We start from the raw sequence: 144,179 nt of genomic DNA, 5'->3' as shown, positions 1-144,179 counted from the left end.
TAATAAATGACTGCGTAAGAGCTTTGATAAAAGATTGAATTAGTATATGAAATGAATGATTTCACTTTTCCGCATCCCCTTTGCCCCACATGTACTTGCCTAACTGTGCAAAGCATTTTAAATAGAAATAAGCATATTATTAAACAATTAAATACTGCACTGAATGCTAGTAGGCCTCAGATAAAATTTAAAATGTTAATAACAATAACTTTATCATTTAATAATAGCAAACATAATTTTTAACTTACAACAAAATATTATTTGTTGTAAGTAACAAATTTTTCAAAACATTATTTTTGAAAATTGCTTGTAGGGGAGATCTGGGAAAGATGACTATGTTAACAGTTTTTGTTGTTTATTAAATTATTTTTAAGGATAGCAAAATTAACTTTACATTAGCTGTTAGAGTAGTTCTTTGTAGGATTAAATATTTTACCATTTAAGTTTTAAAATAAAAAAAAAGAAGGATATTTTTATTGTTTCATAATCTTAACAAATTGTCATCTTGCCCCAGTACTGGGGAAAGATGCCTTTGGCCTTGGTGCAAGATGACAACACTGAAAAATTTTAAACATATTTTATTTTTTGAATATGTTGGTTTTTCTGTGGCCCCTTGGAGCACCCAAGGTGATGGATAACGAAGGCGTTAATCTGTTTTTGAGGCTTTTATAAGCGGTTTCCGTTTGATTGAGCCCTATTTAGGTGGAAGTCCGACTTTTGTTCAGACACATAAGAACGATAGCACAATTCAGATTTATTACAATACAAGGGAATCAGAATACCCAGGGCAGTGGGAGGGAATCGAACCCGCGTCTCTGAGCTTGCAAGCGGTTGCTGAGCAATACCACTCGGCCACCGAGGACCCTTTTGAATTTCTTACGTAGTTTACCAAATGATAACTGTACTTTTACATCTTACAAACTATCCAAATTTAGCGTAATGTAAACAGTTAAGCGCAATGTTGAAGTGTGCAGCTAACGTAATGTAAAAATGAAAATGCCATTTTCGTAATTAGAATATTCCTCTAGCCACCTCTCTTTGTATTTACAGCACTGAATCCATTCTTTTGTTGGAGGGTCACAATGTTCCTCTTTACAAGCAGGACAGCTTATAACACTATCCTTTGAAGTTGATGCAACTGGATTGTTTGTTCGGAATTTTGTTAACTTTGGCCTAGAGCAAAATGACGAGTTCGTCATCTTGTCCCGTGTTTTGACCCATCACCGTGCCCTCGACTGCCTGCATGAAATGATTCATCTTCATTGCCATTAAGGAGGACGATTAACTGACATTTATTTATGGTAATAGGTAGTATTTCAACTAAGTTTCACATAAATACTAAAGAAACACGATATATCTTATCTGTATCTATTGCAGAGCTTATTTACATATGCATGAAAGTTATAACGTGGCAGCCATAAACAATCAGAGCTTCAGAACTTATACAAATATTGCGATTTCAGTGTATCTATACTATTGCTGAACGAACGGCCGATGGGAGAGCCAGTAGTATCCAGTTGATGTTGTTACCTAGTGGAAAACGGTAAAAATAAGACATTCGTCACCTTGCCCGACTAGTCATCTTGCCCCAGTCTCCCTCTATACTACTATATTTTTCGATTTTCAGAGGATTTTTTTTTCTTGACTGGAATAGACTACATATGTTACTACATAGTTAAAATATTACTAGATAGGTGGCGCTAAAAGCAGAGTAAATATTTCATCATTTTATTTTACCCCGCTATTTCACTTTGTCCCACATTCCCCTACTTATAAAACGTTTATTGTTTTGAGCAAAACAATAAACGAATGAAAGAATTCGACTCTTCAAAAACAAAATAATCTAAATTAGATAACTTTGTTCGTTACGCTTAGCAAACGGAATCCGAATTCAAAATTTTTCATATTCAAATGGAGAGATTGCTTCGAGGCTTTAACTCTTTCACTACCGTTAAAGAGTTTTATGAAAGAATTTCGAAAATTTCCTTCCTCGAATGCTCGAAGTTTTCGGAAGTGAAAGCATTTGCATCTCATTTGTGAGTAATGCGTAAGTACTGGATTGTGACTTTTATGTTATGTTTTCCCCTAATCTCGAGTGTAAATAGTTTTCGGGAAATTGAGAAAGAGGAGAAACTTAGTTGCTTTGTTGAGGATGTTGCTCTTGTGTTATTTTTGCTCAGCCCATTTAAAATGTAAAGGCGATCGTGAAGATCCTGGATCGAAGATATTATCTTTTGCTTCGTTTACCAATGATGTTTGTTCCTATAAAAATCAGTCGGAAGTCTAGGTAACTGATATAAGCGAAAGAATGTTAAAGAATTGTATTCTGGCGTTGCACGGTAAATGGCATTGTCTGTAAAAATGAGTTTTGGGGATATTTGAAGAAATGAGATTTGATTTTAAAGCTAACAATAAGCAAATTTGGTCATTAGGCTTTTTTCCTTTTTTCGTGCTTTATTTTTCTGCGGAAAACAAATAAGCAAGCTTGTACAATAAAGCTAAAGAACAAAACTAAAAATTGGCAGATACTGTCATTTACCTTCCCATAGAAATATTGCTATATTTGCACGAGTGCGACATTTTTAAACATATATTTTAACTTTATTTTGGAATTTTAAATGAGGCTTTAAATTTGAATAAAAAGCCAATCTGTATCATTATATGAAGCATCAACTTTCTATAAAAAATGTTGAAGTGAAACGTACTATGCGAGTCTTTTGATATTTAGATCGGCAATTTTTTTGTGTGACGAAAGTGACGTTGTCGTTTTTCATTTGTTGAAAAACAATAATGAAAAAAAAAGTAATTATTAAGTTTAAATACTTCCACTTTTTAATTGTTACCAAAAACAAAGACAAGTATTTGCAATTATAAAGTAAGCTTTGTAAAGAAACTTGTTAAATAAATTTCAATGGTGAACTTAAGCAGGCATATATTTGTGAATTGAAATGTTTCAACTAATGTAGGTTTCTTTGATTCAATTCAAGGCATCAGTTTGAAAACGTGATCCACATTGCTGAAGTTCAACCTTGAGTTATTTTTTACATTTTTGTTGAAAAAAACTAACTTTGTAATTCTTAAAATACACCACCAGCTCAGTTATTCCATCCGAGGACTGCAGTTTCGTGCTTTTTAGCACTCATCAGCCCGGAATAGGAATCACATGAACTGGAGGCGAAAAACCTCTTAAGGGAGTCAAGAAAGCGAAACAAACTGGTAGCTAATGCAGAATTAGCAAACCAGATGAGCGATCGCAGCAATGGTGCGGTTTAACTTAAAGATTGATGGCAAAACATGGTATTTAAATACCATGCTTTGCTTAGCGGATATTTTGATTATTGCAACTGTAATAGTTTGAAGTTGAACGACTGATTTTCAACATTGGCCCTGTATGGAGCTCTGTTCCTTGCAAGGCCGTTTGAAAGAGCTTAACAAAAGTTAAGTTTATTAAGTAGTGATTATATCAAGAATTAAAAAAAAATGTATGATACACAATGAAACAAAGTGTTAATTAAAAATTTGTTTATTTCATTTATGCAGTAACTGAACTCATAAAAACGGTTTATTCGTTACTGTGGCTTTCCATGGTACACCCATCTTGTAAAAAAGAAAGATCCCTAACAATCGTTAGGGAGACACCGAAATACAGAAACAATAGTGTTTCGACAGGGAGAAAAATTCTTACAATAGGGGAAAGCTAAACCCAAGTGAATGAAAAAAAAAAAGAGTTTGCAATTTCTTACAAAATGACTTCAAAAAAATTAAAAAAAAAAAGGTTTGGCTCAGTATTCAATGTTTTTTGAGCATATGATATTATTTGATTTTTTTTAATTCATGAGAAAAACCAAAAGACTTAATACAAGAATGTACAACATGACATTGGGTGAAAAAAAGCTTAGAGTTTTGAATTCGGTGTACAATAATTCACTACTAGAATGAGATGTAAACACACTTTCATTCATGTACGTCGTACGAATGATAGTTTGAGCTTTTCTTTATAAATTTACACAGGTTCACTCTGATTTTACGTAAAGTAAACGTTATGCTTCGTTTTAGCAGTAACTGTATGTTAAGGTTTTCAAGTACACTTTGGAAAATGGCTGCATCAGTTTTAGATTTGACACGAAAGACAATAATCCAATTCGAATAACAACGGTAGCCTATAAATCCGATAATTCTTCTTGAGCCAAAAAGTTTTTAGCAACAATCAATAGAGTAAGGAAGAAGAAGCTACAGTGAAGACATCTTATCCTTAAAGTAGCCTCACGGGCCTTCTTGGATGACATTAGGAGAGAACATTTTTTTTTTCGCCATTGATGTTGCTAAGAAACGGAAACGATTTTTAGTCTCTTCCGTCCATGAATGTCGTTTGTCTTAGGCATTCAAACTTTCAAAAGGTTTCAGCAATAATCTTTATAGAAACGAATACTTTTACTTAAGGGGTCTAAGGAGCCTTAACCTTTAAAATTTTCGACTTTCTGGGAAAAAGGTATATGTTATGCATAATTTAATTCTGAACAATTTGATACATTATTTATTACCATACGCAAAATACTTTTCAAGTTATTGTAAAAATGCGTAAACTTTCCCCATAGAGATTTATGTTTACAGTAGCTGTTTAAGCCTCTTTTTCTCACGTGCCGGTTTCTCGTTTTGCGAGCATTTTATTTTAGAAAGTTTCTTATGTATTTCCGTAAAACTTTTCATGCATGTTTGTCTGATTTATTTTTATGATCTGAACCTAAAATTTAACTGAAAATAAAGGCTAATATTTAAAAAAAAATCGCCCAAATTTTGGAAAATTTTGATATTAACTTATAAAATTTCAGAAAAATAATAATAATTTAAAAAAATAAATAAATTCAGGTTTAGATCATAAAAGTAGACCAGAAAAACATGCATTGAAAGTTTTACGAAAATATATTCGAAACTTTATGAGATATCAAGCACGCAAAACGAGAAACCTGAGAAAACGCCACCTGACAAAAAGAGGCTTAAACAGCTGCTGTTAACATAAATCTCTATGAGGAAAGTATACACATTTTTACGATAACTTCAAAACTTTTTTGCGTAAGGTAATAAATAAGGTATCAAATTGTTCAAAATTAAATTAGGCATAACATATATTTTTTTCCAGAAAGTCGAGCATTTTGAAGGTTAAGGGTCCTTAGATGCCTTAATAGGTACGTTTCTGAGTATTTTTAACCTTAACAACTATTTTTCCTTCTTATTTATTACCACATTGGTCAAAGTTACGTAGAAACTACTTATTTAGCAAAAAAATGTTTCTTCCTCTCTTAATGAAATTTTAAACGAAAACAAAAGAAGACAGTTTGCAAAATAAAAATACAAGTTATTAGATAATATGAAAAGTACCATTAAAATAATTTTCCAAACCAACTGCAAATGCTTCATTAACATGAGAATTGATTTACAAAATGAATATATCGAGTCAAAAATAAACATTAAAGGCTTTGAAAAATTATAAACTTAGAAAAAGAAAAGCAAACATGGTGACGATGAAACCTTTCTTTTTTTTTTCCAATTTACGCCAAGGTAGAAAGACAACGAGTCATTAAACCAAGTGGTACCTATGTGGTACCACTACCTAAGAGGTCTGCCCAAGTGGTTCCTTACCTATAATGGAAAAGTACTTAAAAACGTACATCCTATTTAACGTAGTTTTTTTTTTTTTGAGCAATCACATTGCTTATTGTTCTCACTTGACGGTTTTGATGTCTTATGATTTTATTTTCCCCCCGCTTTCCTCTGCAGCACCACCGTCGACTGGCCCCTCCCGATGCTGCTCCTCTAGCGGAAACCATCTCCAGGTTGCGATCATATCCTACACACACACTCAGCCTGCACACACACGCACACACGCCTACACACAGACACACACACACACTCGTGATTGCGAAAAACATAATTTAAAATCAAGATGTCAAAATTCTTTTTTTTTTTTTTTTGAGGTCTACGCGCGCGCGTAGATTAAGGGATTGTTTATTTTACTCATGTCTATAGTTAAACTTGTCAAGGAAATGAAATAACTCATTAACTTAAAAGTAAATAAGTGACACAATTTATTAGTGTATTTGTACATGTTTCAAGTAATGCCAATACCGCTTTATTTATGAAAGTTTATGCAGAGTTCATAGCAATAAACACAAATCGCGTTTATAATTTAAGATTCCTCTTGTTGAAGAGGAATTACGAAGCCAGTAGTAAAACTACTTTTTGGATAATTTGATATTTTAATGGAGTTTTTAATGTATCCTAATTAATCTGATGGGTTATTTTTAACATCATAGAACTTTTAATGTTATTAACGATTTATTTTATTCACTTTTTGGATTTTTTGAATTTTCAATGTGAGTTTTCACGGTTTTCAAAGGCTTGGTTTATTTACTTGGTTGAATATTTCACACTTAATTCGTACTTATAGTTTTGTTTATTAGCTTGCTTTTTTATTGGCGTATTTGCTCAGCTTTTTACTTACTATAGTACATTTTAGAATGACATCACTGAATAAGCATTTTTATGCAATTAGTGTAAGAATGCTTACTTAAAAGGAACTAATGCTTTTTTTTTTTTTTAACTTGCTCCCCACTTGCTATTAAAATGAATCTCGCGGGCCAGGACGAATATAAAAGTTAAATATTTTATTATTTTCTTTCTGAACAACATAGGAAAACACGGGAACGGAAAAAACTACAGGTATTTTTTCTCATCACAAAGCAGAAGCAGTGGGTAAAATTGAAAATTCATTAAAAACTTTTATTATGCATTAAAACCAATTACAAGTATTTCATTTATTAACAAAAACACATTGGCAGCAGATGAGCATTTTAACTCACTGAGATGTTTTAACTCAAACAATAAAATCATTACGAATCACTTGATCAAATGCTTAGAATTATGCTTAAGTTTCAGTAAAAAAGTTACATAATTCCAGTTTTATATAACTTGAAAAAACAAATTAAACTGCAAATGTGCCAAAAAAAAATGCTTTTTTAAAATTTTAAACGTGCGAATACGTTATCACTACCAAGACTGAAAAAAAGCTAGTTTTTGTGGTTTTAATTAATTTTTCCCGTAAATAAAAGATAAAATAATGAAACTGGACTGAGAAATCTCGATCAAGTCCCTTTTCGAACATTATAAATTAATAATAATGAATGACGCGCAAATGTATCCAATTATTTTGAGTAAAGTTATCTTCCAATTTTAAAACAAATAAGCATCACCATTGATGAAAAAGTTATCGCTGCTGTTAAAAGATCCATTGTGTGTAGGCAAAAAAGTACTCTTTTGTGCTATTAAAATAAGTGCAAATTGTTTTTCAATAAAACTACTTGCACATTGATTGCTAACTTTAAGTTAACTGCCTTTCAAATGAACAGATCATTGTTGAGTTTACGAGAAGTAAAGGGAAATAGCTTTTCTGAGTAAATTATTGCATCAATACTTGATTTGAGATTCCAATGTAAGCAGTTTGTTTAGAAGTTCGAAAACTGATTTATTTAAATGTTGTGTACCTTTACGTTAAAAAGAAGTTTCATGATGTGAGCGTTTAGAGAATATATTTGTATAAAATTTAGTTTTTTTTCTTTTTTTTTTTTTTTTCTTGAGCCGACCCGGAAAATTAGATGTTTAATAAAATGCAGTGTAAGTTTATTTCACTGTAGAGTAACTAAATTATAGGACGAAAATCAATAAGCATATCCATGCAAAAAACAAAATTTTCTAAAGTGTTGATTGCTTTGAGTATTGAACGTTAAATTTATTATTTGTAAATTTTTCAAGAACAAGTTACTTTTCGAAAATTGCAATGCAAAAACTCAAATTTTCGCAAATGAGATTCGAATAATTTCAGTTACAGGTTTAAAAGTTTTTAAGACAATAAATTCAAACATTTCAGCGTCGTTTAAATTAAAAACGTTCAGAAAATCTGATTTTTTTCATTTTATTTCATTCTCTAACTTTGATATCTTTGAATGACATTAAAGCTTCTTTTTTTAATTTTTTTTAATTTTACACATCTACGGGAAATCATTCTGAAAAAAATCTGAGTATAGATAAAGAAGCATAGAGCAGTGAGTGAAATAGGGGCTTGAGATTCGGCGGGGGAGGGGGGGGGGTATATTTCTTGAAAAGAGATTTTGTTTTCCCTTTTTTAAACAATTTTATTGATTTCTAAGCACCAGTGGCGGTCAGCTGGTATTTACGGCCCGAAGCTGCCTTTCGTAGCTGCGTCCCTAAGTACATTTAGGATATATATATATATATATATATATATATATATATATATATATATATATATATATATATATATATATATATATATATATATATATATATATATATATATATATATATATATATATATATATATATATATATATATATATATATATATATATATATATATATATATATATATATATATATATATATATATATATATATGTGTGTATGTATGTATTAGGGTTGTCCTTATTTATATGGGGAAATTTATTTTTCGGAATTCAACAAGTGACGCCCCCTAGGTTTGTGACACGATGATAAAAAGTAACGCGTGACAAATTTGAAATCGATTGGTCAATAATAACACGCGCTCGTAGGACGTTGAACTTTAACACATTTTTCCTGCAAATCTTCCAGTTTTTATTTCAGAACCAAAACATTGTTTCTCCTAGGTTTCCAAAATCTGTGGTAGTACTAAAATTAATCTTTCTAATTACTTTATGTCATCTACAGTTTTTGTATTGAGTAAGAATGAAATAATGCTTTGGAAACTTTACCTTAATTGTATGCTTTTCTCAGTGTATCTCGATCGTGTGTAGTATATGTTTTCCTATCGTCTTGGACTGTCTAAAAAAATTGCTTTTTTTGACTTATATTTGGTAAATTGGTTGTGAAATACTTCGATTAAGAATGCTCCTTGTTCAGCTGTATCTTTCACAATTTTCAGCGATTCTCTTCAGTTTGTCATTAATCAGGGTCAAGTTAGCTTCCTTCAGTCTGCCATGAATCAGGGTCAAGTAGGGAAAAAATCTTTTCATATTTCTTGCAATCTATCAAACAGTTTTATTGACGTGTAATTGCTAATAAGAGGAAGATCTTTACTAAGAAAGTATCCTAAATTATCTACTGTTATCTGAATTTTTTTATGCAGTCATCAAACACATCTTCTTTATCATCAAGCATTTTTTGGAGTAACCTTTTTCCATCCTCAAAGTTCATTCCTTTGTCCAATACGGACAAAGCTACTAGTTCGTCCCCTAAATACCATGAGTGATTTACGAATTTTCCAATCGCTGCTTCTGCTGTAAATTTGTCCTCATTTTTGTACGCTAATAGGTTTTTAGCCAATTAATTAAAGGAGTCTCGATTGGGTTAGTTGCAAAAAACCGCAGCTTCATACAGAATTTAGCTGTAAAACAGTGTTTAAGGGGTTACTCTTTTGCAAGGTCAATTTAAATTGTTTCCTAAATGTATACATTTGTCAAACAATAAATTCCTTCTGCCTCGCATAGTACGATTTCAAGTACATAATGATGGTAATCCAAATGTAATAATCGTACTTCAGTTTTTGCTCTAAAAATTTGCATGCGCAATAGCAATGCATGTTATACAGCCGGTATTGCAAGCCGTTGTATCAAACCAGCTTGAAAAGTTAACAATAATGAGAAATCATCTAAGATGTCATATTCAACTAAAGAAATTCTATGTCCAGTACCTTAAGATATCTCAGGAAGTCTAAATAGCCGTTCAACATTGAGACCTGAAGCTAGCACGGTAAGCCTATCGAGGTTCTTTTTCCAGTTACATTTAGAAGTAGCTTTGTATCCCAGTGAAATAATGCAAAATCTAAATTTAAATTCATGAAATTTGACTTTTACTTCTTGAAGACTTTTTCTTGCTCTCTTAAAGGATGCACGATTGATTACAAAGTGTCTTGGACTTAAATTTACTGCTACACAGGCTATTAATAAATAAACAGCATCTTTATCCTTCGTATGGAATTTGTCAAGTTGTTGCTGAAAGGCGAGCAGATATTAATAGTTGTCTGGCTTTTTTTGCGTTGTGGTACACCGGATGTAGTAAAAAGGTTTAACAGGTTAGGATAAATATCTATTTCGGTTTTTAAATCTTTTGAATCGTAAGAAGAATTTGATAATAATAAAGGACTATGCACTGAAATAGAAAAAATTGTCTTTTACGTATAGATTTTTATATTATTTCGATCTAGAACTTTTTTTTTTAATACTGAATTTTAGATATTGAAAATACAATATACTTTTACGTTGGAGCAATTGAGGATTTTTTGAAATTTATATTTTAAAAATCGGAAATTGCACATACTTTTAAGTATATTCCTAATTAAAGAACAGAAAATTAAAATATAATTGAAATTACTTATATTTATAGCACTGAAATCTATCGACCGTATTTCCACACCTATTACAGACACAGGAAATTTTGTAAATCTACTACGCCAAAGTCTGGAAGAGGCAAATTTTAGTTTTCAAAGACCATTCATTAATGCCCTTTGAGATCCCCTTCTGGTGGAAAGAAATGTTTTCCTGCCGCTTGGTGTTGAACAAGTGACGAAAAGAGTTGAATGCCTGACCCAAGGCCGCGGATTCAAATGTACACTCGGTACCATGTAAAGCTTTATGGAATGAAAGTGAGAGAATGTTCGGTCTGGAAGTAGTAGAATCTATGGAGGTTCAAAAATTACTTGAAATATAAACTGTAAGAATATTTTCACACAAAAAAGGAGAAAATACGCATTTTTTTCCTTCGAAACTCAAAAAAAGAGGTCTGTTTGTCACGGGTTAATGTTCATGGATTGACTTAAAATTTTGCAAGGATCATTTATTTGTATGATGAACAAATTGAGGGTCAATATTTTTCACTAAGAAATAGACTTATAATAGAAAAAAAAGAATCCGTGCTATGTATGCACATATAGAGAATGTCTGTTACTTATTGTTTTTGAATAACATAAAAGTAAATGACAAAAATTTAAAGTACCAGTCTTGCTCCAACTGTAAAATCTTCATCAACTAAAACTACTTCTCTACTCTAGGAAGTTGGTAAGATTTTGTCTCATCAGCGAAAATGTTTCTTAGTGGTTCATTTCGTAGTCCTCGAAAACGGGTTCATTTGCATCTCATTTCAGAGAAAATATCAGCACTTTAAGAAGTTCGCGCAGTTTAGGTTTTTGTTTATGTAATTTTCAAAACTCCGAACTTTTTCACAAAAAAATATGCGGAGGAAATGAGCTTAAATTCTTCTTCTCACGGATGAGTACTTTACAGCGTATAGTAAAAATATACTTTAGGCCTAAAAATATGTAATAAAGTGTACCTTCTTTTCAACTTTTTAAAATGTTTTTCTCTTAATAATCCCAGTAAAATGTTCATAGTGCAGATTTTTTCTTGCAATGGAAATTCGGGATTTAGTATCATGAACAATTTTTGCCTGAAACACCTAACAAGCTAAATTCCGAACATATAATTTGGAAAACACTTGCTGATAAAAATTTATGCAAATGAAAGATAACGTCAATGTATTAAAATATTTTAATAACCTGTTATACATTTTTTAAATGAAGTACGGATGAAATCTAAAAATAATACGAGAATGGTGAGCAGAGTGCACAACTGTTAAGATACCTTTTTCAGACTGAACAAATGAGAAATTGGTTTGAAAATAAGAATACATAAAGAAAGAACAATATAGTCTATGTATTGAAGGTTGTTTTTCGTTTTTGGCAGTAAATTTGTACTTTGAAAATTGCGAAGCAATAACTGTTTTTCGAATTAAATAGTTTCCGTTTGTTTGTTCAAAAGATTTTTCATCAAATTAATAAATCAGTAAACGAAAAAAAATATAAAAAATGAGCATATAAAGAAACATAAAAAAACAAACAATTGAATAATTTATTAATTATTCAATTGTTTGTTTTTGTAATAACAATTTTAGTTATTAATTTAGTTATTAATTAAAATTTTAGTTATTAATTATCAAATGAAGAAGAATAAATGAGTAAATGAATCAACTAAAAGCGAATAAATCAATGAAATAATGTAAATGAACTATATAATGAATGAATAAGTAAGTGATTCAGTAAATGATGATTATATAAGCATATAAGCAAAATAACCTTTTTGACTAAACGAAAAAATGTAAATACTGAAATCTCAGTACATTTTAAGTTAAATATACCCAGCAAGAATTGAAAAGAAGTTCATCACTCCTCAAAAATGATAATGTAAGGAAATAATGAGAAGTAAAATAAAGAATGTAATCAAAGTTTGAAAGAGATGTAAAAAGACTGATATTTTTCATCGAAAGCCTTTCTACTTACAAAAAAGGAAATAAACTGATATAGTGTCGTAGCAAAGAATTGTGCAAAAAAGTAGAAAATCAATATCACTTTTAAATTAAAGTTCAGAGTCACGTTTATTAATTATCTACATCAGTAAATTATGTAATTAGTACTCGCTGCTGCTAGAACAGCTGAAATTGGCAAGCATTTACCAGTTTGATCCGTTTTCGAAATAATTTCAGGAGAAAGAAAAGTTTTTTAAGAATATTTCGTTTTAGACGGAAGATACACAAATATTGTTATCGCATGTGAGTTGTTTAATATTATATGTTAATTCATGAAACGTTTAACGAAAAAAAAGGTCAATTTTTTGATCAATGATACATTTTTGGGATTGGTATCAGTTGATACTATATCAACTGAGTATTTAAAATTAGTTATTAGCAATGTTCTTTGTTTTGATTCCTGAGTGTGTTATGTTTTTCAATTTTCAAGAACAGCACGGTTGAGCAAACTTGAAATGCTTAATTTCTTCGTTTCACCAATGTCGATATTGCTCTGATTTTTCAGATTGTCATGACGACGAGAATAGCTAACGCCTTGTTTTAATACTTATTAAGAGGACAGATTTTCAAGACTTAACTTCAGAAGAATTGAACTTTAAAAACGAAGGGGTAAAATTATGTTTTTCCAGAAAAAATACCAACCTATATAAACTTGAAAAGCAAAACTAAATCTAAATACAAAATTTCCAGATTGCTAACTCTCATTATTTAAGATTAATAAGGTATAAAAATACAAAATATACTACGCTAGAATTAATCTTTATGGGAATTCGTTCTCATCGGGAGCTTGATCAACTTGGACGGTCTGTAATAGAAAAAAATCTGATATATTATTTAAACACGCACAGTTAATCTTTAAACCGGTAGCAAAAAATACTTTTCACAACCATGAAAAGTCTGCATTCGTGATAATTGTAACAATTCAGGAATCGTTTTTGCAAAGGTGCTCGATTTTACCGCGAAATATGTGAAAACCCCTGAAATCACGGAACGTTATATACGGAAATAATGAGTTTGTGCTTTTTGACGTTGTTATTTCTTTTTTACTTGTTACTCACAAAGATATTTATTCAACTTACTTACACCAGCATTCTAAAATTTCAAATTTTCTCTGAAAAATACCTACATTTTATAGCATTTTAGAGACTACGGTCTACTAACTGGTGATACTTATTCGATGATCATATAATTGCAGAAAGTCGTATGCATGCAAGGGCGCCCATATAGGGGGGCAAGGGGGGCTTGAGCCGCCCCTTAGAAATGAGAACTTCCTTGCTTTTAGTACTTTTTTTCTTTCTAAAAATGTAGAAACATTTCTTTTCCAGCCATTAATGAATAAGTTATTAAAAATATCAAATTTTAATGACTCTAATCTGTCCTGAAATCTACTTCCATGGGGAAAATATCCTGCTAAACCATGGTTAAAATATCTGAGCCCCCCCCCCCCCTCAGTTACAATTTTTCATATGGGCGCCCATGTATGCATATGAATTTTATTCTTTCTCAGACGAAAAATGCCTTTCTATTTTTTTTTCCATTTTTAAATTACCAGAATTAGTTGACTTTTTTTGTGTGTTTGACCAGAACCTTTTTTGTTTCACTTCTGACCGTGAAAACGTGTGAAAATTTTATCTTGATTTGGAGTCACTTGCTGTATTTTACTTTTTTAGGTCCACCAAACAATAACCATAAAAATAGCTGCTTTTGCTGTTTTTTTTTTGATTTAAAGATGCAATGTATAATTTTCAATGCAGTTCATTATGCAAACTACCAGGGATAAGAGATTCGTTTAATGATACATTTTTGTCAAAAATTTTTGTCATTTGCTTGTTCAAAAACGAGCTGTTTCTAGGATTTATTTTTACCACTATATTTACAATTTGTAAATTTCAAACACATCAATTTCAGAAAAAGATTACAAGATTCTATGAATGAATTCTAAATCGGGAAAACGTTAGTAAATAACGTAGTTGTTAACGTAGAAAGACATCGCAACTGAATAGGAAACATTTGACCAATTTAATAGTGTAGTGATTTTTCAAACAAAAAATCGTTCACACCAATTACATGATCTTTCTCAAACTTATGAAAACAAAAATCATATGAAAATAACAACCGGCATACCTTTTTAAAGTGCAAGTAATGTCAATACTTTCTTAGTTTGAGCTACTGTAGGACTAATGCAAAGAACCTACATATGTGTGAATCGTTCTATCTGACCCTCAAAGACAGGCTACCTTTCTCAAACAGCAGCCTCCCTGATTATGATCCAAGGAACTGCTTAATTTGAGTAGGAAAGAGATCAACAAGTCTGTTGGGTTACTAACTAGACAATGCTCTCTTAATGGGCATCTTAATCTGATGGGTGTTACTGACGATCCATCGGGTAGAGGATGCCAAATGGCAGATGAAGCTCAATTCATATAGTGTGTGAATGTGACCACTACTCTGTCAAAGAATTTAACACTTAGGATTGGTTCGGCAACTGCTGAAATTTGTTTCTATAATTGGGCTCTACTAGTGGTCAAAGCCAAAGCGGGGGTAGTAGACCAGTAGTCTCAGTGTTCGCGCTCGTTCCAAGCGCCCTCTTTTTCACTTCATGCTTTATACTTCTTAGTTTCAATGAATGATCAACTTTGTTATAGTTTGCGGTATTTTTCAAATGCGTTTTCTTTTGTATATATTTTTCAAATATTTATGTTCATTAAAATATTACCCGGAAAAGGTTTCAGATTATCATTCAACTACAAAATACTACGTAGATTGAAAGCTGTGTATGTATTTTCAATCGACTCAACATTTGATTGGATAAAAGTAATGCAGTCGGACCCCCATATATCGAAGTAGCAAATTACCGGAAAAAATTCAATATATAGAAATTTCGATGTATGGAAACGATCTTAGTTTATCATAAAAGTATCCCAAAACATTAAAATAAAAGCTATTTTTCGTGCATGAAACCCAAATAATTTATACGAGTATCGGATCAAATGAAAGTTAATGATTAAAAAATTAACAGAAATTACATTCTTACCCCAACCATACATCTTCATATTCTTCGGCCTTTCAACTTGATCGCAACATAAGGGGATTTTCGTTTTAACAATGTGATCGAGAGAAAAGTAAAAAATCAATCTACTTAACTTTAATGTTTTTTACTGAAGCTTAAAAAAATGAAATGCTAATCAACAAACAAAAGGGATAACTTGAAACTGATTTTACAGTGTTACTAGTTATAGCTAAGATTTGAAATAAACTTGAGGGAATTTAAGAACTTCAGAACGGAACAACGACTTAACTACACACCCTTCAATCCCAGATTTCTTATGAGTTCCGTAGCAACCTTTAGTAAACGTAATTTTCTGTTCTAACCTTCATTTTTCATGAGACAAACAGTCTAAAGTGGCAAAAAAAATCTACGAATGTCTCGAAACAAATTTCGATATATAGAGATATTTTAGATATGTAGAAACAATTTTTCTATACAATGAATGTAGAAATTTGCTGGGATTTCGATACATAGAAAATTTTGATATGTGGAAGTTCGATATATGAAGGCTCAACTGTATTCCTAGCACATCCCAAATATAAACTTTAAAAACATTATATGGGCAAATACGTTTTATTATAATTTTAATGTTTCATGTGTACAATAATCCGAAAATATTTCTTGAATGAATCTAACTGAATATTTTCATTAAAAACACTCTGACTAAATGTGAAGCCAATGATTCTGTTAACAAAAACTATATTCTGAAGTATTGTTTTTAAGTAACATTTAAAGAAATTGAACAATTGAGGCAGTGAGAATCAAAGGGATGTAAGGGGCAAAATTAAAAATTTGGAGATAACCAGTGCAAATGGTAGGTGAACCCGTCCTCTGTCTTGGGGCAGGAGATGGTACTAGTAGCCCTGGTAGTTGCTGCTGTACAGCCTGATTTAGAAATATATTTCAATGAATGCTTACATAGGATGTTATCTTTAAAAGCGTTTTACTCAAAACTTGAAAAAATCCGCTTGTATCCCTTTGCTTCTCACTACCTTAATGCATTTCTTTACGAGAAAATTTTTTTTTTCATCGTCAAACTTAGTGCGGATTTTCTGGTAAATTGCTTAGCTTTCCGAAGCTTCATGGATCATTAGAACACTTTCAAAGTAATCATTCAAGCAAAATCAGTTCACCGCTTTTACTTTCTAAAATTATTTTCTCTCTACGATCCAACAAGTAGTATCTTTTGTAACCAAACACTGCGTTATTCCGAAAGGGATTTTTTTCTTCTTTTCAAACAGTGCAGTTTCTATAACCATTGTCAAAATGAATTTTCGAATAAAACGATTGATAATTTATTTATTTAGTAAGTAACTCGGATGAGTTCAGCTTCAGCCTCCGAAACGATATTAGTCACTATATAATTTGTAGAGAGCTAAGGGTGCGTTATTTTTTATCCAACATTCGTGAAAGGTTATGACATGAAAAACGAATGTATGTGTTTCAGGTGTATCTCTTCGGGTGGAAGCATGTACTTTCCACGAAGAATCGTGAATACTCAAATCTACATTGCCGTGGGCAGGTAAAGGCAACTGCAGTTTTCATTGTATTTTATTTTATTTATTTATTTATTTATTTAGTTTATTTATTATAATTTTATTTTATTTCATTTTTTTTTGCATTTTTATTATCTGTTGTATGCTATCTTTATTGTACAAGTTTGCTCATTTGGTTTCCGCTGAAAAATAAAAACAAAATGAGCTGATCTGTGCATCACATGACTTCCTTTTAGTCCAATTTGAATGTCATTTTCCCATTTTTGGCAATTTTAACGTGATTCGATAGTTTATTCTCTAAATATCACCACCAGTGGCCAAATTGAAACAAGATTAAAAAAAAAAAAATCGCCAAATTTGTCGCCAACTCGACGACCAAAAGACTGGCGATATATCGCCAAGTGTCCGTCAAATTATACTACCATTTGAGTTTACATCGTAATTAACAATGATTTCCCCCCAAAAAGTGGCAAAAGACCCTTTTAGAAACATTCGAATGCAACCAAAAGGGGAGGTGCACAACTAGACCCCACTTGGAGTCTACGTACCAAATTTTAACTTTCTAGGACATACCGTTCTTGAGTTTTGCGACATACATACGCACATACGTTCTTAGACACTTATCCGCGTGTGGTCGGGTTGAAAAAAAAAAACAAACTCAACATTATTTCGGGGGTAAGCAAAATGGAAATTAAAGCCGAATTTTGAGTGAAATTTTTTTCGCGAATACAATACTTCCTTTTTTTGTAAAAGGAAGTAAAAAAACCTGGGTTAGCGAGGAAATCAGAAAATATTTTGGTTTGTACGATGTTAACTCAATTTTAATGATTAAATAATGTGAAAAGAAAAAAAAACTCATTGTTCCAACATTTTCCTCCTCTTAGTGTTAAATCCAAAACATGTTGCTTCAAACATCTCGAAAACTCATTTATAAACTCATTTACGTGCAGGAAATATTTTTATATTTATCATGTATGATCGTTATTAAATAAAAATATTTCAGAAGCTAAGAATGTTTTGCATCGAAATTGAAAAATATTTGTTCTGAATTTTTTTCTTTTAATTTTTTTAAACGTTATTTGAAGATATAACGAGAAAGTTTTATTCAAAGATATTAACGAAAAAATGGATCTTACTCACCTTCTTTGAAGCCTTCCATACTAAATGACACATAATTATAATAAAATTTAAAAACATTGCCGATGTGTCCTCAACAAGAAAGAATGGCCTACTAAATTAAACTTGTTTCACTGATAGGGAAATGCGATCTGCTACTTGTTCAAACATGATTTCTATCCTTTGTTTTTATGATTTTGGATTAAAAGCTCAAATTCCATTTCACTAGGATCACTATGAAAGAATTACTAAAATAAAACAAGTTGGGGAAAAAAAGTTGCATTTCCCACTTTGTCCATAGGCTGCCGCACTGTACAGTGCGGCGGTACAGAACTTGATACTCATCTACACCTTTTTATCGGTAATAAAATTTATGGCTTTGTGTTGAGCCTGTATTTTTCAAACATACCTAGTAGCGCAGTATGCCTAACGACTGTACCATATAAACAAAGAATAAATGTTTACCAATACATTAGAGTGCAATTTGAGCCTGAACCTGGCGAAAATGAACCGTCCTAAAGTAAACATGGATTTTATGTTAATTTCATTTTTATTGAAATCAGGAAACATCTTATTTGCTTTGTGTTTATTTAAAAAAACGCCTAAAATGTAGTTCGTATTGTATTGGTTAGTGAAATAATAATTCTAACACGCAAAATATCACGCAAATAAGTGTATGTGAAAGGAATTCAAAAATTTAATACCACATATATTTTAATTATCAGCAAAAATAAAAAGATAAAATAAGCATTCAAAAAAGTTTCGTCGTATCCTAGAAAAATTCAGTTAAATTTTAACAAGTGTTTTCTGAAGATCAAGTTTAAAGTAGAATTTGTAGCGATTTAAAGCTTTGGACCTTGTACATAAAGTTGTCAAGTTTAATTCATTCAATAAAGTGTTATCACTTTAAACGAATTTTCGGAAAAGGATTTCCTGCACCCTGGGTTGAATGACTTCCGCTACTCTCTCAAGTACCTAATAAAGATATCAGTTAGGAAACGATGAATTTTGAACTTAGTCCTTATTTGTAGTATTGATAACATATTTCAGAAAAATAGGTTCTTAAAATTATGCATTTAATTTCCGGTTTCCGGCACTTATAGGGTAAAGAGACTGAATTTTTGATACACGAAAATATTTATGAAAATAGGCACTGAAAAAGTTAATTTAAGTGAGCAACATACAAATTAAATGTATCTTGTATCCATTTGGAAAAATACTTTTAAATAATATATAATTAAATCACTTTTTTCTGAGTGTAAAGACTAAAAAATGAGAACGAAAATAAGTACATTTGGTTGACCGCTCAAAAACTGCAGTAGATCCTTATAAAAAAATCTATTTAGGAAGAAATTGGCAATACAAGCTTTTAATATACTGGCGATGTGTCTTCTTCTGTCATTGTTTCTTTTTTTTTTCAAAAATAAAAACACACGCTGATATGATTGTAGTAATAAAGAAAAATAGCATGAATTTCTCTATTGAAGTTTAAGTAGCGTTTTTCTTTTACCTACCCTACACTTTCAGTGGGCGGCCAAATTATTAGGGACACTTCTCAAATTCTTGTATTTTTAAGTTTAGACCCACCTTTTAAAAAAATTAACAACTAACCACTTTTAATTTTATTCTGCAGTGTCGCTGTTGTATTAATTGTTTTTTAGAAGTGGCAACACTACCAGTCTGCGTCATTTTACAAATATATGTAAGGTTATTCCAGTTTTAATCTGTAACGTGAAAAAGCAGCTGTTTTCTTGAGGTTATTAAATATTCTAGAAAAATTTCTATGACAGCTTTGGTGTGTATTGTAGTCAATATGCAAGTATTACTTATTAATAAAGTTTTTTTTTTTACTGCAGTATGAGGTTCAAGTTGATTATTATAACGGGATATTGTCAAAACAGATAATTTAAGAATGGGCACGGCTTCAAACATGTCCCCTAGAAAATATAGGGAAATACAAGCATTGCTACTTCTCTCCAGATAATCCAGATAGTTATTGCAAGTATAACAGGTGTTTTTAGGTCAATAGTTGGACATATAAAAATTAAAACTGACCAAACCATGTCACTGAAAGCGGATCGCTTCGTTAAATGTGGCAGAAAACACATCACCAATACTCGTAGCCACATAATCGGTTATATTTATTTCAAAAATTGAAAAACAAGTGTAGCCCGTCTCACTACGATGATGAGGAATGAACAAACATTCAAATCATCGCCTACGACACGACCGCTCTTAGCGGAGACCAAACTAGCAAGCAATGTGGGAGCAGCGAAAACTTAAAATTCTTCGAACATAGTGCAGCTTTAAAGATTTGAGTTCTTTAATTTATCAACATCACTTTTAAGGAGAAAATGTGGTAATCTAGCTGAAATACCAGGAGGTGAAACATAATTTTTGTAAAATCAAGGTTATAAGTTAAACTTTCATAAAAATAAAAGTTTTGTAACAAATACCAAAATATGTTGGTGTTTAATTTTAACAAGCATTTAATTTCAATGAAGCTACATGTAGGACTAATTATATGAATTTTTATTAGTGTACAAATTAATATGATATAGGCTCCCATTGGGCGAAAATACGAAAAAAAAAAGGCAAATCCCTCACTTGTTGTCGGACGGAGATGGAAGAAGTATTGCCAGATTGATTTAAGCAATGATAATTTTGCATTTAGTTAAATTGGTTTTATGTAGAATATTTTTTGGTACGTTAATAGTGTTAAATTATGTTCATAACTCAGTATATTAATTGAAATTGGAAAAAATATACGAACAATTTCACTGCTTAAATTCTTCCACACTCACATATACCTACATTTGCACAGTAACGCACAATCTTTTACTTAAATTTTCGATCTGGTTAAATTGAAGCACGCTTTTACAATTTCTTTCCAACTTGGAAAATTGAAATCAGTCGGCATTGATAAAAGCAAATACGTGCAGGATAAAAGAATATTTAATTGCTTCCCAATATCAATTTTACAGCAGAACTACAGGGGATGAAATCAAGTTAAAAGGAATTATTTTGAACTAACTGTTTTGAGCTTCGAAAGGAAAAACACACATTAATGTTTTAAATTGACAAACATTGAATAAGTCTTTGTATTTACTTAAAAAATAGGAAAAGATACAATGAATAAAGTTATTATTCAAGTTAATTGCTTAACAGAAATATTTTCAAAAACTAGCGTAAAATTTCGTAAAATGATAAACTTAGATGTAAACAATATTCTTTCTGATTATAATACTAAATTTATATCCGAATTTTTAGAAGAAGCAAAAATTACTTCATATAAATTTAAAATATTTCATAAATCTGCAGAAATAAGCGAAGAAAAAGATCCCTCGCTCCAATCATTATGACGAAAAATGCATGCGTCTGCTTAACAACCTGTATTACATTATCTTACCCCACACAAGTACTTCTTGTGCACCTAGAAAATCAACTTAATCTTCGAGGAAGGGAAATTGGGTGATGAGATTCTACTTCACGAAAGAAATTGCTTCCACTAATATGCGAGGATGAAGATGTAGTTCTTATGATGCAGCAGAGAAGTTTTTTTTTTCCTTCCTGGCGGTAAAGAACTCAAATCAAAGTTACGAAGAAATATTGGAGTTGATTCCGCTAAGGTTGTTAAGGAAGTGTAAAAGTGCAATTCTTTCTGACTTACGATGCATTTTTGAAAGAAATACTTTTAGTTAATGATGCATATTTTACCGTTAGTTTTGCCAAGAGCCTCGGTTTTGATATTTGTATGAGGTAATGAATCTATGTGTTTGCGAGTTAGTTTTCCAAATTAACAGGGTTTCAACAAAAAAAAAAATAAATAAAATTTATATTTTTATTTGAATTTTTGGTATCTTGAATTCAAATTATGTTTTTCGCAATCACGAGCGTGTGTGTGTATGAATGCGCGTGTGTGTTTGTGTAGGTGCATGTGTGTGGGTGCATGTGTGTGTGTATGTATGTATGCATGTGTGTGCGTGTTGTGTATGCAGTGCTGTGTGTATACGCGCGTGTGTGTGTGTAGGCGTTCGTGTGTGTGTATGTGTGCAGGCATGAGTGTGTGTGTATATGTATGTGTTTGTGTGTGTATGTAGGCATATGTGTGTGTGTATGTAGGCATATGTGTTTGTGTCTGCATGCAGGCATGTGTGTGTGTTTGTAGGAATGTGTGTTTGTGTCTGTGCGCAAACATGAGTGTGTGTGTGTGCGTGTGTAGGATACGGACGCAACCTGGAGACGGTTTTCGCAAGAGGAGCAGCATGGTGAGGCCGGTTGACACGACGGTGGTGCTGGCATAGGGTGCTGGTGGGAAAATAAAATGATAGGAATTCAAAACAGTCAAATGAGAACAATAAGCAATCGTGATTGCTCAAAAAAACTTTTTTTTTTTTTGCTTAATATTTGTTTTGCTAATCCCAAAACCGAAACTTTTTTGGTTCATGTTGCCAAAAGTACAGTTATAAATACGAAATAACCTCTTACTTCTAAAAGAAGTTTGTAAAAATTATTCTAAAAGCAAACCCGTCGCTGTATTGACCAATGGGAGGCGTGAAAATCGTTTCCCCTCCCATTGGTTAACTTTTACTCTGACTTAGCTCACTTACGAATGTTCCGTTCAAATGCTTATTTATTTTCTCATGATTCTTCATGTCACTCTAATACTACATTTCACAAACTCATTTTTTTCTTTTACTTCCTAATAATAACCTTATATTTGTTCGCTGACCTAATCAGCTACATTATGTTTCATTAACAAAATTCTTGCTTTTGCGTTGAAGATTTTCCTGCAAGATGGGAATTAAAAATTTTCCTTTTCTACTTGGTTTTTCTTTGGCAATTAATTAATCTTTTTAAACTGCCGCAGAAGATAATCAAGGCTTTGGACTTGCACTATTGACTTTTATCTAATCGGGACTTTCATATTTGCCGTTAATGGTTGAGGTTGATAACCCTTTTGAACGACTAACCTTACTGTTCTGATGGGGGCCTTTAGAAAACATTGAACTTTTTGAAGTTATTGGACCATTTCTAATAGGATTTAAAAATATAATATTATGTTATTTTGAAACTTTTTCATCCCAAAAGGGGTTTTTGGAACAATTTTCCAAATCCATATAGATGCTTTAGAGGGTTTGTAGACGATAATTAAAAACTGTAACCTTTATTTTAACAGAGCCCTTAGAAACTGACGTCTTTGCCTTAAAGAGGGAGGGGGCACGGAATTTTTTTCTTTTCCTCATGTGGAATTTTGGGGGCTATTTTCCTCATTCTAACGAACTGATTTCCTTACTTAAATAAGGTTTCTTAAAAACTGTTGTCCGCACTTAAGTAAAGCATCTTTGGCTACTTATGCCAAGATTGAGCGGGGAATTTTTGGGTAGTGCTGTCTTAATTCTAATGGGGATTTATAGAGTCTGCTGACGCTATTCTTTGACTGTCTAATATATTCAATGACCACTTTAATCTTCTCCTTATTTATTCATCAGAAAAGGGCACGCCTCACGTCTCAGGCACAATCAGTTCTTGTTTTCAGCAGCAATATATACAATCTGACGGGAATTGCGATTTTTAGGGAAGTATTAACTGTATTTATGAGGTTCCCTGTTTTTAGAGACGAATGTTAAAACTTTAATAGGTATTTTTAGGGACTGTTGTCATTACTCTGAATGAACACTTTCTCTATTTATTTTTTCTTTTATTTAAACCTAATTTTGATTTTCCGTCACTTGACATAACTTTTATTTTCGAGGTAGTGTATACATAGGAGAAGGTGGCTCAAAGTGGGTAAGTTTTCGAAAAATGCTCGAAAAGTAGTTTTTGGATTTTTATCGCAACAATTTCGGTTTTATTTCCTAGCAGAGTTCTTGAACTTTAAAATAAAAAGTGTTTTTTTTTATTATTTTAAACCCAATATGTATTTATTATCAAACATTATAAACACTTGAAAAACCTGATTTGCAGTACAAGGGGGCCCGAAGCTAAACTAATTGCGATTTGGTACATTCGCCAATCAAATATGAAGTTATAAATGATTAATTTATTGGCTAGCTACCTGCCCTTATAAGAAAAATATATAAAAAAGTTATATTTATCCAATTTAAAGTCAGTACATTTGTTTATAAAACATAAAGACATAACTAATTAAATTAATAGACTAATTAATTGCCATCATAAAAAGAAACTTTTTAAAGTTATACTTTTCCAGTTGAAATAGAAAATCTAAGTCAGCACATGTGTCAAGAAATTATAAATAAATACATAATTAAATCCTATATCTGCTTTGCCCGACCCGCTTTCCCCCCAAACACCTTTTTTACTTCAATATTTATAACCTTAAATTAGTAATTGAAAAAAAAACGGAATGACAGTCGTAATTTGTCGGTGGATGGTGTCAGAATAACGTAATGCTATTGACAATCGAAAAAATAAGTTGGTCTTCGACTAATCACAAGTTACAAAATTTCATTTTCGTTAGAAATGTATCATTTTTTTTTAAATTTTAAACCTGGTAGCGTCATGCCACTTCACTGCTGCTTTACTGGGACTAATTAAAACTCGGGCTGAAGGGTAAACACGACATACGACGTATGCATCGCAGCTGACACACCATGCGGAAGCATACAAAGGCCTACCCGCTTTAAGCCACGCTCCCCTACATATTCTGGCTGACCCAGCCACGCGTTGCTGGGGATCAGTAAGTTACAATAGAACGAATTAAGTTCTTGCTCATCATTTTGATGCAACCAAATAAATAGTTTTAATAAAGTTAAAAACAGTTTAACTGATTTAAATCATATGTGATTGAGAATCGGCGTGTTTGGCCGAAGTAAGTACTCATAAAATTTAGGAAGTACCATAGTAAAAAGCCTTACTTACTCTAACTATGCTTTTTAAATTTAGTAGGTACTGACTTCGGCCAAACATGGGCTATAATTTGAAAGTCCGATAGGTAGTTTTGGAATGTTGAAATTAAGCACTAACCAACACACACTTCTTGAATGTACATTTTATTCATCTCAGCTTTTTAACTATAGTTTGTAATCAATGACTTTTTTTACAAAATATACTGAATAAATGTATAACGTATAGGGCAGACTGGAGATACTTGATCCCCACTTTAGTTTTAAATTTTTTTCTCGGCTGCTAATGATCATTTTTTTTTTCAAAAAAAAGTACAAAGTACAAAAAAAGTACTTGATACAAAAGTCAAGTCACGAAAAAGGACACTAAAGGCCGTAGTCTGGTTTCTATGTTAAATCTGCCCTTGCGGCCTTTTCGAGTCGCACTTGGGGGATCATTTTGATGCCGAATAAAAATTATTTAGCCAAATTTTCAGCTCTTTATCTCAAGCCGAAATCAAGTTTTTCAAAAGAACCTGTTTTTTAGATTTAATTTTTTTTCATACTAATATTAAAATTAATGAATGGTAATTTTTTCCCTTATTCTTAGGAATAAACCACATAAAAAATTCTTATAGTCATAATTTTTAAACGAAAATCCGATTTTTACGACGGAAATAAAACTCAAATATTTTTTTTTTCAATGATTTTCTGAAAAGTGTCACTCATCAAATTTTGTCAGAAAGTGTCTTCTATACTCCTCTACACTCAGGAATTGTTTCAAATTTTTTGAAGTAGTGGAACAATACGAAAAAAACTGAAACGTGATTTCTTTTAATAATTTTGCGTTTAAACAAGTTTAAATTATTTTTATTGCCAAAAAAATCATTTGAAGTAAGTCAGTAAAAGTCCTCTGCCAGTGAAAAGAAAATGAAAATAATTTTTTTTTTAAATTTCAAAAATACTATCTTACCAGAGAAAAAACATAAAGAAAATCATAAAAAAACGAAGACATATCCTTCATGAAGTTATTAGGAATGTGTAAAAAAAATATTAGAGAGCTTTTATATAAATATTATTTAATGCTGAATTGACGGTTACATAATTTTCCCATGCTATTAGGACTAATTCTTCAGCCTTGATCCAATAAGGACTAAAATTTCGAGCAATAAAGTAACTTTATCATAATTTAGACACCGTTTAACATAAAAATGTTATATAACAGACAGTTGATATAATAATTTATGGTGATTTTTAAATAAGAATAGTCTTCGTCACTGTCTTCATTCTCAACGACGTTGAATTTTTCATCAATGAACAGATGACTCAATATTTCGACAGACTTCACAATTTTTGCCAAATATGGGGCATGAGACTGAAAATATACGTCAAAATCAAATGTCTGAAGCTGTGTCATATTTAGCTGAGATGATGAATGAAAATGAAACTATTGAACTCCAGTATGTCAAAATCAGACCTATTATTATAAAACTTGAAGTGAGATCGCGGCATATTAAGTCAAAATCATATCGCTGCTTTCTGGATTATCGGTCAGATAAGAATAACTTCACTGGGATTACTCGATATTGTTGTGAATGGGCTAATGGTAGGTGCACTACCGCGTATTGGTCACACATTGCTGCGATCATAAAATTTCTGTCTTATGCCCGATATTTGGTAAAAATTGTAAAGCCTGCCGAAGTATTGAGTCGTCTGTTCATTGATGAAAAAGTCAATGTCATTGTGAATGAAGACAGTGACGAAGACTAACATTGCTTAAAAAATCATCATAAAATATTCTATTAACTGTCAGTTATTTAACATAATTATGTTAAACGGTCTCTAAATTATAAGTTACTTCAATGGTTGAAATTTTTGTACTTATTGGATCAAGGCTGAAGAATTATTCCTAATAGCATGGGCATATTATATAACCGTCTTATAAACAATTTAGCATTGAATAATATTGATTTAAAAATTCTCTAATCATTTTTTTTACATTCCTAATAACTTCATGAAGTATATGTCTTAGATTTTTCGTGTTTTTTTATGTTCTTTCTCTGGTAAAATAATATTTTCAAAATTAAAAAAAAAATAAATAAATCTTTTCATTTTCTTTTTCACTGAGTAGACGATTTTTACTGCCTTAGTTCAAATGATTTTTTTTTTTGCAATAAAAAATATTTAAACTTGTTTAAATACAAAATTATGAAAAAAAATTACTTTATATTTTTTTCGTATTGTATAAAATATTTAAGTTTTATTTCTGTCGCCAAAAATCGGCTGTTATTTTAAAAATTTTGACTATAAGAATTTTTTATGTATTTGATTCCTAAGATTAAGGAAAAAAATTTCCATTCATTAATTTTGAATTTTACTATGAAAAAAAATAATAAATCGAAAAAAAAGTTTTTTTTTTGAAAAACTCGAATGAGGTTTGAGATAAAGAGCTGAAATTTTGGTTAAATTATTTTTATTCGACACCAAAATGATCCCCAAAGTGCGAGTCGAAAAAGCCCGACGGGCAGATTTAACATTGAAACCCGGCTACGGCCTTTGTGCAACTTTAAATGAGCCGTTAAAAATTAAAATGTGGTAAGATTTTTTTTTAAATAACCCTTACGCAATCAAAGCATAGTTTGAACCTCTTTCTATTTAACGTGAAAGTGAAGTAAGTCCAGGCTCAACAGTTTACCGATAGACAGTAATCGTAACATGGAGAAGCAGAAGTATTTTGCGCAAAAGTGGCTATTAAACCATTCAAGTAAATACTCAGAATCTTGAGGATTTTTGTTGTTTTTCAAATGTATTTATTTATTTATTATTATTATTATTATTATTATTATTATTATTATTATTATTATTGTTATTATTATTATTATTATTATTATTATTATTATTCTGACTTATAACACTTTTTCTCTCAATGACTCAAATCATTAATAAAATATACCTGTAGTGCATGATTTTTGCTAGTAAAAATAACTAAATTATATGTAATCGATTGCAAGCAAATTCATGTCCTCCGATAGCGTTTTTTAAGATAAAATATATGGTGAAATCTAAGGTGCTGTGTTTTTGATGTTGCTTTTTATGTTATTGTTTTTATAAGAATAATAAAAGTAATAATAGTAATAATAATACTAATACTAATACTACTACAACTAATAATAATAATATTTAAAACAGTTCACAGTAGTGCATTCTCAGAAATCTGTTGCTTCCTTTGGATGGCAGAGCAGGATAAGATGTCAACTGGTATATCATTGTTATTACTCGTATTATTATTATTATTATTACTCATTATTATATTTTTTTATTATTATTTGCTATTATATTGCACACAAGGTGTTTGTGTGCCCAATGCTATTCATCGTACTCTCATTCTCTCAAAGTATTGTTACGAGTCCAGCCATTTCAAGAAATCCTTCAAATGACGACACAGTTCTTGAGAAAACACAGGAGATTTATTTACAACTATGTTCAAGAAATACCGTTAGCAACTGCTAAACTAAACATAGCAATTAGGCAAATATCAATTACCACCGTAAACTCAAAGGTCACACACGTATTTACATCAAAATACGCAGAAACAGAGCGCAAAGGCTAATACACACTTTCCAGAGCAACGACTGAAACAAGACACAATATTCCATTTAGACATTTCTACAAAGTTCTAACAATTTCTCATATTTCATTTTTATTCCATTCAGAAATCTTATCATTCTAAAATGGGGAGGGGGGGGGACATATACTTCATTCGAATGTAAGGAGGTTTGTTAATTCATTACAAGAAACTATTTACAGGTTACGTTACTAAAATAATTTTTGGTGAAAGATAATGGAATAAGCGCCAAAGTTAGCCAGATTACAACAAATTAATCATAAAAATAATTGCTATTTACAGAATTTTTGACAGTATGTATAATCAGGACATTCTTTATAACTGTTCCACTTGTAGAATAAGTTAAAATACGTCTTTTGAGCTCAGCACGCCTGACTAATTCCATACAGATAAATTCTTAGAAAGAAACATTTGAAAAGGGCTTTATATTAAAACATCCAAAATGTAACAGTTATGAATACGTGTGCCAAAATCACTGAAGCAATATTTTGCTTTATTCTCCAGAAAATCCTGGAGGAAGATGAAGCTATTTCTTTCCTTTAAGGCTTGTTTGTCTCGACTATAAGTCATTGTTCTTTCAACAACAACGTGCCTGACAAAAGCAGAGCTTCTTAATCTATGCCACAGGAATGGTAAGTCCAGAACTATTATAGTATGCTCCAGTGCAGACATTACTTTGCAAATACCTAGAGGGAGAGACAGCTCTGTAAAAATGCGGAGTTGCGGAAAATTGACTAGAGTGTATAATGTTTGCCAGAATATTCTCTAACAAATGTATTGTAAGGGCTAAAGATTTTTTAAAAAGTTATATGCGCATATGTTTTGGTAAAAGAAGATTTCAAAAGTTTAAAAAATATATAGTACTAATAATACTGTTTTGTGAATGATACTGCTGCTAAAATAATTTTGTTAGAGTTTTTAGCACTCTAATATTCTTTATTGAATAAGAATTTTAGGTGTATTTATACCTCTTTGAGATTCGTGGGCTTTATTTTGAAAAAAAAAATGATTTGATTCATAAATTAACCTTATATTTGATCTTGTATTGTTTCGTATATTGTTGATATTTTTAAGATATCTCCTTCAAGAAAATAGGCTCAATAGACCTTTAATTGCTGGGCTACAATTTTGAATTATTTTAAACGCAAGTCTAAAATTGCTGAAAATTAGTTTAAACAACGGTAAATATAGGTCACAAAACCTTGTCGATCAAAGAAAAGGCTGTTTTGGAAATAAAAGAAACTTGATTTAATTGCTCGTAAAGTAAAATTTTTCTGCTATTTCATGGTTTTAAAAAGTATGATTATCAGATTTAACGCTTATAAGTTAAATAATGTTATATTTCAATTACATATTTGTACAATTTTTGTTGTTGTTATAACGCACGCTGTTTGCATGTGGAAACTTTTTGCTTTTGTTTAGAGTACACCAAAGCACATCATTAAATTTGTAGTTGAATTTAATCTTTGGTTTTAATTGCTACATACTATTTGAAAATTAATATAAATTATTTATAATTTTGCACTTCATAGGGTGTTCAGTAAAAAAAGTAGTACTCAACTTCATAATGTTAAGATATTGTTCGTAGTTTTTCGCAACTTAAAGAGGGAAATATAGTTACAAATAGTTCTAAAACGGAATGTTGAAGACATTTTCCCAAGAAAGGATAAACTAAAATAAAAGTTATTAGAAAACTGATAAATTACAACTATATTGCTCGCTTTAAATTTCTTTAACCATTAAAATTGAGTTAACACTGTACAAACCCAAATTTTCTGTTTTCCTCGCTAACACAGTTTTTTTTTTTTTTTTAATCACGGCTCTTTATAAGCAAGTTCGACAGTTTTGGGAATTCCAAAAGATATTATGAATTTTTCATGTTTATTTTGACATTATATTTGGCTTTAATAAATTCCCGGTTTTCTTTTATCTCGTAAAGTCACAAATGCTAACACATCGATTTTAACGTAATTCCCGATCTTAGACACTAGCGTGCATCGCGTCATGAATTGACGATTTTTTTTTTCATTTGATCGGCCGCCGCGCCGTACTATATATAATGTTTCAGTGGCTCATATGCTGTCTCTCTCTCTCTCTCTCTCTCTTTAAGGCACCGTATTTTTAGTTTTCTGGTCAGCCGAGTCGGCTGTTTGCCGTCATGATCTCGAATAGGCAATTTAAAATTGTAAACTTTAACAACAAACCTATCTTTTAAACTAATTGAACTTTGACTAGTTAAATGACTCTTCATATAGTCATATTACAGCCTGATCAATAATGGTTATGCAGGTTTACTAAATTACAAATGCTTCGAGATAAATTGTTTTCCGATTCATGTTCATATGTACATAGCTTGCCAAGAAAATCATTTGTATATTGTCACCATGGAGAAAAATAAAGCAAGGTAATTTCGACTACAAGTATTGTTTCTGCACATGACACCAATTACACTCTGCGATTTAAAGGGCTCCAATTAAATTAGATCTTGGTTGTGTATCTTCACTTTGGTGTCTTCCCACACAGCAAATAGATTATACCATATGCTTATGAAAAGATACATGTTGACAAACTATAAAAGTAAGTTTTTGATTAGAAGAATGTTTCAATGACTGGAATTTATTCTGTCAAGTTAGTAGTTTTTGGCCCCAAAATGTTGTCAGTGGTTTTGTTATGGATTATGTTGGCATCCCAATCTGAAACCTTAATTCGACAGAAAATAAGAATAGTTAAGAGAAGCAAAAATTAAATAGAAAGAAATATTTTAAAGTGGAATAAGAAGGATAAAAGAGAGAAACAAAGTTTTAACAACGTAACTCCGAGAAATTAATGTTGTTATTAACAAATTTTCGAGATTATTTTACTGCATATTTAAAAATAATAAATTTGTGAAAAAGAACAGATTATTTTTAGTGCTGATAGAAATGCTGCTCGACTTAATCAAGATTGATTTTCCCACACACATACACAGAAGAACATATATGGGCACAAACTCCCATTAAGCTCAGGAGATTTAAAAGTATTAAACCCAAGGTTATTTTATTGCTTTAAACATTAAACTTTTCTCTAACAAGCAAAAGCTTTCCTCTTGTAAACAATTTGTACATGCAATTCTACTTAAAATAATTTCGCTGCACTTTTCGCTGAAAGGAGAAAAAAAAGCGAAGGACTGCTCATGAAAAAAAAAGATGCACGATGGGTTTAGATGATAAATTTATGGTTTCCCACCAGCAACGTAGCCTTTATAAACGTATTTATAACGTTTACCTGGATTACACACTTTGTTTTATAAGCATTTAAAATTGGTTTTCAACAACCATTTTAAAACATTTTTGAAAAGTTTAAACATTGCGTGTGCTGTCTGAGTAATGCATACATACCCAAACATTTACACACAAAAAAACATACAGAATTGAACCAATGAAAACTACAATGTGGGAAAGTTTATGAACGGTTATGAAAAAAAAAACCCATTACTTTTGCTTCTATTTAAAATTTACTTTTACCGAGGGTATCCTTAACTCGGTTGACAAGTAGCAGTTTTGCCGAATAATTTCAAAAATGTTGAAAGTATCTCTTCCATATTATAATTAGTACACTTTTCTTTTTTTAAATAAATATATTCGTAAAACGATACTTTTTCTGAAAATAATTTTCAAAGTTTTGTTATTTGTTTTCTGCAGTTCATTTCCATCAAAACTGTTTTTCCTTTCCTTAGAGTAGTAACTAAATCTGAAAAACAAGTATCCATGCATTAGAAAAACGTTTCTAGAAACCTCACAAAGATATTTTTAATCAAAACTCTTTGCTGCATAGTTAATAAATATATTTTTCGCATGTAGTTTATTCAAAACTATATTTTTGTTATAAAATATATTTTCCAAGCTTTGTTATGTCTGAAAATATTTAAATAAATTAATTCTATGCACGAGTTCCTGTCTCTATCTTCTAAAAGCAATATTTTATTTCAATCACTATTTTGAACTTTTGAAGCATCTACTAAAGTACGTGACGTGGTTATCAAAATTATAATTAATAAGTAGTTCATGAAGCACAACTGTAATGTTCAGAGACTATATAGATATAAAAATATTTCTAAAAAGAAGTAAGTTAAATAAAAATACTAATTATAGGATACTAGATTAGAGCTGCTTTTAAGTGAAAAATCTAACTGTATATATCATATGAAATTTATAAGCTTATAAAGATTGAGGAATTTTTATTTTTATTTTTTTTCTTTAAATTATACAAAAAATGTTGAAATTAACAGTTACATTACGCATCAGAAGAAATCTGGGACTAATGTTTCTGTTGTTTTCAATTTTCAATATGCAATAACTGTCGAAAGAGTATTTTCAAACCAGCTGAAGTACAAAACAAAAAGTAAAAAAAAGAGGAATATTATGCGTTTTTTAAATTTTTCTAAATGATGTGATTCCTACAGTTGACTGACACTAGTTATACGTCACTCGATCACGGGGACCCGACCCTCAGGACTTGGTCGTGTTCCAGTCCCGTAAATATCAGTATCAAATCTGACAAATACCAACATTTTCGGGATGAACAAAGTTTAAAAAATTGTTATAAAAATATCGAATCTCACTAATTTTGCCTGTCATTTTGTCTGAAATACTGTTTTCCGAGCTGATTGCACTAGTTAACATTTCTGCCAACGATCAGATTGACATTATTGTAATTCACAACTTGTGAAAATGTACAAAAACTCGCGCTAGTGGTTGATTAGTACAAAGAATCATTTGTGTTGAATTGTTATAAAGTAGTATTATATGTGAATATAGGTTTTGAAAATAATAATAATCATTCAAAAAACGTTGTTTTAATTTAGAACACATTAGGACCCTTAATCGGTTTCTACTGATCAAATGTTATCAGATTTTATGTCATCAGACTGTAAAATAAAGGTTTTATACGGAATAGCTTTTATTATTTTTTGATTTCACTATACCAGAAAAAAAAAAGCGTTTCAAAAGAAGTTTTTTTTATGGTAAAATAAATGTATTCTTTCGTATGGAAGACTACCCTTAATTTTTGAAAAACACTACTACATTATTGTGTCTGAAGTCGTACGTTAATCTGTTTAGTTGACTGCAAAACGTAAAACACGGTTCAAAATTGTTCGTTATTGGAAAATGAACCCATATAAATGAAGTGGATTCCTTCGAATTTGGTGTTCATTGTTAGTAGTTTTTCAGTGTTCATATGTTCCAGTTACTTTGCTAAGCATTCATTAATTACAGAACATCGTAAATTTAGGCATTATTCATTAACAAGAGTTATTTTTGTAATTGATATTTTTTTAAAGTCCACGTACTTTAAATTTTAAATTTAACATATGTAGTACTTCAATACTCCCCACTTCATAGCATTTGGTCCAAATGTAGAGTCCCCAAAATGACTTTTTTTCCGTAGCTATTTAATTTTCTGTTTGATTGGCACAAAATTCCTTTCTGAGTTAATCCTACCAACATACAAACTCAAAATAAAACAATGTGATAATCAAACAGTAAATTGAATAAGCAAAAAAAGTGTCATGTTGCGGACTCTACATTTAGACAAAATACTGTGAAATGGACCGCACAGAATGCATTTTTGGAGTAGCATTAATTTCATTACTTCTTAAAAAACAGATAGTTCGTTTGTCAAAAAAACTAAATTCTAAAATATTTAATAGCAGGTTACACAACTAAATTATAAACTATTTGTTCTAGTACGCGTTATTTTAAAACATGTACCAACTGAACAATTATTTTATATATGTACCAAGTCAAACGTTCATGTACTCCATCACAAATCATATGATTGAACTTAGCAGTACAAAGCCTATTTTCCTTGAGATTTGTTGACGTTTGAAGTCCCTAGTGGAATTCTAAATGTGCGAAATGCAAGCTCTTGAATTATTCATCATGTTTTAACAAAGTTAATGCCAAAAGCTATTGCATAGGACTTACTGTGTGTTCATTTCTTGCAAGACGGTAGAAAATAGTCCTTCGTGTTTATGTAGATCAAAATATTTGAGGAGATCAAAATAGCGGGAAATGGGAGACGTCATAGCAATACAAAGTATATGTAATATTTTGATAGTAGTACTGTTGGTCAGGCTAACTTAGAGTCATAATTACTGTATTTTAAACAAGGCTACTCATATTTTATTTCATGTCTTTATTTTCTTCTTTTCTTTTAAATGTGAAAAATGGAGGTTGTTTAAATTGTTGGTTAAAAAAAGGAGAAACCTCCTAACTTATTATTGTATAACTATAAAAACTGAAAATTAATTAATATTAAATCCATTTGAATGATTTGTTATTCGGGTTTAAACTAGTTTTGTCATTTGGGGTAAATTTTACTTTGTCAGAAATGGAAATAAACAAATTATAATAAATTTTCGTAAAAATTTCAGGATGTGTTAGTGGTACTATCATAAGAAAAAGTGAAGTTTATTTTTTTAAAAACCTTATTTGTTTGTCCTTGAGTAGGAGTCAAACTTTAAGGTCATGAAAAAAAAAAAAAAAAGCTAAATATATGATTGTTTTGCTTCAAAAGCAATGAGTGAACCAAGCCAATTCTTTTAAATAAGGATACTACTTGATACTAGGTGCATTCTAGTATCAATATGTTGGTGACTGACTCATAACTTTGAGGGAAAAGGTCAATTGAAAATGCAATTTTTTAAAAAAATTTTCCTTGTTTGGGCCTGCATATCTGCTAAAGCCGTGAGTAGCCCTCGGAAATAAACATATGATTAACTATTCACTACAGTATAGTACTAAGAAAAATAGAAAATAGCTTTCGTTTCTTTTGACTTTAGTAGTTAAACGGTCTCAAAGTTGATGATTTTTTAAAAAGGCCCAAGTTTAGAGGTCAATAACTTTGATCGCGACAGGTCAACAACTTTGGGACACAGCTGTAGCTATAGTCTGAGTGATGTAGTTTAAGGTCCATGTTAGAAACCCATGGCAACTAATCAACTTTTTTAATTACGCGGTCTCAAAGTTGATAATTCGAAACAACAAGAATCAAAGTTTTAGGTCAATTATTCTATAACACCTGAGTCAATATCTTTGAGCAAGAGCTGTAATTATGCTCTACGTGGTGTAGTTTTAGACTCATGTTAGAAGACTATGAGATCTTATCATATTACTTAATTAAATGGTCTCAAAAATAATAATTTCAGTATTAAAAGCGTTTTTTCACGAGATTATATGCGTGCTACTCAAAATCTTATGAACTTAAACTCACATAAATACTAGAACGAATCAACAGCCAAATGTACTTTGAGCTCCCAAAATTTCATGATTCCAGTGTAATCAAGTTTTCTATAACCTTGACTACCACATGGCAATTCTTCTCACTAGATTGAGACATCAAAATATTTATACAAGAATGTACCTAGTATCAAGTAGTATCCTTATTTGAAAGAATTGGTTTGGTTCACTCATTGCTTTTGAAGCAAAGCAATCATATATTTAGCTCTTTTTTCATACAACCCTAAAATTTGACCTCCACTCAAAGGCCAACAATTAGAAAGGAAAGAAGCTTAACTTTTACAATACTAGTAAAATATCCTGAAAGTTTCAGGAAAACTGAAGAAGTCAACTATCAGACCCCCATTCACTTTGTTCAGCTTTAAAAAAAAAGAACGACTCTTAAACACGTACCATACATTTTGCGCAAATTTAGATCACAGATGCCACAGGCACCCGGAACCTATATTTTTAGGAAGAGGAATTTTTTAACTCGCGGATCGAAACTCTGACTTTTACCGAATGTGATAAAAAAGGAAAAACGTGCATACATATACTACATACCTACATGTAATGAGAAAATGCATGAGGCATCATATTTTTTTTTTATTTAAATGACTGCTATATTGCAATACTGTCTTCACATTTTTCGAATCGTCAGTCAAAGTTTGCCGAACGAGAAACTTTTTGAGAGGTCACCGTGACCTCTTATCGAATGGCCACTGATAGGCGCTAATAAAAAAAATCACCTTTTCTTATTCTTGAACGTATAATTCAAGTCGGGAGACTCATTCAAGACTTTCTTGGTAAGCGTGTGTGTGTATGTTGAGTACTTTCATTTCAAATAAAGGGTTCTATTGTAGCCTTAAACTAGTTATTAGAAGTATTTTTTTTGTTTTATTGCAAGTTGTGTTGTGCAAGTTAAGTTGTGCTTTATTATGCAAAGTATTTCGGATCCGATTTCATTTGTGATAATAAGGCTTTAAGCGATATTTGAAAATTTTCCAAGGACACAATACAGCATTATAACGGCTCTGGGTTTACATGTTCCCGTGAAATTCAATGCCTGGTAAATGTCAACAATAGCCGGTGAATATGATTATTCACATAGCAAAGACATAGACGAAAGACCAAACATTTCCGAAGGATTGTTGATAAATACCAACATTCTTCAATATCGAGCTTTCACAGTACAACAATGTGCAGGTAAATGACAGTAACTGCAATTTTTTTCATTTTTCTTGCTATTTTGTAATCTATTACTGCACGTTAGTTTTTTTTTTTTCTTTCGTTCTTTTTTTTTTGTACGAGCTTGCTTATTTGGTTTCCGCTGAGGGAAAAAAAACTCTTCAAATATCTCGGAAAATCATTTTTGAAGATACTGCCGTTTACCTGCCAGCGACAGTATAATGCATTAGCTCTTCACAGCTCTTAAAATAATTCGAAAATAAAAAACTAAGTTAAGAAATCATGAAACACAATATATTAATAAGTTTAAAAAAAAAAGAAAAAAAAAACTTGAATGAAATAAAACGGTTATTGGAAAAAAAAACGAAATATTTTGTTTGTATCATCATTTCCTCTTTATATGAACAAAAACTGTTAAAGTCAGAAACTTAGACTCGGCATTGGATATGGTGAAAGGAAGGGCAATAAAACTTAGAGATATTATTTACTTGTGCATATATATATGTGCAATATATCTTCCACGTTTTACCCGTTTCCCTGACGACTGATTTATATAAGAGGAACGAGGGAAAAAGATGTCAAGCTGAAATGTGTTGTGAGGGAAGTGACAAATGGTGTCGTAATATTATTTTTCTCGAGAAAGTGTTTCATAATCGATGGAAAAATATCCATTTCCTCTTCAAAAATGGCAAATGCATTTATTCATGTCAACTAAAAATCTATTTATGTTATATGCGTGGCTAAGAGCATATATGCACGGCACTGAGCTGTTAATTAAATTTTTGCAAAAATATTTTTTTTAATATAATTAAAATTCCACCTTTTTGTGTTTTTTTGCGAACATTTTTGCTCTATAAAGTCAAACTTATTAAGTCTCTAGGTTTTTTGATATGGAAAAATGTGTGACTGCAGACTGGCCGACAGACAAAAATTTTCAGTGTTCAAAAACACTACTTTTCAATTTTTATTTTTTGAATATAAAAATTCAGCTATTTTAGTAATTTTTGATTTTTTTTAGTTTTAGCGATTTTTTTTGTGAAATTAAGCCTTTGTTCATGCTTTTTTCTTCTTTTACTTTATGGGAATGTAGGCTAAAAAAAGAGGAGAATTTCTGAGTTTTTTTTTTAAGTTCCTGTCGTGTAACACATCTTATTTATTTTTTAAAGTCACCTCTATTCTATATTTCCAATAATTGGGGTTCCTTTTTAGCCTACTTTCCCAGTAAAAGTCAGAAAAAGAAGAAAAAAGCATGAAAGAAGGCTTAATGCATCTGAAAAATATCGCGAAAAACAAAAGAAAAGTCAAAAATAAATAAAATAATTAAATAAATATCGAAAAATTAAAAATTGGAAAGTAGGGTATTGAGATGGAGAAAAATGTCTGTCGGTCTGTCTGTCTGTCCCCCTCCTAGTAACTTTTGTATGAATTGTCCGATTCGAAAAAACCTTTTTTTGTTCGAAAGATCTCGGCGAGGACACCTTATTCCCATATTTTACTTTTTCATTTGAAGTATTTTTTGTTCAATTTTGACCAGTTCAAAAAAACTTAACATTAGCGCCTACCGGGAAATTCAAGGCAATTCCGAACTGTGAGGCGAACTTGCTTCAAACAAACTTTGTAGGAAAAAACTTTTGATGAAAAACTTGTATGTAAAATTTCTTTTTGATTTGAACAATTCTCCGTTCAATTTTGAACAGTTCAAATCCCTTAACAATAGCGCCTACGGGGAAACTGAAAGTCAATGTAGATTCCGTACTTGAAGGCGGATTTACTTCAAACAAATTTTATTGGAAATAACTCTTGACGCCAAACTCCAGACTTCGACTCCGAGAATTAAGGGGCACTTGACTCCGACTCCGACTCCTGTGCCCGACAATTAATCGGACTCCGACTCCCCGACTTCGACTCTGACTTCGTAGCTTTGACAAAAATTTATACACGGAGGACAAATGACTGACTCCGATTCTTAAATATTCGACTCCGACTCCTTTATCTCAAAATGAGATTGACTTCGACTCCGACTCCACAGCTATGGTTTTAACTGTGAAAAATTTATTGTTGATATGACATGTTTTTATTTTTACGCTAAAGTTTCAATTTAGGCATTCAGTTTTTGGCGAATAAACTCGAAGTCATTTATGTTTCTACATAAAGATATGAGCAGACGATTTTTTTTCTTTTGACAATGAAAATTATTTCTTTAAGTTGACATTTTATTGTTTTTTTGGTAAGTGCATTAATTCGTTCAAAAAAAAAATGTTTTTGGCAACAGGGGAAAAAGAAACGATTTTTTTTTAACAGGATTTATTTATTTTAATGAGCTTATTAATTTTAATTATTATTTTTAATTATTATTTTTTCGTTTTGAAAGCTGTTAAAGATTTTCTTTAATGGAAAAAAGTGTATTAGCTGCTTTGTTTAAAAGTTGCTGCTATTTTATTTGTTCGTTTTTTTTTTTTACGCATCTAATTTTTTTAGATATGTGAGGAATATTTTATTCCTAGAAATCAGCTTAAAGTATTTTAAAAATATGTTTGAAAAAATTTGCGATTTTAGCTTTTTTTTGAGAATATTGATCAGGTACTAGAAAGTTGTATGGGTGTACGGGAAAGTAGGTTCGTCTAGTTCTAAAAAGAACTCCTTGTTTTGTAATGCCTTTATTAGATAAACAGAGTGTAATGGATGAATTCTTTTAAAACTTACAATTTTGAATTGCATTTCCCTTTCAAGTTTTACTGATCAATAAATGTCATTTAATATTATCGGTTTATTCGCTTTACTTTACTATAAAACTTAATCTCATCGGAATGAAAAAGTGATACGTTACTTTTTCAAACGTTACTTATTCTTGACGAGATTATTCATTAGTGCTGTAAATTTAATTTATTTGTTTTGAAAATAATAATAAAATAATAATATTGATAGTAATAGTAATAATAATCCTTATATATTATTTATGTAGCCTGTTTTTCGTTCCTACGCAAGATCTTTCTCATTTCTCGATCGATTTCTTTGATTTACTCCTCATTTTAAAGCTTATCGTGTTAACTAATGACGAAAAATAGACCCACACTCTAAAAATTGTTTTTTTTCTGTCAAAACAACCTGTTTTTTAAAGCACCGGACTGAGGTTTTTGGTTACATTTATAAGTTTAACTTGCGCTGTTACTGACAGAGCTGAATAGCTCCATCGGCAGAGCATTCGACTGGTAACCAGAAGAATGCGTGTTCGGGCTAAATCCGGACGATCTGCATCAAAAAATTAGTCAAATATCACGCATTACATGAGCACATACAAATAATACAAGTGAGGTAATAAATGAGACGGATACGTTCCTTGCTTTAACGGAAACTTGATGCAATATGTAGCTAGATCGATTCATAATTGTAATTGTTTGTTTTTGTTTTTAAAGCTTTGGCTCCGGTCAGAAAGCTAAAGCATAATGCAAGCGAAAATATAAGTGTCAGGTTTAAGATTTCAGACTACAATGGAGTAGTTTTTTGTTCAGAAAAAAAAAATCGTATACTGAAATGTAGATTCTTCTAATGACAATTTTTGACCCTTTGTAAAAAATTTAAAAAAACTTTACCACAAATTGAAATTGCGTTTTTCATTTAGTTAAACTATGAATAGTAATTAGAATACGAAGTGAAACATTAAAATTGTTAACAACTTGATGGGTAAAATATCATTTTTTTTTCTTCTTTCGGCAAAAACAAATAGTCCCTTTTTTATTACATTCGAAAAGGTACGCTAAAAAAACTAACTTAGTTCGACTGATTTTGTTTTTAACCATTGGATTAAATGATGAACACGTGCTGTCTTATAAGCCATGACGGTTCAAGCAGCCTGGGATAACAAATTGTATATATTTTCAGAAATACACTTCTCTTCAATATGTTATTTTATACAGTTGGCTCTCTATTTAACGACTTTCAAGGGACCACAAAAATCGTCCTTAAGTAGAATGCGTCCTTAAACAGAATGCTTCTAAAACTACAGTGGAGCATCCGGGACCGTGAAAAGTCGTCTTTCAGTAGAGAAAATCGTTAAATAGAGCGTCGTTAAACAGAGAGCCAACTGTATATTTTTTCTGTGGATTATTTTTCTGTCGGAATGCGAGATCTTTCTTATTTCTTGAAGAAATTCCACCCTGATTTTAAAGCTTATCGGGCCACCTAATGGTGAACAATAGACTTACGGTCTAAAAATCATTTTTTTGGAAACGCCCCTTGCGTTTGTAAAGCCTTGATGCAGCCTGTAGTTCTTCAGCAGTTTTTTTTTTTTTTTTTTTTTTTTGAAGCAAAATTTTAATACAATTTCAAAATTTTTTTCGTCACTTTCGGCGAAAAAAAAAAACCTACAATTAATCTGTGTGTTTTTTCTTTGTCTTTTTAATAAAGCTTAAAATCACTGGACTTAGTTGTTCGGTTAAATTGATAAGTTTTTTTTTCGGCTATAAACTAGCTCAACTTCGGGCCCTCCCGGGAAGTCCGACATTATAACTAATTTAGATTAATACTACGCATTACGTGTACTAATAACATACGACAGATAACCCACGTAAGGCAATAAAATAAATACGACGGGAAAGCTTCTTGGCGTTCCAACTCTTTTATGCAGGCTACAGTTATTGCTCAGATGAGTGGACTATTAATTGAAGGTTATTCTTTCTTTCCTTTTATTAGCTTTGACTCCTTTCAGACCACTAAGCATAATGTAAGAATAAAAAAAGTATTAGATTTAAAAATTCAGTTCTCAAGGGAATCCTTTTTGTGTAGAAAAACCTTTTCATTGTATTCTGAAGTGTATATTTTTCTCATAGCAGTTTTCGACCTTTTGTATAAATGAAAACATACTACGCTAAATTGAAAATACGATGTAAAGCATTAAAATTATTATCAACTTCATTAGTAAGAAATCATTTTCTACTCCTCTACTTTCAGTGGGGGAGGGAGGGTAATGCATTTTGTTTACGTTCGAAAAATTACGCTTAAAAAATGGACTCAGTTCAATTGGTTTCGGTTTTGAATTTTAAATGTTCCATTAAAAGAAAGACATGTGCTGACATTCAGGCCGTTGCGGTTAAAGCAGCCTGCTATGCGAAATTGCATCAATTTTCAAAAATAAAAACACTTATTTTCAATCTAATTTATTATTTCTCTAAAACGTTTGTTTCAATTGCTACGTGGGATATTCCTCATTCCTCAATCAAATTTCATGTTTTACGAATAATTTTAAAGCGCTTCATGCTGGCTAATGAAAAAACATAGAGGCATGGTCTTTTTTTTTGCAAAAAGCTTTTTTTGCTGTTTTCACAATTACTGCTTTTTCAAGAGTCATTCAGTCACAAATTTTTAATGATATTTATGTTTTCATTGAAAATAGGTACAACCAAGTGTGAGCGATGATCACATTATCACAACGTTGGATTTAATGAGGTTTTGTATCTGATGTCTTTAAATTAAATACCTTCTTTTTTTGCGTTTACTTTTTTCTGTTTACTTTAATTCGTTAACTTTTTTCGATTCTTCTTCATAATGTTCTTTCTTAGAAATTTTAAAGAGCGAAATGCTACGTGAAATAATTCGAAGCACAGTGCGGAGTTCTGCACCGATCGACTAGTTGTAGTAATAATAATAATAATAATAATAATAATAATAATAATAATAATAATAATAATAATAATAATAATAAGAAGAATAATAAAATAATAATAATGATAATAACTTTACCATTATAACAATTATTACTGCTACTATTACTACTACTACTACTACTACAAGTAATAAGAACAACAACAACAATAACAATTGAATAACAATGATAATAATAATAATAATAATAATAATAACTTTACCACTATAGCAACAACTACTACTACTACAAGTAATAAGAACAACAACAATAATAATAATTTAATAATAATAATAATAATAATAATAATAATAATAATAATAGTAATAATAACGTTATCATTATAACTACTATTACTACTACTACTGCTCCTACTCCTAATATAAGTAATAACAACAACAATAATAATTTTAATAATAATAATACTAAGAATAATAATAATTTTAACAATAATAATAATTTTAATCATAATACTACTAATCCTACTACTATTACTACTCCTACTACTACTACTGCTACTAGTACCATTAATTCTACTGTTACTACTACTAGTAGTATTTCTACCACTATGGAAACAACAGCAACAACAACAACAACAACTACTACTACTACTACTACTACTACTACTACTACTACTACTACTACTACTACTACTACTACTACTACTACTACTACTACTACTACTACTACTACTACTACTACTACTACTACTACTACTACTACTACTACTACTACTACTAGTACTTCTACCACTATAACAACAACAACAGCAACAATAGTTACTACTACTACTACTACTACTACTACCACCACCACTACTACTAATACTGTTAATACTACTACTACTACTACTTCTACTAGTACTTCTACCACTATAACAACAACAACAACAACAACAACAACTACTACTACTACTACTACTACTACTACTACTACTACTACTACTACTACTACTACTACTACTACTACTACTACTACTACTACTACTACTACTACTACTACTACTACTACTGCTATTAATACTACTACTTCTACTACTACTACCACTAATAATAATAATAATAATGATAATAATAATGCTGCTAAAATAATAATAATGATAATATTGGTAATGTTAATGATCATTTCAAAACGAAATTTGAAGCTGAAAAACTCTTAGAAGTACAAAAGGAATAAGTCTCCCTACTTTTAGGAAAAAATGTCTGCGAATTCTACTTCAAATACATTTTACATAATATAACGCCCAATTAAAGTTTGATGCAAATCTTTATAAAAAGATGCTATTTCTTTCCCATTATCATTGAAGAGTTAAGCATTTCGATGTTTCCATGCATTATTTCGACACAACAGCAAGCAATACATAAAAACAAAATTGTATTCTTCAAATTAGGGAACTCAAGGGAGACTGAGTAAAAATGATGTTTTTCTCTCGTTGTTTAATGACTTCCAGATACATTTTTAATGATTTCCCAGCGGAGAATCGCATTTAAAGCAGCAAAGTTCAGATTCATTGTAGCGTAATTTATATTTCAGACATTTTTCATTTCGCGTTTTTCAGTTATTAAAATTACGTATAATTAAAGTTCATAATGGAACGTAATTTGTGCTTTTAAAAAATATAATGAAAGAAGAACAAGTCATTATTCAGAAAAACATTTTATAATAGAATTTAGTATTACTGTCAAACGGAAAAAAAACTAAGTGCTTTATGAAAAATTGTAGAAAAAAATCAGAAACGCACGAAAATATAAAATCAAACACAATAACATTAACGATAACGTCAGTTAAACTTTCCCTTCAACTTCGTATTGTTTAAGTAATACTCGTAATGGCATTGAAGAAAATAGGTGCCTTTCGAGCAAATATTTGACGATACAAATTAAAAAATATATATTATCAAACATGTTACAAGATAAATATAGCAATCTTAGTGTACAGAAATATTTAATATAACATTAAAATTTCTCTGAATTATAAATGTTATATTAAATATGTTTTATATTAAACTTGTTTTGTTTTTTAACATAATTTAAATTAAGTTTTAGCTGCTTCATAGGCAAAATAATACAAACTTCCAAATGTTTCTGAGTTTTTACATTAATTTAAAGTAATCTCAATAAATACAACAGAAATAAATCATAAGATATTGAGCATGAGTTGCTCTTGAAATAAAACATTAAAAGATCTAAATCTGCACCTTGGTAAATAAAACATACAATGATTAAGAAATCATTTATTCTGTTTTTTAAATGCAATGTGTTGACTAAATTACTGTAATTATACATAGTCCGATTAAAAAGTAATGATCCTTGATTTGAAAAGACAGATTTATTGACCTGATCGAAACAACTGACTAATACATGAAATGACTAATAGTTTTAAAAATAGACACTTCCTGCAACAATGTACTTATGTATGCGGGTTTTTCATGACTCAAAGGCATCCCTGAAGTCCTATTCCGTGATATCTGCAACGGCTGCATTAACATATGTTTGGATATCCTCGATGGAGTTGAAGCGTTTCCTTTTTAGCGCTGATTTTAATAGTGGATACAAGAAGAAGTTGAGAGGCCACAAACCCTAGACTGTAGGAAGACTAGGGCATCATGAGAGAGTTGACTCGGACCTTCTTCAGTCACAACCCTCGGCGCAAGTTTCGCGCAGACCTTCTGCATTTGCAACTTCTCCGTAACAACGCGTTGCACTGTTGTCTCCTATAAGTTCACGGCTTTTCCTTTTCGGTAGAGACTCAAACACCAGTCCGTGTTCAAAAATTCACACGCTCGTTGCACATTCATGTCAGTACGGGCCGAGAACGAGCGTTCAGACTGGGGTTCGTCAGTCACAACTTCCCAGCCATATGAAAGGCCTCGTGCGACTTTTGTTCTTGCGAATAGGACTGGCAGAGTCCCAAACGCTTGTTGAAGCACTGCGAACGTTTGGTAAGGAAACCGGAAGTAAAATTTGATCTCTTTGCGCTGTTTTGACGATTTTTCCATATCGCCGTGTAACGCACAGTCGTACAGGGGTTGCTGTTAAAGCTGATGGTACCTCTCCGAAAGCTGGGAGGCAACTGACCTGCTTTGCGCTGTAAAACCAACAACCCCTATCACCATCGCTGTCAAGCTGCGCGAGCTGCAGGGTGTGCATTCGTCGGTATAACGTGAGGCTCATTACTTTTGGATCAGACCATGTACTTAGTAAGTTTGCACAAGAAATTTTCAATCCATACATAATACACACGTCTGAGAAATTCCAACAGTTTGATTATAATATAAGAATCTGACAACTCACATTTTAACATGTTCATTAAATTGAATTAAGAAATAGGTCGTGCCACAACATTTTTAATTTTGATAAAATCTTGTTAGTAAAATCCGTCAATCTTCTGTATTCCAAAACTTTTTTTTCATTTCTTGAAAAAACATTTGTATCAGAGGGGGGAGAAAAAGAACCTTGCAACAATTGCCATTTTTGACTTTTTAACCGACTCCAGAGGAGGTTATGAATTTGTCTGCGGCTTTTTATGTATTTTTTTCTGATTTCACCAGGACGCCTGAACCGATTTGAAAAATTGTTTTTTTTGTTTGAAAGGGTATACTTTTCAGATGGTCCCATCGTAATTTTGTTTAGATATGATGAGGTGTCCCGGAGAAAACTAAAAGACTTATTTCATACGTTGTGATAATCCAACTTGCGTCAGCCGAGCGATTCCAAACACCCAAACTTTACTTCAGCCAAATCATTTACTCTCTGTTGTGATTAATTCATATTTAATGATAAAAATAATGATAAAATTATGGTGTCAAAAAAAACCGATATTGTAGTTTTATCCAGAGATTCTATCGTCATTCATCGTGGTGACAAACTGGTACTGGAGTTTTAGGGCATATAGTTTGGCTGAAACATCATTGGTTTTGGATGAAGCGGTGATATTACTGACAATGAGCAGTTAAGCATACTTGTGTGCTAAACGAATGATAGTTTCAAGATTGTGGTAGAAGTTCTCAATTTGCAACAATTTGCTTCAACTGCAGGTGCGAACTTTAGAACTCAACTCAACTTAACTCAAAGAACTTTAAAAGTTTTTTAAGCTAAGAAAGCAAAATGCACCAAATTACATATTATTTTCACAGATAAAGTACCTCGTATGTTTCTCAGTAAAAAATGGTCTGTTACAGTTCCTTAACACTGGACAAAACTGAAATTTTCTATATACCTAGAAAGACTGAAGAGGACAGTGTAGCCCCTATCATTTTTTGGGGTTAATACTTCTAAAAAGTCTTCCTGAGTGAGTCCACATGCCCGATGCACCTTCTTATATGACTAAATAAAAACTTAGTTCGTAATTATTTTCGATTTTTCTGTTTTTCCTTGCCAAAGGTAGAATTAGCTTACCTGTCCAAGAGCAATGGCGGCCGGCAAGCAATTGGTACTATTTATAGCATTTGGATATCCAACCGGTTGCTTAAAAGGAAGTTACAGGTCTAACTAGAGTGAATAGAATCTTTTTTATGCTACAACAGTTAGAGGAAAGGAAAAAAAAAATATTCCAAAATAGCTAAGGGGCAATGTAGCCCCTCCCGTCTTTAAAGGCATAAAGATCAATATTTAAAGTAGGGGAATGAGGGACAAAGGGAAGTAGCGTGGCAAAGTGAAATGGTGAAATATTTACTCTGCTTTTAACGCCACCTATCTAGTAATATTTTAACTATGAAGTAATACATGTAACCTATTCAAGTCAAGAAAAAATTAACTCTGAAAATGCATAAAATATGAAAATACAAGGCATTTTCACAAAATGAATGCAATATTTTGTTGTAAGTCGAAAATTGTTTTTGGAGTTATTAAATGATAAAATTCTTCTAATTAATATTTAAAATATTAATGAAGGCAACATTTATTTGGTTAATATTAAGCCTATTTGTATTATAATTATTTTGTGCAATTATACGAGTACATGCGGGGCAAAGCGTAATAATGACATGTAAATCATGTAAAATGAATTTCGTTTAGTTATTCAATCAGTTATTAAAATCCCTTACGTATTTTTTATTAGTTATTTTATTATCATACCTTAATTTAGTAATTCACTTATATACACATTTATTCTTTCATCCACTTATTTTCTTATTTATTCATTCTTTTATTCACTCGTTTATTTGTCCTCATACATTATTATTTTTTGTATTATTCGTTTATTTTTTTCAGCATCTTTTCATTCATTCATTAAACCTTTTATTTACTGATCCATTTGATCAAAAACATTTTTTAAATGGAATAGAACATATTTCCTTACAAAATTACATCATTTTTCACTTTGCCTCATGAAAAAATAAAGTGAAAATTTTCCACTTTTTTTTAAAGCAAAAATTTACCTCCGAAAATAAAAAATACTAAATTCAATAAGCATTTTGTTATGAAATACAATGTTGTTTCTTACACTGTAAAAAAATTCCGAAACGTTACTGGTTATTTCCGTGGAACGTTTCGTGATTTCAGAGGTTTTCACCTATTTCCCCAAAAAATCAAGTATCTTCGCAAAAAAGTTTCCTGAATTAATAAAAGATGCACGAATGCAGACCTTGCACTGGTGTGAAAAATATTTTTTGCTACCAGTTTTAATATTGACGGAGCGTGTTTATTAAGTGCATCGGCTTTAGATTGTTTATGGTCCTTCCGGAATGACTCAGCTTCTAATGGGAGCAAATAAGTCACTGGATAGCTACAGCTTTGCGAGACAGGAATTGCAGGCAAGAAATATGATTGGTTCTTGCTTGCTATTTTCGCGTAGCTTGGCCGAGGTTGCTCTAATAATTCTGGGGTTTTTTATGGTAAATCAGGAAGGTTCTAATCAAATAAATTAAACCTATTCAATTTTTCTAGAAGGTTCACGACTGGCTTTAATAGGGGAGAATTCTTAATATTTCAGATTTTTTCTTATTTTCCAGGAACGTTTCTGAATCGTTTTTACAGTGTATATACTCTTATTTTAAAAACAAATTTCCGATTGGTTCATTTTGAAAAAGCTCAATCATCTTAGACATTTCACTTTGTCCCACATTCCTCTACTATAAGGCCAATCATTTAATAACTAAACAAGCATTCAAATAGTGTCATATAATGACGAGTCAGAAAGCTCCGTTAGATATTATTCGAGTTATTGGACGACACGCTACGCGAAGAACCACACAGGATCCGTTAAAGCTTATTTATTAAGAAATGTTTTGATGTAAGTATCAGTCAGACACCTTTTTGTGCCATGAATTTAAACTTGTCTACAGATGCTGCCTGGAGAGCAGTATATAAAACAAATGCGAGTTACAGCTTTGAATTGCGGAAGATTTAATATCTTTAAAGCGGCAGAAAAAGGAGAGTGCCGAACGGGTTTTCACTAAAGTGTGCGACATGTTTCCTTAGATAGTTTAGATTTAAATATGTATGTCTTCTGAAAGTGCATTTAGTTTTACCGTTAGGATCGTTAATGATGAAAAACCTCTAATCGTGAGTAAATTACGTGTTGAGTTTAAAAACTTTCACATTTGTTACAATCAGGTTGCTCATTTAAAAACATTTGAAATCAAAGAAAATTCGTCTTTCTTGGTTGTGTTCCTTAAGATGATGAAAAATCATTTGGTATCAGATGACATTTCTAGGCATTAATGCAAAAACTTATGAGCAAGAAAAGTTAAAAACCCGCTACAAATTTCCCACTTGTTAAAGGTAAAGAGCAGGGAAAATATTGAGCGTTGGACGGTGAACTTGATGAAGAAAACTAGATTCAGCGGCTCATGAATAAAATTCTTTTTCCCATTTTCTTCAATATCGCTTTCTATTTTGAAAAATGCAGTTTGAAACAAAAGTAGAGTATCAAAATTTTTATGTGGATCAAACTGAAAAAAAAAAATTGAAGTTCTTTTTATCCTGCACATGCAAGAAATGCAAGGAAAGAAATTCGAGATGGATTTTTTTGCTCCAGAAAATATAAAATGCAAACACGTTAGAAACATGAGGTTTGCCTATAAAATGAGGAAGGTGGAGGGAATATAAATAATTTCCACTGTAAATAAACAGAGAGAAATTGTGTTAGGGGATACTTGAAAATACTGAAGATACGTCCATCTTATTCTCCAGTACGATAAGTAGGAACATTGGCACCTCTATTCATTCAGAACATTTCATTAAAAAAATAAATAAGTTCCTATGTGATATTTATAGAGCACATTGAAGTTTATGACATTTATTCATCAGTAAAACGAGCGGATGTGTGCATCACATGACTTCCTTTTACTCCAATTTAATGTCATTTCCTCATTATTGGCAGTTTTTTTTTTATGGGATTCAATAGTTTACTCTCTATATATCACCAACAGTGGCCAAATTAAAACCAGATTTAAAAAAAAACGCACATACGCACATACATACGTACATACAGACGTCACTAGAAAAATCGTTTCTAATTAATTCGGGGATCGTCAAAATGGATATTTCGGATGTCTGTACGTTCCTAGGCATATATCCACGTGTGGTCGGGTTGAAGAATAAACTCAACATTCATTCGGGGTAGAGCAAATTGGAAATTAAGGCCGATTTTTGAGTGAAATTTTTTTCGCGAAAACATTACTTCCTTCTTTGTAAAAGGAAGTAAAAACATTAGTAAAATAACAGTTAAAATAAAAACATTGCAAGTCCTTCTTCAAAACTGAGTGTAGAGGCAAAATCGTAAAATGAATTTCGTTCAGCATATCGACTTCGATTTTTTTACTTCTACTAAAGTTCTGTCTATTGTCTTTGGCTGCAAATTGCTTCAAATGCGCATACATTTTTAACATTTACTACAATTTTTTAAACAAAGCGTGACTCCTTTATAAATTAAGGAAAAATTCACTTAAGTTAAAAAAAAAACTATGTTCTAAATTCATCGTAAAAACATAAAACACCGTTTCGGTTATGTTTTAGTACAATGACAACTAATTTGTTTCTTTTGATAAGAAGATATTTAATCGTTGCTAAACGAAGTAATATACTAATAATACTACAAAATGCACTTTAAAAAATGAAAAGGTCAGTACATAGTTCATTAAAAATAAAATCGTCTGATGATTTTTATGAACTGATATTGAAGTCGAAATGCCCGGTACTTTCAGATGTTAAGTCTGCACTACATTGTGTTTGATTTAAAATTAGAACTGTTTTTCAATGCCTAAAATAATAAAACTGAAAACGTGTTTAAAATCTCAGTTTAAAATCTAGTTTTTTCATAGTTTAATGCTAAAAGAGATTATTAATATAATGGGTTTTTCAGGTAACAAAAAAATTTTGTGTTTCTTTTGCAGGCGCTAAAGTACACATGTCTTTACTGCTCAAAATAATATAAATTTATTAATAACAATAAAAATAATACTAATAACATACTTTTTGGTACGTTTTTACATATTCTCTGGTTGGAAAGTAAAAGGCAGTTTTGCAAAAATGAGATTTTGAGATATTTTTAAAAATCGTGTTTTTGATTCCATATTTACAATAGGGAATGTCCGAATTCGATGTTTTTCTTCGTGCTTATTTTCAGCGGAATCTAGATAAGCGATTTTTACAATAAAGTTAGAGTAAAATAGATGACAAACATTCAAAGAATGAAAAATGAAAAACTTGTTTTTACTGCCCTTTACCTTCCCACGACAGTATTTATTACGATATAATACGCCTTTAGTAATGCTTTCTCTTACTAAATTTTACGGGAAAGTAAGTAAGAAAACAAGAAAAAGACTACTTAAAAGTATTTGATTCAATTTTAAGCATGAAATATATTGCGCTGTTTGAAATTCATACTTATGTAAGTAAAACATATCTCGCGAAACATATATCAACACTTTTCAGCCCTCAAGCTCATGTAAGAAAATTTGTTAAATATTTTTGAAATTTTGGTCACTAAAAATATGTTACGTCATCATTAAATAAAAGAATAATAGCAATATTGAAACCAATTTAGTAAAAGATAAATAATTTATCTTTATAATAATAGTTATAAGTAAAGCAAACTACTTTCAAGAGGCACAAATTTAAAAAAAAAAAAAATTTAGATGCGTGTTTTGACATCACAAAGCAGTCGTTTTTCACTTCAAAAACAGTTGATTCCTTGTAACCCCAAAACGCGTTTTGGCATTTTCTTTAAATTTGATTTCGCTCAACTGTGTTATTTTTACTGTTATCACTGTAGAAGTCAAAATATATTTTTTTATTTTTTAGTTTTGTATGAATGGTTGTAAATTGAAAAAATAAATAATTTGCCATTGTTGCTGAAAGGTTAGAATCACAACAAAAGTGGTGGTAATTAAATTTGACCCCAGAACCCTTGATTCAAAGCCATATCACCATTCCTTATCACCTTCCTTATCCTCCACCATTTATTCTATATCCCTCCATCACCTTTCCTTATTCTTTATAGTAAATAAAAGTAAGGTTTCAAAGAAATTCTAGAAGGGAGTCTGTGGCGGGCCTGAGTCCAGGAGTCGTCATAGCACCTACAGCCTTGAAATTTTGTTCAAAATTACTTCGAGCCCCGGTTGCTTTCACCTTTGGTTTTGTTTTTTAAAATTCGAATTAAATTCCTTGCATTTAATTTTTTAAACTCAAATTTCGCATAAATTACGTATTATTGCCTATTAAAGGTTTGAAAATTTACTTGCACATATTAATATGATATATCATTTTAAAGTATAGACTTTTACGCGTTTTACGCAATTTGTTTCAATGCTCTAATTTAAATACGGCGGGAGTTATTTGCGTTTTTAGCACGAACATTTTTAAGCTTAGCTAAAATTTAGGTACTACTTTCTTTATTAAATGTATCAGTAAAAAGCGAAGGATTTGTCCCACAGTTTTCTTTTTGACACCACTGGAAAGAGCGGCTTTTTTTTTAAACTCCAGATCCATCTCGATCTCGGGTCGAAAAAGTAAGCTTCTTTCTTCAAAGGAAAAAAAAATACAAGCCGTTAAAAATCAAGTTGAAATAATCTCATCTCCGTTAAAATTATTATTTTTTATTTGGCGTTGTCATAGTTACGTCTTTTCGATACGCTTGTTTCTTCTTTCTTACTCACAAACTTTAAGGGTTTCGATTTTAACGGAAAATCCTAGGCTCAACTCAATTCAAACAGGGAGCTAAAGAGCAAAATATATTACCAGAGACCACGAATATTAAAGCGACTCTTCAAACGTACACAACTGCAGTTTTGCAATGCTCAGGAGCCTCCTAGCCCTTATCGCTCTGCAAGTTGGTACAAATTGCTTTGAAACCCGTGGAGGGGTGTTTTTTGTTCCAAAGGGAGCTCATAGTGCGTTTTTAATCTGTTTCTTTTTAATTAACGATTTAAATCTTTGCGAATCAAATAAGATTGCGAAGCAATCTTCGGGGGTTGGTGAGCGTTACCGAGCAGGGAGCAGAGCCCCATAGTTCAGTAAAAAAAAGATGTAATGTTTCTTTATAAATCATAACCTCCCAGGGACAAAATTTTGTTTGTGCGACTTATAATTATTTTTGTAATATGGAAGGGCTTAAATATTTACATATATTGTATCATTATAGTTTCAATTAAAAAACCATCTGGAAGAGCGAAGACACATTGATTTTTTTTTCTCTCCCGAAATTGAGCGGGAAAAAATACATACATGCACTATATGTATTTATACATAAAGACGCTCTCACACTAGTTTGGAATGAAATTTTATCTTAAAATAGTTAAATGTCATCTTGAATATAAATTTACTTATTGTATTAGTATCTGCAACATTTACTTCCAATTTTAGAATGATGTTGATGCAACTGCTCTTACACATTTGAGTGAAAAAAATAAAATATGATAAATAATATAAATTACTTGAAGTTATGCTAACTAACATTAAATATTAATTAAAACTACATAGAGAAACAAACATTATATTTTCGTTACTGATTCAAATTACTGCCATACTTGGTTATATGCTCCTAGATGTAAGTATTACGTGTAAATTCACACAAGACAGCATATAATATAACTGTTACTATTGCATGAAGCGAATTTTTACCTTTCGGTTGTCTTCGTTCATTAATTTAATGCTCATCATAAATATTCGAGACGTTATACTTCTACTGTGTTTGAAATATTTCTGATTAGGAAACATGCTTTAAAAATTTAATAACATTGCAGTCAGTATTGTAGGGAGTTGAACAAATATCCAAGCAGATTATATTTTAATATTCTTTGACAACTTTCTATCGAACATATTCTGTTCCCAATTAACTGTGTTCTTCCACATTTCGAAATTCGTTAGGTGAAAGATTTCAGGTAAAATAGCTCGTTAGAGATCTTATTACCCTAACATCGAACGATCTCGTTATCCTAAAATGGTACTTCATCAAATCGCATAATAATGATATTTTATTTTGTTTTATATATTTAGGATTAATAAAATTTGTATTCATTTTGGAATTTAACAATCATTCGCAATAACTTCAAGTTTAAAATGTTGTTCCCAAGAAAAATAATTGAAAAATTTGTTATTAATAGTTAAATGGAATGCTGTAGTTTCAAATATCTTTATTAAAGTAAGTTGTATGCTTTTTTAAATTCATTATTGTGCAATACCTTGTTTTGTAGAGGTTTGAAGTAATCGATAAGTGCTATCTATCATCGTTAATCACTAACTGTAAATTACGTATTAAAAATAGGTATGTTTTTTAAAATTTATTATAAGCCTTTGAATTATGACAAAGTATAAATCTTTTTTCGTCTGTCGATATAACTAAGCCTTGGCGACACCTCTGCATGCGTACATGAACACATGAACTTCCTAAGAAAACGAGGAAATTAATTTACTAAAAAAAAGTAAAATAAGATTAAATACACTGCCGGAAAGTTTTTCAATTTCCAAACATAGCTAAAGTACTGTTGGTTACTCTTAAGCCTGTATCGTAACTTTAGAACTCATCTTGAAAACAACTTATGATTCAAAAGAGTTCGAAAATTATAAAGTTTAACGTGCACAAGTCTAAAATTATTTTAATGTTTTTTAAATTAAAAAATGTTTCCAGTGAAAACTGTAAAAATCTTGTCATTTTTAAACGTTTAAAAAGAATTTGAAGTATTGGTGAACAATTTAATCCGTTGTCTAAGTCAGATATTTGCTATACATGAAAATTGAAATTGACAGATCAACTATAATTGTTAAACAAATGTTTGAAAATCAATATGTACCATTTTTTAATTGAAACAGCATTAAAATGTATCTTTATTCTGCCATTTTTTCGAGTTTTTAATGTGCAATTAATGCTTTAAAAAGTTAAATGCAAAAATGTCGATTAAAAAAAGTTTAAGCTTTAATCTTAATTTCAGTGCCGATTTTCGATTTTAATCTTTTCGTATTTCTTAAAAATTGTAAAAGATTTACTTTTTATTCACACCATAGCTTAAATAAACCTTTTTTTCATTTGCAAAGAAAAATTTTGCTCTGGATAAAACGAACAATTCATAAGAATGGATAGCGAATAAAATTTCCTTATCTGTTTAGCTTATTTTCTCAACTATGCAAGCAATTCCAAACATTTCTGCATATTTTAACATGTCTTAGCGATTCTTTCGCAGATTTTTCATCATACACTTGTTAAACCAGTACTTCATCCATTAAACTTTTACTTGCTTCGAGGAAAATCCATTAGCCTCTCTAAAATTCACATTAACGACTTTTAAAATGAATTCTTGATGGTATTATTTTAAAGCATCCCTTTTAGTAAGGAATAAAACAGAGCCAAGAAAAATACCTATAATAAAGCTTAAAAAATAAAACATTTCTTCTGTTTGACCATGTCATACTCTATCGTATCTGATTCTCTTGTGGGCTTTAACTGATCGAAATCGATATATAAACAGAAAGTTTTGTTAGAGAAAAGTGTGTTTGCATTTGGCAAACATTTTTTGGAGTTTTATTTCGCATGTTTTCCCAACTGAGTTTTTCGTCTGATTCATAAAGGAAGAATTTCATCGAATATGAAGATCAGTTACAGGAAATGCGTTTGCAAGCAAACTAAGCATTTTGATTTGTCGTACAAAATTGATATATGAATGTTAAGAAGAAAAAAACATACCTTTGTCCATAATCAAAGACAAAGAGTGAGTAAATTAACTTTTATAATCATCAAGTGAAAAGAAAAAAAATATGTTCATTAACGAAATTAATTAGTACGTATACGCATCCTTTTTGCAGTAGTTTACGAATAATATTCCCCAAAAGTCATATCTGCATCCAAACGTAAAATGGTAACTGCCTTTTAAAAATTAATATCCTCATAATTAACTCAGATGCAACTTCTACAGGTTTTTTTTTTTTTTTTTGTTTTTTTTTTCATGTCTTCCATGCAAAATTGTCCATAAAACTGCGTAGTTAGACAAAAAATATGTTAAAGAACCACCAGGTGACAAAAATTCAAATTTCATAACACAAAAACTACATTGATACAATTTCTGCGCTAAGCACGACAGTATTGTAAACGAAAATATCTCCTTCCTGAAGATTAATTATGATATTAACTCGCTATTTTTTATTACTACTCTAAGTCAAGAATGCAACGGAAATAGAACAACCACATTTACTCAAAAAAGGATGGTTCGGAATGGTATTGAAAATACATAAATTATAATAATGACACAGTGTGCCCCCCTCCACCTCCTCCAGTTTACCTTAAAAATTAAGTAAAGCAATGAAACTTCCACAGTGCAATGATTGCAGCAGCTCTTGCAGCAACAAGTTCATCTTTTTATTTATTTTTTATTTAAAGAGTATTTCTGAACTATCTTTCTCTGTACATTAAATACTACCAATTTATTTGGCACTCTTGGCTTCCTTAAGAGGTTTTCCATCTCCAGCTCAGTCACTTTCCTATGCCGGGCTGATGAATGCTAATAAGCACGAAACTGCAATCCGCGTCTGGAAATGACTGAGCTGGCGGTGTATTTCATGTATTTCTGTCTTAGCTGTGGCGAATGGGCGGTAACTTACTGAATATGTCTTTCTCTGTGACATAGTTCCCGGTTGTTACGTTTTACTTCAAGTTGTCAAAAGCAGTGACAAATAATAGTAATGATATAGTTAAAAATTTGTTAAAAATTTTGTTGATAAATTGAGCAGATTAATTTCAAAGCTGAACTTAAGCAAGCATATATTCGTGATTTTGAGGTATTTCAAACTTTTGAAACTGTCCTGGTTTATGAGCTTTCTTTATTTCTAGTCATAAATTCGAAGGCGTTTTTGAAAACAATTTTCAACATAAGTGTTCAAAATTACCTTTAAATTCGAACATAAAAACCTGCAATATTTAGAACAGATAATGGTAAATATAAGATAATATCTATTTTCGCTCACACAACACATCTATTCTCAAACGAAAGTTAGTGTGTTATTTTTTTTAATTTTTAGTAAGGATTAGAAACAGTTAAAATTTCAATAAGCTTCCCCTAAAATTAGTTTTAAAACTTTAAAATAAAATACAAAAAGGTTTTTGTAACTCTAAAGACTATTTATATAAGCTTGGTTCGCACTATAAAGTATAAAATAAAATACGTATATGATTTTTTAATTACAACGCTCAAAAATAGCAGTTAATCTTGTTTCCTTTATGTTTAGGTAAACTCTAAAGCAGCCAATAAAATTTAAATTAAAAATTTGAGAGAGGAACTAGGCGGGATATCGATTTGCTTGAGCAGCTTTTACTATACCCCTATTGGTCTTCTTCCAATAAATAAATATGCTTGTATAAAAGGTGCCTTTTGGAACTAAATCCTTCAAGCTGCGCAACTTTGTAAATCAAATCGTATGTTTCCGCCCGTCTCATGTCGGTTTTGAGGGTGAGGAACACTTGCATCAGAACTTTCTGCCATTAGGTCTCGTAACAGCAGTAAACTATTAGTATATACTAATAGTTTAATGCTGTTACGCGTATTAGAATATACTTCCGGTTATCTCGGGCTGTTCATTCAATGGCGGTTAATGACGTTAATGATTAGTGTCCGTACAATGTTTTCAAATACAGTGACTCACAAAACCGTGCACTCTATGTAACGTTTCTGGTTAGCTCCTGATCGACCTAGAGTTGCTATATACAGTGGCTCCCAAAAGTGTTCGTACACCTTGAAATTTTGTACTAAAACCAAAATAACGCAAAACTGCATTCGAATATGAAGTCCAATTTTTTTTCACACCATTCCTATGCCATTCTGAATAAAACCCAGTAGTTTTTTTCAAAATATTGCCAGATTTTGTTTTTGAAATTTGTCAAAAAACGAAGAGAAAGAGAAAGAAATACGCTACAAAAGTCATCGTACACTGAAATATTTTCGAAAAAATCTTTGATTAAAGTTATCACATGTCGCTTTTTTATTATTTTGGCATTGTGTTGACCCTTAAAGGTCATTTGGCTTTAATTTTTTGTTTATTTATTCCTTAATGTTGTGCTTATTACTTTAAAATGACTGGTATTCGAAAAGAACCACAAACATCATTCGAAAGTTAAATTTTTTCCCCACAGTAGCGGTAAATTGGTTTGAAATGTCTCAAAATTAGTTAAATTATTCCATTCTATAGTAAAGTGCTTGATAAAATGCTTTAAAGAAAGAAATCGGATCGAAAACAAGGTAAGAAAAGGTCAACTGGCAAAGTTAACAATGCGTGATCGGAGGTTTACAGTTAAAAAAAATTATGAAAAATACACATTTGAGTGCTGAAAAAGTTTCTGCAGAATTGAATGAAACATTTTACGTTTAATTTTCACCTAAAATTGTTCGCCAAATTCTCTGATTAACTGGATCAAATGGGACCTCTTCCTGCAGAAATTTTCTTGTTCGTGCGAAAAACAGTAAGCTTACGCTTTCCGTCGTAATATCAATAATAAATAAGCTCAAAACGTTTTGGAACAACGTCTTACTTACAGGTGAAAATTAATTCAATATTTTAGGTTAAATTGTTGTATAATTGTAAATGGAAGAAAAAATGAGGAATTTAATCTTAGGAAAATAGTTGGATCAGTTAATCAGGACGGTGAAGGTGTTCTAGTGTGAGGGTGCATTACAGCATCAGGACTTGGAAATTTGGAATTTTTTGATAAAATAATGAATCATTCTGTTTATTTAAATATTTAAAAAAACAATTTTAAACTATTAGCCCAAAATTTGGTAATCGGAAACAACTTTGTTTTTTATCAAGATAACGACAAGAAGCAAGCGTTTGCGTTTGGTGCCTCAAAAATTGTCCTTAAGCTTAGAAATATCTCCTCAATCGCCAGATTTCCACTTAATGGAACATATTTGGAGATATTTGGTAGCTGGATTACGAAAATACACCATTGAAACGAAAAGCGAACTAGAAACAGTAAGACTCGAAATGCAGCTGAACACTTACTCAGAAATTGCACAAAAAAAGAAGGAAAAAACAATGAAATCTATTCCCATACGTTTAAAAGCTGTACTGCATGATATTCTACTAAATAATAACTTTGTAAAAAATTAGATTATTTACTAATTGTTTGACATTTTTCCAAAGTGTACGAAGACTTTTGTGACATAAAATTTCCGGCACTTTTTGGTTTTTGATCTTTTAAGAATTATGTTTTAATGTTTTATTAAAAATTTTCATGTAGTTTTGTTAAGAATAGATCATAGATCTTATAATAAAATACCTATTCCGAAATATTAATTCTAACCAATGGATAATGGATTATATCATTGAAAGTTGTTGGTGTACGAACACTTTTGGGAGCCACTGTAGATAGGCCGACGCATCAGCTTAAGTTTAGCCATTTTGGATTGGATTTTTCATTGTTGCGGTCAGTTTTCAAACAAATCTGATTTGTGCAAGTCTTACGCGAGTAAAACTTGCACCAATCAGATTCGTAATTCTCTGAAAAATATGAGCTGACCTCTGACATAATATTTTGACGTCATACATTCAATCTGACGCCGTTAGTTTCTTTGGCATCGAAACTTTCACATTTCCCCAATATTCGCTTTGAATGCGAATGCTTAGAAATAAAAGAATAAGTGATAACTGCCAATTTAGTTCCGCGTGTGTGTTTTCTGGCAGCAGAGAATGTTCCGTGTATGAACATTATAGATGTAAATGAGATTATTGTGCCAAAAAAAATATTCATCTACTATGGAAGCTACTGCAAATGTTATAGAACAAGATGATATTGAACAGCCCTTGCCGGATGCCGTAGAATCTCGACTTACGAGAGGGATCCGTTCCAAAACTCCTCGTGTAGATTGATAGTTCACTTTCTGGAAAAGGGTATCTATACCTTTTTTTATGAACCTACCAATTATTTTAAACTCTTGAAAACACCCTTCAAATTGTTTTATTCCATTTCTTAACTTTACATTACTGAATTTAAACATAGAGAACTGAAATTTTACCGTACTTAAAAAAAAGCTGTATTATTGAATGAATAAAAATGCTGTTAGGATGCACAAAAGCAATAGCACAGAATGGCATAAAATGAAACAGTACATACGGTACGTATAGTATGTAGCAATAATAAAATGCAGCACTACAATTAATAGTACTGTACAGTAGATGCAGTAATTATATTCGACGCACCTTAATTTTAGTTCAGGCACATCGAAAATCTGTACATTTCTTTATTTGTCAGGAACTTTCCGATTTTCCTTCCATTTTCAAACTTTAGACAAACAGACCGCTCATGTGAAATTATGTTTCATCAAGTTCCCATTCAGACTGAAAAAGATGCGGAGTGGCGATTTGTACCTTAACAATCCGATTTTTCGACTGTACAGTGTGGGCAACTTCCGCTTTTAGTGATACGAAAAGTCCATTCACGAAATTAATATTTCGTACCCAAGAAAGAAGAAGATACTTAAGCCCTGTGCTTCCGCTCTGAAAAGTTTCGCGTTGCGGTGAGGAATTCGCGTCAGCTGCAAAATTCGTTACTCGAGAAAAAACTCGCTATACAGTGATGTCGCGTAAGTCGATTGTTGCCCACTGTTAAAAATTGCACATTGAAGTAAAGTAAGCATCTTTACTAACACGTATGTTTCATAATTCGGATAATTATTATTATTTGATTATAAATAGTAGTACCGTTAGGGATATTTTACCCCTTTCTTTATTTATTTTAATTTTTACTGATAGTTGATATCTTAACATAATAAAAGTCCATTATAAAATGTTGTTAGTTTTTGAGGTTATTCGGTAAAATTGAAAAATGCTTTTTATTTCATTTTAGTAGGGGTGTAAGAAAAAGGCCAGGACTCCTAGCTTGAAGCTCAAAATCAATTTATTAATTTGTACAAAATATAAGTACTAAAATTAACTCTTACAATGAAAATTAAGGTTTTTTCTTTTGTTTAAAAGATGCTTTTCATCATCAGAATCAATTTTATGTATATGCATGTCTATGTAAAATTTAAATCATATCTGGATCTATCTACATTTTCATGTAGCCGAGTTGCATTTCTTGAATTAAGTACTTATTGTTAGGAAAGGATTAAAAATTTGAAGGTTGAATTCCTTCCTTTTTTGAATCTTTTTTTGCAGCGAGTATTCGTGAAAATCGTAAAAAAATGTTTGGATTGACGAGTCGGCTCAGTAAATGAAAGAAATAATAAATAATTCTTAGTAATATTTTATGTTTAAATGCGCCAATATATTAATCTAAACCATTTTTTAAATTTTTTCATTAAATCTTTAAACGGTGTGTATTGTATGCTTTTTATTTCTTTAATTTTTAAAAAGTAGTGAAGTAGCGACTACATTTCAAAAGTAGTTCAGCTGCTACATTTTGAAAAAAGTAGTTGTAGTTAACTACATTTGTACTAAAGTAGTTGTAGTTCGCTACAAAAAAAAAAATGTAGTTTCTCCTACCACTGATCTAGAGACTCAATATTTAGAAATATATTTAAAATGCATTTGAATTTTTGTATTATTGTACATGAACGTACATATATATATGGTATATAAATGTGCGTTTGTAAAATAATACTAACAATAAACATGGTGTAATAATTCGTGTGTACATTACTTAACTCAATCGATAATTATTTTAAACTTATTCATTAGACATTGAGCCTAAGAAGCTATACGTTATTTAATAAATGTTTTAAGTCAATAAGAATTTCTTAATTATTTCTCAAAAGTATATTCGAGCAGCTGTAGTAACGAAAGATTGATAGCAAAATTATGGCGAATACTTTGGTGCTGGATATTGTTTAGCATGATTCTTGCTAAAAATGTTAATGTATTATTTTCTATAAACGAAAAGCATAACTTTTGAATAGTACAAAAAGTAAAGGTTGAAAAATTTCAGCGTAGATATTAAAGTTTTGTCCATCGCGCCTGAAGAAAAATTAAAACCCGGTATCGCTTCCTTCAGACAATACAACTATTTTCTCCTCCGAACATTTCTAGGAGCAGTGAAATCAATCTCAGAACTCAAGAACCCAGGCGGCGCTGATGTCACTGCACTCCCTTCCAATCGCCGGTCGCTCCCTTTAGATGATCTTCAGCATCCTTGCGTGATTCAGATTTAGAGGAGAAACGGACGCGTCGCTGCAGCATCCTCTGGCGAATCCGCATCTCGCTCGTAACGAATCCACCCTTGCCCGGCATCTTTGTGTCGACCACGTGGTTCCAACCATGGGCCACAGAGCATTATTCGTGGCAGTTCTCAGCCTGTTGTTTATTGCGGTATTGTCAGAATTGACGACCGATTCTTCTTTTACAAGCACAAAAAGCCAAACGTCAACCACCGAGAAAGTGACAACAACAGTACCAGAGACGACTTTCTCTGAGACAACATCTTCCACAGTGTCGTCCACCACATCGACGCCCTCGAAGAGTTCGTCGACGACAACAGAGCTGCCCCCGCCGCAGTCGTTCACGGAATGGCAAGATATGGAAGATCTGGAATCTGAAAAACTGGTCAATTTTGTGGTCAGCGAGATTCAGAAATTGAAGGTGGAGCATAAAGAGTTGGATGAATGTCAGGAATTGGAGTTATCGAGCGTACTCAGTGGCAAAAAACTGGTAAGTTTTTTCATTATAGCTTTATTTATTGTCGCTTCTCTTTAATTTGATACGAGCTTTATAAATATAATCCAGAGAGCAGATGAGAAAAAATTTCTTTTAAAAGCTAAAAAAATTAAAATCACAATACCCCCCCCCCTCTTACTTCGTGTTTCTGTCCTGTTTCTATTTTTTTATTCCTGTATTAAAAAGAGAAAAATGTAAGAAATTTCCAACGAAAACTGCATTGAGCAGTTTTATTCTTTCTTGTATAAGAACGTACAAACGTGCATAATATATTTTATACAGTATCTGTCCAACTAGCATTTTTTTCTGCCTAGTTTGATTAGCTGAGCCTTTATTAATTTTTATGTTACTCAGTTCAAACGATGTTTAAGCAAGCGAATTTCTTAAGCGAATATTCAACTTACCTAGCACATCCTTTAATTTATCGTCTTTTGGTCTGTGAAAATGTATTTTAGGTTTAAAGGTAGGATAGATATCCCATTGAAAGCATCCCCCTTCCTCCATCAAAGAACAGCTAATAGTTTTCTTTATAAATAAAGTGGCAATGGTTTCTTCTTAGCTTAATTGGGAAAAATGACTCCCTTCTACGGATTTTGAAAAAGAAAACAACCATTTGTCTAATTGTTAGGGACATTTCTTCATAAATTGGGTTGGTGCATAGTTTTGCATTTCAGCCCCTCAAATAATCTGACACAAACAGTAAAACTGCTCTTATTTTTTTGAATATAATGATTCATAATTTAACATTGGTTTACTGCCATGTACCTAATGCTACAGTTTTATACAACACAATAAATTTTGGAAAATAGAATCGAGCATTAGTCTTCAATCACAAACGTATAATTTGTAGAAATGCAACACAGGTTAAAGTCAGCCAATATGACGGTACTTCTTAGAATAATGTATACAAGTATTTTCTAAAGATTCATTCGACATTTTTGGAGAATGTTAGAACTAGATGTGTAACAGTTTATTCTGTATGTTGTGACCAGAAACAGTAGACTGAGTGGCAGTTGCGGATAGGTGTTTTCCCGTTTCTCAGCTCCGAAAATTTTCAACAGTGCTACGGTAATCACGTTGCACCTTTCTTATGCGTCGAAAGTTAACATTTTATAAGTTATTACTTTTCCGCATTAACCTTTAGTATGAGTTTTTAAGAATTTTTCCGATTTCAAGTGTTTTTAACCCACTTCAAAGGAGGTTATGTATTCGTCTGCGGCTTTTTATGTATGTTCTTTAATATCTCCAAGACGCCTGGACCGATTTGAAAAATTCTTTTTTTTTTGTTTGAAAGGGTATACTTTCCAGATGGTCCCATGGTAATTTTGTCTAGATCTGATGAGGGGTCTCAGATAAATCTAAGAAACTTTAAATTTCATACGTTGTGGCTACGTAATTCAACTTGCGAAAGCCGAGCTATACGTCACAGGTCACGTTGTTTTGCTGTCGCTGCATTTTCTCGACGGAGGGGTATTGTCTTGAACAATATTTAATTTTCACGCCATCGGGATGTTTGATTTTCACGGCGCTATCTGTCAATTTTTAATTATATTCTTACTAATGTATCTATTTTAACTTTATTAATGCATAAAATTATGAATGAAAATCAGGTTCGAGAAGCACACAATATAGGGGGAAGCATAATATGGAACAAAATATGTGAAAAGGAGGGACATAAGTTTCTTTTTCTTTCGACAAAAAAAAAAAAAAAAAAAAAAAAGAAGAAAATGGGAAGATGAAAATGTACTGTTGCGTTTATTGCATAAGACCATATTCTAATAATCAGGAAATGAACAGTAGGTTTGATGTCAGAACAGTCTTAAATAGGCTAGTAATAGAGTCGCTAGTAATGTAAAAAAGAGTTCTTTTTTTGAACTGCATATAGTTAATTTATACGTTGCACACACTTATTATCTAATGTAGTTTTGTAGTACTCCAAAATTGCAGGAATCCAAGGTAAACAAACCTTTTTCAGATTTTTTTTCTTTTTTTTTAAAGAAAAATTCAAAGCTAAACTTTTTGTTTCAAAATTTTATTCTAATATAATCCTAATCCCAAAATTTTCAATTTAACTTTTTGCTTAATTTTTATGAACTTTTCTTAGTTTTCTAAGTTGTTGGTAACAAAAACAAAAGGTAGGTACCACAGATTCAGTGTTTTTACCTACTGCTTTTTTCTAGGAAATCTCCCCTTATCCTGCGCTCTTACATATTTTTACATTACTTTAACCCTAGTGTATCACAAAATTCAAAGCACTTCCGCTTTTCTTTTCGGATATTGTATATAATGCATGAGATTTTCGATAAAAGTATATTGTTTCATTCTATGCCACCAGTATATGAAAAGCTTGATCCTGCTTAAACAAGCACATGATACACTGCTAAATATTTATGAAGCAAGACATAGTGCTTCTTCTTTAGTTGTCACTTTTACGTTTTGTGGCTTAAGGTAGCATAGAAGATATTTTCTTCGAGATGTATCTTTATCATAATTTATTCAGCTTCACTTTGAATAACAAACTATTTTGCTCGTTTTACAACATTTTGAGAACATATTTTAGTTTTCAGCGGATTATATTGGATTAAAACTGAACATATAAATTAAATTTAACGTTAAAAGTGCTTGTACTTTTTTTTTTGATGCGATTATAGTCTAATTTCAAGGTACAACAGTGGAAATTCAAAAGAAAAGTTGGTTGGTGGGACGCCATAAATTGAAAGGGTCAAAATGACTTTTAAGTTCATTTAAGTCAAAAAAAAAAAAAAAAAAACAAAGAAAAATTGCGATTTTATGTTCCTAAGATTTCTTTTAATTCAGATAGCATTTTATTCCAACAAAATGATATTCGAGCACATGTCTCTCATCGGAATACGAAATGCGGCTGTCCGTACGCTTTACGTGATTTGTAGTCATCATACTATTGGATTTTGTTTTACACCAATAATGTTGGGGAATACAGATAAAAGTAAATATAGAGCAAATTCTATTTTTTTAAATGAACTTAAAAAATATATATATTTCTTGAAAATCCAGTGCATTAAGAGAGGTTATGTATTTCATGATAGAACTTATATTGACAAGTTTCTTTTATAGTTGTGGAAGCAAAACTTTCGCCATCGAATAACATTAAAACGATTGCGTTGCTTGATACATGGGGCAGAGTGAAAAATAAAATACAGGGTTAACGCAAAAAAACCTGACTTTTAAGGAACTATATTTCTAAAAGTATTAAAATCATTAAAATATTTGATACACGAAAGTCTTTCCCAACCCCAGGAAAAATTATTTTTCGAGTTTACAGGAAAGTAGATTATGTTTTAAGGAACAACGGGAACATCTCAAATATAATGCAAGTACCAAACGGTAAGCGTTGGAGAAAATTAATATCAAGAAACCTACGCATTTCAGCAAAGCAGCTTTATTTAAATCGAAAACCATTCCAATTTAATTGTATGCTGTGTAGCATCTATTGGCTTCTTTGATTCTAATTGAAAGCTAATAATAGCTCAGCTATTGTTTGGATAAAAAGGAATTTTTAAGCGACGCATTGTTTGCTCGAAATTAGATATGTATTCAAATAAGCATAGGCGAGGTTTCATGCAATATCTTTTAGTTTTTTTGTATGTTTGTTTGCTTTTGCTTAGCAAGTGAACTAAATAGAAGCATAAGGCGGAAGTAATGCAAGAAGAGAAGCAAACACAGGAAATGTTCATAGCTTTTCATTCGTTTCATTCATTTTGTGGATGCTTCTATGTTATTTATTTATTTATGTTTTGCAGATTAGACTAATGGCCTAACACAATTAAGTCTTTTTTGTGCTAATTTTTGAGATTGTTTAAAAAAATATTTCTTTATTTGATTAATATTTGAAAAAAAAAATGTCTTCAATTGTTTACATGGGCAATATGTTTGAATGATAAAAATGAAATTGAGAAATATGTTAAGCCTATATGCGGAAAAGTTGCCGATTACCAAGCCTATTATTTATCATACAAAATTTCAGCTAAATCAAATAATATTTTTAGCTGCCCATTTGACTTTGAACTTTAAGTGATTAGCCTGATTATTCACTAAACTGGCGAAAATGGAATAGTAAAATATAATTACCTCTCATTTGCAACTTTGTGTGTTTGAAATGAAACTCTTGATAAATAAATACTTAATATATGGTTAGTTGAATTAAGTAGGCGATTGCGAAATTGCTTTCAAACGTGTAGAATAGACCGGGGCACATTTACGAGGATTTTTTTCAATGAATTTTCTAATTTTTATGTTTGAGCTTAGAAAATTTTGGACACTGTGGTTTTATAAAGCAGTTAATAAAGTCTAAATTTGTATATTCAGTTGTTGCTCAGTTTGTGCTTCTAAACGTAAAAAAGTGTGTTTTGAGTCCAAGTCGGTTGCGTAATGCCAAGTCGTTGCGTAAACTTGCCCCGAACACGGGGCAAGTTTACGCATCGGATGGGGCACGTTTACGCATAATAAAAATAGATACCAAGTAATATACATATTTAACCAAATTGAAAAGTTTTATTTCTCTTAAAACGCTTTAAAAATATGAATGTCACAAATAATTAATTAAAAAACATTTGATAGGCTAAACTAAAATCATAGGGCTTATTGCTAATTAAAAACAAATGATTTATTCAGTTTCTTCATCACTGTTAGATAACTAACAAAAATAAAGTATTCCTTTTCGCATACTTGTCATAGGACTGCGTTTTGACATCTAAGACATCGAACCCTGTCTTGTCCTTTTTTCGATTGGTTGTGTGCTTTCAGACAATAGATGCAAGCACAATTTTCTACTTCGTAAACAGAATCGTTTATTAATTTCCATTTTACAGAGTGTACTGACTGTTTCCCTGTCGCAGGTTTTGGTTTCATACTTTTTTTTTTGATGTCTTCTATTTCTGCTTCAACAGAAACTTGTAAATTTTAAAGTAATTTCTCCTTTTTTTTTTTGTTCTGCCCATTTAGTTGCTTTCTTTGTAGTTTCTAACTGCTTTTGTCTGAGGGCTTCTTTACTTGGAGTGTCAGTTAGTAAAAAAAAGAGGATGCTCAGCTCACTATCCTTTCCTGATTCCTAAGCTTCGGTCCTATTTTTTCAAATGATCTCAATTGGAGTAGTTCATTTGTGACGATGTTGAAGGCTTAGTGGGAGAAATACTTGGATTATCTCCACTAGGATGACACGTTTGATGTCAAAATAATGATAAGCTTTTTCATTATTTTGATACCTAACGTGGTTCTGTTAGTGTTTTGAGCATGATGTCTTACCATCTTTAAAATAAAGAAAATGCATTACTGGCTGAATAGTGCATGAAGTTAAAGCTGAACAGGCATGAAGACTATACTATATTATTGTAAGCTATAAGATACGAATCTGGTACTTAATTAAAAATTAATGGTGATTTTCAAAACTAAATAACCGGAAAATACTAAAGGTTTGAGACAGTGCATAGCGAAAAAAGCGTCCGGGACCCGTTTAGAAGTAAGACAGAGTAAGAACGTGCGTAAATGCGCCCCGATGAAAATGCGTACACGTGCCCCGTCGGCAAGTTTGGATTTATCTTTAACGTGCAAAAAAATTTAATAACTTTTCTGTCCATATAAATACAACTCTCAAAAAAGGATAAAATTCTGTGATATTTTAGATATTTATTTGTTTTTAAGAAAGTATTATTTTTTCACAATGAGCTTCTATACGTTCGACACAAAATTTACTCGGCTCGGTAGAAAACAGATTTTTCTATCTGCATGCTAAACTGAAGCTTGACTGATGCTCAAAAACTCGTAAGAATATTTGCTTAGGGAGTAGCATCAATCTGGTATGACTGTTGGCTCTCCATTTATAACCCGTTTTGAAAAAAGGTCACTGCGTAAACGTACAGAATGCGTAAGCGTGCCCGAGTCTACCCTATTAAGCGCGCTAATCGCATATACTCTACCACCTCTCTCCCTTGTGGTGTTCACTGGTATCAACTGCGTTCTTTGTCCTAGTTGGTTGTCTCTCTCTTTTAAAGTGAAAGGAAAAATGAAAAAAATACAATTAAAATTAACTGTAATTTGAATTCCGAAACTTTGAATTCAAATTATGTTTTTCGCAATCACGAGTTGCGACAAGACTCTACTGGTTAGAGTTATTGTTTCTAGAAATGGTTCCCCCGCCCAAGCATGTCCCTCCTCCTGGGTGCTTACGTGTATATAGTTGTGTGCGTGTGTGTGCAGTCTTACGTGTGTGCACGTAGGCGTGTGTATGTGTGTAAAGGCGTGCGCGCGTAGGCGTGTGTATGTGTGTAAAGGCGTGCGCGCGTAGGCGACTGTGTATGCGCATGCGTGTGTAGGACATGGACGCCACCGCCCAGCAAAAGTGGATTCCGTGGGACAGTGCTCAGGACCAGCCGCGCCGCCGCCGGTGGACGGTGGTGCTGCAGGCCTAGTCCAAGCTGAAAAAGGAATCGGAACATCAAGGACTGTCAAGTAAGAACAATAAGCAATCGTGATTGCTCAACAAATCAAAGTTTTTCTATATAGCATTGTAACATCTTTAGCTTCGATTTTGATAAGTGCAACTGAATTTCAGTCAACTAAAGTCAAATAGTTATCTGCATTGAAATTTACTGTAGGAATCTTGAATTCTTAAACATAGTTATCGAATTTAGCCATTTTTTCCCTTTTAAAGCTGTTAAAGGCCCATCTCTCTCGCACGTTTTATATTTTTGATCAGCATTGACAATAGAATATGTTCTTGGCATGACTACGCTATTTTATTATACTGTAAATTGTAAAAGTATTCACTTCCAATCCGACTTGATAATTTAGATTTAATATTATAAAGTACTAACAGCATATTCTGTTGATTTTTTCACGTTCTCTGATGGGCATTTTCTCGAAACCGAAAAGTTCTATTTGTTGTCGTTAACCTTCTACAATTACTGTATTCTTTCTTAACAAGCAGAATGAAATATTTTCGTTTGAAATTTCATTCCACATTTCGTAGATATACCATTGATCTGTACTAAGTTCATCAGAAGCAACCTCAGCCGAAGATACATCTACTTTTTGAAAGTTTACTTCTGCCATATCTTCAAAGGACTCTAGTTTTCCCCCCATTTCTAAACCATATCCTTTTGACCCAGCGGTCATTTCCATTCAAATGTTGCAGTAAACGGCGTAATTGTACTTCATTTGTATGAACTTCATAGATAAACCATTGCAAAGAACGTCCTATAGAAAACTCAATTTTCCTCATGACTCCACTTTTAAAACTTGTATTAACAACTGTTTGCACTTAACGTACAGCGCGTTACTTAGAAATATAAATAATTTTCTTTCAAAAAGTTAATGTGCGTATTTAAATGTTATGACAGTTACCAGCCATTTGAGTTATAAGGACAGCATAATTTGATTTAAGGTATGAGAGTAAAACATCAGGGTTTTCTGTTGTCTTTATATCTTTATTTTTTCATTCCTTAATTTGAATCATATATTGCCCTTTCGACCGTTAAAGTACAGCATATTCTTATGAAAAGTGTTATTCCTCATTTTTCTTTTCAAGTCAATATGTATTTTTCTTCTTTTCCTTCTGATTTTGCAACGATCGACTTCTTTGGAGGAATCTTCTTTGGCAATTATTCAGATACAAATGTGACGATCAGCAACAGGCTCTGAGCTCAGCTTGGCTGGTCCTTGGTCAGTTAGTCCCTAATGAAGATCAATGGCCCTCTTAAAGCTATCTACCCCCTTGCTCATTACAGCCGCTTCCGGTAAACTGTTCCTAGTGCCCAAAACCCTACTAAAGAAATAATATTTCCTAATTTCCAGTTTAACCTGAGATTTGAGTAGCTTAAAACAATGAACCCTTGTCTGGCTTTCCATGGAAAATTTTAAAAACAATTAACATCTTTCATATTAATAAATTTAAGCAACTGAATCCATATCCTATCCGACTCCCCTTTGCTCCAGGCTATACATATTAAGGCTTTTAAGTTTGGCACCATTATCTAAATATAAAAGTCCTCTTGATAGCCTAGAAGTCCTTCTTTGAGCCTTTACAATGAAAAAAATATCTTTCTTCGGTTATGGAGACTGAAACTGAACAGCATGCTAATTACTAAAGATGAGATCTTACCATACTCATCCATCTTTTGAAGCAGCATTGATAAGAATTGATACTGATCTATCGGAGACATCATCCTATGCCACATTTGGAAGTTTAATTCTCATTTGTCATGCTGAAGAAAAACCTTGATTTATAATTGTTTTTTTTCTACTTTCAAGTTGTTTATATGTAATGTAAAAAACAGCGTCTTCATTTATACTTGAAGTATTAATTTTAATGATTTTAAATAATTCAAACTAAATGAATTGCTTTAAAAGAGAGACAACCAACTAGAACAAAGAAAGCAGTTGATAACAGGGAACGCCAAAGAAAGGGCGTGGTAGAGCATGTGCGATTAGCGCGCTTGATACACGTTTGAAAGAAATCTCGCAATCGCCTAGGTAATTCAACTAACTATATATTAAGTATTTATTTATCAAGTGTTTCGTTTCAAACACACAAAGTTTCAAATGAGAGGTAATAATATTTTGTCGTTCCACTTTGGCCAGTTTGGTGAAAAATCAGACTAATTACTTAAAATTCAAAGTCAAATGGGTAGCTAAAGATATTATTTGATTTAGCTTTAATTTTGTACGATAAAAAGGCTTGGTAAGAGGCAACTTTTCCGCATGTAGGCTTTACATATTTCTCAATTTCGTTTTTTTCACTCCACCCCTAATGGGCAACTATAGGGCATATGCAAACAAGTCTGGGGCACAAATAACCAAGTTTGAAGAAAGAAAAAGAAAAGGAAAAATATCTAGCATCCAAACTGGCATTCCTTCAAATTTGAAGTCTTGAATTCAAATTATGTTAATCGCAATCAAGAATTGCGACAGGACTCTACTCGTTGGATTTCTTGTTTCTACAATTGGAATAGAATGGAAATGGAGAAGAACTTCAAATCCGTCTTTGTATGGCTATTGATTTTTGAGATGAGGTAATACGAGGCATATCCATTAAAAAGCAAAGAGGTAATTAGGATGAGGTGATAAAGATATGGCTTATCATAAAGATTATGTTTACAGTAGAGGAAAAAATGCAAAACTGGGCACCCTCTTTTGTTTTTGATTTAATGTTACTTGCAATTCGAAAAATTGTAGATTTTTGTCTTTCATTTAAAACTATCCTAAGTGTGAGAAAGTAAAACAATGATTAATATCGAAAACTTCATTTCAAAAACGGAGGTTTGCAAAAAGCTTTTTAAAAGCACCAGTAAGAATGAGGTGTAAATACCGGCACTCTTCAAAAAAAAATCATCAAAAATAGTTGAAAACATGATAAAACTATACAAAATCGTAGAGAAAAATTATTTAAAGGAATCTCAAACATAACTGGCTCTTTAAGCCCCGGCACAATCTAAGTGTTCCCAAATTTGGCACATAGCACTACTGTTAACCCCGATGATCAGTTAAGGATGACTCGATTTCGTCTGACATTGTGTATTTTGCTTAATATTTTAGGATTGCGTGCTTTACTAGCCTAATTTTTATTCCAAATCACACGCATTATATGTACTTAAAATCGAATAAATACTGAAAAAACACGTATGTAACGTTAACCCAGTATAAATTATAAGTTGTAAAGTTATCATTTTCAATACATAAGAAGGGTGCAAATTTATTTCTGTACCGCTGTAAAAATGTTACTGGACTGTAAAACAAGAAACTGTACCTATAACCTTTACAACTGCAGCACAGACCACTGTTTATGGTCACAACAAATACATAGCTACCTTTTCTAGGCACTACCGTCATATAGGGTGACTTAACTCTGGATAATATTTTCAAACATGATATTTATGTAATGCTAGTGGTACCAGGGTTGCCAGAATTAAGAACTTTAAAAACGGGACAGAGGAGTGAAAGGGGGGGGGGAGGGTATTTTTGAGACGTTTATGCATGATAAATCTGAAAAAATTCAAACGCAACAAAGCATTAAACTTTACAAAATATAGCTTATTAAAGTATAAAAATCGTTTTCATTGCAATTGACGACGCATGCGCAGAGATATATTTCCAACATTAGTCAATGAGCAAGGAAGAAGCAACCATTCGGTTCTTCATGGTCTGCCGCCAAAACAAAAACATACAAACCAAATCAAAAAGAGAATAACTTTTGCGTTTGCTACCAAATGATTTTTTTTTATTGCTCATTATTCCACATTTTTTGTTTTACTTTATTTTTTCCCCTTAAAATAATGTCTCGTTCTTTAAAACATTGCTGTCAGCTAGAATACGGGACTTTAGCCGTCCCGTATGGAAGTTCCCCGGGACGAGGGACAGTTTCTCAAAATACGGGACTGTCCCTTAAAATCCGGGACGTCTGGCAACCCTGAGTGGTACCCGCACGGTTTTGCCCGTAATAGAAAAATTAAAAGGTCTTTTGGTTCGCCTGTATATTTACAAATAATGTATGGTGAATTTTCTCGCCAATTGGCTGGTACCCATGTTACGGTTCCACGTTATGATAATTTCGTATCTCGCCAACTGGCTTGTGCCCATGTTACGGTTCCACGTTATGATAATTTCGTAATTTACTCGTCCATCTTATGATAGTTTTGTTCTTAAAATTGGAACACAAAAATAACCACATCGAATTTTCGAAAAATCACTTCGAGGTGCACACCCCCATGCTACAAACTAACTTTGTGCCAAATTTCATGAAAATCGGCCGAACGGTCTAGGCGCTATGCGCGTCACAGAAAACCTGACAGACAGACAGAAATCCTGACAGACAGATAGAGATCCTGACAAACAGAGGGACTTTCAGCTTCATTATTAGTAATAATAATAAAGATTTAATGATAACTGAGGTCCTAATCCATGAAAATATTCGTTTAAATACATTTGTACTCGAAAGGAGCCTCATGCCCGGAATTAACCGGAACCGTACCGGATAACATACCTAATACATGAAGCTCATATAAAGTGCAGCTACCACGTTGTGGTGCGATTTAAGTTGTTAATGTCTTTCTACTAAAATTTGTATTTATGGATGTACGGATGTTTGTTACTTTTTAACGAAAAAAAACTACTGCATGGATTTTAAAGAAACTTTACGAAAATATAGCTTACACATCAAAATAACACAAAGGCTATGATTTATAAAGTTACTGTGCCAATTGTCCAAAATACATAACGATGTGTCAAGTAAGTATGAAAACGTTCTGCCATCTGCGAGCTATTCTGGTGTGCGTGAATATCAAAAAGAAAAAACTTTTATCCCTTATGATTATATATGACTTGCGTTGTGTATTTCACTTAAATTCTTTTTTTCTACGGGGAAGCAGGATTTTTCTTTTGTGTTTGCATTGCTGAGATTATTTTTTTTTTCTACGGAAAGTGGAATGATCATTTTATGTAAATTACTTTGCGTGTTTGAGTTAAATTCTTTTTTCTACGGCCGACAAGACTTTCCATTTGTTCGAGATATGATATGCTTTTTAATTTTAATTTTGCGCTCTTTTTCTTCGAGGGAAAGGTGAGATAGCGCGGTTTCTCTTTAAATGTTTTACTTAAAAAGACCGAATCGCCGATTGATTGGAGTTCGCATCGTTCGCTCATCGGCTTGGTTTCGGTATCTTGATCGCTTGACGGGATAATAATAAGCAATGGCAGTGGTGGATTATTTGACGTTTTCAAGCAACTGCTGATGTAATTTAATGCTTCCTTTTTTTTCGGAGAAATATTTTAAATTGTAAAAGAACTTTTCCTTTTTTTATGGTGTTTGCGGGTATAGGGGATTTGCTCGTATTTAAGTGTAATTCTTTAAATTCTTAGCACGGGCATGCGGGTACAGCTATAGTTTGGGCAAATATAACATAGCAGCATTGTGAAGGCCACACAGATCGAACTCACAGCATTACGACTGACGCTTCCAAGTTAGGTTTGCCCCAACTATGGTAATGAGGTATAATTGAATTACCAGCGAAGAGCTGAACAATGCCCATTCATTAATAAACGTGTAAAGCAAACTTATAAAATGAGTATTGCTTTAATCTGTAAAAGAAACAGAAAAAGTCAAATTTCGGTGATTTTACAAATCTTAATGATTAATGATCGACCTTAAAACCCTAAAGAATGTAAAGATTTTTAAAGACGAGTATGAACAGAAAGGTTTAACAAAGCATATGAAAGCATTAAAACAAAAAAAACTAAATGCAGTGGAATCCGTTTAACTGGACTTCTGATTAATCGGACCAGCCACTTATTCGAACCAAAACAAATCCCATTTCACAAGCCTAACATTATTCCTCGCTTATTGGGTCCAAAAATACGTTTAATCGATCCAAGGAACATGAGAAAAGATTGAAAATAAAAATAAAACATAAAAATATTCCACTTGAAGCGAGTTTCAAGTGTGTCAACGAACTTAATAGTTAGTGCAGCAAAAATTAAAAATGATTCCTTGCAACTTCATTTAAACACAGAAATATTTAATGGAGAAAAATGGACAAAGAAACTCCCACTTCATGGCGGCACTGGTCCAGCACAAATCAAAATTTAAGTGAAATTTCAGATTTCTTCAATCCAGTTGTGAAATACGTAATTTACATTTCATTAGAAATTTTTAATGATCGATTAGTACTTTTTAGCACTTATTTTTCCACCCTCACATTTTTAGTTACTTCTGGTTGTTGAATTGAATCGATACTGACTGGAAGGAATAACTAAAACGGCGTTGGTCTGGGACGCGTGTAAAACAGATTATTCGCTTTTTACTTTAATTTATTTTTTGATCAAAAAATTTCTTAAACAGTAATTTCTCTACTTTGTATGCTTACCATACATATGGGGCTCACAATAACCATAGGGACATTTATATGTTTTGTGTATAGCATATTCGGTCAAGCTGCACAGGTCCTGTTCGCTTAATCGGACCAGCTGGTTATTAGGACCAAAATGGTGTCCTCCCAAAGTATTCCTAATAGCCAGAATCGGTATTTACATTTTAATATTATTTATTTTTAATTTTTTAAATTTGACTTTTTATTAAGCTTTTCCCCCATTTTTTTTAAGCTTATACACGATCTCGACATAAATATTCATTTTTTAAATTATTTTTCCTATACTTAGCATTTCAATAAAACTTTTTGTTTTGCAATTACAAGTCGCTTATAGAAAAGATCAAGAAGTTAGCTGTTATCATCAGTTAGTTGTTATCATCATCAGTTACAGAAAAAATCAATTTTTGAGACGTGGGGTACAGCGAGACAAAGCTATTTTTTAAATTTGTTAATTATTATCTGTAAATGATGCTAGGTACTCATAAATCTGCAGCAATTGACCTTGTGGATTCTGCGATATGAAGTTGTTGCTTGTGTTTGAAATCAAATGATGGTTATTTTCTGATTTCAGGCAAGCAAATTTTTTTCTTGACTCGCGTATACATCGGTTTATAACATTTTCTTTTATGAATAAAAATTAGCCACTTGATCACTTTCATTGCTTTACCCATGTAGCTAAATATCATTCAAAACATTTCGGATAGGACATGAACGAACTATTTAAAATGTTGAATTAAAAGAAAAAGGCGGAGTGAGGTACAGCGAAACAGTCGTTGTTGGGGCAGAGTGAGACAGTCTCACTCTGCTCCATCCTGAAGTCTAATTCGAAAGGGGTGTTTTTTTATTTTAATTTATGATCTAGGAGTTTTTGACTTGCTGTTTATTTACTTTACAGGTATTTTTACCTTATCGAGTATTCGAATTCAACCACATAAGACGAAAAAATAACGATGGAAACTTGTGCTTTTGTTTTTTGCGCAAAAGTAAATTGACTACTTTTATTTGACCATCTGCACCACATTTTGCATTCGCTCAGAATAAAAGTATTAAATTATTGATAACAGCTCCTACGAAAAGAAATAACACAAAGCGAAATAATTATTTTTTATGGTTTGAAAGTTAAATTTTTATTTGGATGTATGATGAAGTTTGAATATTTTCTCCATTATGATTTACTTTTGATTTAAACGTTGGACCTATCATGTGTCACTCAACCATATATGCTGACTGTCTGTGCCTTGTATGCTGTTTCACTGTGCCCCGTATGAGACAAAATTTTTATGTTTCCTTTTTGTATATTATCTCAAAAACTTTAAATAAGAGTGAAGTTTTTTGTGTCTCAAAAGTTATTGCACTTAAGCTGCAATACAAATGTACCTTTAAAATTTTCTGATTGAAACAAAGTTTCCTAATATCTTGAATTTCATATTTTTCGTCTCACTGGCACCACCCTATCCTACTCTATGGCAAATGTTTGAGAAATAAAGAATTTCATCATTGCTGACTTTTTGATTTACGTATGCCATTAATTAGTATCGGAACAATTAGAGCAAAAAAGTCTTTTCAATTTCCTAAAGTCCAAAAAATAGAAATAAAATAAAAACTGATTTTATTTTTCATCATTAGAGACGGACAATATGATACAAGGTAATTAAAATACTTTCTTTTGAGGAAAATATTGATTTTTAGAAACTGTACAAGTTATAATTGGAAAGAAAATTGTGGTGCCTTCCGTTTTTGAAGCAAAACAATACGAGCATGTTTTGTTTTTTGAAAACGAAAAGCAATCTTTTATGGGTAAACCAATAAAAGATTTGCAGTTAAATTAAAGCGCAATATGATTTTTGCTATAGATAAGTAAAATTTTTAAAATGTTGGTAAATACCTTATTTCGAAGTATGTTTTCGAGAATTTTGTCAAAAATAAAATGTTTATACATGCGCAGAAATATATCAGTAATTTCTTATTACCTTAGAAAACATTTCAAGCATACTATTTAGTTTCATATTACATAATATAACACAACAAAGCCTTTTTCTTAGAATAACAAAAATTATTCTTCAGCTTGAAATTATAAATTTACTCGTATTGTTAAGAAAATGCTTATAATTCTTGACTCAGGAAGAATTTTAAAAAATCGATGTCAATCTTAAAACGATAACGCATGACTTAAACAAAGTAACATAAATTGTTATATTTGGCAGTGTACCTTTTTCGGAAAAAAAAAATTGACTTCCATTCAAAATAATTGGGCCTTGTTCCAAATATATGACTGATGGTTAAAAACTCATACCCTTACTTTTTTTAAAACATCAACTACAAAACAATGTAAGGAGACTAAGTATTCTTTTTTAAAATATAATTGAGATATGAAAAATTACTTACAAAATTTAACTACATTGTTTAATTTCTAATGTTTTCACTGTTGGTTTAAAATGCTTCAAAAATTCCAATTGTCCATGGTTTTTCAAGCTTTTAATTTAATATTCTCTGGCGGTGTCGAAATGGACTACGATTCTATGCAAATATCGTAGGAAAGCTAAAAAAATGAAGTTAATGTAATTGTTTTATTTTTCTGTCTTAGTTAACCTTCTGCTCAAAGATTACATAAAAGAAATTTAAACATGTAGTATTGCCTTCGCAAGCATTGTACTGCACAACAACGCATATCACGGCACATTAAAAATACGCGATGAAAGTACAGCATTTCAGCCATTTTATATCGTGTACAAATCTTTTAGTTAAAGAGGGAGGACTATTAAAGGAGACAAAATGAGATAAAATAATGAACAACAAGAGTGCCACGCTTGTCACGTTTTAAAAGTCACGAGAGGACGCTATGTATCACTTTTCCCCTACCTAGCTCATCTATGGGATGTCCATAAAATATGTGTGTCGTACTTCGCCATACCCCCCTCCCTAAAAATGTCCCGCTATTTTTCATGAACTTATCTAATAAAAAGTGCTCAAAGTGTGACATCACTTGAGCATGGCACATTTATTTGAGGAGCAAAATTTGTTGAAATCCCCCTTTTTTTACATCCTCATACGAAGTACAGGGAGTAATATGACAGTAAATATGTTTCATAAAAATTTTGATAAAAAATGTCTACTTTATCCATCCCCGAATGAATGTTGGGTAGCTTTTTTAGGCGCGTCTATGCTTGTATTACGAATGTATGAATAACCGAAATATTCGTTTTAGCCGAGTTTTCTCAAGAAGTCTGTACTTATCATAGGATGCGGAATTAGGAAGAAAAGTACAAAACCTCTTTTATCTGGTATCAATTACTGCAACAAAAGAGGTTTGAATTTCTAAATTAGGCATAAATGTTATCTCTTTAATAGTATCAGTGACACAGGTTAAGCCTACGCAATTCATAAAAAAAATAAACAAATCCTCATATAGCCAATTCACCGATCGAGTAACGCTGACGTTACCAACAATGAAACTCGAGTCATAGCATGATAATTTGTTAATATTTTCTGGCAATGTTTAAATTGCAGGGAAATGCTTTATTTTAACAAGACTAGACTGGATCCGGTAACTTTGTTGTTTTACTTGTAAGACTACCTTTAAGAAAATGAAGAAACGAAAAAGAAGTCAATAATGAACGCTATCTACTGGAGTTTAGGGTTTATCCGCTGGAGTTAGTGTTAAAACTTCAACGAGCAAACAATCGCCAAACAGAGAATTGCTTCTTTCAAATGTAGGAGCAATTTTCACCCATCATTCTATATGCGGGCGATTTTATAGTAAATAAATAAAACTAAAAGAAAAGATAATAAAACTATCGAAAAGCATGCAATGAACTTAATGTACATGATGTGAAGCTCTAGTTCTTAACTATATCTTAAGACTTTCCCCATAACATCCCTAAATATCCTTTAGCATTAAAGCACGGTCACACCGATAGAACATTCACCCTTATACCTTATGTACTATAAATGGCCCTCAATGAATATATTAAATCTATTAAAATCAGTAAATCATCTAAACACTCTCTGGTTATACATCTAGCACGTTTCATACATTACACAACTCTCTATGATCTAAATTTCCCCTGAAACATTATTCACAGTATATCAGAACGGCACTTAAAGTTCTGTGACGCTTAAATTATTTACATATATCACATGGAATTTATGTGTAGTTTACATACAAGCTTAACACAATTTATAATATTTTAAGCATCCCAGTTTCAATCTTCGAAATAACAGACGTTTCAGTTACTGTGCAAACTTATAAAAATCCCCAATATATGTTAGGTCCTTGTTTTACTGCATGAGTTTTGTGAAAAATATGAACTTTACTTCCATAAAATTTTTTGGAGATTTCCAGAAAACATCCATATTCATTTATTAAAGTATTTTTTGCTACATAAAAGATGAGAGAATTCATGAGATGCGTTCGTTACGGTACAAAAAAGTATTTTTTATAGTGCTTTTCGAAACCTTCAAAAATTAATAATATTTTATAAAAGTAAAGTGCTTCAAGTTCAGGCAGTAAAACAAGTATTTAAAATATTATGGATCTCCATAGGCTGTTTTGTGAAAAATTTGATGAGAGTATTCAAATGGAATTTCTGTATGTAAATAAATTATTAGAAGCTTAAACGAAAAAAAAATTAAAAAAAAGAGACAATTAACATGAATTTTGGTATTTTGAATTGTAGCGTGTATGAAGGCGCCTGTGTTTATTTCTGTGTGAAGGCGTGTGTATGCAGGCGCATGTGTGTGTTTATGCAGGAGTGCGTGTGTAGGATATGGACGTAACCTGGAGTCGGTGCTTGCTAAAGGAGCAGCATCGGCAGGTGCCGGTCGGAGCATCTGGTGCAAAACATCCAAGGACGGACATCATTCAACTGTCCAATGTGATCGATAACCGATTCATGATTGTTCAAAAACTACTCATTTTTAAGTACTTTTGTAAGACATTTATACCAAGGACCATATCTTTGTTTATACTGCCGAAATGTAAACAACGAAATTCTTGTTTCATTTCAAGGTTATTTGACGTTATGAATGACTTGCCAATATATTACGGTAATTTGCTTGTAAATGTTATGGTAATTTGCTCCATATTGCTGCAGAGGAAAGCAGTTCAGAAATAAAAACCAAGGACAAATGGACGGGCATTAAAACGGTCAAATGAAAACAATAAGCAACTCGCGATTGTTTGACAAAAGAAGGATAATTTTCAGTTTAGTAGAACACATCAGCATTTTTCACTTTATTCAAATACTTATTCGTATTTTTTAATTCAACTTTAGCGTACAGCTTTTACTATCATACTAAACATTTAAACTTAAAAAAATTCTACTTTAGTCATTCCAAGAATAACTTTGTCAAAATATAAAACGCACTCAACTGAATATATTACTACGGTTATAATCGTGCTAACATTTTAAAGTGCAAAAATATTTTTTTTCCCTTTTGCATTTCTTTAAAATATATTTGTTATTTTTTATTATCATTATTTTTTAAGATAGTAAATTAAACTACATATTCGAAGTTTAAATAGGGATCATTAATATTCGTTGACAGCACTCGAGAATGTTTAATTAATTAGCCTAGAAAAAGGCTTTTCAAATTACTTTTGAGTGTATTGCAAACTTAAATAACCCCTGTTTGATGTTACGGAGATCTATTAATTAAATCCTTTCATTACTACTTTTTTAGGAAATATTTAAATTGAACCAAAGTCTCATATACATTTAACCTGTCGTCGAGGACTTTATTTTTCAATTTCTTGACATAAATTAAAGCCGTGAAAGAGACAATTCCCTCCAAACCCTTTTAATTAAGTTAAGAAAATGACAGATGATTCAAACCAGTTGATTGCTTGTCTCTCATTTTACTTTATCTACAAGTAGATATCTTTTCGGATGTAAAAATTAAAATCTCGCAGATTCCTAAATTAATATTTGATTTAAATATTCTATGTCTTTTAATAATATAAAAATTTACTTCATGTAAATGTGTCTTTGATAAAGCATTGCAACTGCAGTCTTTTCATTCTCTTTAGTATTACGCATGCAATTTCAGTTAATTAAAATTGTAAAAACGCAGTTTAGGTTTGAAATTTAAAATGGATTTCTGAGTTACATTAAAAGTAGGATCCTTTGTCTCTCATTCAATAATTCTCAACAACCAATATGAATTTCTGGTTTTATGAAGTGTATTAATGATACATGTGTGATATAAAGTGGTATGGAAATGATGCAATGTTCAGGATATAGGACCCATTTTTGCTTGAAAGATAAACAATTGAAAATACATGGTGATCACGAAGTTGAAAAACAACTACTGTTTTTGTTCAAAAAGAAAAAAAAAGAAACAATACTTTAAAATGGAAGACTTAATTAAAGTTTTGTAGGTAATAACAGGAGAGACCTTAAAAATTTAAAACAAAAAACTTTTTGGGATTGAAATGTTGTTTTCTTGCTTAAATATCAATTTGTCTATTTCCGTTACTGAATGTTGCTTTTGACTTATCTTGTGGTGACCAGAGCAAATTACTTCTTATTACTTTAAAGGTGTGTTGGGTTATAAAAAGAGAGGGGGGGGGGGGGCTATCAGTAGTGGTGGTGACCAATTTCAGCATCTGCTGTTAAATTGTGAAGATTGATAAAATGTACTCATTGTATGATACTAGTGTAACTTTCTTTATTATTGATTTTCCTTTGTGAAAAGCATGGGAAAGTAATGCTTCTTTTATTTCTACTTTTTGTTATCTCTTGTGTTTTTTCACTACATAAAATTTTTAAAACGATTATTATGGTATAAAAATATCATTTTCTTAAACAAAGAAGGCAACATGCTTACCTGAAAATGAAAATTTAAAACATAAATGTGTGACTCTTTGCTAGTTTTCCTTTTCAACGAATGCTGATTTTTACTGTTTCAAACAAAAGCATGAATTTTTGCTGAACTTGAAGTCCAATATGATTTGTTGTTGTTTCATCTGAAAGCTGTGAAATTATCCAGTTTTTGATAGATGTACCCATCTGTAGCTCATACGGTTGTTTTCGAAAATTTCGATTGAACATTTTGGCACCCTTTCAAATCTGAGTGTGTACAATGTTTCAAAGTTTGTAGCTCGCTGTAAAATGCAAATATTTTGATGGATAAAATGGCATTTTGTAGTACTTAGTCTGTTCTTTTTAAAAATGTGTTTATTTTGTGTGTAGATCTTACAGGAACTTCAAAAATTGGTAGTTTTCTCAGAATTTCGTTTTTTACTCATTTTCCTTATATGTGCCATAATTCGGTTACGGTTAAGAATTGGTCACGATAAGGGTGGTTCTATGCTCCACTTCTGCTCTTCTATCCCCCCCCTTTCGTATTGCAGGACTGCAGTATATATATATATATATATATATATATATATATATATATATATATATATATATATATATATATATATATATATATATATATATATATATATATATATATATATATATATATATTAGGGTGGTCCTTATTTTTGAAGTTGCAGATATTTTACGCGACGCCCACTCAATTTGTTCCATTGTGCAAATAAATGATCCTTGCAAAATTTAAAGTCAATCCATGAGTATTAACACGTGTCCCTAGGGTCCCATTTTTTGAGTTTCGAAGAAAAAACAGAGGATTTTCTCATTTTTATGTAAAAATATTCTAACGTTTTATATTTAAAGTAATTTTAAACCTCAATAGGTGCTGCTACTTCCAGACCGACCATTCTATCACTTTCATTCTGTAAAATTTAACATGTTACAGAGAATAAAATGTACACCAATGGCATTGGGTCAAGCGTACCGCTCTTCTGCGCTAGTTCCAACCAAGCGGCAGGGGAACGTTTCTTCTCATCAAAAGGAACACGAGGGATTCTATAGTCCATTAATGAATGACCTAGGTCATTAACGAACTATCTGTGACAACAGCAAATTACCTCCTCCAGGCTTGGCGTTGATTTACAAAATTCCCTGTGTATGTAATAGGTGTGTCAAATAGAGTCGCAACGTATCAATGCTATAAATATAAGCAATTGCAATTATATTTTAATTCGCTGTTCTTTAGTTTTTTCGAATGTCCTTTCAATTCCATGTTAATCGTTTGATTTTATGAGATTCATATATTTCTATTAAAGTTTTTCGTATTACCTTGATTAATAAAATTATCAGAATTATAACTATCTGCAACAGAAATGATTTTGTTTCTAAAAATCTTAATAAAATGCACTTTAGACTATAATAAAGTCCCTCAATCTTTTTATTTAAGCTACATTAGAAAAGTAGGGAATTGCCTAGCAGAGTGAAGTATAGCGCCATTGTATTATTGCAGTAAGGCTACCTAAGCTATTAAGGTCTGCCAGGAGCTATCCTGAATATTTCTGATGTTATTTCCGATCCAAATTTTTGTTTTTTCTCTCCTCGGCTTTACTATACTCCAGGTTTTTTCAACTCCACGGTTTTCAATTCCATTTCTCGCTGCTGCCGTGTCCTAACTGCATCTTAGCATGGCACGTGCAAGTCAATTTTAATTTCAATGTGCTCATTCCGTTTGGATGCACTCCGGAACTTTCTTCTGCTCTTTTATCTTAAGGTATGTTCTCTGATTCCTTTCTCTTCTAAGGCTCTCGGGGAGGGAAGCAAGCTATTGGGACCTTCCCTCTTGCTAGACAGAAAGGGCCTTGTGAACTTTAGGACCAATTCCCCCCCCCTTGAGAAAGTGTTGGTCCTGGGTTCACCTTTTTCATTCTCCATTTCGATGTTCTCGCTTTTTTCATTTGCTTTTTCATTTGTATTTTGACTATTTGTGAGAATATGTTTGTACTGTTTTTGTTTCTAGCAGCTTTGCGCTGGCATTACGGTACACTTTTGTATTTATTCTTTTAGTTTTTTAATGTCGTTGATTTTTTCAATTGCTTTGAATTTCTATTTCAAAATTGTCTTAAATTGTATCTCTTGTTTTATATGTGTATATTTATATATATATATATATATATATATATATATATATATTTATGTCTATAATTGTCCATATGCAAGCAGAAAATCTCGACATAAGGGAAATATGTCTGTAAAACAAGCTTTATTTACTGATTGTTTCGTACAATATTTTTCAACCTTTTGACGAAGATAGCCCAAATTTTGTCCACTTAAGGAAAGGTATCAGTATTTCTTAAATAAGTAGGAAAGAGGTCAAGAGTTGTTGTAATATCATGTGGCTAGATATTCAAGCAATACAATTTTAATTTAACGAGCATGTTATGTTAATGAAAAATATCTGAACAATAACATTTTCACGTTTTTTGAAAGATGTTCCTCGTACACCGGGTGCTCGTATTATTGCATAATAGAACCTGTTAAAAAATTGATAATTTAGCAACATTTTTTTCCTTTCTACAAGCCTTTGCATAAATTTTGTAAAACATGTAGTTGTAGTGGGCTAACAAAGAACAAACTTTAAAAACACAAACATTCATCTTTTTTTTGTGTGTGTGTTACGATTTTCATGAAACCAGCACTTCTGACACCTTAATCAAACTTCACATTGTTCATTCCTCGTCATGAATAAAATTCTCCACAAATGCCATAATGTGGCATTGTGTCATCATTGTCATTGCTATTGTCGCTTTTATCTCTTTATGTGTAGGGTGGTTCATCGTCATCTGCTGAAAAATATAAATTAAGAGAATGTACTTAAAATACACCACCAACTCAGTTATTCCATCCGAGGACTGCAGTTTCGTGCTTTGAGCACTAATCAACCCGGAATAGGATTTACATAAGCTGGTGGCGAAAAATCTCTAAAGGAGCCAAGAGAGCCAAACAAACTGGTAGCTAATGTAGAATTAGCACACCAGATGAGTGATCGCAGCAATGGTACGGTTCAACTCAAAGATTGATGGCAAAGCATCAATTTTCCACCAACTATCCATCAGCTTATGTGATTCCTATTCCGGGCTGATGAGTGCTCCAAAAGCACGAAACTGCAGTCCTCGGATGAAATAACTGAACTGGTGGTGTATTTTAAGTATGTCTGCCTTAGCACTTGCTTAGGGTGGTAACTTACTACAAAATATTCGCTTTTGCGTGTTTCATTTCTTTTCACTTTAATCAACTCGTAGCTTGAAAGGATCAGTCTTTTACTTTTATTTTTTCTCTTTTTATGATCTTTCTTGGAGGGTAATTTTATAGAACTGTTGACAACAGATTCTGAGCCAGCTTTGAAATTCGATGTTAAGTATTATTAAAAAGTTGATATTGGTTCATATCACTCACGATCATACCCGGGGGGATCTTGCTCAGGAGGTTGCAACGGTTGTTCTGGCTGGTTTTACTCCGTTCCGCATAACGCCTACTGAGCGATAATTAGAACGATTGGGGAGGGCGGAGGAAGGGGGTGATATTAGTTTTTCAGCGTACACCCAAATTTAATACAACTCAACCTTTTACCCGTAGTTTTACATAGCGTTAGTGAAAAAATGCAATACTACTAATTAACGCTATCAATATCTATAGCAAATGTAGTGTGTTTATAAATCAACTCACTGGAAAATCCAAAATAAATAAAAAAATAAATAAATCGTTGCTGATGAGTAGACTTTGTAGGGTTTATTGTCTACGGATGCACTAGTCATTAGGAATTAATGATGGGGAATACTTGGAACATGGGCGATATTTGAGCCTACCTTATATTGTAATTTTTTCTTCTATACATTTTTCGTGATCAATATGAGGTCAATATAAGATCAATCTTTTATGGCACTATCTTAATATAACCTTTTAAAGCAATTTGACAGATTCGCTTTTTATAATCCAACCAACTTACAGAATTAAGCATTCGCTTCGAAATTGGCATTGTGTTAGAGAGATTTCAACCCTGTTTAAGTAAATGATAGATAACTGAGACCCTACTAATCATTTTCAACCTGAAAAGTAACCATTTTTATTTTTATTTATTCGTTTCAAAAATACACAAAAAACTTATGAGCGACACGTATTGACCATTTATGATTTAATATTGCAGGAAAACAGCATAATATAGAAAGAGTTCAATTTTATTTTGGAGAATCTGTTTCTAAAATAAGGCTATCTTTTACATCAAAGGAAATGAAATTTATGGGAGTATAGAAGCCACGAAAAAGAAATAAAAATACCCTTCTCTACCAATAAAATACAGTGGGGAATAAATATGAGAATGTTTTATAAATATAGCGACCTTTTCTTAGTTTTACAGTTTTCTTTTACATACATGGACTCCTGCAACGTCAATTTTATTTTGTTCTTCCGTCAGCATAAAATTTTTAAACAAGATAGGAAATTTCGTTATTATCTTTAAATATAGGTATTTTTTACTTCTTAGTTGTTGAATTACAAAAGGTAGCAGATTACTTTTGATACGTTTTAAGTTCTAAGAACAGTGAAGTCTCTAGTTTATGTAACGTTTAAAGCATTTTTAAATGCTTAAATTCGGGACATTTTCACCGAGGAAAATGAAAACTTGTTTCATATTTCTTTAAGACAGCTTATTTTGAACTCAACTTATTAAGTGAACTTTTCTTTGAATGAAAAACCCGATTGCATTAATCTTTAAGACAAAAATCGAAGATCGTAATTAAAATATTTCTTTCTTTTTTAAAGATAGATTATTTTTGATAAAATACGTCGTTAAAAAAAAAAGGAAAAAAAAAGGATTTGCGCTCTTTTGAAAAAAAAAAAAAAAGATTTTGTGTCTTTTCTTTTTTCTGTTTCTTTTACTTTCTTTTTGCTCGGGATTACATAAAGATAAAATGTACTGATGCAATATGTATTTAAAAAAATATCTTTGTTTAAAACAAAAAAAAAAATCTATTTCTCGTCATTTTCTTTAACTAAGCTTAGTTCTTCTTTTTATTTATTTTTAAACTTTGCTGCTTTTGCATGTTTCGTACATTTTTTTCCTGTATTTCAATCCTTTAATAGTTAAACTTCTTTTCGTTTGACTTTGCATTCGAGACATAATTTGCTTTCCCCCTCGGTCCGTTCCTGATTTGCCATTAAAAATGTTTCTTTTACGATTTTTTAAACATTTCAAACTAATTTCTTAAAGGGGTTTTACTTCAACATTTTATGCTTTCAATACAGCAAACTAACGTGAACAGACATGCACGCTTTTTCAAGTAAAAATCATAATAGTAAGAAAAAAAATTACATAAGAGTTTGATACACCTTTCAGTCATAATTTACCGACACTAATCAATTATAATTTCAAATATAATTTAGAATTGTAATTAATACCGGCAATAATTATTGACGCTATCAATTACTTCAATACTATATATGCAATAGGTACTGCGGGACGTAAATCTTATGAGTTAAGAATGCTTTAAGCATCTATGACAATTGATTTTATACATAGTTCGGCAAACTGGAAGAATGATACTGTTTGCCTAATTCACTTTTTTTCAAACATACGTTAACTAAAATTATATAAATGTCATTTTTCTTTCTCATTTATTTATTTTGCCTTTCGTGTACAAGAAAAAATTATAAATATTATGTAAAATAAATGAAAAGTAATCTATGTATGTAAATAATAGTAGGAAAACCTCATTTCATTTCCCTAACGCAGACTAGGTACCATTCACAGTAGTTTCCAACATACCAGTTTATTTATTACAACATGCCATCAATTAACTAGTTGAGAGTGGAAAGCTCTTCAGCCGGATTTAGTTTGATGTCGTGGCTCCAATAGTAAAGCTTGATCAAGCACATGGTTTGGAAGGGGAAATTTGTTGCGGCCATTTCAGGGATCTCATTATTATTCCGCTACTGCTTTAAGATAATTAAAACCCTTCTTTGACTAAAAGAGAGATTTTTCGGGTTATTCATGTGTACCTCTTCAAACAGTAACTGTCGGAGCGAATGTCCTCCCCTTTCGCCTGTTCCATTTTTAGTAAATATATTTTCAGCGGAATATTTAACTGAAATAGATTATTCAGATACATTCATTTTGCTTAAGAAACAAAAAAAGTCTTGTCATTTGCTTATCTAACCGTTCACATTAATATTGCTTACAAAATAATACTAATTGAGTCCTTTGATTTATGTTTAAACTTTTAAATAAATTAGTGTCATGATTTTTTTTTCTTGCAAATTATGAATCCTCAAAATATGGTCGGGTCAAAAAAAGGAAATATTGACTAATCTCCGAGTAAGATAGCCCAATTAAATATTAGATTAATGCACTGACACATTGATAAAGCACTTACACTAAAACATATACGTGGCGGGCAGCATTTTGTTTTCAGGAGTGGAATTTTGGGTAGGCATTGACCTCGTATACCCATAGTAGCGGGTATAGGCCCGGCTTCACCCGTTGGATTTTAAAGATGCAGAACATCGTCAACGTCCGTGTCGAAAAATTATGTGACATTTAAAAGATCATTTGAGCATTCATTTTGCTTGGATACTCTCGACAAAATTAAATTCCCAGCTGAGTTTTGAACGTGCAACATCATAGATACGTATGCATAGTGTGACAAGTACAAAAATGACGTTTGCAGAACAGAGAAATATAGTGGTCCATTTCTCGCAAAATTATATAAAAGTTGTTTACGAGGATTTACTCCTTAAAGTTTTCACTGTACGTTTTTACCTTCATTTAACGTTTTTCTTCAAAGCATTTTCCTCTAGCTATAACTTTCGCTTAATTAATTTATTGAATTTTTACATAGTTACAGCAAAATGTTTGTCGTCTAATACTTAATTTAACTGTTAAAATCTTACCTACTGTAGCAAAATTAATATTTTAAAACCATTGTTTCTTCAAAGGTATAAACAAATTAAAGCATGAACTCCATGGAAAAAATTGGCTAAAATACTTCAAAAATCATAAATAAATGATCAATATTTTGCATTTTTTAAAACAACGGGGTTACCTATTTTAATATGCATTCCTAATCTTTGTTGCTACAATGTGCTAAATTTGACTTTTTGATTTTCATGTTTAGTTTAGTTTGGAAAAAAAATACTAACTTTAAAATGGCGAAAAGAAATGTTTAATTAATGAAACTTTAATAAACATGAAAAAACATGCATATGATTATCGTTACGTATTATCTGATGGAGATACAACACTTGTAATCATCGTCTATAGCACACTCATATGCAGTGGGGCTCTCCCTCCTGCAATATAACAAAATATTTTTATTAGTTCTTTATTTATTTCTTCTTTTTTTAATTTTTCATTATTTATTCATTTTAAAGAAAACTTTGACTTGTGTATTATCTCTGTTAAAATTGTTCAATTTTAAGATTTATTTCTCCGACCACAAGATTTTTGTAAATTTACAGATTAAAAATTGAATTTGAGTTTAACTACTTAAAATTATAATAATAATAGAAGGGGAACATGGAGCAAAGTGAAATAACGGGGCAAAAGGAAAAGGTTAAATATTTTCTCTGCTTTTAGCTCCACCTATCTGGTATTATTTTAACTATATAGTATTATGTGTAGTCTATTCCAGTCAGGAAGAAAATACCGCCGAAGATTAAAACATTTGGTAACACAGGCATTTTTTTTAAAAAATGATACTCATATTGTAATATTTTGTTGTAAGTCACAAATTGTTTTTGTTACTATAAAATGAAAAATGTATTGTTATTAACATTTTAAATATTAATTAAGACCTCCTATTATTTACTGCAGTATTAATTTAATTAATATTAAGCATATTTGTATTTTAAATAAATTGTACAGTGGCTAAGTGGATGGGGCAAAGTAAAATAGTTTGTTTCATTTACTCACTCAATCATTTAATGTAAAACACTTATGTTTTCATTTATTAATTAATTCATTTACATTCCTTCATTTAGTAATTCACTCTTTTATTCATTTATTCACTTATTTTCTTATTCATTCATTCTTTTACTCGCTCATTTATTTTTCTTCATATATTAATTGATTTATTTATTTTATTATTCATTCATTCATTCAACCTTTTATTTAGTAATTTTTGTATAGAAACATGTTTTATAACCAAATAGAAAATGTTTCATCAGAAAATATTTTATTTTTCACTTTGCTCAATAAAAAAAAAATGAAAATTTTCCACTTCATTTTTTAAGACTCAAATTCAGTGCAAAAATAAAAAATACTGTTTTGACACAAGTTTTATTATAAAATAGAATGTTCTTTCATTGTGTGCTGAAATTTTTTAAAACCAATTTCCGATTTGTTCATTTTGAAAACGATCTGCCATTTTAATCATTTCTTTGCCCCGCATTCCCCTATATATTTTTTAAATTTGAATGGGAAATAATGTATTAAATTAATAGTATTTCTTAAATTTGATTTAAGGATAATATATAATGATAATATATAACAAAATCAAGATTTGAAAGTACATCCCTTTGCCGGCACTGTTGGACATACATGTTTCGTATTCTATTTTGGTATTAAAAAATATATTTTGGAATTTATCCTTGTTTTATTAATTTAATTGAATTTTCAAAAGCCAAAGCAATGTGATAACGCACCCCTACAGGTTCTTAGGGACATACACATGAGATTAATAATTTTCGCAATGTATTTTGTAGTTTGTCTCTTTTCAATCAGTTCAATTTTAATTTAAAAGGCTAAGGGTGAAGGGCACCTTTTGCCTCCCCGGCCGATCCTGGTGGATATAAACATGTTATTAATATGCTTCGCAATGCATTTTGTATTTAAGTCCCTTGTAATTGGTATTAGCTTTAATTGCCTTTATCTTTACGCATTCAATATAAATTATTAGTTGTTTAATTTAATATAAAAATATTAAATTAATATTACTTTTCAAAGTTAATTTAATTTTATGTCTAAAAGGAGGGAGGAGGGCAAAAGAGGTGAAAGTGCACCCCATGCAACCTCGTCGGCGTCCATACTCGTAATAACTATTGTCAGTCCAATTGTCATTACCTTCCTGCTTCTACGATTGTGTTTAAATTATGACGTAAGTTGTAGTTTTTTTAAGACAAGATGTTGGAAATAATTGCAGTTCATATAATACTAATTGCGATGCAAAAATTCAAATTTTCATTCATGTTTTCTCTCTGAAAACCACTCATTGTTAAACTGAAACTTACTCTTGTTCAAATAGACATGTGATTTAAAACGCTCTGTGTGTTAAAGACACAAACTTTCTGCTGAACCATGAAAATGAAATCTTGCAAGTCAGACATTTTTACGGAAACATAATATTTGCTTTTGAATTCAGGTCTTGTCCATTTGAAACAAAATCCATTTTTATCTTCCATTTTGGAACGGAAGGGAGGGTAAAAGAAGTAAGGGATAGAAATATTTCGCTCCAGTGATATTTCATTATTTGACATGCATTCACAGCAAGCTATAAATCATAACAGACGACGATACCCAAGAAAAGAGCTGGAAAAGAATCAAAGTAAAAGAGATAAATTGTATTGTCTATTTTAGATCAAGTGTATCGTTTCTTTTGGAATTTTTTTTACAAAATATATTTAGCAGTTCGGGATCATCGTTTATTTGAATATTTCCATGCATCGATTTTCGGATGTTTTATGCTGCATCTGATTGTTTATTAACTAGAATGAAAAATGTAGGATAATCTATGATTTTATTTTTTTTTCTTCTATTAGGGAATTTGTTCTGTTCTTGCAAAATCACCATCTTCTAATTATCGGCTCATGTTACATTCTATTGAGAACATGAATCGAATTAAATAGAGGCTATATTAAAATAAACTAGCCATGCTTCTTTTCCTTGATGAAATCTGTTTAGTAGAAGTTCCTTTTTACTTTTTCACTAGAAATCAGCTTTTAGTCTGCGTTGTAGATGTCTGTAGAGTTTTTCTTTTTGCATAATTCACTTGATTTTATCATGCGACTCAAAATCTCGTGAATTCCTTATTTACCAGTCATGTGAATGGGACACAAAAATAGAAGTAACGTAAAGGTCATCTAAGGGTCTTCCGATGCGTAACCATAATTTGAATCTCAATATCAAAGGTTATACAGAATTACGGAAGAACTGAACGAAAAGCACTGGAGGAAATCTCGTTTTTCTGATCAAATCCCTAATCATCAACATTGGCATTGGAAAGGCTGTGATTCACGCCTTCGACAATATTTAAATTTTTTTTCCTCCCCCCCCCCTTTTTTGTCCCCCGCCTTGCACTTTGCCATACATGACAACATCCACAACAAGTGTTTCCAATGCTTAACGGTTACAAAAAATTATTACAAAGTCATCAATAGGTTGCAGTAACTTATGAATGTCAGTACGCGGCAACACTAAAAAAAAATCCAAGACGTTAATGATTATTTCCATGAAACGTTGCGGGATTTTACTCGTTTTCACCTCTTTCCCCGTAAAATCAAGTATCTTTGCATAATAGTTTCCTGAAACGCTTGTGAAAAATATTTTTAGCTTCCAGTTTTAAGGTTAACTGAGTGTATTCATTAAGTGTATCGTATTTAGTATGATCATGGCCCGTTCAGGTTGACTAAGCTCTTAGTGGCAGCGAACAAGTCTCTGGATAGCTGCAGCTTTGCAAGACAAAAGTTACAGCCAAGAGGAGAAAGATGTCTAGTTTTTATTTGAAATTCTGCTTTAGCCATGGTTGCATTGATGCTTCTGGAGCTTTCTTAGTAACTCTGGAAGGGCCTAATTATTTGTATTAAACCTACTGAATCTCCCTTGAAGGCTGTAGTCAGGCATTAACGAGCCATATTTCCATATTCTTCAGAAAAATACAAGGGAAATTTCCGGAAGGTTACTGATTTTTAGCGGAAAACGTTCCTGGCTTTTGCAAGATATGTTAATGGAAGAAATTAGGCACATCAGCTGCCCATTATTTTCCAGGATCGTTTCTGAATTGTTTTTACAGTGTAAGTCAAAAAGCGACTTAGTACTAAAGAGTGACTAGTACTAACAAATAAATTCTTGCAACTACGTTCCTGTAAAGTCGTAAGAAACATGTCACATCGTGACATTTGCCATGCGTGATAATTCTGTCTTTTTTTGTGACTATGATCATAGTGTCGTCAAGTCTCTGTAACCTTGCCGTAATATGTTGCGATATCAGTAATGGAAGTAATTTTTTGTATTGCGGAATTACAATTCATTCAATCTTATTTAACCATTTAGTTCAATGCTTGTAAATTTTGTGAGGTGTGTTAAACGTAACTGAATGTGTATACAATTGATTACTTTTACCCGTGATTTAGATACTTCGATGATAAAAAAGTCATAAGAATAAAGATGAATCCAAACTCATTTCTAAAACGTTATGTGTTACTGTATAGCTAAGAAAACCGCATGTCTACACTGGATAATAAAAACATTTTGAAAAAAATAGAACCGACTTCAAAATTGCTCTAAAAAGTGAAAAATAATTTTATTCTTTAAACACCATCGATAATACTTTTAAACATAATTTTTGAAGTTGGCGCAAAAACGATCGATAAAATCATTCACAGCCATAACTCAACTACAAGTATAAATTTAACCAGGTCCAGTTTCTTCACTACCACATGCATTACGCATTGATGACAGCATATTTGAGTAACGATATAAATGTTTCGTTCCTAACTTTGGATGATTTTTTGATAAAAATATGAACGAAGCATGGTTACAATGGATTTTACTTTTTGTTTTTGCGCCAACTTCAAAAATTATTTTTAAAAGTATTATCGATGGTGTTTAAAGAATAATATTATTTTTCACTTTTTAGAGCAATTTTGAAGCCGTTTCTATTATTTTTTTCAAAATGTTTTTATTTCATTCTTTTTAGTGTAAATGTAGATATTTCAGTAAAAGTAAGAAATCACCTAGTAAGAAGTTCGGTTCCATATCAATGTATTGCTTTAGAAAAGCCTTTATTCAAAATTATCATTACAATTACTATTAATGTTACTGTTATATGGCACCAAACTTTTATAACAATAAGTTTCATATTGTCGCGTAGATGAAGATAGCGAAGAAAATGTGAAAGCCAAATGAAGCAAATACTCGTTAGTCTCAACTCGAGATCTTTATTCAGAACCACCAATGAACGTTACATCTCCTTATATACAACTTGAGAACGTGCTGGTACTTTCCAGACTTGGAAAGATACAGAAATTAATAGAACATTCGAGAAAATACGGGAAACAGTAGAAACGAAATTTTAGTAAAATTCACTTTGTCCTAGTCGGGATTTGAACCCGGGTCGCTCGTGTGGAAGGCGAGAATTCTACCTCTGAGCCACCGTTATCCACGGATGAAAAGTGCGAACTTCGCTACAATATCATTTTAATCATTTAATAGGGAAATTGCATAAAATTTACTGTTTTTTGCCCATAACTTTTTTTCTAAAGAACAAATATGGTCAAACAAAGTAATGGGACCTAAGTTGAGCCATCCCCTATCCATTAAAAAAAGAATCATCAAAATCGGTTCACTAGGTGAGACGCTATGAGTGGACAAACAAAAAAAAAAAAAACATACATACGGTATGAACTGATAACCGCCTCCTTTTTGAAGTCGGTTTAAAAAAAAAAAAGAAAAAAAAAACATACATACGGTATGAACTGATAACCGCCTCCTTTTTGAAGTCGGTTAAAAAGTGTGTGAAATCAAAATTAGCACCTTTTAAAACTGGTTTCGTGGAATAATAGAGTGCTTCTTTTTCAAGTTCAAGAGGATTTCTTAGAGAAATTGTTGCTAAATATCTGTTTTTTTTTTTCTCTGCGTGATAACAGATCTATACTTCAATTCTCAAGATAAGGTTTTCAAATCACGTCTAGGAATAAACACACACGCATTGACTTTTATCATAGCCCCTAAAATTTAAATCGATGAGAAATGGTGCCAAAATTAATATGAGGTGCCCTTTTCAATTAATAATATTCCCAAATAATAATAATGTTTAGTAATATGTAAGGCAACATATGATCCATATTTGTAATATTTTTCGATTGTTAAATTCATTTATTGATTTCATTTTATCACAAACTGCCGAATGGCAACACCTTATTGCTGAAAAGTAAAAGACGCACGAGATCGTGTTTAATAGATTTTTTAATTGAGTTCAGCGACGACTTCTTGAGGCGGAACAAGTAATAACGATATGTGTGATGTTTTATAAATTGTGATAAGTTTTATTATATAACTACAAAATCGTCCGGCAACGTATGGCGGGTGAAAATTGCTTCTACATTTGAACGAAGCAATTGCCTGTTTGGTGATATTTTGATAGTTGAAATTTTGAACCTAACTCCAGTGGAGGAACCCTAAACTCCAGTAGATAGCGTTTTTGACCACTGTTTCGTTTCTTCATTCTCTTAAAAATTACTCTTACCAGTAAAACAGTTAAGATACCAGATCCAGTTCAGCCTCATCAAAATAAAGCATTTCTCTGCATGTCAAACATTACCAAAATATATTATCAAATTTTCATGCCGTGGAACGAGTTTCATTGTTGGTGACGTTAGGAGCGTTACTCGATCATTTACTCTTATATATGTGAGGATTTATTGTGCATAAGCAATAGTTAGGGCAAGCCTTACCTGGCAGCGTCGTACTGCTGTGATTAGGATTTACGCAGCCTTCACAATGAGGCCAGGTTAGATTTATCCCAACTATAGTATCAATGGTTTTGTACAAATACTTAGGTAATTTATGAAGGGCTTTCAAATATCTTGTTTTCAAGTAAGAAAAATATTATTACGTGTCCCAGTTTCAAATCATTGAGAATAAAATGTGATTTAGTTCGTGCTAAAATGCAACGACAATATTATCTATCAATTAATCTTGTTACATATCGCATAAGAATAATTCCAGTGGATTAATTCTAAACTCCAGTAGGTAGCGTTCATTGTTGACCATTTTTTCGTTTCTTCATTCCCCTGAAATAACACAGTCTTACAAGTAAAACAGATAAGTTACTGGATCGAGTTCAGCCTTGTCACAATAAAGTTTTTCCCTGCATATTAATCATTACCAAAACCTATTATCAAATTATCATGCCGTGGCGCGAGTTTTACTTTTGACACGCGCGTTATTTGGTCATTGGCTATTGTGTATATGAGAATGGAGTCTTCTTTTTTGCGAAATTAGGAAGTTGTTTTATTCCTTTCCAACTTCCTCAAATATATTTAAGTTAAAATGACGTCACTATGCTGCGAGCAAACTACACTGCCGCTTCCAGAGTCAGCACTTAATTTCCAAATCCAGCCTTACGGTGAGCCCGCGTGTGGTAAAACTTAGAAGTGGCCGGGAAGAGGTGGAGCAAGGTGGAGAAAAGTACTTAGAAAAGAAAGATTTTACCTTTAGTTTGTGATCAATGTTTTGTTTTACTCTATGCATATTAATTTACCTTTGTCTTTACTAATATCAAAGCTGAGGGTCTTTCTGTATGGATGTCTGGATCTCTGTGACGCGCATAGCACCTATACAGTTCGGCCGATTTTCATGAAATTTGGCACAAAACTAATTTGTAGCATGGGGGTGGGCACTTCGAAGGGATTTTTTTTAACACGATTTTGTTATTTTTCTCTGATTTTATTTTTACCACCGTTGGTGGATTTAATTCCTCTGCACCGAGCTAATTTCTAGAATATGAACGAGTAAATGACCATAGCATGGACGAGCAAATCACCATAACATGGACGAACAAATTAACATAGCATATTGGCGATAAATTCATCATCCTTTATTTGTAAATATACAGGCGAACCAAATGACCTTCAATTTTCTACTACGGGTAAAGCCGTGCGGGTACCGCTTGTTGAAAACAAATCAAAATCACTTAAAGACATACATCTTTCAAATTTGTTTCATAATGCTTTTATCTGTATCAGAAATACCTACGCTAAAACCACGTCCTCAGATTCCATCAGCTAGCTGCAATTGCATTGGATCAAGATTCGGAGCCAGATTTAACTCAATATCGTTATCTCATTCCCTCTCCTGCGGTAAACAGTGGAGAGGTGGAATCTGTTGCGGACAGGCAGGGAATTCATTATGCATCATTCTGTTCCTCTGGGACGGTGCAGGAGCTGCAAGGATTACAAAAGATTATTACTCTGAAGAGCATAATTTCGGTGCACTAACTGAAAGACGTAGCATTTAGTTGGAGGATTTCTAAATTTATGCTTACGTAAGTGTAGAAATAATAAGACCTTTAGTTCGAGTCAGTGCATTTGAGCAAAGACCTTCAAGAAAGCCAATTTTTGAAGCGTTGATAAACATTCGACGCATTAAATCCATCTTATTTTTTTACTTGAAACATGATTTTGAGATTTTCTCAAAAAGATTTTTTAGCAAGCACTTTCATTCGCGAGTTGTAATTTTCGCGAAAATAAAGATATCGGTGGTTTTGCAACTGAAAATTTCGAGATTTTTTCTGAACAGAACAGAATTTTTTTTATATATAGGGTACACCGGGGCACGTTTACGAAGTGTCCTTTTCTCAAAACGAACTACAACTGGAGAGCCAACACTCACAACAGATTGATGCTGCTTCATAAAAAATATCCTCACAAATGTTTGAGCATCAGTCGAGCTTCAGTCTAGCATACAGAAACAATAATCTGGTAGAGTAAATTTTGAGTTGAACGTTTTGAAGCTAGTGATTAAATAATACTTAGTTAAGAAATAACAAATGTATAAAACTTACCAGAATATTATCCTTTATTGAGAATTGTATTTGTATGAACTGAAATGTTATTATTATTATTATTATTTTTTTTTTTTTTTTTTTGCACGCTGAAAATAAATCCAAACTTGGCGACGGAGCAAGTTTACGCGTTCCGTCTAAGCACTTTTACGCACATTCTTACTGTGTCTTACTTCTAAACGTGCCCTAACACTTTTTTCGCTCCGAACTATCTCAAAACTTGTTAGTATTTTCAGAATTGTATTTAGTTTTGAAAATAAGTGCTGCCTTCATGCCCGTTTAACTTTTACATTATACACTATTCAGTTTGTAACAAATTTGCTTTATTTTAACCATGGTAAAACTTTTAGTTTTAAACACTAACCGAATCACGTTAGGTGTTAAAATAAATATGCGTAAACGTGCTCCGTGTCAGGGGCAAGTTTACGCAACCGACTTGGACTCAAAAATAATTTTTTTAAAAAACAAAAACTGAGCAACAACTGAATGTACCAATTTTGACTACATTATCTACTTCATTAAACCGCAATAACTAAATTTTCGTGAGATATATTTCTAAAAATGAATAGATCCGGCAAATAAGCTCACTTTTCATGCATTGAAGAGATTTTTTCTCGCAATCCCGAAACTAGTGTCAGCAGTGTTTTACAACTTTGTATCATTAAATGTTGTGTGATCACCATTTTTCTTGCACTTTCATTTTTTCACAGTTTCCTATGAGAGAAACTCAACCATTAAGTTTCAATCCTGAGATAAGAGAAATATCTTTCTAACCACACTCCTTTTTTATGCACAATTTTTAATGTTATTTTTACTTAGAATGAACTCTAAGAGAAGTATTTCTTTGTATTTTCTTATTCAATTTATAGCCAGTTTTGAAAAAGTGATTTTCTTCAAGTTCCCTTAGAACTTTATTTACATTGAAGTGAGTTTTCAATTCCCAATTAAATATTGGTTGTTATTTTTATTGACCCCTCCCCCCCTATGCTATCATATTATAAAAGTTATAACATTTCAAATGCTTATTCACTAACTCGTATACATTTGTTCTTGAACTCGGTATTTAACCCAAAGTGTTAATATCCTTAAGCACAATTTTTAAACCGTTTCAAAAATTCATCCTAAATAATTTACAGCCTATCAAAAATTACTGTATTTCAAATTAGTTGAATGTTTGCATTGCGTATCTGTCGTATCAAGTAATAAATCTTAGCGCAAAACGCACGCTGACATAAATGCAAGGTATTATTCAAAGGACATCTGATTCAGACATTTAGTATAAATAATGACGAAGGCAATCAAGCATTTTGTGGATCCGGAAAATCTTCCTCTCATTCTAGATTTGCGCCTCCAAATTGGACCTGTCAACTGTAGAAACGGATTACATTTACCACTTCATTGAGCCAATGGTATCTATTATTCCGAAACTGTTTAATGTTAATGAGCTTTAGTTTTTTTTTCACCTGAAATTCATACTAATGAGTTTTAATCTTGATATGTTTTGAAGACTGCTGCTTTACTGCGTAATGTGCTATGTTTTTGGTACTATCACACAATATAAAAATTAAATGTTGCATCTAATTAAAATATATTGATTATTAAATATTTTGTTTTTTAATCTTGCGTGAGTGTCAGCATTAAAATTAGTATTCATCTGTACTTGCCATGAGCATGTATCTAAAAGTTATTAATTTTGTGAGGGGACAAAGTTACTTAAGGGGAATAACGTTTGAACACACCTTTAGATAAACAACGTGTCAATTGAGCAGTTTGTACAGGGATGTGATTCTGCAACTCCCGTCTGCATATTTGTTTATAATACCTTCAGTTATCATTGCATTTTACTGTGACATAGGAAAAAAATATATTAAAATTTACAAAAAAAAAAGAAGAAGAAGAAAAACAATTGAATAAAATTGGAAACAGCACGATTACAACCCAAATTCAAAATAATAAAAAACTTCAAACTTTTTGGAAAAAAGTTCATTCTAACTAAATATAAGTGCAAATTAAGTATTTAAATGAACGTGCCCACCTTTCTTAGACCTTAAAGTGTGCATTCCATTTAAAATACACTCAATTAAAAATAATCTTAGACAGAATAATCTAAAAGTTTATAGTGATGAAGATTTACATTGAGTCAAAAAATTAGAATATTCAAATTAAAAGGGAAACACACTTTCAAAAGAAATAATATCAACACTAGAATGCGTAATTTTTTGCTGGATTCAGTGCTTTAATCCTTTCTCACACGAATTCTACCTCCTGTTTACATTAATCGTTTCTGACAGTTTTCATACCTTCTTCAATGCGACAACGAGCTCAATTTCGTTGGCGGGCACCAGGTCTTGAACCGCTTTCTTTACATTTGCGGTACCAGAAATTCTTGATCATATTGAGAGTTGTAGAGTTGCTTGACCAGTTTAATACCGAAATTTCTTTTTCTGCTTAAAATCTAGGAGTCGATTTAGAGATGTGACGCGGAGTAGAATCTTTCTGAAAGTTTAAATGTGTAACTAAATGTGTAACTGCTGTGCTCCAGATAAAGTATCATGCAGTATTATTGATAAACAGGGGAAGTCACGCTTTGTTTTATTTTATAAGATATATATTTATATATCTTCTCAATTCCAGCAGCCCTTATGCACTCACGAACAAAGAAGGATGTGTCAAAGTGGAGAGAACGTCTTACACGAATTTTCTCATTCGCTTTTCTTTTTAAACGTCAAACACGAACACCTATTTTTGTTCACAGATATTTCAAAAAAAAAAGAATCATTTCTTAATATAATACTTTTCCAACTTTGTTGTCCCTTTTTGAGCTTCTCTTTGCTCCAGGAGAGTCGTGCACGTCTCTGCTTCATGTTTATCTTTGATCTTACTTCGTAGATTCGCAATTAAAACTGCAGTTAATGCAACCGTCCAAGTGTAGTTGGCGTGGATAAGATAACTATACACTCTGTTCAACACTTATGGACGTAAGAAGCATTTTTCAACGATTATTTTGGACAGTTTACTTTAATTTGAGTTCTTCTCTGCCAAGTGTTGCAATTTTTATACCTCGTTTACTTCCGTTATTTTTTAGTTGGACAGACCTTCTATATTTCTTTAAAATCTTACACACCATTGATTGTAGAACGTTCATTTGCATTGTGTTGAATAGTTTATTTTTCTAACTTTAAGAAACGGTACAATATGTAACTTCGTTTTTTTCCTATTTATCACCTTGACGGCCCATTTTCATCAATAAAAGGCTTTTAAAAGCGTAAAATTATTTGGGCACCAAGCTCCATACTTGTGACAAACTATAGGGTAACATGTATGCAATTAGTTTCTCTACTTTTTAAAATTCTCATCGAATGAATAGATCATTATTTTTTTTTTTTTGACCCATATAAAAAACCTATCTATTTTTCCAATGTGTCAATGATCCATAAATTGTTAAAATAATATCTGAAAAGTTGTTTAAATCGATTTACCCATTCATGAATAACCAGTTTTAGTCTTTTTAATTTGCATGCGTTCATTTTCCACGGCTCAGGGACAAGTTTTGTTCAAACAATTCTGATATTCTATTATTTTTAATTTGGGTTGTATACTGTGGCGAGTAGTTAATCATATACTTATTTCCGAGGGTTACTCACGGCTTTAGCAGATATCCGGGCCCAAACAAGGCAAAAAAAAAAAGAAAAAAGAAAAAAAGTGTTAAAAAAAGAAGAAAAAATATGGATAGTGACATTTCAATTATACCTCTGGCAGTTTTGGCGGGTCAAGGTGCATTTTTTGGGGGGAGGGGGGGAATGCATCATGTGAAACTAGCCAATTCTTGCCGAAATGTGATCTAACGATGACATCGCACTATCCGTTGCATCACTTGGCATTGCAGTAACTTTTTTGGATGGATGCAGAACAGCTCATTCTGCATTTAAGCTGCCACTGAATATTCAAAATAACCCAGACGCAATGTACATCAAAAGGTAACGAGGCACTCTGTTACTCTCTTGAAGTGATTTCAGACAAACATTTCCGCAATTCGACATTCAAAAATCTCGCATGAGATTAAAGTTTACTTGAAATCCTCGCCACTGTATCGTAATGTTGAAAAGGTCCAGCTAAAACACGTACGTCTAAATGCTACAAGATCTATTTGCTGAAAAATTCTCGGACTCATTGTCAGATATCGACAAATGAAAATTTGCTGTCTATGAAAATTTTGAATGCATAAAATTGCTCACTAATTTCAGCACCATCGTTTATTCGAGAAAATGCTCTTATTGACCGAGATGTACGCACACAGCACATGCATCATGCGTGGCTGGCAGAAAGAGCTATATTTCGCAGCAAAAAATGTGGAGGTTGACGATTTATAAACTTTGAGATACGACCTGGCGACTTGGTATCATACAAATCGATCGATACAGTTTGCGATTCTGACGAAGCTGTAAATTATCCATCAGAGTTTTTGAATCTTAGAAAAACTAATATGGCAGAACAAGGTCTGCTGGGTCAGCTAGTATTTGATATAAAATACAACTATATTCGTAATCACTAGATTTTTTCACTGATAATTTTATTGTTTTCTAAATCTGGTTTTCCTGTTTACCAAGTTTTTTGAAATAAACTCTAAAAAACAATCAGTCTATCTTTAACACCGCAAGCTATTCATTTCAGAAAACATCCATTAATGAACAAACATGTTCTAGTTTGATTTTTTTTAAATGAGCCGATATGTATGCCAAAATAATATTTACTAAAGTATTGTACAGTTTACATTTAAAACTTTGAATGGATAGCAAAAAAAAAAAAAGTCTTATTTGTCTAATTAACATCAATAAAAATAATTCTTATATAAAATACACAGAAACTAGAGTTAAACCATAGCTATTCTGTAGCAACAGATCTGTAATGCATTTTCGCGTAATCCTTCTTTATTCTTCTTCCTAAACAGACCAAATTCTTTTAATACAGATTGTTGGCTGAAAGGAAATATATTCAAGACCTAATGGCTCGGGACTAAATGGAAAAGCTATCTTATGGAGGGAGCGCCAATTTCTTTATCTATTAATTGTTCTTCTCGGTAAAGACAGACTTAATGGTCACGTAAAGGGCGTAAGAGCACTTTATCAGGAAGAAATGCTTGTAGAAAAGGCTCACCGAAAGGCTTACCATCGAAAATACAAACGTACAATTCTATGAACGGTAACCATAGAAAGGAGAGCAAAAGCACAAAGAAATTATTTTTCAAACCGTGTACAACGAGGAGAAAATAATTTTCAGCACAAATACTCTATTTAGCAGTAAAATATCACCCAAAGTCAGGGCTAAGGCAGAACGACATGCAATACATCATACAGCCCGGTTATCATATCCTGAGACTATAGTTTCGTTCCTATTAGAACTCCTCAGTCAGGAATAGTGAGTAACCGAGCTGGAGGCATATGTCATCTCATCGAAGCTGAGAGTGCCTGCAAACTGGTAGACAAAGGGAATTCATCTCACCAGCGAGTTTCCGCAGCAGGGAGCGGTTAGACACGTGAATTGAAGATAAAGCTTCGGATATTGCATATACTTCTGCCTTAGCCCTGGCTTAGGGACGGTAACTTACTGCTAAATTCGTATAGTTAGTCTAAAAAACCGGGCTCATCATCACGGACTTAATTCAAAAATATACATATGTGCAAAAGAAAATTGGTTTATTTTTCTACCTATTCAATTAAAAAATTAGTATAACTTTATGTTTTAAAATCTTTGCTAAAAAACTCGTTTAATCAATGTAAAAAATTCTAAGGTTCTAAAATATATATATTTGCATTTAAGGCACAATTGTAAACATTTAAAGCGAAAACCGGAAAGTGATTTAAAGTTTTGTTGATTTATAAACATTTTTCAATGGGATAATATAAAATAAGTAGATGATGATAGTCAAATTCCCAAGTTTATTCAGAGTTGGCATTCAACTAAAAGCCTAATCTAAATTATAGTGGGCTAAATAAAATGTGCCTATGAATCAATTCTTTATTTTTTTAAAAGTTTTATTTACTTAAGTAACTTTTACGTGTACTTCAGTAATCGGTTTTGGATTAGTTTTGTAGTTTGAGTACTCCATACTAGAAGTAAGATGTAAAGCTAATGTCTGAATGAAATTCAGCTATTTTATTAGTTTCTTACTAAGCTGCTTCTGTCTTTCAAAAGTGTTTTTTGCATATTGGAATTCGGAAAGAAATAAATTAGATCTATATTTTCTTTATGCTTTGCTCTTGAATTAGTTTTACTGTTGAAAAATCATGTATTTAGTAATGAGTGTAATTTCGAATCAGAAGCTATAATATTTTTATTTCGCTAAATGTTTCTATTACACGCAGGTTAGCATATTTATTCTAATTTTTTCAGATATTTGTTGTCTTTTTAAACATAAAATTGGAACTTTTATCTACGCATTATTTCTAATTTGCTTTTGCTTTTGGAGACATCTGTTTCATATAATTTACTTTAATTGAATTTTGTTGCAAAGCTTTAAGAACCATTTTTAAATGTTTACTGTTTTCTGTGTTGTAGCAAATTATGACACATTAATGCCAATAATGTAAGCATTAGGGTTATTTTCTTTATTTTATTAATATACTTTTGAGTTTACTAGTTTCTGTGAATCTCTGTTTAGTTTTTATTTCTTTGTAGCTTTAGCTGAATTCGGAACTGATTTCAGATTAAACTCTCAAATGAACCATTTATCGTTTCGGTTGCTAACTAATTATATATCAGTTGACTATGTTAATTATTACATTTTACTTAGTCTAATGCAGGACCCAACACCTTTCCAAAGTTTCGGCCAAATAAGGACCTTTTTTTTTGGAAACTTTTCGAGACTCGTTGACGCAGATAGAGATAGCTCATTTCGATTGTACTTGTACTTCAGAATCACATACATATTTTTGTGTTAGAACTATTTGAACTATATATAATAACTACGTTTTTAAAAATGAGCGTTGTTATGACATTCATAGATACTCAATACATTTCAAACTTCACATCAAATCTGCCGTTCTCATATTGCAGATGTCACATTAATCAACACAGAAAGTAAAACAATTTTATGTCTTATCATCAAAACTGAGATTCATTAATTTATGGGCAAAACATTACCCAATAAAAATTACTCGAAATAAAAAGTTATTAAATAAAAACAAAAAACCCGACTGCGTAAAAACCAAAAACACTAAAAAGAAAAATGTATAAGCCCAGTAGTTTAGAATGTTATTAAGTTTTATAGTGAATAATTACACCATTGAAATAGTTTTATAATCGTACACAGCAGATAACAGCAGTGTTGTTAGTGTACGATTATAAAATTATTTCAATGATGTAGTTATTCAGTATAGTACTTAATGACATTCTAAACTACTGGGTTTATACATTTTTATTTTTAGTTTTTTTTTGTTTTTTTTTGTTTTTACGCAGTCCGGTATTTTGTTTTCATTTATTTTTTTTTTATTTTACACTTCTTAGTTAATTTTTATTGACTTAGTTATTATAATTACAAAATGGTACATTTCGCAATCTTGCCATTTCATAGAGAGAGTTTGTATCGTGAAGTTTATAAAGTAACCTTCTGCGGTCTAAACTGTACTGATAATTATTCCCCCTAGGGACCTAACTCGGCTTAAAGCTACAAGTGCTTGACCTTCAGCAAAAATGCGCGAACTTAAGTCAACCTCAGCACAGAATATAAACAGCCTGTATAGCTCATGATGACGCGAGCTAGGAAACGTCGTCAGTCAAATCTTTCTCAAATTGCAACTGGTTGTTCATATGGTAAACTTTGATTGATGTCATGTGTTTAGTGACCCTCCCAAGGTTAAGTCAAATCGATTCACCAAAGAATTACCAAAATTGGCCAAGGTGTTTAGCCTCTACAACGCCACATAGGAACAAACATACATACATAGACTTATAAACACATTTAACTCCTTTGCGTCGTGTACTCGCAGTCGGGTAAAATAGGATTCCACTTCTCTTGATTTCAGTAGCTACGAAATCAAGGACATATCTTATTTTAATAATTCATTATTAGTTATTATAAGTGAAAAAAATTCCATTCATTACCTGTCAGAAGCATTTTGTGTAACCTTATTAAATCTTTCATTGATTTGGGAATCTCCAATATTTTTTTCAGGTGCCTAACTTATGGTTTTTTTTTTTATTATTGAAGGTCTTACTATCCTCAATTTCTAATGAAGCAAAATAAAAAAGCAATGTATTTTTTTATGTTAGGTTTAAGCAGAATTTAGGATCTGAAGAACCTGATAGTATTGAATGTCTTACTTTAGACATTGTATTTATCTTAATATGTGCAATAAATACATAAGACATTCTAGTGGCGGAATTAAACGTACTTCGTAATTATAACTTTTTTAAAACATATATTTAAAATCTGGCCTGCAGCAACTGGCCTTAGTTTGGAGTTCACTAGTCTAATGTGTAACACTAAAAGTAGTGTTAGTACATTCTCGGGTCAATAATCTATCTGATTTTCATGTTCCTCTTAAATACCATAAAGTGGACAGGAAATACGTTTGAATATAAATTTAAAAATTTCCATGAAAAAACGTAGTAAAAACATACACATTTATTTCTATTGCTAAAATGCGTTTGAGTATTGAAGAAATTCAAGCTTTTATTATGACAAAACCCAGTATTTTGCTTTATTGCCTGATTTTTCTCTCTATTTCTTAAGAACTACATGAATGCCTTTCCTAAATGAAACTATGAAATTAGCACCCAAGAGGGAAATAGTAAATATACCGCAAGCTTATAAAAATTTCCACTAAAAATAATTCAATACAAAATAAATAAGTTAAACAACAGACTTAAACAATGTTACTTTTTTTTAAATTTTGATCCATATTTCAAAACACTTTTTTTTCACAACGTTGATACCCCTGGAAGTTTTTTTTTTTTTTTTCAAAAGAGTGATCTTCAGTTTTTGATTATAGCGCCACTAAATAGCTGTAGCCAATATTGTATCAATGGGGGGAAAATGAATTGCATGAACATCAAAATAAAGATATACTTACGTAAAAATCTTAAGTAGTTGTTTAAATACATGTTCTTCATCAGATCAAGACATTATAAACACCCTGTAAGTTCTCATTTACTTACGGGAGAAATACTGCAAAATTCTTTAAAGGACAAATTAAAAAATACTAGCAGATGAATTTTCTAATTGAATGCCTAGAGATGCTTCGTTCACATTAACTGCTTTAGATTACAATTGAATATCCATCTTACCTAATACCCGTAACGACTTTGCACGGTTTGCTGCAACTATAGTACAGCTCTGGTTAGTTGAGCTGTGACCTTGACTATGTTTACCCGTTTTAAAAGAGTTTAGTGAAACATAGACGTGTTGTTATCTCGAATTTCAGTTGGAATATTTTTCAAAAACTACTAAGAAAGTTTTTTAACTCAACTTGCGCCAATTACCCCTCCCTATTTTCCGAAATAGAGATAAACATTGTCAGAGTCGAAGCTCAGTTTCTCAAAGCCTCACAATAGTTACTTTATTATCAACAAAGTCAATGTTTTGTGCCGAAACATTATCGTATTTCGCTTACACTAATTTCCTTTTTCACCTTTTGGTGCACTTTGCTGATATTTTGTCTTAATTCGAAATAGCACAAATTTCTTATTCAGCACAGCCTTTTTCTAACAAAGCTAGGCCATTGTCTAAATGACGCTAACAATATAAGAAAGAAAGGTTTTGTCACCAGTTCTTCTGGATTGTTTTTTGTCCATTAACGGATTAGTATGATTGCTTAACTCTTCCTTTTCCGACTTTTGCTGAAAGAGCGATGCAAATAACTGTCACTGGCAGAAAATATTTTAACAGAGAAATTCCTTTTGCGTCAATAAGCTGCGCTAAAGGATTGGCTGGCGTAAAAGTAGTTAAGCAGTCCTAAGATTTCCTCCGAAAATGTATTATTAGTTTATCGAATATTTTATTTATTTGTTATGTGGTCTTAGTAGCATTTTAGAAAGTATTCCCATTGGTGTGTTAGCTGACCCCTTCCCGTCAAAATCACGGTTTGAGCTTTTATTTCCTAAATCTCAAGCCTGTGATATTTTTGAACTAGAGCGTACAAAGTTAAAGCTAAAAAAATTCCAAAAATAAAAAATGATTTGGGTATAACTTAAAAACAGCTTCATTTAACTTTTTTTTCTTTTAACTTATGATGAACCAGTTTAGGTCAAAAACCGCACGTTAGGCATTCTTATAGCACTAAAACTTTACTCTTAACTAATTCTATTTATTATTTAAAAATAAAAAGTGAAAATGTGTTTTTTACACATGTATGCACCCGACCTAACCCAGTATAAATAATGCCCTAAAAATCAAGTGCTTGAAATATTCTTCTTCAGTGGACTTTTTTTAACATCTGGTACTGGTGAAAAACACAACAAAAATAGAATTGAAAAAATTAAAAAAAAAATGTCCTTTACATTTGGTTGAGAGGAAAATAGACAGAATAATACACATTGCGATAAAGATCGAATTTTTTTCTCACTTGGAAACATACATGATAATTAATGAACACATTTTAATAACCATTTACTTTTCTTTTTTGCTACTATAAAAGCTTTTGTTACTACTGAGGTGTTTGCACTCCTTTATTAGAATGGTTTTAAAATTTTTTAATGAAATATATCTATAAAAACGCTTGATTTTAAATGAGTCTTAATATGTGTTTATACTGTTTGCTGTTATAAGATTGTAGAGTAGTTCATGCGTGTATTTTTTGAAAGCAATTAGTATAAAAATAAAAATTTTGATCTTATGTGATATAAATATAGTGATGTGATATATGATGAAGTATAAGATGGATGCGCCCGATAACATATCCCCCATTCCCTCTTTCCTTTTCTTATTGTAATGTAGTATAGCCAAAACTCGCTATATCAAGATTTTATCGTCTTTAGAAAGTCTAACTGATCATAAAACATTTAAAATTGACAGTTTTTCATTAACAGGCAAAAGTGTAGTAAACAGATATTACAAAAGTGTCTCCTCGTTATGGCGCGATCATATCTTACAATAAATGTTGTTTCTTCATGAATTACAGTAGTTAACTTCAGTTGGAGTAAATCTAATCTTTACACATAGTAATGCTGTTATTAGAACCTGCGTAGCCTTCTCACTGTTTCTGAGTTCATCAAATACGGTTTAATGTGTTTTTATGTAGCCAATAAAGTTTATTAAGTTTGATAGTTCTTTTTGACTTTTTTCCAGAGTTGGTCTTATTGGAGATACGTGTTTTCATGAAAGCCAATTTGTCTTTGTTTCGGTACACTGTTGAAAACGTAGTTAAAACTTAAACTTTTTTTATGATTTTTCTTAAATTTATTATTTGTTATGAGTCATGTGGTAAATTTGCGAAAATCGGAGTCAATTTAATTACAAATAAGCGAGATACTAGGGCAAGAACCTTAGGGTGACTTTATTTAGCGCACTTACTAGAGGATAAGGTCACCTAAGGGTAAGTAAAACATCATAAGTGAAACCGTAATTAACACTTTTAGAACGTATTACTTAATGTACATTTTTTAAAAGCAGTCATAAATAGGGCTACGGAGCCGGTAAGAAAATAACCCTATCTGACTCCACAGTTCAGGTTTTATCATTGGTCTTTTAACTTTTAACCATTCAAATATTTTTACTAATAAATTGCATACTTTAAAGCTTTCTTTAGCAATATTAAATTTTTGATGTTAAATTTTCACCGTCATGCATAAAATGATACTGCAAAAAGATTTCTGAACTATAGTTCCAACTCGAAGAAACTTTGAGTAAGTTAAGATAAAACTGACTCTAAAAAATCTTTTCCGAAAAAAAAAAATATGACCGTATTCAAATTATTTCTTCTTTTAAATTTCTTCCGAAAAAATAACACATTTTATTCTATGCTGGTACAAGACTCAAACGAACTTGTGCTGAATGTGGCTGATATTTATATTTTCCTTTTCAGAATCATTTATTTGAATTCAAAAGTTTTTCTTTAGGAACGCACTCAAAAAAAAAAAAAAAAAAAAAAGCAAGAGGAAAAAAAAAAAAAGTCTTTTTTTAAGCAAAAATAAAGAGGGATATATTCTAGCACGATTTCTTTTCCAAAAAGAGAATTACTAAGGTGCAAAGAAAGAGTGCATTTTGAAACGTGCTTTGGTTGCAAATCTTCTTACGCTTTCAGAACGTTGTATATTTTTCATAAACTCGGCCTGCAAGTTAATGAAGAGAAAAAAATCCATCTTTTCCTTTGAAAGGAAGAAAAAATATCAAACGTTGTACTAATTATTAAGACTTAAGTTTAAACTATACTGACGGTTGAAAAATGATTTCCTCTTCCAAAAGAATAAAATACTGGCTAATGCTGGGCATAAAAAAGAAATAAGCTAACAAACAGATTTCCAAGTCATCAAACACAATGCTCGCTATCAACAAATGCTTGCATCAAACAATATCGAACAAAGTAAATGATTATTACAGCATAACTTCTATTTTTAGATATTCACAGAATAGTTAAAAACTAGTTCACTTAAAATTTTCAGACACTTTAAGAGCACGTTTTGTCCCCCTGTTTTAGAACGCTTTGAAGCAAATTTTTTGATACAGCTATTTGGCTCAGCACACATTTTTAACCCTTTATGGAACACATCTGAGAACATTCTTTAAACACTGACCTTATGTCTTAACTTTTAGACCACTTTGTTGCACACTTTACAGTACATTTCGTACTGCACTTATAGAACATTCCTCTTAGTATACCAGTAGTTTTTTGCTGCTAATTTTTCAGCATTGTCTCGGTGCAGCTGTTTATCGTCGCCGGGCAATGGATGGCTGGTGTGGGGTGTGATAACGGTCATTCTTGACATCAACCCACTGTTACTTGTTGCCATACAATTTCTATTTATAGGGTGGACCGGGGAAAGTTTACGCAGTGCCCTTTTTTCGAAACGAATAATAACTGGAGAGTCAACAGTCATAACAGATTGATGCTGCTCTCTAGCACATATTCGCACAAGTTTTTGAACATCAGTCGAGCTTCGATCTAGCATGCACAAATAATAATCTGTTTTCTACCAAGTTGAGTAAGTTTTGTGTTGAACGTTTTGAAGCTTATTGTGAATGAATAACCATTAGTTAAAAAAGAACAAGTATATAAAAATTCGCAGAACTTTATTCTTTTTTTGAGAATTGTACTTGTATGAATTAAATGTTATTCATTTTTTTTTCACGTTAAAAATAAATCCAAACTTGACAACGGGGCAAGTTTACGCGTTGACGTCAGAGCACTCTTACTGTGTCTTACTCAAACGTGCACCTGACACTTTTTTGCTCCAAACTGTCTCAAACCTTTTTAGTATTTTCCGGCTATTTAGTTTTGAAAATTACAATTTAAATTTTAATTAAGTTACACATTCGTATCTTATAGCTTACAATCATAAAGTGCTGTCTTCATGCACCTTCAGCTTTAACTTTAAACACTATTCAGTCTGTAATAAATTTGCTTTATTTTAATGATGGTAAGACAGTATGTTCAAAGCACCAACGGAACCACGTTAGGGGGTCGAAATAAATATGCGTAAACATGCCCCGTATCCGGGCCAAATTTATGCAACCGACTTCGATTCAAAAACAATTTTTTTATCGGTGAAAAATACAAAATGAGCAACAACTGAATGTACCAATTTTGACTCCACTAACTTCTTTATAAAACCGCAATATCTAAAATGTTCTTAGTCAAAACATAAAACAAACGTGCTCCGGTCTGCCCTACTATGTGTGAGGATGTTGATTATAAAATAAACTGCTTTTCTAAAGGGAGTAATACCCAACTCATAAGTAATATTCTGAGAGTAATCCACAGCTGCATTTTGAAAACAAGAATGATGAATTTAACAGTGAAAAAATCAACTTATGTTGCCATGAACATCAGGAAACGCAATTGTGCCATTGTGTAAGGTGACATAGCTTCTTGACCTTTTAACTTCAAAAAAAAAAATAAATAAATAACCTACATATTAGTAAAAGGAAGATTAACGACGTTAAACACGCACAATTTTTCAAAACAAAGCAGTCCTATGTTTCTGGGTTAAAAGGAATGCTTTTTCAAAACAAAAATATGTGAGATTGCATTTCGAAACACCTGTCTGCATAGTGTTTTGAAAATTTGTGTTGGTTTATTTTTGTTGATTACGCTTTTACTTTAGAGCACACATTTTCTATAATTTCTTTTTTAATTCTCTATTTTTTGTTTAAACTAAATATTGAGGTAAGTGTTTTTCCGTAGAAATAGTTATAGATTCTATATTTCCATCTCTGAAAGAAAAGTTGAAGCTCAAAAGCTAACGTTTCTTTAAAAAAATGTTTTACAAAAAGTAGAAAACACTCAAAATAATCAAATATCTTTGTCAGAGTTTCAAGAACAAAGAACTGAGCATTCTCTTAAAATGTTGCTTCTTCATCCTATTGAGAGACACAGGTGCGCATTTTATTTTTTACTAACAAAAGAACTGATCTTTTGCTCTCGAGAGTTTTTCCTGTTTATTTTGTTCGATTTTTGCTTATTGAGTGGAAAGCACTCAGCTGAAGTTTTAAAGAATATATGATGATGCGAAAGATTTTTAAAGGATTTCCACTCTTTTATTTACGTATTTATGTATTTGCTATTGTTATTTTTACGTTTTTATTCTTTCGGTAAGACTTGTGACTACTAACAATCTACAAACAATCGAATTAAAATATAGGCGGAGGAAAAAGGATCGGTTCCGATTAATTTACCCCGAATCAGTCCGCCACCTACTCCATCATTCCGACTCTTTACGCAGCCTTGGCAGGGTTGCAGACTCTAAGGGTAAAATGACCGGCTCCAATTAGAGTTTTTAACCCTTTGAATCCTGACTCTTACTCCGACTCAGTCCCTCCCCGAAGTCAGTTCTACTCTGACGTTACGATTCCGACTACGGCGTTCTAGTTACAAGAGGATTATATCAAATGATTAGCGCATTTTCTTCTTTTTTTTTTTTGAAGTAACATCGTCGAGCAATAACGACTGTCGCTGCAGCAAACCTAACCTGGCCACGTAGTAAAAGCTAAGCAGATCCTAATCACAGCATTGCTTGACATTAAATTGTAAATTTTTTTAAAGACTCTTACATGATTTAAAAATTTTTATATCGTATTAGTATACTGATGGTTCGTAACATTTGTTGTGTTTTAACACTTCACTAATGAGGTGACTGTTTTTATAACGTAAGTCTGCAGTTTGTGGTTCAAGTAATTCCAACATTATATTTCCTGGCCTCTCCACAAAATCTAGCTAGTTAAAGTAGGACATTTCCCAATATCTGTATTATTTATTTATGTAAGTACAACTGAAACAGTGCTGTAAGTGATATACACGTATTTACATCTAGAGCCACATATGAAGCAGTGGGAAGCAAAAGGGGTGTAAGTTGCAAAATTAAAAATTTGAAGATAACCAGTACAATTGATAAGAGAACCTGTATTCTGCTTTGGGGCAAGAAATAGTACTAGTAGTCCTAGTAGGTGCAGGTGCTGTTGTACAGCGTGATTTGGATGTTTTTTAAATGAAAGCCTACCTAGGATCTGAAATTTAAACGCGTTTTACTCGAAACTTTAAACAGTCCACTTGCATCCCTTTGCTTCTCACTGCTTCGTGTGTAAACATTGCAAAACGCGTCAATATCAACTGGGGTGTAAGACAAACCACCTCACCAGTGAAGTATTTAAAAACATTTGAGGCAGTGAGAAGCAAAGGAGCATTGGACAGTTTATAGTTTTGAGTAAAACGCGTTTAAAGATAAGGCCCTAAGTCTTTCATTGAAACGTTTTTCTAAATTACGCTGTATAAAAGAACCTATATGGGCTACTAATACTATCTTCCTCCCGAAGACAGAAGAGAGGTTCACCTACCATTTGTACTGGTTACCTCCAGATTTTTATTTTTACTTCTTAAATAACTTTGCTTCTTACTGCCTCATTTGAAAAACTTTAATATATTAGTTACCTACTACTTAAAGAATGGAGCTGAGGGCTCCATGACCTTGAGATAGAAGCTTCGCTTGAAATATCGGAGGTCATGGGTTCAATTCCTGCCAGTGCCCTGGATCTAATTTCCTCTCTTTATGCTATATCATTTTCTTATGCTGCTTTCCATGTTAATCTAGAAGTCCAACCTCTCGAGGCAATGGACTCCACAACCTCATAGTGGTTATTTTCTATAACACTACAACAACACTGCATTTAGGTAACGTGAGGAGCTATAAATTTTGAGGTGAAAAAAATCACTCAAAAATATCAAGATATCATCAACAGTCCCGTTATTTAGAATTTCTTCAGTAAACCGGAGGAGGGTAGTTGTACAGTACATATTACATTGAGGTAATTAAATTTGAATAGAAGTATCAATTGTTTCACACTCTGAAAAGACTTAAAAAATGTTAGATTATTGATTCATTACTTGAATTTTATGAATAACATAGACACCACTTCTATTTAATGTAATTAAGTTTGGAAGATATCTGAAAACTATATTGAAATTGTCCTTTTTGGCTTACTAACGAACTTGTCATATGGGATGCGTCTATTACTGTGCAAAAAAAGGGTATTATTATTAGTATTTTTAATTTCCAATGGCGTGTACAAAAGACAACATTGACTTCCAAAACAAATGAGTAATGAACAAAAAAATAGCAAGAATTAATATCAAAGTGACAAAAGAAAAAAGTATATGGATCTATTTGGTATTTTGTTTCCCAGTAGCGTTCCCTCAAACTCTTGGAGTATACAACCTAGGGCAGAGCTTCTCATGAATATAGTCCATAGGTTCCAGAAGATTACAGATGATTCAGTATGGATCATTAAATACATTAATGGAAATCTGTAACTCAGAGCCAGCCTAACGTAAGTCCAAAAATTGTGATTTTCCGTTTATTGGTGCATTTTATGGAAATTCCTACTCAACATCGAGACATAAGAACGTAGTTCTAAAAAAATTTAAAAACCTTTGTAATTATTGACCAGTGTTAAAGGAGCACGCTTCTCATCCTTTGCAAGCGCCAAACGAACGTTTTCCATCTTTCCTGTTAAGTAGATATTATGTGACTTACGTTAGTTTGTCTATGAGGTACAGAAATATAAATGCTTAGCACGGCACTTGTTCCCAGTAGCAACACGGAATTCTGCTACTGCTTTCATTCTAGGCCAATCGGAAAGCCTTTAGATATATTTCCAATAATATTTCTGGGAGTTTCTAACTAATAGTTATTTTTTTCAATTTGTTCTTGAAAATGGATCTTATTACTAACTTTGCAATATTAAACGGAACATCATAGCAGTTTGAATAATCGCTGCACCTTTTTATGAGAAAAAGTTTGCATTTTCATTTCCCTCCATTCCACAGTTTGCTGTATTTATATATTATTTTTGGAAATCTTCTAATTTAACTGCACAAGATAGAATGAGAATCTACGTTCTTTGTAAAGTGCAGGTAAAGAAACAAGAATATGATACATTTGTAGTCTTTGCAGGGTGTTTTGTGCAGTAATTGTAACGTCTATTATCGTAGAAATGACGTTTGAAAACAGCAAAACCTTTACGCATATCGATGTGCATACAGAAAATACATTGAATTCTGAAATCTGTTATGCGAAGTGCCATTTCCACCCTCGAAATGACGGACATGATCATCAAGCACTCATGGTCAGTACAGGAACTTTCTGGATATATTTTTTTAGCTTTCCTTCTTCTTTAAGAATGAAATCAAGCTGAAGTGATGGATGAATTCCCCGTTTCGCGAATGACAACCACCAGCGCTATGAGTTTATTGATTTCCTGCTTTTACTCAATTAAGACAAAGTAATAAGAAAATTAGCAATTATGTCTTCTGATCCTTCAAGATAGAGGATAATGACCTGGAAAGAAAAAGATAAGGCAATGTTCCATTAACTTTAGTGAGAAAAAAACTGTCAGTGATACCCTTAATTACCAGTCTTTGTCAGAAGCATGCAAAGGAAAATTTTTCAATAGGTTCTCAAAATTCAGACTTCAATTTAAAGGTCTACATAAAAAATGGAGCTACATTGAGCCCAAAAATATTATTTATGATACTTAATTTGACTTAAGCATTAAAAAATAATAGTAAAATATAATCTGCCATTTTGTAAGAAGAAAAGCTTTGTAGATGCAATCTTAAGGCCAATCTGATATTTACGATATAATTTGGTAGCAAACCGGGTTCTTCAAAAGCGAAATGTTGAATTTAGGATTATCTGTTATTATAATACACAATGGTTGCAAGCAACAGGAAAACATGACACAGTTCAAGGCTTTAAAATTCAGTGGCTCAGGTTTTAAAATTTTATAAATCCTGAAGCTGCTTTAGAAATCTATTGCCAAGATTGCTGTGGCAACTGGGTTCCATTTATGTAGCAAAAATGTGTAGATACTGCCAGTATGTAGTTCAAAAACAACTTCAAAACCGTATCAAAACACAAACGAAATGTTCTGTCATTTCTAAGTTAGGGGAGAGTGTAGTACCTAGGGACACTTTTCATATGTTAATTTTAAACGTCAATTATTTAAATCAAACTTAAGCTCTAAAAGTCACATTAAAATACTCCAACATACTTCTAAGCAATGTACTTCTTTAAAATTCAGACAGTTTGAAAATAAAATATTGCCAGCCGTTTAAAGTAAAAGTTCCAAGCTGTCCCAAGGTACAACATCCTATTCTACCTTGGAACACACCCTGTTGTACTATGGGAAAGTCTTTATGATTCAGGAAACAGCCATATACTTAAATCAATTTTGCACCAGAAAACAAAAAAAAAAAAAAAATTTCGCGATAGTGAATTAAATAATGAATAATTAATTATGAATTATGAACAATGAATTATGAATTATTATTTAACAAAAATAATAACTCATATAAAGTGTGCGTAAACATATCTTAATTATTAAGAACCATGCATATGTTGTACCTTGGAAGGTGTCCTAAGGTACAAAATATTGGCTGTCCCAAGGTACAATCCCCACTTGGTTTCAGAAAAAACAAAATAATGGTCAATCTATATGCACTATCATTATTTTCTCATAAGCAAAATATTTAAAGTACTTCTTTTTTATAACAAAATAAAATTCAGTTGATTAAATTTGCAAATACAAAGACAAAAAAATGAAAGAAAAACGAAGGAAGTATTTACTTTTGGAGCCATTAAATTTTCTTTCTTTCACAAAATTATCAATTTTACTCAGTTGAAGCGGATTTTTACTATGGCACCATTTTGTGGTGAAGGCTACTATAAGAGATTACAAAAACATGGCTGCTATAAATAGATTCTTAGAAATTAGCAGTGTTCCAAGGTACAACAATCTCCGCTACGCTTATACTTATGCTTGAAGACTTATCGTCATATAAATAATAGCCGATGATCGAGTAACACGCGTGTTTCAACAATGAAACTTGCGCCATGGCATGTTAATTTGACAATATGTTTTGGTAATGATTCACATGCAGGGAAAGGTTCATTGTGACAAGGCTAAACTCGATACGGTAACTTAACTGTTTTACTGGTAAGCCTGTCGTTTCAGGGGAATGAAGAAACGAAAACAATTAGCGCTATCTACTGGAGTTTAGGGTTAATCCACTGGTATTAGGGTTTAAATTTCAAGTATCAAAATATCATCAAATAGGCAATTCGCAACTCCAGAGCTCCAATACGCTAATTTGCGGTGATTAACAATACTAAAGAAAAAGGTAAAACATTCCATTCCACGTGTTTTCTTCGCGGTAAATTACAGGCTTCCAACAGTTTGTGATGTAATGTAATTTCAGAAGAATAGAAAAGATAGCTTTCCAAAAACACGATGAAAAGTTATTGTCATTCACTAAGCGTCAAAGCAAGTTATAAGTTACGGCATTTGTTTGTTTTACCTTTTTCATTCGCCATTAGACAGTGACTGAAGCGCCCCCTATAGTTTATTAGAGTTGCAAATTGCTTCGTTCAAATGTAGAAGCAATTTTTACCCGTCATGTCTTGACGGGAGATTTTCCAGTTGCCTTGTAATTCATAAACAATTTGGGGTATATTTGGATGAAAAAACTTTCACCCATAAGGTCACCAACTTACATTGTGAAGGAGGTATTCCATTGTTCTATGTAATCTGAAACAGGTGTGTGCAGCTCTCTGCAAGTTTGTACGGCTTAATATTTCTATATAACTTTTTAATTGTCTGCTCAAAGGTAACTGTTACCCTATATCAGTGTTAACCAACGTTGGAGAGAATGGGGGACGCTGATATAGGGGGCGTTTTAGTTGTTCTCATTGGCAATCCAAGAATGAGTTATTTGGCTTTCGTCGATTTCCCTTTTTGCATTTGTACACTTCTTTTAATTAATTTCTTTTTCTTACAAACTTAAAATATTTATCAAAACTAAAAGAAAGGTTATTTTAGGGTTATAACATGTGAAAATGCATTAATATTTCGAGTAACACAATACATCAAATGGGGCCTAATGGGGTTTTCTAGTAATGAATCATGATGAAAAAAAGATGTGCAATCACTGTCCTATATTGCTATATAAATGCTGCTAAAGATTTGATAAAAATAACAGAATTTTTTTTAAAATACCAAGCACTTTTCATAATGCACTCAAAAAGACAAAATAACTTTTCTGGGTCAGAAAGGACTTTTTAAGAATTCCTGTAAATTTCGAAAATTCCAAGAAAATGATACCACAAGCGAAAAAAAGTGCGGCTCAAGTCATGAAGAGAATTTATCATCATTATCTAGCTTTCAACCATAACTTATTGAGTGTTGAAACATGCATATTTTTCTTATTAGAAAGGTTTGGTTTTACATGATTAGAACCGCACTTTTCTTCGTTTGTGTGTTATTTTCTTGTAATTTTCGAAAACTACAGGAATTCTTAAATTGTCCTTTCTGACCCAGAAAAGTTGTTTTGTCCTTTTGAGTGCATTATAAAGAGTGCTTGGTATTTAAAAAAAAAAAATCTGTTATTTTATTCTTTCTAGTGTACATGTATTTCAAAAATAGAATAATTTTACCCTCACGACACTTCACCTTATTTTTTCATATAAATACTCGGCACTAAAAAGGAAAAAACCTATATATGTGTCTAAAACTTTAAGCAGTTGGCACTAAAATTTAATCCTTGTTCCTCTTAAGGATTTATGCTTGCTAATTTCATGCTTGCTTCAGAGAATCCTTGATTCAAAATTTTCATTACGATTGCTTACGATTGCTTTACTGTTGCAAGGCAACAACATTTGTAACAATGGGTTTTATATTTAAACATTTAATAAGGAAAATACATGAAATTAGTTGTTTTCCATCCCAATTGAAATAATTATTTTATTTTAGAATTTTAACTTTTCAGTTCTAAGTTGTACGTTAAGATTAAGCAAATAAATTAGTGAAATCCCGAAGTCTCTTTGTGGAGATATCAGAAAAACTAGGCCTCAGTTTCTCCGTGACAATCAGGTCAAGTATAATAAAAGTGCTTAATAAACTTCATTTAAGTAATTTTCTGGTGGCTTTTTCACTATCACGTTTATGTTAACAATACGTGACTCACTATGCGGAGGATATTGTATGAAAGCATGTGCAATGTTATTACTGCAAAAGATTTTACAATTGAAGCAGTGAAAACAAAAAAAAAAAAATGTAAGTGCCAAAAAAAAAAAAAAAAAGGAGGTAACCAATACAAATGGTGGAAGAACATCTCCTCTGTTTTAGGACAAGAGATGATATTAGTAATAATGGTCGTTGCTGCTGTACACCATGATTTAAAACAAAAAGTATAAAAACCCACCTAAGGTTTGAACTTAGAACGCGCTTTATTTCAAAGTTTAAATAACCCACTTTTATCCCCTTGCTTCTCACGATCTCAACTTGAAGGCAAACTTTACCGCACGTTCTATCGCAGAAACCTCAAAAGCTGGCCTCAGGTTACTGTCTACGTTTTGAATTTTTCTTTGGTTTAAAATACTTATTATTTCTTGACTTTTTACTTTTTCTAAAATTAACTACGCAACATATATACGCATAACAGCGATTAAAATGCACGTTACTTTTTTTAATCGACGGATCTTTTAATATTTGCAGATGTATATGAAATGCAAAATGAAAGTTGCGTTTATAACTATGCTTATTAATCCTACTGTTTTCATGTTTAATTTGACAAGACCATAGGCGGTAACTACTGATTAAATTTATCAACAAGTTCATATAGAGAAAAAAGCTTTCAAAACAAATATCATTTAAAAATAATAATAATAAAATTTAGTTATGCATGTCATGATATCTCATTCTGAATTTTTTCATTTTAGGCAGGAAAAGTAACAAAATACAGCATAACTCTGAAAGTTCAACCACAAATAAAGAACACCGAGGGATGTTTACAGCAGAACTCTACCATGGCTAATTTGCATGTAAGTATGCACTTTGTTCATTACAACTTTGATTTTTCTTTCTAGTGAAGAATTATTTTGAAAAGTATACATTAATGCATAGAAACTTTTAAAATTATAGTATCTTCAACAAGTTTTAGAATCATTGTATTAATGACGTAGGATTGTTCTGAGATAGTAATATAAGGTGAAGATGATGTATGAAGTGATAAAGGCAAACTTATATTTAATAAAAGCATTTAATTTTCCATTAATCAATTCCGAATTCCTAACGTAGCGTATCATTGCAAACATTCATTTTTCTTTCGTAAGCAAAGGAGTGTTGCCGCTCAAAGCCATCATTAAAAAAACAAATAATAATTGACCTTAATGGAAATTGTGGGCAAAGTAGTTAATATTTAATAACTTCATCATTATTTCTCCAAAAAATGTTCATTCATATATTAGCATCAAATTGTAAAATGTTGGTATGGCAAAACAACATCATAAATCAGATAAATGCAATAAAAAAGCATCAAAGTTAATGTTCACTTTTCCCTCAATTGCAAGACCTTTCAGCAGATACGACTGTCCCGCAGGTAGTACGCCCTGGAGGTGGCAGGCAAAATTCAAAACAATAAATTTTATAAGAGTTATGAATAATGCTCTAAGGGTTATTTTCCCAGTTACTACGCACTTTTGTTGATAAACTGAATTTTATCATTTTCTGCGCACGCCTCATAAAATCACTTTTTTTAGTCGACGACATTTTCATCCACTCTTCAGCCCGGCAATACTCATCACTTTATCCAACGCGCTTAAGAAACGTAATTTTTCAGGAGGTTCCCACTTACAAGGAGGGGGGGGGGGTCATGGCCCAGACTGTTCCATTGAAATTTTTAAGGGGTGTTTTAAGAGGAAAGCTTCTCCTTTTTTTTGAGGGGCGGGCGTTGTGGAATTTAAAGGGTGCACCATTGTTCTAGGGGGATATGGGCACCCCTAAGTTTGCACTATTCCTACACAACTATAAACCTTTTTTTTTCTCTCTATCTCGCGTTCTAGTTTTCTCATACATGTTAGTGTCTTTCATAACTTGTAATTTTCATGAAACACATCTTTGTTTCTCTTTGTATATAGTTTTAAACACATTTAAGGCTCTCAAAAATGCAATTAATAAATAACAAAATATTTTATGTATATTCTTAGCAAATCCTTTATTTTTATCTCAATAATGATGACAATACTCATAGTGCATTTGAAAAATATACCGAGTCATTGCCGTCAATACGATTTCCTTTTTTCTCTCCATTAAAAAAAAGAAAGAAAAATAAGGAAAAAAAAAAGGAATAAGAACTAAAACATTTTTGTGCATCGCAATGCATTTGATTTCTTAGACAGCAATATCGCTCTTTAAGAAAAAATTACATCTAGTAAAATGCTAATTATAACATAGTTCTTGAAAGTTTTCCAAAAAGCCAATTAGCTTGATACCGTATCCTAATAAACAATCAGTTGCTGAAATTTTTCATTTCAAAGGTTCATGAAAATTTTCGTTAGATTCTTGTTTCAAAAGTTTTTTAACAAAAATAAAAAAAAAGGTATAAAAATAAAAATCAGAAAACAATCCTTCTTACCGGACGAAACCAAAGAAAGAAAAACTAAACTTTCGAATTTAAGAACATGCCTAAAAACATGTCATTATTTAGCTAACAATAAAAAATAGCTATCGGGGAAGTTGCTCAATTTATTAAAAATTCGGTTACTTTGCTTGTTAACAATGCAAAAGCATCAACGTACTTATTTTTAGCTGAAAATGCTCTAGAAACTGCATAATGTATAATGTTTAAGGTAAGTACATAAGGGTTTCACGGGATTCTCCTTTGTGCAAAAGAAATATTGGCAATAAATACGAATATGTGTATATGCTTCAAAGAAAAAAAAAATAAATAGATGCTTTAAAATCTTAAATTTATATTTTCAATAAATTGTATGTTTTGTTATAAAATATATTAAACGCTTCTTTCAGGAATTATTTCTCACACCAACTGTTAAGAACTATATTGTATTGCATTAAAGTAAGAGCTCCAGCTAAAGTTATAAAAAATAAATTTTAAAATGCGTTTACATGTGTTATTATTGTGTTAGAGTTATTAAACATTCATACCACTTTCTTGCAATGTCGAATGAAAATTGTTCTCATAAGTTTTAATTAAGAAAAATTTCGAATTCGAAGAGAGTTGAGACTTGTGTTTTATTCAAATATGAGTTAATCGGCGTAAAATAGCAATAATAATAGTAGTAATAATAATAATAATAAAATAACAAAATAATACACAAAAAATAGAATTATAATTATATAATTAAAGAAAAAAACAAAAATAATTTTAAAATAAGTAGTAGTATAAGAGAGTAACAATAATAACCACTATTTACATTTAGCAAATTTTCAGTGAAAAGTGCTGTTAACTAAATCAAATTGTAGTCAGACATAGTGTGCAAAATAAAAGTTTATAAAAATATGTAAGCATAAAAAATACTGAAAGAAAAATTAACTACTTTCATAAACTCCTGCGTATTAGCAGAGTCATTTTAAAGGCACGCAACAAAAAATAAACAAAACTATTCAAAATTTGATCTAATATTAAAGCTGGTTTTAAAATTTGTTGCTAACTTTTACCTAAAAACGTAGTTAAAGTTAAACTTACTTAAATGTTGTTTAATATTTTGTGCAATGCATTGTAAATAATAATACGGAACTAGTATTTGCTCATTAGATTTTTTTCTCCAAACTTTGAAAGTTACATGAGATTTTATTATTATTTTGCAAATAGTTAGATGTCCGATTTGAAAAAAAAAGGTGAAATTGATTGACAGTCCCGTTTTGTATAAAGCAATTATTTTTGTTTACCTTAGTGATTAGAATATTGTATTCTTTATGTCTTTGTTACCATCTTGGCGTTTACATATACATTTCTTGATTTTATGTTTAAACTTTACCCAAAGCCAAATGGCTTACCTGTTAATGACTACTGAGTTTTTATTCGGGAACTTAAGCAGCAAATTGATAGATAAATCTTACGAATGCTCTAATACAGGAAAAAGTTTCTTACATTGTTTGTCTCTGACGTTTTTCCTCACTTCAGATGACCTGTAGGATTGGGATTTCAGATGACCTGCACTTTGATGGGAGGTTTTGGAAGGTCAATTCGACCTTCCAATATTTTTGCTTATTCTGAAATGTTTTTTCTGACGATTCGAAAAATTTTGGGACATAACTGCAATAGTTCAATTTTTCAATACCCAAATGTCCCTGCTTATTAGATGCACGCATACCTGTATTTTATCATTCGGCAAAATTTGGAGTTCCATTCGGCAAATTGAGGATTTTCACCCTCCAAAACATTTTAGTTCTATGCTCCCCTCATTATAATAATATGTCCTGCTCTGTTCTAATGTCGTAACGTTTCTAGTTTCAGACCGCTATTTGCCTATATAAGCTTTCGTTTACTTTACATGCGTTTAAGTTTTCGTGAACCATTCTTTTCATGTACGATACAATTGTTCATTTTGGTAGCCACCAAACAGAAAATAACTGTGTTTTCGGAGTTAAAAATTATTGTTTTAAAATGCTTTAATTTGAACTTTTATTCACGTTGTGTTATTTTACTGATATCTTTGTACAAAGATTTCGACTGCTTTTTTACATAAACATTAGTGTTATTTCATTAAAGTTTTTCTATGACTGATTAAACACTTTGAAACATATCATTAGTTCGTTTCTTGATTTTTTTTCATTCACACAGCCCGAAATTTGTGAAGCTGATGTTACGGAAGGTGATCATGGTGGATCTGATGACAAAACGCTGCTCAGGTCAACTTGTCTGCAAGTGGAGGAACTACAGGATTAGTCGTTTTATATGTAAACTATGATCACACCCATTAGAGAGATAACTTCACACGCTGCGAATTACATGCACTAATTAGATGAAGCAGGTTTCTTTTAAATAAAATTATCAAATTTAAAACTGCTATTTGCTGTACAATATGCCACCAGTTTTTTATAATATTAGGGTTGGCAAGATCTTGTCAAAAGTGGAAAAAAAAAACATGGGTAAAACATTAGAAACCTTACTGGCAGAAATATCTGTTTACCAATGTTTGCTAAAATGGCAAAAAAATAGATGTTCTTTACTTACTGGTATCGTTAGTCGCTAATTTTAATTTTTAATAACTTAAACTGTAATCACATTACTGTAATATTTTCAAACTTCAAGTATTCAAATTCTATTGGAACAGTAATCAAAACGTTATGTTTGTACCGTTTTATTTAGTGTAGAATTTACGAAAGAGGAGAGTTGATAACAAGGAAATAGTTCGCTTACTTCAGTTTAAACTGTTAAGTAACAGTAGTTACCATTTAATAACAAAGTCTTACATTTTAGTTAATTTTTAACGGAAGTAATATCAATTTGACAATGATACTAGATAACAGAAATGTGAAAGAAACAACTATAATTTGTATGTAATATAAACATTTAAAACGAAAGAAAAGCAACAAGATCATATTAATCTATGACTTTATGAATAAAAAATGCACTAAAAGAGGTTCAATGCCATCCTCTACATCACGAACCTTTTTTTAACATTGAATTTCAAAAATCGAAATGTGTTACGCTATCTACTCCCACAACCTTTTTCGAGTTCTGTTCGAGTAGTAATTTATGCTGTTTTAATTATCAAATTAATAGTAATTAAAAACGAAATAAATGTTTTGACTCAAGTCTCAATTGGATTATGCCCGAATTTATATCTTTTTTTTTCTGAACGTCTTTAAAATCCCACAAAAACTTCCTACCTTTTGCCATTTTAGCCAGTTGTTACCTGGGTTTTTTTTCCACGTTTTCCGGCTGTCCTGGTTAAGATACCATTTTAACGGCAAAACTACCAACCCCCTATCGTATACATTTTTAATTTCAACAATGAGCTAGTACGAAATGTAGGATATCAAACACAAGGTGTCAAATTACCATAGTCCAGATTAATATTTCTTGTACAGTAAAATTTGATAAAGGTTTTCATGTGGATAATCTAAATTAGATGAATAATTTGTCATTTTATAAGCATACTTTTATTTAACAAATATTATTAACTACATTGACTTATATTTTATTGAATCTGTAAATTATCTTTAAACTTTGCTTATGGCCCCGTTATAAATTATCTTCCCAATTTCTAAATACTAAAATCAGAACTTCGATTTCTTTTTTAACTTGAACCCTAACAATAAAGTAAAACCTCATAAATATTATCCAGTTATGTTATTTCTAAAAAAAAATGAATAAACAGACTTGCATACAGTGGATATCAGAAGGTAAAGATAAAGAAAATTGCATGTATAGAAATAAGATAAAACTTTCTTGAAGAAACGTTACAAATTTTGCTTGCAAAGCAAATAGAAGCTTATGTTTTAGCTGCATTTTGCTCTCATTGATTGTAGAAAAGTACCCTTTTCTTTTAATAATTTATACATTGCCTTTGGTTTAAAAAAAGAAACATTTCCTTTATGGTACATTTTATGCATGGATCTTAAAAACACATCTTTAGATTATGGAATACCTCGATGTATGCTTCAATATTTTGATGCTTTGATATTTGAGGACAGGTATGTACATTGGTTATTTCCTATATTATATTTTTTAAACAATTGCGTGACAAAGAAGAAATGGTAAATGTCAACTGAATATGGTAAAGTTAAATGTCGCTAGATAATAATAGAAGAACTTAATAAACGAAATTCATTCATATTCTAATACCTTACTTTGTGTACTGTTAATAATTTGAGTATTTTAATCTTTTAGTTGGATTTTACGGCGGCAAAGTGTAATTTATATACTTACCGTCAGGGATAAAGCTTCAAATAAGAGCAGAAAACTTGCAAATGGCAAACAATATTCTTATGAGAAATCTATGCTAAAGTATAAGAGTATAATCTAATAATTTGAAAAACTAGTTTACATTACATTTACTTATAATGTTAATTCATTATATAATGCATCTGCATGCGTTTAATTGTTCCAAAAAAGTGAAAAACAGAAATTAAGAAAAAAAATACAGTTAGTATGTTGATGTGACTTATAAGTAAAGGTTGCAATTTTGTTCCCTTTAAAGTAATAATTTAAATGTCTAAGTAATTAGTCATTGAATGGGACTATACGAAATTAACGTAAAAATCATAAAAAAACAAACACAAAAATTGATAAAAGCATTTTATCAAACTAAATGGTGCTGAATATATTACTTACTTTGAATAATTCTTCTTGCCAGTTTATTATCAATTGATGTAAATTTTCATGTATATATTTACACTTTGTAATATGTTTGTAAATATATTCATTAAATATTTAATTTTGCAAATTCCTATCCCGTAGGACATGTATGTATTTAGATTTAAGAGGTTGAAGTATTTGTACATATTTATCAACTTGAACTGCTGATCAAAATCTTGTAATTGTTTTTTGTAATAAAATATTTTAAATGCCTGTAGATTTTTATTAGTAATTTCTTACCTTTTTTATTACTAACTAGTACATACTTGTACTAAAAATAAATGAGGCATATATATATATGCATATTACAACACTTCATTCACATAATGATTTTGACCACAATAACTTATTTGCTTCATTTGTGTTAGACATTATATATATATATATATATTACTATATAATATATATATATATATATATATATATATATATATATATATATATATATATATATATATATATATATATATATAAGGGTGGTCCTTATTTTTGAAGTTGTAGATATTTTACACGACGCCCCCTCAATTTGTTCCATTGTACAAATAAATGATCCATGCAAAATTTTAAGTCAATCCATGAATATTAACACATGCCCCTAGGGTTCCCTTTTTAGAGTTTTGAAGAAAAAATTGCGGATTTTCTCATTTTTATGTAAAAATATTCCTAGGTTTCATATTTAAAGTAATTTTGAACATCAATAGATGTTGCTACTTCCAGACCAACCATTCTCTCACTTTCATTCTGTAAAATTTTACATATTACATAGGGTACAAGTACACCAATGGTCTTGGGATAGGCATACCGCTATTCGCGCTCGTTTCAAACCAAGCGGCAGGGGAACTTTTCTTTCCACCAAGATGGACACAAAGGATTCTAAAGGCCACTAATGAATGATTTTTGACAACAACAAACTGCCTCCTCCAGGCTTTGGGTGTGTTGATTTAGAAAATGTTCTGTGTATGTGTAATATGTGTGGCAAATAGGGTCACTAGGTTTCCATGCTGTAAATATAAGTAATGACGATTATATTTTAATTCGCTGTTCTTTAGTTATAAACTTAAATGTTTATACATTCTTATAATTTAAATTTTGAAAAATCCTCGATTACCCTACCATAAAAATAAACTCTGTTTTTCATATCTAAAATATAAATTTAAAAAAAATCCAGATCGGAATAATGTAAAAATCTATACTTTAAACTGTCTTCTATTTCAGTACATAGTCCTTTATTATCATCAAATTCCTCTTGCATTTCACAAGATTTAGAAACCGAAATGGTTATCTATCCTAACCTGTTGAACCTTTTTTTCTATATCTGATCTACCACAAGGCAAAAAAGCTTGACAAGTATTGAGATCTGCTCGCATTTCATTAATGTTAGACAAATGCCATATTAGGGACAAAGATGCTGCTCATTTATTAACAGCCTATGTAGATGCAGTAAATTTAAATCCAAATAACCTTATGTAAATCCTTTATGAGGTCAAGAGAAAATCTTCGAGAGGTAAAATCAGATTTCATGAATTTAAATTTAGGTTTTTTATTTATTCCCTGGGATACAAAGCTACATCCAGATGTAACTGGGGAAAAAACGCCCGATAGGCTTACCATGATAGCTTCACGTTCCAATGTTGAACAGCTACTCAGAATTTCTGCGATATTTCTTCAGTTGTATATGATATCTTAGATGATTGCTCTTTATTGCTAACTGTTCAAGCTGTAGTGTTTTATACAGCGGCTTACAATACCGGCCGTATAAATTGTGCATGTAATTTTTTGGAGCAAAAGTTGAGCGGTGATATATTTGTATTGCTATCATCATCCACTTGAAATCGTACTGCAGAGTGTCTTTAAAGAAGTTCTTGTCTTTCTTAGTTCTAGACTTGATATTCCATTATTTAAGCGCTTCAAAATTCAAAAATTACACATACCACTTAAATTCTAGAAGAAGAATTTGATGACACATTATTTTTCATAGAAAGTGGAATTACGAAATATTACAGAGAATTCTCATAACGTGTAATAATATTTCTTGGTGAAGTCCTCCCTCCTACAGGGATATGTTTTCGGCAACTTGGAGCTTATTTGTGAGTCAGATGGGAGGCAAAAGGAATTTATTGTTTGAATATTTATATATTTAGGAAACAATTAAAATTGACCTTACATGAAGAAAATGCCCGTAAATACTGTTTTACAGTTAAATGTTTCATGAAGATATAGTTTTTCGCAGCAACCCTTTCTAGGCCTTTTAAATTAATATAAATTCTAGTGTCTAAAAAACCTGCAGCGTACAAAATGATGACAAACATGCAGCAAAAGCAGTGATTAAAAAATTCATAAATCACTTATGGTACTTAGGGGATGAACTAGTAGTTTTGTCCGCATTGAATGAAGGAATTAACTTTGAAGATAGAAAAAGACTACTTCAAAAAAATGCTTGCTGAATAGGAAGACGTGTCTGATGACTGTATAAAACATTTCAAATAATAGTAGATGATTTGAAATACTTTCTTAGTAAAGATCTTCCTCTTTATAGAATCAATTACAAGTCAATAAAACTGTTTGATAAGTTACAAACACCAAAAGATGTTTTCCTATTTGATCCCGATTTATGGAAAAATGAAGGAAGCTATTTAAAGGGAAGAGATATTGTTCAAATGCTGAAAGTTGTGAATGATACAACTGAACGAGAAGCACAATTAACCTAAGAATTTCACAATCAATTTAAGAAATATGAGTCACAAAAGCAACTTAGTATTTTACAGACACTCCAAGACTATCGGGAAAAAATGCACACGATTGAGATACATTGAGAAAAGCGTACGATTAAGGTAAAGTTTCTAAAGCAATATTTCATTCTTATTCAATGTAAAATCTTTAGACGATATAAAGTAATTAAAAAGATTAATTTTAGTGATACCTCGCTGTAAAAATATTTTGCAAACATTGGAGAAACGATGTGCGGGGTCTGAAGTAAAAACTCGAAGATTTTGTGGGAAAATTATCAAAAGTGTTAAAGTTCAACGTCCTAGGGGCACGTGTTATTATTGACCGATCGAGTTCAAATTCTGCACCGATTACTTTTTATTATAGTGTCACAAAACTAGGGGGCGTCACTTGTTGAATTCCGAAAATAAAATTTTCCCATATAAATAAGGACCACCCTAATATATATATTACTTGTCTTCTCTTCGTGCCAGGGATTTTTTTGAGGTTTTTTTTAATATTATTTACTTTATGGTACTTCTGAAAAGGTGTCTTCAATTGTTCACATGTGCCCCTGAGGACTTTTGGTTTCATTAGTGTGACATTTGATTGCATTACCCCTAACATAAATTGCATTTTCTGCTGGCATTTTTTTCAAAATTGAAACTATTTTTTTTCTCTTCAAAATTAGCAAAATATTGCTCAGTGTCCTTTTAATTATTTTCTCTGCTAGTTGAGCATAGCAACATGAGACAGAGCAAAACGACTCATTTGGGCGATGTTCTGGTTTTCTAAATACCTCTTTCACCGCACCCAACTTCCAACTGTTCTCGGGGAGACTGGTAGACAGACGTTAACAAATTTCATAATGAACTAAGTTTAAATGTAAATGATTCTGCAGTTTGTTTCATTCGTACTGCATTGCGTAAAACTGGCATTCAATAGTCCCCTTTTTTCTCTGCTCAAGTTATCAGGAATTAAAGCATATCATCAACGAATAACAAGTAATTACAAGTTTTGTCCTCCTTTTTTAAACATTTTGAACTAAAATAAAGCACATTTGTTGTTTGAAATAAATAACTCTCGTCCTATAAAAACGAAGCTTTAAATATGACAGTATTGGTATCGAAAATCACACAATTGACTCCGTTCCCATTGACCATTGTTTCCCATTGACCCCGTTCAATGGGAAACAAAGTATATTGGAAACAAAAAATTAAAACTTTTTGTTAAAAATATCTACATTAAAAGAGTTGAAAAGGTATTATTCTTGATTATAACTTATAGTTTGCATACAAAAGGCATTATGAAAATATTTGAATCATCATTTATTTTCCTTCTATAAAGATTATTTTATTGATTTATAATTTATTTTCTTAAAATACACACTATAACAAAAAAAATTGATGCAGCAAGAAGGAGTGATCCGATTGAGACGAAAATTGGTCGATAGGAAGACCAATGCACAGAATAGTAAATCATTAAATTCTCAGAACAATTGAATAATTTATGTCAGAGTTACAGTAACAAGTTCAAAAGGTATTGACCCGCCTCTAGCCTGGAGACAAGCTGAAGCATGGCTTGGCAAACACCGATAAAGCTCCCGGATAGTGTAACGCGGTATTTCCGGCCGAATTCGCGCAAATGTTGGATGAGGTTATCAATATTTCTTGCTAAATGCAATCGCCTTCCCATCATATTCCAGACATGCTCGATGGGATAGAGATCTGGCAGGACATGGAAGAGTTTAACTAGTCTGCAGACAGTTCATAGCAACACTTGCCGTATGTTATTTGGCATTGTCCAGCTAAGAACCAGCCGAGGTTACTGTAAAAGGAACGGCAACAAAACAGGTCTTAGGATGTCGTCGACGTACCACTGTGCAGTAAGTGTACATCTAATTATGACCAAAGGGGTCCAGTTATTAAAGGAAATGGCACCCCATACCATAATGCCTTGTTGAGGGCCAGTGTGACGTCCAAAAATGAAACAAGGATCCTCCTCTGCCCTGGTTGTCTCCAAACACGTCTTCGGTTATCGTCATGACACAGTTAGAAGCGGGATTCGTCGCTAAAGACTATACATCCCCCGTCTGCACCATTCCAACCTGATCGAGCCATGCACCGCTGTAATCTGTTTCGGCAGTGTGTAGACGTCAGTGGTAGGTGGCGTAACGGTCGGCGCGAGCGTAGATTTCGTTGTTCCAACCGTCTGTAAATGGTCATGACAGTGGTGGACACTGGTGTTTAGGTTGAACGTCTGATGGTTTATAGAGATGAAGAAAGCGCTGTAACAGCTGATCGGACAATTCCTCTGTCATCACGATCTGTTGTAACCCTACGTCGACCGCTACCATCCTGACGCTGAACTCTGCCATTTTCCACCCATCCTTGCCAGCATCTTCGAATCGTCGCAGTGCTTTGACTCAAATGACGAGCGATTCTCCAAATTGCCCAACCGGTCTCTTTCAATCCAATTGTATGGCCTCGTTTAAACTCTGACAGTTGCTTGTAATGATTACGAACCATGCAACGAGGCATTTTTAAGTTGTTTAAAGGTAATCTGAAGTTCAAACCGAAAGTTTTTAGTAACTGTTGAAGAACTGCTCTTTATATACATCTGCCGGATGCGCAGTTTCGATGCACTTTAGATCAAACTATTCATTCATTGGTCACAAAATTTTATTCATTTGCACATCTGGTCAAAACAAACATGCATACAAAATTTCAAAGCAATCGGATGATTGCTTGTTGCTGCATCGATTTATTTGTTGTAGAGTGCATTTAGCTATTAAATTAGATTTAATTGTTTTACTTAATCGTTTTTTGCATTTTCAAAGTTGTTTTAATGAAAGAGTCAATATGTAGTTTCTACTTTTATAGTCAAAAAAAAAAAAAAAGGTTAAAGCATTAAATTACAAACAAATAATTTTCTACTATATAATAAGAAGCCTGTTTTTTTTTTTTTTTAATTATACTTTTATCCATTTATTTTAGGAATTTTCGAAAATTGTTCCAGATTTTTAACGTAGGGGAGACCGCGGCAAGATGACTATGTTAACAGTTTTTGTTGTTTATTAACTTATTTTTAAGGATAGTAAAATTAACTTTACATGAGCTGTTAGAGTAGTCCTTTGTAGCATTAAATATATTACCATTTAATTTTTAAAAGGAAAAAAAAGAAGGATATTTTTTTTTATAACCTTAACAAATCGTCATCTTGCCCCAGTACTGGGGCAAAATGACTTTGGCCTTGGGGCAAGATGACAACACTGAAAAAGATTTAAAAAATTTTACCTTTTGATTATGTTACGTATTTTAACAAATGATAATTGTGTTTTTCATCTTACAAAGTATCAAAGTTAAGCGTAACCTAAAAAATTAAGCGTAATGTTGAAGAGTGCAGCTAACGTAATGTAAAAATAAAAATGCCATTTTCGTTATTGGAATATTTCTCCTGCCACCACTCTTGGCATTTACAGCACTGGATCCATTCTTCTGTTTGAGGCTCACAATATTCCTATCTACAAGCAGGACAGCTTATAACACCATACTTTGAAGTTGATGCAACTGGATTGTTTGGTCTGAATTGTATAAACTTTGGCCTAGAGCAAGATGATGAGCTCGTCATCTTGCCCCGTGTTTTAACCCGTCATCGTGCTCCGGACTGCCTGTTTGAAATGATTCAACTTCATTGCCATTAAGGAAGGCGATTAACTGACATTTATTTATGGTAATAGGTAGTTTTTAAACTAAGTTTCTCATAAATACTGAATAGACACGATATATCTTATCTGTGTGCTGTACGTCAGAGAGCACATAACCTAACTTTGCCCCGAACCTTGAGGTCCTTTTGGTTCAGTTGTTAAAGCACTGGGTTAGCATCACAAAGGTCCTTGGTTCAAATCCAGACCCGGACAATCATCATCCACGTCATGGTGATCCGTACGCCACATCTGTATCTGCAGCAGAGTTTATTTACACACGCATAAAAGTTATAACGTGGCAGCCATAAACAATCAGAGCATCAGAACTAATACAAATATTGCGGTTTCAGTTTCTCTATACTGTTGCTGAACGAAGGGCCAATGAGAGAGCCAGTAGTATTCAGTTGATGCTGTTATCTAGTGGAAAACAGGGAAAAAAAGGAATTCGTCATCTTGTCCGGCTTGTCATTTTGCCCCGGTATCCCCTAAGCAAACATTTTTCAGTTACTGCAAAGCTTTTAAAAATCAATGTGAATTATAACCTCCATTATTCTTATGAATGAAGTGAAAAATGGTAAACACTTAAGATATTAAACGGGAAAAAAATTATATTTTTCTAATTATTCATTCTCATTCATATTTTTTTCTTAGTTTTCTGCATTAAATAATACATTATGAGAAATAAATCTACTCATTAAGTTTGAAAAAAAAAACGACCTTTATAACTCTAAATGTTTTAGATTTTATCATTTGATCCGAGTGCTCTTTTATATTATTTTTCTCTTGATATTACATTTTCTAAACTACAACTGCTAAATATTTCGAGATTAATAGTGGAAGAATTTGTATGGGTGGTGAATCATACAAACATTTATTGATTTAAAAAAATGCCTTTTAATATTAAATATTTTTATATGTAAGTTAAAAAGCTGTTCCTCTGGTCCCCTGTCGTAACTTACACTGATGATTAAAGATTTCATTGAATAGATTTTTTAAACCATGCGTTTACCTTCTCCAGTGTGAAATTGAAAATTTAATTATAAAATACATATGCATTGCTTAAAAATACCTGTTATATTTAATGCTGGTGTAAGAAAAGCTGCGTTAAAAATAGTCTATCTTAAAGTCTTAAAAAGTTTAATATTAGTGAACTACAAGAATTATTTTATGTATCATAAAAATGTATTAAATGTATCCTCCAACTAGTTGATTAAATTATAATGTTTTTTGTTTCATTCTCCCTCTCCCTCCTTTTAATTGAATTTAAAATACCTCCGAAGTATATTTTTATAAAATTGATTTGAATTTTTTTTTCGATGAAGACTATCAAGCTTAAATAGCTTTTTCTTCTAGAGCATAAAATTTCTCTACCGTAAAAAAATATTACAAATAAAAATACAAGGATGTGCTTTGATTACGAAATTCCCTCTTTCTGAAGTGAACCTTTACACAATCTTTTCTTTTTCCTGTATTCAATCAGTTCTTGCAGAATTCAGAATCACGAAACTGACGAAGGCACTTAGCTTCAAGGAAACGAATTGAATTTTCAGCACAAAATAAGAATCTTATTCTTCATGCACTGGAGATCTAAAGAAACACCAAAAGTTGGTGAAGCGGTTCATGTTTTTTTCAAAAGTTTAACAAAGGAATTTATTCTTTGATTCGAGAATAGTTTTCTTTTCTTTTCATGCAGAATAAAATATACCATAGGAAAAAAATTTGCATTATCTTTGGTTTAAATTTTTACTGCTTTTTTCTACCTTCGTTTGTTATCTTCTTTTGTTGTTGGGAAGAAAATTAAAGTATCGCTAGGAAGAGAATTTTAATTTTCTGACTGGAAAAAAAAATAACTCTTAATTTTAGCTCAAAAACAAGTCTGTTTTGGCGGCCTTTTCCTTCTTGCGTTAAAACTAGTTTAAGTTTTTATTTTTCCTGGTAAATACCATAAGCATGCCCGAAAATATTGCAAAAAAATTTATCTATACTCCCATTCAGTGATAGTATGTTTATTTTAAAACCATAAAAATGGGCCCATAACCTGGATTTTACTTTTTGTATGCTTTTGCTCTAAAATGTTATGACGTTATTAAAAGTTGAAAGTTTTTGAACATGTAAGCCCTAAATTAGTACTTTTTTAAGGAAACTGCGTTTATTCTAATCTTTGTAAGTGACATAACCTATTATGAAACTCTTGACAATGTTGCTATTGTAATCAAATGCGCCCACTAAAACGCAGTTCCCAAGTACTTCTTGCTCTTTTTGAAAAGTTAGTTGCTGCAGGAGTTATAGATATCTGTAGAATCTGCAACCAACTGCACAACTGATCCTATAATATCTTCTTCTTAAAACTCATACACTGGAAGAAAAAAATACAATGTTCATAAACGTGTGTGGAAAAGAGTTACGTATGTGAATGCATGAAAAATGTTTGATGCAAAAGTTGTTTAAAGAGCAAACTGTGATTTACTAAATTCAATTTTGTATCAAATGAATTGTAACTGCCTATGAGTATTAACCAGGAGTGTCCACAAAAGGAGGTGCGCTTACGCAAACTATGCCAATGATTTTATTTATTTATTTCTTTATTTATTTTTTTAGAAGATGGTAAGGGCTTAAATGCGTAGAGTTCTTTTGCTCATTTTTGGGAGTTCTTAGTAATATTTTAGGGGCTGCAATATCATCTTTGGAAGAATGAGCATTTCAAATACATCAAGTTAGTTTATAACAAGAGACATTTTTCTGCTTTTCCTCCCCTTTAACCTTGAATAAAGACTTTGCGATACGCGTGTGACTGAAAAAAAAAAAACATGCCTGACTCTTTTTTTTAATTAATAATTTATTTAAAGCATTTATTTAAAAAAAAATCTGCGACATAAATATACTGGAGTATTTTTTAAAGAGAATATTTGCAATTTTTCTCACAAAAAAATAATCGTTTAAAAGAAAGAAAAAGGCGCTCCGGGATGGCCGACAGAAGTGAAAACTCAGTTCCGTGTTTATTTTTTGAACTGTCAGAAAATGTTGTATTGTGCAGAAAATACTTTTAAATTAAGTGTTTTTTTTTCTTCTTTCAGTATTATAAACTACTACTACACATATTATATTACAGTTTTCATTTACTGCGCTATTGTAAACGAAAAATAATGAATATTATTTTACATACAAGGCAATTTACATTCAGAATGTTTTATTCGAATATAATTAAATATCTTGTAAAGACTGCATAAATTGTAGTTTTATATCTGGTTGTTCTAAGATTACAATTATTAGACATCGTTAAATCAAATTACTTATTTAATATTCGAACCTGAGGCCCGAACTCGCAACGTCCGAATCCGCAGTCCAGCGCTTTAGCCATTTGGACAACCAGGAGCTTTCTTAAAGAGACCCCTTCAAAACGCGCGCACGCGCTGCATTGCTGGTGTCAGTAACTGTGGCGCGAGTTCAATTGTTTTTTTCCTATCTCCAAAAATGCCCAACGTGCCAAAACAAGTTTTCACTTCAAAAATATGGTTTTTGAATTCCACTAGTTAATTGTGTTATTTTGACTGCCAAATGTGTGTGTGTGTTTTTTTTTTTTTTTTTGACGTGTATGTGTGATTTGAAATATGGAAAAAATCTGATACAAAAATAAGTTTTATAATAAATTAATGCTGAAATTAAAAAGAACAGATTTTTTAAAAATCTAAAACTGAGATTCGTTTTCACAGAATGTGGAAAAAATACTTTATTGAGCAGGACCACTGATCGTGGAATCACTTGTATAAAGTTATTTTTACATGTTTACGTATCCTTATATATTATTTCTGTAGCCTGTTTTTGGTTTCTACGCGAGATCTTCCTCAATTCTTGATCTATTTCTTTGATTTACGTCTTTTTTTAAAGCTTTTCGTGCAGGTTACTGACGAAAAATAGACCCACGATCTAAAAATTGTTTTTTTTTCTGTTTAAAAAAAACCTATTTAAAGAACCAGAATGAGGTTTTCGGTTAAATTTGTAACTTTAACTTGCAGTGTGACCGACAGAGCTGAATAGCTTGATTGGCAGAGCTTTCGACTGGTAACTAGAAGAATGAGTGTTCAGGCCCATGTCCGGACAATCTGCATCAAAAGATTAAAGAAATCTCGCGCATTAATTGAACGCTTAATAGCAGTGAAACACAAATATGAGGGAATAGAATAAATGAGATGGAAACGCTGCTTGATGTTATGAAAACTTGATGCATCATGGAGCTAAATTGATTCTAAATTGTAAGGCTTTTTTTTGTTTTGTTTTTAAAGCTTTGGCTCCGGTAAGAAAATTAAAGCATAATGTAAGCGAAAATATAAGTATCATGTTTAAGATTTCAAACTACAATGGAATTGTTTTTGTTCAGAAAAAAATAATAAATCTTATATTGAAATGTAGATTCTTCTAATCAGTTTTTGACTCTTTGTACAAATAAAAAAATACTACCTCAATTTGAAGGGTAATATATATATTTTTCCTTCTTTTTGCAAAAAAACAAATAGCCTATCACATTTTTACTACATTCGAAAAGCTACGTTTAAAAAAGAACTTAGTTCAAAATATTTTGCATTTTAACTGTGCTGTTAAATGATGAACACGTGTGCTGCCATCTAAGCCATAACGGTTCAAGCAGCCTGCTAAAACAAATTGCAAAAGTTTTCAAAAATGAAAATACTTCTCTTCAATAGCTTATCTTATATATTATTTCTGTGGCTTATTTTTCAGTCAGTATGCGAGATCTTTCTTATCTCTTGAAGAAATCCCCCCTCATTTTAAAACGTATTAGGCCGGCTAATGACAAAGTTTTCGGAAACGCCCGTTGCTGTTGCAAAACCTTGATGCAGCTTGTATTTCTCATGCAACTTTTTTCTTTCTTTAAGCAAAGTTCCAATACAACTTTTCAATTTTTTGCTTCGCTTTCGGCAAGGAAAAAAAATCAAATTAACCTGTGTGTGTGTGTGTGTGTGTGTGTGTGTGTGTGTGTGTGTTTTACATACAACAGATAACACACGTAATAAAATAAATGCAGTGGGAATGCTACTTGGTGTTTCGACTCCTTTATGCAGGCTACAGTTATCATTCAGATAAGTTGACTGTTAATCGAAGGGTGTTCTTCCTTTTTTTTAAAACTTTGTCTTCGTCCAGAGCACTAGGAATAATGTAAGCATAAAAAAGCATTAAATTTACCTCAAGGGAATCCTTTTTGTGCAAAAAAACATTTTTATTGTATGCTGCAATGTAGATTTTTCTAATAGTAGTGTCCGACCTTTTGTACAAAAGAAAAGAAATACTACGCCAAATTAAAAATACGAGTTTTACCCAGTAAACCTTTAATTATTTATTCGAATACGGTATAAAACATTACAATTATTATCATCTTTATTAGTAAGAAGCTCCTCTACTCCTCTGCATTCGGCTGAAAAAAAAACATTTTGTCCACGTTCGAAAAATTACACTTAAAAAACGAACTGGTTTTGGTTTTGAATTTTAAGTGTTCGATTAAAAGAAAAACATGTGCAGGCATTTAAGTCGTAACGGTTAAAGCCGTCTGCTATGGGAAATTGTTGAATATTCAAAGGAAAAAAAAAACACGTAATTTCAATCGAATTTATTACTTCTCTAGAATGTTTGTTTCAATCGCTACGTGAGATCTTCCTCATTCTTAAATCAAATTCCATGTTTTACGAATAATTTTAAATCGTATCATGCTGGCTAAAGAAAAACATAGACGCATGATTTTATTTTTTTTCTCGGCAGAAAGCTTTTTTACTGTTTTTTATTACGCATTCCTTCAATGAAAAGCATTCGAAAAGGAAGGCGCAATTGCTAGGTTTGTTGGAGTGTCGTGCTGTTAATCAGAATGGCGCCGGTTCGAATCCGTGCCAATAAATATTTCTTTAATGTTTCTTTTTTTTTCGTCATGTGCTCACATGGGCAGGACTGTATTTGCCACAACCTGTTTTTTCACATGCAAAATTACTGATTTTTCACGAGTCAGTCAGCCACACTTTTAATGATATCTATGTTTGCATTGAAAATACGTACAACCAAAAGGTGAGCATGATCAAATTATCACAAAGTTGCATTTAACGAGCTTTTGTTGCTGATGTCTTCAAAATACATTCCTTCTCTTGCGCGCCAACTTTTCTCCGTTTAATTTTTTTCGGTTCTTCTCCATAATGTTCTTCCTCTGAAATTTTTAAAGAGCGAAATGCCTTATGAAACGATTCGCAGCACAGTGCGGAGTTCTGCACGGGTCGACTAGTATTAGTCTTAAACGTGTATTTTTATTTTCTACCCTAGGAAATGCATTGACAAAGGCATTTCATATTCTTTTATAATTATTCTGACCAGCATTTTTTGAAAAAAGTTTTCAAGAAGTTATCCATAAATTGTAATTGCTTTAAATAAGAATTTTTGAATAGAAATTAGAATTATTTCATAGTTGAGCTTACCGCTATTCAAACTTCAATTTTTGCTTGTTTCCAATTAGAGACACAACTCGAACAAGGAATTCGCGTTTGTTACTGAAATAACTTTAGATTTCGAAAACGAAGCCGCAAACGTTTCAATATAACAGCCAATTAGATCTTTCTAAACAATAAAAACTGAAATGATTTATTCAAATTGATAAGAATCACCGTTCTTACGACCTGAAGTTGTTTTTCTTTTGAAACATGAATTCTATACCCTCAAGGAATTGTTATTTCAACAAATCGATAGGACAAATCTTTTTACCTTTCCAAGTGCTTTCTAGAATCTAAAAATGAATAAAGTGTCATGTAGGTTTGGATGTTTGAAAAAAATAATAGTATAAAAATTTTAAACTAGTGCGCAACATCAAGAACAGTAAGACCTACCTCCTCCCCCTTTCTCCAAAAATACTTAAAATTGTTTGAGAAAATTGAAATGTAATTTCTTTTGTACTATTGTAACTCCATTGTCTTTTTTCTCTAGACGCACTGTAGTATTAATAAGAGATTAGAAAATCATTTTCTAAATTGCAAATGAAAACTTATCTGTAATATTGCTTCCTATCAATTATTACCTAATTTGTAAACGAAGATATGGTGCTTTTTAAGAAATTATGTTCCTCTAATTTCCTAAGTTTTCTTTTCTTTTTTCTTTTTTTCTTTTTCTTTTTTTAAAGAAATAATTAATGGATTGTTTTTACTCCGCGTAATCGCTGTTTTTTAAACAAAAGGAAAAATACTTTACTTTAATTTTGTGTTTGCAAAATTGTTCAATGCGCGTTATATGTCATATTTATTTTAAATCTATGTATTTAGAATAAGAAGCTACAATAAATTTACTTATATTTTAATTATTTTCACAACACAATATTAGCTGAAAAAACAGAGGTAAAAGAAGTTTACAAAAAGAAATACATTTCAAGAGAAAGGTCGAACCGTTTCTTCTGAAAATAAGTTATGTTAGTTGACATATTTACTCATAGATGATAACCTAAAGGCGCGCACATATGGACAACGAGCCTTTTGGAATAGTGAAGCACCGGCAGAGCTGTTTTCTGAGTAAACAGCAGTACCTGCACGACGTTGCCCATGCTAAGAATTTAAAGGAATTCCGATAAATAAAAAAATCCAAGCCCCTCCCCCCCCTTTCTGATGTGAAATATTATTTTTCTTCAACTAAAATGCTTACACACCTTTTCAAAAAACCTATTAAAGTCTCTTTGGAATTTAAAACTATTCGCCAAAATGCGCGAAAAGATTTACAGTAGCTTTAAAACTCAAAATAATCCCTTAACTGTATAGTTCATCGCGTAACGCGCCAAGTAACCACGCTACCACGCTTTTTTTTTTCCTGCAATTTAAAATGTTTGGCCAAGCAAACAATACTAGGGGAAGATTGCCGTCAATGAACTACATAACAGTTTTCGATTTTTTTAGAAAGGAAATCCAACTCAAATTTCACTTTAATTTTAGAAACAATTTCTCAGTCTATTTCTCTTTTAATTATAATATTCACTTTCAGGATAAATCTATCTATCTTCTATATACTTGTAATAAAATAAGATGTTTGTGTGTGTGTCTGGCGCGCATCCCGGGAAAACGGTAAGGCCTAGAAAAATGAAATTTGGTATACAGGTGCATGTTTTGCCGAAGATCTGCACCTCGGGCTTCGATTTTTGATATTTTAATTAGGAAATAAGTTATTTAATGTTTTATGTGTTTTTTTCATTTTTTAGTACTTTTTACCTCACAGACACCGAACTAATCGCACCACACAAATATTTTTTGTACTATAGTGTAGAAAACTTAATTTTAAATATGTTGAACGTAAAAATTTTGAAGATAGAGCAATTTTTGTATTTTTTACAAATTTTTAAAAAAACCTTTATTTTGCTTTTATTTTTTCTATGTTTAATTTTTTTCGAAAACCATCCTGCGGAAAGTATTGAACCCTCAATTCTGAAATTTTAGTTGGTAATAATAAAATTATTCCGCCCCTTCAGAAGAAAAAAGTTTTTAAAAATACGCACTAGTTTATTTTTTACAATTGTTTTAATGCAGAACACAACGCGAGGTGTTCGCTTGCCGACAGAGTTCCGAATTTACCTCATCACGTGATCCAACTGAGAAATCGTTTGCCTTCTCTTTCCCCCTTTTTTTCTTTAGTTTTTTATCTTTTTACAAGCGCTACTTTTTGCACTCTACGGAGAACATAGAGCCCTTTTTTTTGTAGGCTATTTTAATTAAACAAATTAAGCCCGCGGTTTTTTGCATGATCTTTGTTTCTGTTACGGATTGGAGGTTAAGTTAGGTATATACAGAGATAGATAGAGATTGAGTGGACAAAAAATATTTTTTTTCGAATTAATACTTATATAAATAAAGAGGTAGATACGCATAGATCGTATAGATAGACAAATGTAAAGGTCGATATAGTAGATGGACAGCAAGTACGAGACAGGCCCGTCATTTAAGGAACTTCAACGGGGTATCAATGCCCCCCCCCCCACTATGACTTTGAAAAAACAATGCTTTCACATAAAAGTGGAAGTGCTTTTTGTTATTTTTCGACAAAATTTGCATGAAGAGTACGCCGTTTGTGTCTCTCCACCCCCTCCTTTAAAAATATTCCAAACGACGGACCTGGAGATAGATCTAAAAAATATTTTATTCAAGATAATAATGATATAGATATAGATTGATTGATACCGCTACGAAATATATTTAAGCTGCCGCCGAAGGCTTCAACATTTGCGTAAAAATGCGAATGATAATATTGATGTATAGAGAAAAATATTGATTGATACCGTCGCTAAATTGTCTAAGCAGCCGCAGAAGGCGGTAACCCTGGCGTAAAAAGGCGAATGGCGTAAAAAGGCGTACCAACTGGTCGCCGCAGGCTGGCTAGTATATGCAATAAAGAAGGAAAATTAAAGATAAATATTTTAGTATGTGGTCTATTCATAGCTAAGGGTTGCTATGGATGAACAATCGAGTTTCCATCAATGGACCATATTCTCAAATTAAAAATCAATGCGTAACTTCCAAGTATTTATAGCAGGTGATCAATAAACACAAAACATTAAAATAAGTTAGAAAAAAATAGATTTATTTTCTAAAATGTTTTATTTTTGGATAAGAGAAACATAAAAAAAAAAAAAAAAAAAAACAGCAATCACGCAACAAACAGCTGTTGAATTCGCACCTCGTTAACCACTTGATATTTTCCCAATCTTTGCAACACTGTTCTTAGCTAATATCTTTTCAACCTCTTTCGAATTGATGAGAATTTTGTTAAATCGATTTTGAAAATTATCGTTCCACGCAAGATTGTACTTGCTCTGTAACATGTCAGAGATTTTATTGACCATTTTATTACTGAAACCAAAAGCGAAAAATCTCAAACTACCAGAGAATATAGTACTAACAGACTTTTTGTCTTAATTAAATCTGTGGGACATGTTATTTTTCTCAGCCTCTAGAAAGGCCCATTCCCCCATTTTTTCGGAAGTAATTCTAAAAAGTCTTCTTTAGTTTCAAAATATGATTTACTATTTATATTCCTATTTCGGAGGGCTTATCTCTTAAATTTCTACTTATTGACTAAGGTAACAACAAACCGTTTTTTATCTTTCTTCCAACTGTTTAAAGTTGCTTTCAGGACTCTATATTGTCGGCAGACTTCGTTACGTTCCATGCCAATATTTCTGTAGGCTACTGTAGCACATTGCATGCTCTCACTTGTCCACTGGCCATATTTCACTAATTTTTGCATTTTTCTGGAACAGCAAAAGTATTTGAAAAACTGTATTATTATGTGTTAAATTTTTATTCAATTTTATTGAAAAATTTGACTTGACAAATATTTAATCAGAGTTTCTTTTGATTTTGAAAACCCCATTATTTCAGGGGCACCCACTTACCCATTATAGCAAAACTTTAAGGGACACCTCATCTTAAACACTTATTAATAATGTTTCATACAAAAATTCTTGTTGCTGTACGAACTTTAAATTAAACTACACGTGAAAAAATGACTATTATAAAAAAAATAATAAAAACTAACCTCGAAATACTTAATTAAAAAATGTTGCTTGAACTCGTAAAAAACTTTTTTTTTCTGAATTTTTCGTTGACTAAGTTCTATGACCTAGAAAAACACTTCACAAAACCCAAATATAAATAATAAGCAAAAACATTCCCTGTGATGAAATTTAACATGAACAGTGCAAAA

General features: G+C 31.7%; 1 protein-coding gene across 1 annotated transcript; it reads left to right on the top strand.

Moving 5' to 3' along the window:
• The first annotated feature begins 62,208 nt into the window (after window positions 1-62,208).
• On the top strand, window positions 62,209-127,268 carry LOC129217069 (TBC1 domain family member 5 homolog B-like). Its single transcript, XM_054851315.1, has 3 exons — window positions 62,209-62,690; window positions 120,666-120,767; window positions 124,529-127,268. The coding sequence occupies exons 1-3, from the start codon at window positions 62,301-62,303 to the stop codon at window positions 124,631-124,633; spliced, it is 597 nt and encodes a 198-aa protein (XP_054707290.1). The 5' UTR covers window positions 62,209-62,300; the 3' UTR covers window positions 124,634-127,268.
• Window positions 127,269-144,179: the final 16,911 nt, after the last annotated feature.

Source organism: Uloborus diversus, chromosome 2 (assembly GCF_026930045.1).
Source record: "Uloborus diversus isolate 005 chromosome 2, Udiv.v.3.1, whole genome shotgun sequence".
NCBI lineage: Eukaryota > Metazoa > Arthropoda > Arachnida > Araneae > Uloboridae > Uloborus > Uloborus diversus.
The sequence above is the reverse complement of the archived record's forward strand: the minus strand, read 5'-3'. Positions and strand labels throughout refer to the sequence as shown.

Bases quoted from the DNA above. Each gene is read 5' to 3' on its own strand.
- LOC129217069 (XM_054851315.1), top strand. From the start codon at position 62,301: ATGGGCCACAGAGCATTATTCGTGGCAGTTCTCAGCCTGTTGTTTATT. The intron at 62,691-120,665 runs GTAAGTTTTTTC...TTTTCATTTTAG, and splicing joins TACTCAGTGGCAAAAAACTG to GCAGGAAAAGTAACAAAATA. The intron at 120,768-124,528 runs GTAAGTATGCAC...TCATTCACACAG, and splicing joins CTACCATGGCTAATTTGCAT to CCCGAAATTTGTGAAGCTGA.